The sequence below is a fragment of the Populus nigra genome, chromosome 2 (assembly GCF_951802175.1).
Source record: "Populus nigra chromosome 2, ddPopNigr1.1, whole genome shotgun sequence".
Classification (NCBI taxonomy): Eukaryota; Viridiplantae; Streptophyta; class Magnoliopsida; order Malpighiales; family Salicaceae; genus Populus; species Populus nigra.
The window spans coordinates 43,869,585-43,976,576 of record NC_084853.1 but is presented as its reverse complement, the minus strand read 5'-3'; the positions used below and the strand labels follow the sequence as shown (position 1 = coordinate 43,976,576).

The 106,992-nt window shown below is 34.4% G+C and overlaps 17 protein-coding genes, 1 long non-coding RNA gene and 3 other non-coding genes across 30 annotated transcripts; 12 read left to right on the top strand and 9 right to left on the bottom strand.

Moving 5' to 3' along the window:
• Positions 1–3,740: 3,740 nt before the first annotated feature.
• On the bottom strand, positions 3,741–8,274 carry LOC133681459 (cell division protein FtsY homolog, chloroplastic). Of its 3 annotated transcripts, none has more exons than XM_062104510.1 (12): positions 7,929–8,273; positions 7,735–7,839; positions 7,577–7,650; positions 7,424–7,482; positions 7,016–7,053; positions 5,994–6,114; positions 5,814–5,882; positions 5,645–5,727; positions 5,168–5,236; positions 4,484–4,546; positions 4,254–4,410; positions 3,741–4,022 (listed from the first exon to the last, which is right to left on the bottom strand). In XM_062104510.1, exons 1-11 carry the CDS (start codon positions 8,235–8,237, stop codon positions 4,297–4,299), a joined length of 1,104 nt encoding a protein of 367 aa, XP_061960494.1. In that variant the 5' UTR covers positions 8,238–8,273; the 3' UTR covers positions 3,741–4,022; positions 4,254–4,296. The 3 variants fall into 3 exon arrangements, 2 of the variants coding, with proteins under 2 accessions (XP_061960494.1, XP_061960493.1); XM_062104509.1 differs by having other exon boundaries at positions 4,296–4,410; positions 7,929–8,272; XR_009836520.1 differs by lacking the exon at positions 3,741–4,022 and having other exon boundaries at positions 4,333–4,410; positions 5,168–5,268; positions 7,929–8,274.
• Positions 8,275–9,577: 1,303 nt separating this feature from the next.
• On the bottom strand, positions 9,578–10,862 carry LOC133681980 (uncharacterized). Its single transcript, XM_062105193.1, has 3 exons — positions 10,555–10,862; positions 10,326–10,472; positions 9,578–9,954 (listed from the first exon to the last, which is right to left on the bottom strand). The coding sequence occupies exons 1-3, from the start codon at positions 10,777–10,779 to the stop codon at positions 9,811–9,813; spliced, it is 516 nt and encodes a 171-aa protein (XP_061961177.1). The 5' UTR covers positions 10,780–10,862; the 3' UTR covers positions 9,578–9,810.
• Positions 10,863–12,730: 1,868 nt separating this feature from the next.
• LOC133682023 (AP-1 complex subunit sigma-1) lies at positions 12,731–15,387 on the top strand. The gene is made up of 7 exons (XM_062105260.1): positions 12,731–12,910; positions 14,011–14,097; positions 14,324–14,415; positions 14,526–14,634; positions 14,755–14,790; positions 14,998–15,084; positions 15,168–15,387. Exons 1-7 carry the CDS (start codon positions 12,908–12,910, stop codon positions 15,237–15,239), a joined length of 486 nt encoding a protein of 161 aa, XP_061961244.1. The 5' UTR covers positions 12,731–12,907; the 3' UTR covers positions 15,240–15,387.
• A 3,164-nt stretch (positions 15,388–18,551) lies between these two features.
• Positions 18,552–24,862, bottom strand: LOC133681672 (cyclin-dependent kinase D-2-like). The gene is made up of 7 exons (XM_062104783.1): positions 24,640–24,862; positions 23,982–24,280; positions 23,788–23,896; positions 23,393–23,518; positions 21,585–21,820; positions 21,193–21,510; positions 18,552–19,094 (listed from the first exon to the last, which is right to left on the bottom strand). The coding sequence occupies exons 1-7, from the start codon at positions 24,742–24,744 to the stop codon at positions 19,037–19,039; spliced, it is 1,251 nt and encodes a 416-aa protein (XP_061960767.1). The 5' UTR covers positions 24,745–24,862; the 3' UTR covers positions 18,552–19,036.
• Positions 24,863–27,568: 2,706 nt separating this feature from the next.
• Positions 27,569–33,128, bottom strand: LOC133683003 (transcription factor MYB3R-2). Its single transcript, XM_062106523.1, has 10 exons — positions 33,074–33,128; positions 32,919–32,974; positions 29,809–29,936; positions 29,546–29,594; positions 29,174–29,231; positions 28,996–29,063; positions 28,800–28,910; positions 28,540–28,643; positions 28,298–28,426; positions 27,569–28,184 (listed from the first exon to the last, which is right to left on the bottom strand). The coding sequence occupies exons 1-10, from the start codon at positions 33,126–33,128 to the stop codon at positions 27,569–27,571; spliced, it is 1,374 nt and encodes a 457-aa protein (XP_061962507.1).
• Positions 32,833–36,078, bottom strand: LOC133682719 (digalactosyldiacylglycerol synthase 2, chloroplastic). The gene is made up of 5 exons (XM_062106214.1): positions 35,928–36,078; positions 35,461–35,782; positions 35,109–35,375; positions 33,938–34,293; positions 32,833–33,702 (listed from the first exon to the last, which is right to left on the bottom strand). The coding sequence occupies exons 2-5, from the start codon at positions 35,743–35,745 to the stop codon at positions 33,183–33,185; spliced, it is 1,428 nt and encodes a 475-aa protein (XP_061962198.1). The 5' UTR covers positions 35,746–35,782; positions 35,928–36,078; the 3' UTR covers positions 32,833–33,182.
• A 923-nt stretch (positions 36,079–37,001) lies between these two features.
• On the top strand, positions 37,002–40,267 carry LOC133681991 (uncharacterized). Of its 3 annotated transcripts, none has more exons than XM_062105212.1 (7): positions 37,002–37,154; positions 37,466–37,789; positions 37,894–37,984; positions 38,522–38,610; positions 38,723–38,869; positions 39,388–39,486; positions 39,831–40,267. In XM_062105212.1, the coding sequence occupies exons 2-7, from the start codon at positions 37,484–37,486 to the stop codon at positions 39,879–39,881; spliced, it is 783 nt and encodes a 260-aa protein (XP_061961196.1). In that variant the 5' UTR covers positions 37,002–37,154; positions 37,466–37,483; the 3' UTR covers positions 39,882–40,267. The 3 variants fall into 3 exon arrangements, with proteins under 3 accessions (XP_061961196.1, XP_061961193.1, XP_061961194.1); XM_062105209.1 differs by having other exon boundaries at positions 38,489–38,610; XM_062105210.1 differs by having other exon boundaries at positions 37,015–37,154; positions 37,432–37,789; positions 38,489–38,610.
• A 435-nt stretch (positions 40,268–40,702) lies between these two features.
• Positions 40,703–40,805, bottom strand: LOC133684384 (small nucleolar RNA R64/Z200 family). Its single transcript, XR_009837886.1, has one exon. It is a non-coding gene; the product is annotated as a small nucleolar RNA R64/Z200 family (small nucleolar RNA).
• A 55-nt stretch (positions 40,806–40,860) lies between these two features.
• Positions 40,861–40,937, bottom strand: LOC133684357 (small nucleolar RNA SNORD18). Its single transcript, XR_009837866.1, has one exon. It is a non-coding gene; the product is annotated as a small nucleolar RNA SNORD18 (small nucleolar RNA).
• A 101-nt stretch (positions 40,938–41,038) lies between these two features.
• LOC133684381 (small nucleolar RNA Z199) lies at positions 41,039–41,115 on the bottom strand. The gene has a single exon (XR_009837883.1). It is a non-coding gene; the product is annotated as a small nucleolar RNA Z199 (small nucleolar RNA).
• Positions 41,116–45,719: 4,604 nt separating this feature from the next.
• LOC133681772 (uncharacterized) lies at positions 45,720–48,645 on the top strand. Its single transcript, XM_062104904.1, has 6 exons — positions 45,720–46,124; positions 46,222–46,381; positions 46,855–47,042; positions 47,184–47,307; positions 47,856–47,986; positions 48,263–48,645. Exons 1-6 carry the CDS (start codon positions 45,894–45,896, stop codon positions 48,383–48,385), a joined length of 957 nt encoding a protein of 318 aa, XP_061960888.1. The 5' UTR covers positions 45,720–45,893; the 3' UTR covers positions 48,386–48,645.
• Positions 48,646–49,006: 361 nt separating this feature from the next.
• On the top strand, positions 49,007–56,388 carry LOC133682397 (uncharacterized). 3 transcript variants are annotated; one of them, XM_062105731.1, is made up of 3 exons: positions 49,007–49,253; positions 49,329–49,539; positions 56,059–56,388. In XM_062105731.1, the coding sequence occupies exons 2-3, from the start codon at positions 49,351–49,353 to the stop codon at positions 56,143–56,145; spliced, it is 276 nt and encodes a 91-aa protein (XP_061961715.1). In that variant the 5' UTR covers positions 49,007–49,253; positions 49,329–49,350; the 3' UTR covers positions 56,146–56,388. The 3 variants fall into 3 exon arrangements, with proteins under 3 accessions (XP_061961715.1, XP_061961714.1, XP_061961713.1); XM_062105730.1 differs by having other exon boundaries at positions 49,008–49,253; positions 49,340–49,539; XM_062105729.1 differs by having other exon boundaries at positions 49,008–49,539.
• A 2,086-nt stretch (positions 56,389–58,474) lies between these two features.
• On the top strand, positions 58,475–65,245 carry LOC133682395 (NAD-dependent malic enzyme 59 kDa isoform, mitochondrial). The gene is made up of 19 exons (XM_062105725.1): positions 58,475–58,824; positions 59,268–59,364; positions 59,756–59,874; positions 59,963–60,130; positions 60,293–60,421; positions 60,693–60,753; positions 60,900–61,003; positions 61,095–61,178; positions 61,309–61,415; positions 61,573–61,675; positions 61,964–62,071; positions 62,228–62,293; positions 62,659–62,731; positions 62,820–62,906; positions 63,085–63,139; positions 63,227–63,298; positions 63,835–63,897; positions 64,406–64,520; positions 64,910–65,245. The coding sequence occupies exons 1-19, from the start codon at positions 58,684–58,686 to the stop codon at positions 64,979–64,981; spliced, it is 1,824 nt and encodes a 607-aa protein (XP_061961709.1). The 5' UTR covers positions 58,475–58,683; the 3' UTR covers positions 64,982–65,245.
• A 149-nt stretch (positions 65,246–65,394) lies between these two features.
• On the top strand, positions 65,395–67,638 carry LOC133682396 ((+)-neomenthol dehydrogenase-like). 3 transcript variants are annotated; one of them, XM_062105726.1, is made up of 5 exons: positions 65,646–66,316; positions 66,384–66,633; positions 66,727–66,804; positions 66,925–67,101; positions 67,205–67,638. In XM_062105726.1, exons 1-5 carry the CDS (start codon positions 66,264–66,266, stop codon positions 67,211–67,213), a joined length of 567 nt encoding a protein of 188 aa, XP_061961710.1. In that variant the 5' UTR covers positions 65,646–66,263; the 3' UTR covers positions 67,214–67,638. The 3 variants fall into 3 exon arrangements, with proteins under 3 accessions (XP_061961712.1, XP_061961710.1, XP_061961711.1); XM_062105727.1 differs by having other exon boundaries at positions 65,661–66,292; XM_062105728.1 differs by lacking the exon at positions 67,205–67,638 and having other exon boundaries at positions 65,395–66,316; positions 66,894–66,988.
• A 744-nt stretch (positions 67,639–68,382) lies between these two features.
• On the bottom strand, positions 68,383–69,724 carry LOC133681336 (uncharacterized). The gene is made up of 2 exons (XR_009836499.1): positions 69,078–69,724; positions 68,383–68,754 (listed from the first exon to the last, which is right to left on the bottom strand). It is a non-coding gene; the product is annotated as an uncharacterized LOC133681336 (long non-coding RNA).
• Positions 69,725–72,186: 2,462 nt separating this feature from the next.
• On the top strand, positions 72,187–74,287 carry LOC133682399 ((+)-neomenthol dehydrogenase-like). Its single transcript, XM_062105732.1, has 5 exons — positions 72,187–72,290; positions 72,369–72,618; positions 72,701–72,778; positions 73,057–73,233; positions 73,680–74,287. The coding sequence occupies exons 1-5, from the start codon at positions 72,256–72,258 to the stop codon at positions 74,058–74,060; spliced, it is 921 nt and encodes a 306-aa protein (XP_061961716.1). The 5' UTR covers positions 72,187–72,255; the 3' UTR covers positions 74,061–74,287.
• A 5,267-nt stretch (positions 74,288–79,554) lies between these two features.
• LOC133682282 ((+)-neomenthol dehydrogenase-like) lies at positions 79,555–81,616 on the top strand. The gene is made up of 5 exons (XM_062105564.1): positions 79,555–79,633; positions 79,712–79,961; positions 80,044–80,121; positions 80,391–80,567; positions 81,009–81,616. The coding sequence occupies exons 1-5, from the start codon at positions 79,599–79,601 to the stop codon at positions 81,387–81,389; spliced, it is 921 nt and encodes a 306-aa protein (XP_061961548.1). The 5' UTR covers positions 79,555–79,598; the 3' UTR covers positions 81,390–81,616.
• Positions 81,617–86,938: 5,322 nt separating this feature from the next.
• LOC133682281 (ABC transporter G family member 20-like) lies at positions 86,939–89,482 on the top strand. Its single transcript, XM_062105563.1, has one exon. It carries the CDS (start codon positions 86,990–86,992, stop codon positions 89,228–89,230), a length of 2,241 nt encoding a protein of 746 aa, XP_061961547.1. The 5' UTR covers positions 86,939–86,989; the 3' UTR covers positions 89,231–89,482.
• Positions 89,483–90,135: 653 nt separating this feature from the next.
• Positions 90,136–93,688, top strand: LOC133682629 (phosphomannomutase-like). 2 transcript variants are annotated; one of them, XM_062106053.1, is made up of 12 exons: positions 90,136–90,265; positions 90,425–90,513; positions 90,612–90,656; positions 90,765–90,831; positions 90,912–90,988; positions 91,122–91,157; positions 91,482–91,537; positions 91,670–91,769; positions 91,893–91,988; positions 92,097–92,186; positions 92,918–92,969; positions 93,415–93,688. In XM_062106053.1, the coding sequence occupies exons 2-12, from the start codon at positions 90,445–90,447 to the stop codon at positions 93,465–93,467; spliced, it is 741 nt and encodes a 246-aa protein (XP_061962037.1). In that variant the 5' UTR covers positions 90,136–90,265; positions 90,425–90,444; the 3' UTR covers positions 93,468–93,688. The 2 variants fall into 2 exon arrangements, with proteins under 2 accessions (XP_061962037.1, XP_061962038.1); XM_062106054.1 differs by lacking the exon at positions 90,136–90,265 and adding an exon at positions 90,286–90,308.
• A 3,717-nt stretch (positions 93,689–97,405) lies between these two features.
• Positions 97,406–100,985, top strand: LOC133682628 (phosphomannomutase). The gene is made up of 12 exons (XM_062106052.1): positions 97,406–97,536; positions 97,696–97,784; positions 97,886–97,930; positions 98,039–98,105; positions 98,186–98,262; positions 98,396–98,431; positions 98,758–98,813; positions 98,947–99,046; positions 99,171–99,266; positions 99,375–99,464; positions 100,215–100,266; positions 100,712–100,985. Exons 2-12 carry the CDS (start codon positions 97,716–97,718, stop codon positions 100,762–100,764), a joined length of 741 nt encoding a protein of 246 aa, XP_061962036.1. The 5' UTR covers positions 97,406–97,536; positions 97,696–97,715; the 3' UTR covers positions 100,765–100,985.
• A 996-nt stretch (positions 100,986–101,981) lies between these two features.
• LOC133682041 (putative threonine aspartase) lies at positions 101,982–105,553 on the top strand. The gene is made up of 11 exons (XM_062105279.1): positions 101,982–102,171; positions 102,258–102,308; positions 102,608–102,728; positions 102,823–102,907; positions 103,462–103,540; positions 103,633–103,759; positions 104,169–104,335; positions 104,415–104,578; positions 104,858–104,981; positions 105,059–105,163; positions 105,239–105,553. Exons 1-11 carry the CDS (start codon positions 102,028–102,030, stop codon positions 105,329–105,331), a joined length of 1,260 nt encoding a protein of 419 aa, XP_061961263.1. The 5' UTR covers positions 101,982–102,027; the 3' UTR covers positions 105,332–105,553.
• The last annotated feature ends 1,439 nt before the right edge of the window (positions 105,554–106,992 follow it).

The following is a 106,992-nucleotide window of genomic DNA, read 5'->3' as shown; positions in this document are numbered from 1 at the left end:
TGACATCAAAATATAATTTTCTAAAATTAAAAAGACCGCTCACTTGATAACTAAAAAAATTAGGAGACTAAAATGAACTTTTCAAACAAATTTCAAATCTACCATCTATTTTACCTAAGATTTTTTCTTAAGTCCTCAGCCTTTCAAATCAACCCTTGCTTGCAAAAAAATATACAATCAAGTGCTAATTTAGGTTAAAAAACTTTAATTATATAAAATAAAAAATTAAAAAATTAAATTAAAAAAAATTATCATTGTTTCAATCCACAATGATATATAAGAAGATCAACAATATATATGCTACATTAAAAATTAAAAATAGAGCTCTTTTAGAATATACTTAAAGTTAATGAACATGCTGGGTGATATTACGAAGGAAGATAAAACATGTTTCTATAATATTTATTTTTCATTTGTTTTTATGATTTAATATACATGCATTTTTATAAAAGTAAGTTTTTTTTTTATCAAATACTTTTAAATTTAGAAATTGGACTAAAAACTGTTTAATTAGTTTGCAAGTGTAATGGAGCTAAACAAAGTCTCGATCTAAATGAAAATTAAAAAAAATGAAAATGGAATTAAAAGAGAACTGCAGAGAGGAAAATTTAAAAAGAAATTGCATGGAAAAGTTCAAGATTACTTCAACGTTTAATTTTCTTCCAAAGAATAGAATACTTCGGAGAAAATTCCAAGTTTCCTGCATTCAATTACATCATGATGGGGTTAAAAAATATTGATAATCACAGGTCATAACGTGGCCGAAATCCTGACCATCCATTTATATTTAAAAAGACTAGGATTGAAATAATATACATATACTAATGAAATATGGTACAATGAATATATTGTTGTTAGCTTCATCTACAATCTTAATTACAATAAATTTCTTGCTGGTTTAGATTATAAAAAAATTCCGATAGAAATTAATCCGGTGAAACTCGAATGATCTCATGCTAATTTATAATTTGAAAAAAATTATATAAAAAATCAAAATAAAATTATTTTAGTATTTTAAAATAAATACTAACTCGATATTATCATGGATCTTACCTGTGACATGTATTCCCAGTTATTAGGGAAATGGGGTCTTATAACTCTGATATAACTTATAAGATGCATCCTTTTTTATTATAAAAAATAATTTGAAATATCGAGGTCAAAGTTTATTTTTATAAAAAAAACGGGGTACAAGTTAAACTGTTAAAGTCGTTTTGAATAACACACCTGGCGGGAACCAAACGAGGCGTGTGCTCCGCATTTTCGACATGCAAATTTGCTGGGCGTGGAACCTTCGGCGAAAGGATTAATTTACTTGGTCTTTCGCGTCTTTCGCCGTGTCGACCATTTTTATTTTTTTTTACCGTAACGTAATCGCTAGCTTTGGTGACGTTATCAACAGTATTAAAAAATTATCGATTAATGGCTGTCATGGGCACAAGTACAGGGTCATTGCTGTCCATAAATATCTTAGTATTAATTATTTAATTTAGAGTCTACTTGAGTATTTTTTAGTATTAACTCCAATAATTATACGTGGCATCGGGTTAAACTTGTTTTTAATCAGTTGATTCACAGCCAAGTGATTTGGTTTAAGAAGAGGTCTTTAGCTTGGATTGTTAGCTTAATATGAGCACTGTAGTTATGCTATTTTCATGGTTTGAGTTCTTATAATCTGGTCAGTTGTTATTTACACTTGTATTTAAAGTTTTCATGTTAATGAAAAAGGCATGAAAAACATTTGCAGTAAGTGAAGTATTGGAGGCTGTGGATTTTCTCGAATCAATTCTATTTTTTTTTCTAGTTAAACTTGACAATAATCTGTTTGTTTTTGCGTTTTAAAAGTGTTTTTGAAAAGAATTGATTTTTTTTTATTTTTTTCTTTACTTCAAATTAATATTTTTTGGTGTTTTTATATCATTTTGATGCATTTCTAAGTGAAAAACACTTTAAAAAAAACCGCAACCACACAATAAAAGTATTTTTTTTCAAAACTTGTATAAATTTATATTATTTTATATTTAATTTTTATCAAATAAATAAAGATTTGAACTTATAACCACTTAGTTATCAAAATTACAAAACCATATAAAAAAAACATTTTAATTATTAAATAAAATTTTAAAATATAATTTATATTATTTTCTTATCGAATTTACGATATTTTCAGGGGAAGTCAACTTCTCTTCGGATTGGCTGTTAATTTTAATCACAGACTTGAGGAGCAATCTGAAACACCTGGTCCTTTCTCGTGTCTGCCACGAGGTCGGTACGCTGATGTTTTTGTAGAACTTATAACTCTGATTCGGAGAGGTAGATTCCAATTTCTATACCTAAACTTGAGAATGTTCTAGAATCTTTTTGGCTCTAAAATCTTTTTAATTGCTTGTTCGAGAACTATTATCTTTACCTCTGCAATTGAAACATTTCATTATTAATAAAAAAGAAGTTTGATTGGAATGAGTCAGAATTTTTCAATAAAAAAATTGTGGGCTGAGCTATTTTTTATTTTTTAAAAAATAATCCTCTATGGATGAGAAAATCTGCCCTGCAGGCCGCTTGCGGGATGCCTGCACCTAGATTATATATATATTATGAACCCATTTGCCTTCGTTGTTTTAAGTACTATCGTCTAATTCCTACGGTTTTAAGGCTGCTGATAACGTAATCCTACGGTCAATTCTCTGTTCTTTTCCTCTTTTATATATATATATATATATATATATATATATTGTTTTAAATATTTGTTTTTCAATTTGATCCCTTAAAATTTAATTTTTTATCCATCAAATTTAATCCTCATTCTTTTGATTGTTACTTATTTTATTTGAAATAATTTATGAAATGTTAATTATTATTATTTTAATTTCTTCATCTCTCAATTTTTTTTATTTTTTAGATTTGATCTCTATTATTTTGATTATTATTTTTTTTATTTGAAATAATTTATGAAATAATTTTTTTTTTCAATTTCATTCTCATTCAATCTTTTAATTTGTAAGATTTGTTTCTCATTATTTTAATAAATTTTTAAAAAATAAAACATTAATAAATTATTTTCAGCTTATTTTCCATGACATAACTAAACACCAGAAAGCATTTTTCAATTTATTTTTCATTACACTACCAAACATCAAAAAATAATTCATCTTCTCAGAATTTATTTTTCTAAAATTTACTTTTTTTTAAAAAAATTACTCTTTAGGGGACCCAAGTTAGGAGTGGAAGTGAAGGTGAAGATGCTGGTCTTGTGAATATGTGGTGAAATTGGAAAATTCCTGTCACAATGCCAGACGACTCTTCCAGACGATCAATAATTTCCACGAAAGGGTGAAACAAAGTTGAAGTCGCAGCTTTTGGCTCACGAGTCTCCATGGTAGCTAGCTCTGAAGGTTCTTGGATGGAAATTTCGATGTTAAAACTTGACGAGCTTATAGTGAGAAAGCAAGATTTGCCGACCAATCTCGGTTTTGACAGAGAAGGGTTGGAATCGTTGCCCAATTACACACCCGTCCCTGTACTTCTAGCCCATTGCATATGCATCCTTCGTAATTTCTTTTTTCTAGTTTTGTTGTCACGGGTATTCTCAAACCACTTTCACATACCGAGGTTAAGTTCAGTTCTTCAAGAATGGTCGGAAGGGATATGGGTCCAATTACCGAAACTTACTACAAAAATATATCCAATTGAATAGAATTGGCTCATTTCTTGCATGATGGTTTAATGACATCAAGAAAAACTTAGTTACCATCTCAAAAACCTCTCATTGCCTTGAAATCCACAAGTATCATTCTGACTAGTGTTCCGAATTGCTAACTTTTGATTATGTGGACATGAGATACTTTTCACTTCTAGTAGTTCAACTCCACTAACTAGTAGGAAGGTTTCAAACATATAAATTGGCATGTAGCTGCAGCCTCTTTGTTCAATGCAACCATTGTCAAGGGCCCCATTAAGAAAACCCAGTGCTCTGTTCTTGCCAAGTAGCCCAGAATTTTCAGCAACTTTGAAAATTAATCACCCTGCAAAAGAGATGACGCAGGAAGCATACGTTAGCACTCATTAGGAATGATCAATCTCCTGGTATTTCTGGATAAGAGAACTTCTGTCACACTACTGCACAAGATTCTCAATCTTCATACTATTATCACCCCAAAAGAATTCATTCACTTTTGAAGAGTTTCAATGATCGATATCAAATTGAATGGAGCCAAAACATTTGAGCGTAGGAACATATAGAAAGGCTTAATCACCATGATTCAGATTTGCCATAATTTCAAATGATGCAGACTTGCCTCATGAAAATATGGCATTAACAAAAGCCTCGGCATCAAAGGGTTGGAGGTCTTCTACACCTTCTCCAACACCCACAAACTTTACAGGGATGCCAAGCTCATCAACAACACTGACCTGCATAAGAAAATTAGTCCCCTTAATTACCGAAATCATGAAACAAAAGGAATGCATTGAAACTGGAGCATACCACACAGCCACCTCTAGCAGAACCATCGAGTTTTGTCAAAATGAAACCAGTTATTCCAACAACCTGTAAGCGCAGTTGCATGTTAAAGACTCAAACAAGATGTTTAACGCTTGAAGAAAGAATAATAGCACCAAAGCATGGTAATGGGGAAACTTTACATGTATGAAAAAACAAAAGGTATAGTTGAGTGTGTAGCAATCAACTTGTCTAATTGTTCATTCCTTAATAACATTGTTAGGTTTGTTTCTTCCCCTAGATAATCATGTTTAGATTATGGTCTCTCTCCTTTCCTCCTTTTGGATTATTCCTTTGGATGCTCTAAGAATCTTCTTTTCCTTCTTCCAAAAATTATCACAGGCACAAAAATGCCAACAAGGAAGTTGAGAACACGCAAATTATAAATGAAGAGATAATTACTAAAATATTTTGCTAATTTCTATTCTACAAGAATTCCATCTATTGTTTAAGCTCAGTCCTTGGCAATGCAAAGCAATTTTTTTGGAGTAAATAATGGTCATGATAATGTTTCCTCCCCAAAACTCCAGAACATACATATATATTCACAAGTCCCAAAAGGGGTTAAATTGCATATAATCACATTTCGGAAAAGTAATTAAATCATCTTAATGAAAACAATGAATAACAAGCCCTGTTTGATGGAGAACTATGAGATAGGGATATTACTTCATTGAACTCTCTTGCTTGTGGAAGCATATTCAAACCAGTAGTCCCATCCAACACTAGTAAGATCTCCTGCAAATCTTATGAAATGGCATTTCACAAATCTACAAAATTGGTGTTTCAAATCAAATCAGATATTTGGAATGACAAAGCAGAGAATTTCGATATTCAACTCATGCAAATGAACTTTCCATAACCAATGATCATAACCATATATCTTATCTCAAAAATCCATATAGAGCTGTAATTACAAAACATTGAACAAAAGATTTCAAAGGATTAAGATTTCAGCTAAAATTTATCAGATTAGAAACTTGTAAATTAACCATGAAAGACGGTGTTGGAGACGGAAACAATGGTACAGCAGTCAAAACTTGAATAAAAACATCACAATGAGCTCAAAATTATAAAATTTTACAGGATGCATTGAAACACTTCAATGCTAATAAGATATTCAAGGCGGCAAACAGTTGAGCTTACATTAGGTGCACCACGAACTATTTTGCCTACAGCTTTCTTACATGCGATCAACTCTTCCATGAGGCTGTAATTAGTGTGGAGACCTGACAAATAGATATATATTTCAAATATAACAGGTAGAAAGCACATAAAAGTTAGATAGATAATCATGGGATATCCGTAGACTTACGTCCAGATGTGTCACACAAAACAACATCAAATTCTTGTTCTTTCCCTTTCTTTACAGCCTGAGAAAGAACTATTCAGAAAGCACTTTAAGATCATATGTTAGTAGCTATACCAAGTTATCTTTTAAAGATTGGTAAAAGCTAAAGAAGAGACTGATTTCATTAGAGATCCAGTAGTCTACCTGATGATGCTTTGGCCTTTTCTCCGTCAGCCACAACAATCTCACACCCAGTTCTTTCAGCCCATATCTCCAACTGATCACTGGCAGCTGCCCTAAATGTATCCCCTGCTGCCATCAGTATCTGGAACAATAGCAAAAGCACAAGGAAATAAAGATGGACCTATTGTGGATAAGACAATCTCTGTTTTTGAAAGCATCAGGTGGACAAAAGGATAACCTAGGCAACAATTCAGCTGGAAAGAGAAAAATGAAAAGAAAAAAAGCACGCATGCACAAGCACTTCAGTAGGATTCCTGAACATAGCATTCCGACTGTACTTCCTGGTACACCCTCTACAATTGCAGATATTAACTTTATTCACTCCCCTAGGAGACAACATCAATTTTCTAACCCCCTGTGATAATTCTATCTATTCAAGCAATTCATAGCAAAGCTTTTCCAGAAGATCTATAACATATTATTCAAATAAAGGGCAGTTCAGAATTTTCTTCTGCATTTGGACATACAACATATTCTCTGTTCTAGTTTAACCCAGGATAGTAGGATACAACAAAAAGGCAGAATAAATGTTATATTTTGAAAAACAAAATACAGCATGCATTGCGCTACAATCATAGTTTCAGTCCATAAAGCACAATTCATCAAGGAATTTGTGTGAAGTAAGTCTTTTTGAAACACAGACCATGCACTTTAAATGCAAAACAAGGCTGAAGGTTTTGCATTCTCCGATATAAATCTAATCTTAATCCATATCAGTGGAATCAACACACAGTATTGGTATTTGGTAAAACAACATCATCGAGAAATATTACACCAAAATTCAACAGCATATTCATTAAATCTTTGAGTCCTCATCTCTATAAGCACATTTTCCTTGGGATGTCAAAATCAATTGCCTGAAACTTTGAATGATATTATCTTCAATTCAGCTCTAAAAATCACACAAATACCAATTTTCTAATGCTCTCTCTCTCTGTGTAAAGGCACTTATCACATTGCAGAAAAGGCAAACAAAATCTCACCTTTGCCCCTTCATTCTTCAATCTATATGCTAGCTTTCCTGCAGCAACAGTAAATGAGATCATATTTCTTTAGCAACAACTAGAAACAATATAATAGAAAAAACTCAAGAACACATGTTCAAGAGAGCGTATTTAAGCAGACCTTAAATTTCTCAAAAGTGTATTAAAGCCTCTCCAAGCTTCCAAGTAAAATCTACAAATCAAACCACCCCAAAATTTACCACCTAATACTTCACCAACTTCCTTATCAGAGCCACACTTATCTCAACGTGTACATTACCAGAAACCATTAAAATGTTGGCATTCATCGGATTGGCTTAGGTAAATATTCTGATAACTCAAAAAGTTCACCCTCATTTCCAAAATTCAATTCAAAACCAAAAATTAGAAGCTCAATTCTTGACTTACCAAGAGATGTCGTCTTCCCACCACCATTAACACCAACTATCATAACAACAGCCGGTTTCCTGATAACACAACACAAACCATAACAACTCCAAAGGTAAAAACCAAACTTTACCATCGCACAACAACAGAGAATAAAAAAAAAAACATCAGAACCTGAATCCAAGTTGAAGCTCGGTTTTATTCCCTTTCTTCTCTAACAAATCCAGCACACTCTTCTTCAGTGCATCCTACAAACAAAGAACATTGCAAGTCAAATGCCAATCTTTTCTGAACAGTTGAATAATCAACACTTATAGTAATCAAATAAATACCTTTATTTCACTCCCTGATTTAAGCTTCCCTGCTAATATATCCTCCCTCAATTTCTCCACAATCTGAATAGTAATTCTTGGCCCAAAATCAGACACCAACAAAGCCTACAATCAAAACCCAAATATAAAATAAATCAAAACTTCCATCCAATAGCTTCCAAAAAAAAGCTTAGAGTTTAAGCATTTCCTAAAACCTCTTCGAGTTCGTCGAGAACACGGTCGGTTTCAGAGAGGTTCCAGTACAGTAAGAGCTCATCAATGACAGCAAGGTTGTCTCTGGTTTTGGAGAAACCTGAGAAGATTTTTTCAACATCACTTTTGGCTTTCTCTTTTATTAAACGACCTAGTTTAGTAAAGAACCCGGTTTGGCTGGCTAAGCATTTGAACCGGGTGCGTTTGGATTGTGGGTTGAGCCGGGTTCTAGGGATGGTGGAGAAGAGGTTATTGAGTTGTGGTGGTGGTGATGGTTTTGAGAGGAGAGAGAGATGAGCTAGAGTTGCCATTTCTTACTTCTGCAACTGTGAGTGCTTTGTTTTTTATTCTACGGATAAACTAGCTTTCAACGATGTCGTTTCGGCCTCAAATCACTTTTTTTTCTTGCTAAATATTACCTTGGGATTTTATCGAATTTCCTTCATGTTGCCTTTAGCTTGGCGATCAAATGTTTTTGTCTAGATTTTATTTTCTTTCAATTTTAATTTTTAATTTGAAAAACAAGAGAAAATTACTGAAAAACAAAATAAAAAATAAAAAAATCATGAAAAATATTATTTTTATAATTTATTTGAAATTATGATAACAATAATGGTTTAAAATATTTTTTGTTTAGAAATATATTAAAATAAAAAAAATTATTTTTTTAAAATTATTTTTCATATCAATCTATTAAAATAATTTAAAAATATATAAAAAATTATTTTAAACAAAATAAACAGTGTGATCCAAACCGTTCCTTCCTTAGTATTAATATATATTTTTTTAATTTTCTTTGTTTTTAACTTTTCTCTTGTGTAATCAGATATAGAAAGTTTTTTTAAACGAGGTTAATTTTGTTTTCTGGGACTGATTTTTTTCAAATTTAATAACAATTTTTTTTATTTTTAAGATCATTAGATTTTTTTTTAGATGTTTTTAAATGATAAATTGATTGAAAAAAAATGATTTTTAGCCAAAAAAATTATGTCCTGATTTTCAAACCACCATTGTCTCCATCCCCTTTGCCAAACCAATCAACCGAGGTGTCCTAAGAGGAGTCTTCAGATGTCGAGTAGCTTCTCCCTTCAACATTCATCGAGCTGCTCAGTGAGTTTTCAAGTAAAGATGGAACCTTGTAATCTCTTTCCCTGCAAATTGCTCGTAGAAACAAGCATCTACATGCATAACATTGCAGAGACTAGAAGGCAACAATAAAAGATGCTGAATCTGCAGGTGAACCAGAAATGACCGACAAAGTATTGAATTTGTGAATGCAGGAGCTGTAACCGTTGCCATGTTCTAGGATTATCATGTCCTGTTCCTGAGTCCAGTTCAGCTTCTTTGTTTTCTTTCCCGTTTACGATTCACAACTTCAATTTGCAGGGATAAAAAGGTGAGATTACCCTAAAGTTGGCCCTTGGCAGAAGGAAAAACCATCCCTAGAGTAAGAACCAACCTTTCCCATACTTCATCCAAGAAATTAATTCTTTCATCTGTAAATGCACTGGTCATCATTAAAAAGAATCAGAAACAAAGATCCTTTTCACCTTGAGCTTGGATCCACTGCTGACATTTCTATTATGATAAAACCAACAAAAGATAGCTCTGACCCATAAGAATAAACTCGATTCAAAAGTTCAAACATCCCTTTTCCCCATCAAATTCAGTTTGAAATGATCATTATTCCATTCCTGTTAGAGTTTAAACAAACTCTCTACAAAAAGGCACATAAACATATATAGTCTATCAGCTATCTGCAACAGGACATCAGAGTATAGCCATGGGCATCTCATTCTTATTGAACAAATGAAAAGACTTTATTCATGGTTACAGGCAAAGCATTCAAAAAGTTACAGACTCATATGTAAAACCACAGAAATTTCATAACTTGGCAGCATGCATGTGATAGAATGTAGCACGAGAAGTAAAGACCAACTTCTTGGTTTCCTTGATTCTGAATTCAGATGCAACTACAGTCAAATTCCTTCCACTCTTGAGTACGGACCCTTCAACCAGCAACACCTCCTGCCAAGATAAATTGTTTGATAGTAGTAAATTAGATAGAAACCCTGAAGCATGTGAAACCAATCTAATTATCACAAGTAAAAAAGTTACTCTAAGAAACTAATACACAGAAGTTGCAATGGCAAGTGAACGAGTTTCAAATTAAAAAACTAAACAACAAAACAAATGCAAAGGCAGGCAACTGAGTGGTGGAAAATCTTCTGAACATAACAAATTGATTGAATTTCATTGCATCTAATTTTCTTGGGCACACACTTGCATAATCTGGAAGACTGGTGAAACCTAAGATTGAAGAACCCCATCATTAGTGTAGAGGCTTTTCTCTATTACAAATAAGGCAAGCACGAAATGGCACCAAAAGAGAAACTCACATTTAGTTTTGCTGCAGAGAGGTAACAGATGCTTAATTCACCAAGAAAAAGTTTTTTATCATCAGCCACAACAGTTCTAGCACAAGCGATGGATGCTCTCTCTGCTATAGCCCCAACAGCGCCTCCATGGAGCCCATTATAGAAATTCTATAGCAGTTAAAAAAATAAATTGTTTTTCAATCCAATTTCTTGATGAATTAAACACAAGAGAAACGAGTGAGAATCTTACGCCAACAACGGGCAAGACAGGGACGATACAGGAGACACGGCCACGTTGGACATGGCCGGCTTTAAAGAGATCGCGAAAGAGATCGGAATAAAAGTCTTTAGAAGTGGAGTTTTGAGGGAGAGAGGCATGGATTCCTACGCTTTCAAAAAACCTTTTGACTGCTAAGACATGCTCTGAAGGTAAGTCTTTGGAGATGGTCGTTGAAGAAGAAGAAGTTTCTGTCATCTCTCTGATTTTTTCAGCTCCACAAACGTGGAATCTTAGACCACAGCCTGAAACCTGCACAAAAGTGCTACATGACAGATTGCTGATGTGTTGGCCCTTTTATATTGGACAAAAATCAAGCGTGGGTCCCAGACAGTTTTTTTAAGGGTTATAACTGTAAATTTGAAAAAAATAAATTCAAGATTCAAAAGGCCTCGGTTAAAAAAAAAATCAAATTAGAACCCCTGAAAATCAAAACAAATTCTGTTTATGTAGGAAAATAACAAAATTAACTAGAAAAATAATAAAATTGATAAAACAATAACTTCTAAGTATAATTTAAAAGCCTTCCTAACTACAACCGGCTAGATTGAGTCGATCTCCAATAGGCTTGTAGAACCTTCTGAACAAATTCCTTTTTAACTGTTAAGTGCTGCCTCACTTCGAACTGATCATATCTTGCTCGTTTTTCCTATATTTGCTCGTTTTATTTAGGCAGAGAAGGCTACTTAAAGAGCCGATGATGCCGTAAATATTCCAGTGGATGTGGCTTCACGAAGCTGCTCGTTCCATCGACGGAATTTTTTGAAATCAATTGCTGGCAGGGAGTAAATTTAGCTGGCTGACGACATCTACCAACTACAACTTCATTATAATCTTTTGTCATCGTTAGCATTTAGCAGTGGATGCTGAGATATATAAGAAAGAAAAAAGGAAAAAGTGTTTGACAGAGATTTATATGACAAAGATAGTACAACTAGCAGCTGCTGGGTGGTGTAATGCTCTAAAAGCTGGATCATGGGCTGCTGAAATTGGACAAGAGTTGGCCAGGGACCAGGGAATTACTAGACACCTGCATCTAGAGATTGTAATTTCCTGGAAAGGTGGGAGAGCAACTCGTGACCAAGGATCAAGAAGGTGGGGGACCTCGACTCGATGCTTTGCAAACAGATACCGTGTCCTGTAATCAATAGGAAATGGGTAATCGGAATTAATAAACATACGTTTTAAAGGGCTAATTTCTGTACTCACAATGCTCTCTGCTTCTGGTGTTCATCGAGGGACTGAGGTTTGTGCTTCCCAGATGCTCCTCGTTTTATTTGGGACAGAGTCTGCTCTAAGACTGTACGATTATAGGAGAGTTTCGAAAGACAGCATGGAATTGGCGCTTTCAGGGAGAGAAAAACCCCCCATACAAACGTAAATGCCTCAGAATATTTACATCTGAAGTCTTCAGGCCACACAAATAATTACAGAGAGGGGAAAGGTAAGAAAATAAGAATATGGCACTGTTGGAATAAAATGTTTATAATCTTTTTATTTTTAATATTTTTAATCTATATATTTTAAAAGTTTATTTTTCTAGAATATTATTACATTTTTTTATATAAAATTATTGATTTAAACATATAAAAATCTAGAGAATTTTTTTTTATAGATATTAATTACTAATCACCTGAATTTTTAATATCAAATCATCACGTATCTTAACTAAAAAAATAAATTAGATTAGATTAATCAATTATTTTCTTACAATATTTATAAAAATCAACCCCGGAGATGACGTGAGAAATATAGAATTATAGATCACACCCGCTATACTATAATGCAAGTGGGGAGTACTCACGCCGAAGGGAAAATAGAAAGATTCGAGTGGACAGGCCCAAACAAATAAATCTTCTGAACATTTGGGCTAAAAGCCATTATCCAAACTAATCTTTCTAAGCCCGGCCCGATCAAATTCATTTCACCACTTCCCTTCCCTTCCTCGTTTTTGGGGTGATTAAAAATTTAAAAGTACGGCAGTTGGTTTTTAAATTGTTTATTTTAGAAATATATAAAAATAATATTTCTTAAAAAATTATTTTTAATACGTAACATTAAAATTATTTAAAAACAATATTTTTTAAAAAATTGTTTTATAAAAATACTATTTAAAAAAAAAAAAAAACAAATTCTTCCGTAACATAAACTTCGAACTGGCACCTGTTTTTTTTTTTTTTTCGACGTAAAAGCAAACCGCCAGGCGGGGCTTTAATTAACAGCAGACCCATCTGCTGAATTCAGTTCGATCTTCTCTTCTTTTCTGCATATATTTTTGGAGATTTTGGTTTCTGGGTCAATCACAGAATTGCTTAACACTAACAAAATGGTAATTCTTAGATTGAAAACCCATTTTCTTTCTTATATTTTGAATTCCCATTCTATTTTTCCTCTTTCTATCTACTGGGTTTTGTTATTAGATGAGGTATTTGTCATGTTAAAGAGATCACTGAATATGATTGGAATTTGGTGCTGACTTATCCAATATTCACCTTTATCATGTACAAGAGTTTAGATCTGACAGTAACATTTGATGATTTGTTTTGTTTTTCTTGTCGATTTTTACCGTATCTGGGATCGAGGGTTTCTTTTCAATTTTCAGTCTATGCTATTGAAGAATGATTGATTAGTGAGGATCTTTAAGGGCTGAGCTGACTGGTTGTTTGTACTAGACTCTACTAGGTAGGAAATATGGCTTTGGCTGTAGTCAGAATTTCGATGATTAGGATATGTATTTAATTGTTATAGTTTTGGGGGTGATGAATTTGTTCGCCGAAATTGCTGCAGCTGGATTAGCATGCAATGTATTTGGTGCTTTGGATGACATGTGATCTGCTAAGTGAATTTGGAATGGCAGATTTAGTATGTCTATTTTATTTACCATTGAAAACCACTGGAGTTTGTAGGCCAGACCTATTTGACACCCGATATCTCATTTCTGTACAGTAGAAGATCAGTGGTAATATTAATAATTGAAAATTATATCTGGTTAGATACAGGGTTAATGATTGAAAATTATAGCTGATTAGATACTGGGTTAATGAAGTTCATCTCTTGGTTTTCTGTCAAAGAGTGAGTTATCATGGTTTGATTCGGAACATGTATGTCGAAGATGAAACCTTACTTAGTTTGGAACTTTCTGAGATGAAAATCTCAACGTGGTAACTCTGGTTTCAGTAGTTGTCTAACTTGTCTGGAGTGAAAAGGGGGCACGGAGAACAGGTGAACAAAGTAGTAACTATTGTATTAGTTTTTATGCATATCAACCTTGATATGAATATAAACCATTTTATCCCATGCTAATTTTCAGATAAATGCTTTTCCCAGAAGGATTTAGTAATTAATCAATTATTTTGTTTTCAGCTATTGTAAAGTGTAAAGTTTCTATGCTAGTGGTGGTTTTAATGCCCATCTTCCAATATGTTTCAGATTCAATTTGTACTCCTCATTAGTCGACAAGGAAAAGTGAGATTGACAAAATGGTATTCACCTTATACACAGAAGGAAAGAAGTAAGGTAATGTCAATAATATCTTCTCTTCGAGACTGTTGTGTTGTAGATCAACTCTTAGATATGTATTTTTTTTAAATGCTACCTTGTCGATGAGTTTTTGGACCTTGCAATGCCTATTTTATACTGTTCAATTGTATATTGAACAATTTCCTATTGATATTTCTCTGGAATTAATGTGGATTTTCTTACATTATCAATACTTATTTATATCTTAATGCACCTTGAGAAGGTCATCCGTGAGCTCAGTGGAGTAATTTTGTCTCGAGGACCCAAGCTCTGTAATTTTGTTGAATGGAGAGGACTCAAAGTTGTTTATAAAAGGTAAAGCTAGAATATGATTCAGTGTTTTGCAGTGAATATCTGGAAAATGTTCGTCCATCCATCTTAGAGCGCTGATAAACTTTGTTGGTTCCAATGTGCATATCATGCAGGTATGCTAGCCTTTACTTCTGCATGTGCATTGATCAAGAGGACAACGAATTAGAGGTCCTCGAAATAATTCACCATTATGTTGAGATTCTGGACCGATACTTTGGCAGTGTGAGTGAACTTAGACTCTGGTTTATTGTAAGGCCTGCAAAGTCTTTTTGACTGGCATTCTAGTTTCCATTCAATGGTTCACATTTATTGATAGTTTAACAATTTATATTTTTTTTCCAGGTCTGTGAGTTGGACTTGATCTTCAACTTCCATAAGGTATGCCTGCTTGTTTTTCATTTCAACTTATTTTTAGTTTCAAGCATTTCAAAGTTAATTTTGGTTTACCCCATACTGTAAGTGGTATGATGCCAGAAGTGGTTTGTTCCAAACATGTCTCAGTACATAAAGCATATTTTATTTGTCTCGTGCATGGATACGAAAGTTTCTTTGCTTATTTATTTGTTTGCTGCTTTAACATTGAAGGCCTACTATGTATTGGACGAGCTTTTGATAGCTGGTGAACTTCAAGAGTCCAGCAAGAAAACAGTTGCTAGGCAAATAGCTGCTCAGGTACTGCCTTTTCTGTTCCGTATACAATTTCTTAATTTGTTTATTTGTCAGGATATCTAAGTGCTACCTTGTCTGAACTACAGGATTCATTGGTGGAGGCTGCAAAAGAGCAGGCCAGTTCGATTAGCAATATTATTTCCCAGGCTACGAAGTAGGATACAGGATTTGTTAAAACTTTGAAGTGTTGTTCCATTTGCATTGAATTTTATTATTCTTGAGATCTGAAATGTATGTTATGTATGTTTTCTTCGGGATGGTACACTGAACTATATGTTAAATGCAGCTCATATATTTTCTGATTTAGGTCTTGATCCAGTGAAGATTGACTAACTAAAATTTTCTGAGTATTATAGCCAAAATTTGGATTCTTTAGGAGTAATCAACTGAAGATACCCCATTGTTAACGCAAGATTGATTAACATAACTGCATATGCCACCCCATTTTCTAGGCTGAACTTTGACCGTGTATGTGTTCTGAAGCTTCAGCTTGTGTAGGGTCCTGATAGATGCATCTGTAGCAATGACTGGTTTGTGGGAACAGTGGTTCCATCGGCCAGTTGCAGCTTTAATGGCACAGCATGGCTGCTATCTACTTCCCTAGTGGGAATTCATTGCCGTCCATCCATCGATTTCCTCTCTTGATATCAGGTAACAGAGAGCTGTGGTCTTGAGACGTATCAGGGAAATGAAACAAAGCCGCACCGTGACCTATCAACCAGGAATTAAAGTCAAGGGCATGATCCCTGCTCAACATAGCAGTGCCTATCTCGCGTATTTTGTAGAATGCGAACCACAACTGTCAATGAACAAGAGGATGAGCAAGACTGCTATGATGTCTTCCGCTTGTGTTGTTTACTAGATAGGATAAAAAAAATTACCGTGTTTTAAAAAAATATGAATCTGGGTTTAATCATTTTATTTAATTATATAATAAAAAAAATATAAAACTAGGTTTATATTTAATTATATATAAAAAAATAACAATATCAGTAAATGGATTGAATTTTTTTTAAAAAAAAATTATGATGACATGAAAAAAAAACTTGTAAAACTTAATTTTAAAACAATTAAACGTAATGCTGAATAATAAAATTAAAAAAAACATGTATAATAATTCAAATTAATTCAAGTTAGCATACTAAATTTATAATTTATAAGATAATCCTATAAAAATATAAAAAAAATACGAGAAACAATTCTCAACTATCTAAATATAGAAGTACGCGGTTATAAGAAGAAAGGGATATTCAAAGTAAGACACTATTTGTAAACTAAGTTGCCTTTCAATGGTGTACGCAGATATTATTCCACCATCTACGAATGCATGTCAGACTATTTCTGTGTCTAATTTGTATACGAAATAGTAGAATTCTAGGTCATTTCATAAGAGAGGACAACGTTGCGGTTCAATTGACAATTTTGAGGTGCTCATACGAACTCAAATTTTGAAGTTACCTCTGGAAGATTTTAATGTAAACAGACACAGAAGAAACCATTAGGAAGCAAGGGCAAGCATGATCGTTTATCTTTGCACTGAATAATTTTGAGGTACTAATACTCGTTTGTGTTTAAGTATTTTTCGAGAGTAGAAGCAGGAAAGGATTGCTGTTCTCTGCGAGAAAGAAATCATATATTATCAATGAGTAGATGAAGCATGAGAAGAAGATAAGCTCCGAGAGAAATTATATAGAAATGGAAAAACTTTGGAGTCAGCTAGTAATTGTTCAGACGAAGAGTGTCACTCACAACCCCACATCTTTTGATGGTTTTGTTAATAATGATTAACCTCTAAAGAACCATCAATAAGCAAAAGGTAAACGAAGATCCTTCATCTTTCTCCCATCATCTCTGCCTGCAATAACAACCAAAAAAACCCCATCGATTTGAATTTTTTAATTGTTTTTATAAAAATGGAAAGGACAGAGAGACAAAGTGGTGGTGCCTGGCAGCAGAAATAAAAAACTCTGCTCCAAAAACGACCCCAACCGTAAGATTCCGTCTTCTTCCCCCCATTATCCATGCCAACAAGAACAACCCAAAAATCCATTAGCTTCAACAAACAAATTCTTTTTTAAAGAAAGAAGAAATTGAACTAACATGCCTGGATGCACTGATTAGCCGCCTAAAAGTAAAAAATCAAAGGGGAAACTGTGGTCTCCGAGCAGCCACATCCCTAGGGAAGGACACGACATGGAAGAAATTGAACAAAATTATCGCGAGATCGACAAGTTTTTTGGTGATAAACACTGCTAGAAGCCTAGAATCTACCGTAAAAGACCTCACAATCCACAAATAAAATTATTATTTTTTATTATTATTATTTTGTTAATTGGAAACTTCTGATCATCAAGCATTGGGGCTGGAGCTATCTGCTGGTCTAATTTTGAATACCGAGGGCCCTTCTAGTTTTTCCCTCGGATCAATCATACGCACCAAAATGCAGCCAGTTGTGGTTAGCATCTCTATTGATCGAAACGTAAATGAAATAAACAAAACAAATCAGAACCATTGCATTTCCATTCCATGCATGAAACTTCAAATCCAAGCATCACAATAAACATGTGAATATGTTCTTCCTTTCTTAAACAATGGACTGCAATGTCAACCAGGGAAAAGTTGGAGCTTTTTCAGAGCAAATTCTTTCGCAGGGCAGAACTATATATGTGCTAACAAGTAGTTATGTGCATGGTTTTTGACAAAAAAATAATAATAAAGGCCTCTGACAGGAACATTTCATAAAAAGTAAGAGTACGTGTTTTCATTATGATTGCATGGACAAAATTAACAAAAGAATATTTGTGTATATTTTTATGTTTTCATGAATATTCTTTTCTTGAGAGAGAAACATACATCACATCTTGTGCCGACTGCCACTCACATTGCACTGATGAGATAATCATCTAAAAATTAAATATGATTTTTTTCCAGAAATTCAAAGGAGAAGAAGAAGAACAGGGGTTTGTCAAACCACAACCCAAATCGAAGGATACGGTTTAGCATGCTAGGTTGCCTAAGCAAGAATCTTTTTAAAATTTTATTTTTGGAACAACAAATAAAGAACTTCATAACGTGCATTCATTATTTGTTTGGTCTTTGTCATTACAGCTCACCAATGTCTCTAGGGTGAAGTCTTGCAAGCTAGATTGCTCAGCAATCAGCATCATAAGAACCACCTGATCTAAAATGCATTGCAATAAATCAATTATGTAAACTTGCCCAGCAAAGATCCTCAGGCCATCAAAGAAAACCCCCCGAGTCCCAACTACATGTAGAAATCGAGACTAGACATTCATATAGACTGCAAATAACAGTCACTAAATTGCATAATAATGATTAATGAGACTATAGGAAAGTTAGATACAGGCCCGCTTTCATATCAAGATGAAATAACTTTTGACCATTGAACAATTCTCGAAAAAAACCACACGAAATAATCAGAAAGAACATAAAAAAATAAAAACATTAGATGCCTTGTAATATTTTCTTATTTAGCTTACCAAGAGAAACCAAGTACACTCATCAATAAACACGATGTATATTGGAAAATAATTACCGTGAGCAATTGTCCAACTTCTCTCCAGTATAGAATATAGTTAAAAATTTGTTCGGACTTCAAAATTTGGCCAATCATAGACTAGTGTGGATTCTCCGAAAAAACTAAGGAGCCATATCTCTCTCTCTCTTTTTGTTTGACAACTATTTATGACTTACCAGCCACAACCTCAAACACGTGGGGAAGAAAAGCAATGATTAGTAGTGTGATGCTCCCTTGTGATCTCTAGGCAGAAAATAGCCAATTGGAGGCTCTGGCACACCAACATGAGAAAGGGAGATGCCGCCACATAATTACAACGAACTCAAGAAAGTCACAGCATACGTCATAAATGCAGGACCAGAAATAACCCATCCTCACAGAAATTCCCAAATCCAGTAAGATTAACACAAATGATTCTTATTCAGGATGCTGGAACTCAAGATCCAGTTTCCTCTTTAGATGAGATCTGTCAGCACTGCACAAGGGAACAAAGAACACATATTAAGAACACTGAGGGTAAAGTCAAAATATCATTGCAAACTGTCCGGATGCATATGTTTCTGTTTCCTTAAACATTATGGTATCATCAAAAGAACTAGTTTTATGGAACAAAGGAAGTGCAAGGGAGTGTCTCAAGAGCATATTTACCTGTACATATGTTTCCAAAAGGTGGAAGGAAAGCTTATGTGAGGCAAGGCATGAGCCTAATATAGGTTGAGTACAAAGCATTTCTCAGACAATGAAATTAGTTTCTGGGGAAAAGTTAATTATCATACAAATCTAATCCACTTTTTATTTCACATAAACAAAATGGAATTGGAATCTAATGTAGTTTTATTTACCTACTTTTTTCTTAATTAGATGATAAGAAGATATTTTTATAATCCACAGCCATCATTTTATTTCTCTAGATGCGTTTCCTGTCTATTTATGATTGTTTAATGATCATATTAAAATTCAAAAAGTGAGCTTGTATGGTAAAAGAAATCATGGCACAAATAAATGATCCAATTTGTTGGATTCTTTTATACTAACTCCCAGTAATATAAAAAATAAAAAATATATCTGATATTGGGCTTGATATGGGACAAAAAAAAATTGGGGTGAGAAATTACAAGATTTTTTTCTTTCTTTCTTTTTTCCTTTTCTTTTTGGGTAAAAGAGCAATACAAATTCAAATGAAAATAATGCACTCATGCAAAAGATTGACATGGTAAAAAAGTAAATATTAAACATGTATATGTTAAGGGTACCAAAATTATTACGAGAGTAAATCCAAGGGATGTTTTTGTTAGTAGTGTGATGGTGATGTGGTGACTCTGCTGGAGGTGGTGTTGTTTGGTGGCGGCAAGTAAAGTAGTGGTGCTGGTGAGTAGCAGTACTGGCTGTGCCAATATGGTGATCTCAGCTTTTAATCTCCTTACCCTAAAGCACTTAAGTAGAACCTCCCATAAAATTTAACTCGCCTTTAATCATTTTAAGGGATTTGGAAAACTTTTAAGATACATTATATTTTAAAGCTACAAAAAATATGAATAAAAAAATGCCAAGATATATAGTTTAATGATAGCATTTATTGTCTTAATTTCAACCAGGATATAATTAATGTCTTCAACCATAAGTGAAGAAGAGAACAAACATTAGATGCTCATTAATTCATTTCAATAGTGACTGTAAATTTGTAAAAAGTTTATGGGGAGTTTATCTCCGTCAATACATTCTAATTCAAAAGTTGGTTAATATCAAGGAGGGAGTTTATCTCTCTCATCAACTATTAATGGCAGTCTAATATTCAAGAAAAGAAGAATCTATGATATACATTAAAATTTGCTCAAAGAAGATTTCTAAGAAAAAAAAAATCATAATGATATTTAAAGAAAAGATAAGAGACATTAAAGCAAAAGGTCAAAGACAAATAAACATACAACCAAGAGTCTCACATCTAGTTCATAAGAACATGTGCCCTCATAACATAGCCTCATTAATAGATAGCCTATCCTCAGATTAAAAAGTAGCTATCTGGCATCCAAACATATTGACCAAAATTATAGTTAGCTGTTTACAGTAATCAGACCATTCTTTCCAAAATTTAAATTAACACATCTAGTTCATAATGAGATTTCTAACCTTGTAAGAGAAAAATGAATTGGACTCAATGCTTAAATCCCACCATAAGGTTAGCTTTTGTTCATTTAATCTAATGTCACATTTTTTTTTGTAATAATGGAGCATGTCTTGTACATTCCCGACTTACATATATAGTGCTCATAGCCTTATTCAATTTAACAAAGCTCAACCTCAACTGTAATCCCCAAGAAAGAGCAAAGAAAAAGGAGAATATAAAAAAGGTCCCAAATTAAATCTTGAAGCTTAAGCCCACATAATTTGAAAACTTGAAGCCTTAGCTCTAGGTCAAATATGAAATTTCTTATGAAAATACATGACAACAAGAATATAAATCTAAACTCCACCTTCAAGTTTAACGGGCTGCAACCTTATTTGCTTTCATTATTTTTTGGGAAAAGGACATGGTTTAACCATTTTGAAGTAATTCTTCACAGAGATAGTTTTACCTGTTAATCGTAGGTCTGCTCATTGGTTTTGATCCAAAGACAGAAAAATCTACTGACATCAGCACCGGTTCATTCCTGCCCGTGTTATCCCCAGCTGCCTGTCTAATCTCACCGCCACATTCATCAACCTTATCAACTTGGAATGAATTTCCAGCAAACCCTTCACGATCTGACATCACTCTTCTTGCCTTCCTTTTTGGTGACAAGACAACAGGACCATCATGTACATCTGAAGTCCTAGGATTGTGTGATTCTCTCTTGGGAGCTGGTCTAGGGAGCTTAGCTGGATCTGTGGGCAGAGGTATGGAGGTGAAATACCTAAAAGCAAAACAGAGATGAGAGCGGGAAATGAAATGATAATATAGATTTCCAATTTGAAAGATTTTGGAGACCTGTGTTCCAATGCCTGTTGCACTGAAATTCTAGCTCTTGGATCATATGTAAACATCTTAGATAACAGATCTAAAGCATCGTCACTAGCCGTTGGACACAGTTTTCGCCAAGGTTGTATAATCTGAGATGAATATTCTACAAAATCAGGAAGCCATTCCAAATCAGGCCACTGCAAAGGAGTTGGAGTCCCCAACTTCTGAAAGATCTTTCCTAGTTGATCGATATCGCTATCCCCCTGTCAAACACTAAAAGTTAAACTGGTTCTGCAAATGGTGATTGCAAAATGCTCCATGGGCATACAATTGATAAACATCAAAATGATTAGCTAGATGTTACAATAAAATGAGCTTTAGCCAAATCAATTTGTATCCACTATTCAGCATGTTCTTAGAAAGGAAAGCGAAAGGAAGAAAATGTATGCACTATGTTTTGATAATGTACCTAGGAAGAGCATGTCTATGGATTCACAATTGAAGGCAGAACCCCATAGCCCAAACCATTATTATTTAAAAGAAAATGGTCAGATGAGATTCCTAGTTGTCAGTGTTCATTTAGCAACTTTTAGTGACAAAAGGTGCATGAAAGGAAAGAGGTAAACGTCTCTAACAAGAGCAAAGAAAGGCAAGAATTCCCTTTGATGTCCATTGACAATATTGACGAAGTAACTGGGTGGGAGTGGAAAATTCATACAAGTCTTATTCACAAACAAGGAATTAGAGATTTATTGTATTCTCCGATTCCTGTTCCTGGTGGTTTACTGTTTGGGAAACTAACTTAAATGTATGAACACGTAATTGTGGAGCTTGGAATTCCTCTCCCAAGCGAAACCTCTAAAATCCACAAGCAATAAATCTTATACTCTACCAGGAGTCAGCAAAGATTTGCCACAGATAGACAAAAACTAGTGCCACGTATCACAAGCTACTGGAAAATGAAAAAGAAAAGGATAACTTAGTGTCTTCCTGTTGTTATGGGAAATTTTAGGAAATGGGACATTGTGTGGCACAAAAACCTTAAAAAAATTGGACAGGATTTATCTTAATGAGAAAAAAAAAAAAAAAAAACTTTAACCTTGAGTTCCTAGGCTTTGCAAAATACAATTGACAAAGGGTAACTGCACAAATTCAAATACAATGGTCTAAGATTGGAAACGAAAGATTTACAAGAAAAACATTCCAGATTCCTCTCATTTATCTTTAGGCCCATTTTAACCACACATCTTAGAATTTTCATTCCACATGTTTTGATGCCCCAACACCAACAATGAAGTTCACATTGCCATAGCAGAAAAACAAAGCATAATTGCAGGTTATGCAGTCAAAAGGACTTTCAAGAAAAGAGTTCCAAGTGTGGGAACATCATGAAAAATTTACTCTTTGATCATTGTTAGAATTGGCCGCCTTGACCTCTTGACCCAGGTATTAAGTGTTCCTAGGCTTGAGGCAAGGCATTGGATTAAGTTCACATTTTGCAAACAATCACAAAAACTATTCCAAATTTAAGGAGAAAGTAACGTGTTAACGTGAAAGTTCGCTGGTAGCCACCGTACCAATGAATTAAACTAGAGATCCTAATTTCAAACCATGCTTAGAGAACTCAAGCTCCCAATTTTACAGCTAGAGATCCAATTGCAAACAATGTTTAAAAGTACAACTTTAATCCATATAGAACTCTACACAAAAGAGAATAGGCCAACTGCATAACTAATATGACTGCTAAAACTATGAGGAGTATTTTTCAAGAGTGAAAACCACATTTATGACAAGCATGAAAATCAAATTTATGACAAGCATGAAAATCTACTCACCTGTAGGAATGGTCTGCGATTAAGTAGCTCTGCCAATATACAACCTGCAGCCCATACATCAACACTAGCACCATATTGTTTGGCACCAAACAAAAGTTCAGGTGCTCTATACCATCGAGCAAAGACCTGGACATTGGTATTCAAACTTGCAGGTTTAATTTTTTGTGGAGGATACAGGACAGAAGGAAACAAAGGATGATTTATCCATCACAGCATCATTCCTGACACATGATGTATGGTTCATAAACAAAGATTTGAACTAGTTCCACACCAGCCATCTATCATATGATCAGCTATCACTGCTGCTAACAAAGCTTATTTCTTAAGCAAAACATTATATCAGATCTTAATTATAAAAATCCTTTAACTGAAAATGCTTGAACGTACACACTTACTTGGTGTGTGAACTTGCGACCAGGACTTCCAAAAATACGTGCTAAACCAAAATCTGCAAGCTTGAGCTGCCCATTAGATCCTATCAACAAGTTATTTGGCTTCATATCCCTGCACATAACAAACACCATACATTTGATACCAATTCTGGCAGCAATTAACATCACAAACTAGCTTCTCAACGACAATGCAATACCTATGCAAAACCCATTTCTTATGGCAAACAGCTAGTCCTTTCAACGTCATCTGAAAGTATGATTTTATATCCCCTGGCGAAAGAAATATATTGGGATCGCGAATCACCGCTTCAAGATCAGTCTCCATGAACTCAAACACAAGATGCAAGTTCCCTTTGTGAGGGAAGGCATGGATCAACTCGATTATATTCGGGTCTTTAAGCTCTTTAAGAAGTTTAATCTCTCTAAGTGCTGTAAAATTCACTCCTTCCTTTTGTCTTCCGAGCCGAATTTTCTTGATTGCAACAGTCTTCCCAGTCTGCAACATGCCCAACACTATCAATTAAAAATACAAAAACAACCTTATGGAACCTAAGCCCCCTTTTTTTTTTTTCAGACAATTACCTATACATACCAACTTAAAATCTGATCAAATTAAGTAAAACTAAATTAGTATTTTTACTAACTAAAATAACTCCCTGAAAACCAAAATCAAAAGCAGCTTTCTTTCTTTCTTTTCTTTTTTCCCCTTTAATTTCTCTATAAGCAAACAAAACAAACCCTAAAAAGTTGAAAATTTCTTCAGTTTTTATACATTTGTCATAAATCAAACAAAACAGAACCTAAAGATTCAAAATTCCCAGTTCTAAGGGACAAAATCCAGGTAAGATTAATTACCTTGGTGTCAATGGCTTTGTAGACAACACCATAAGTACCTTCACCAAGAATCTCTCGCTTTAGATATCTATCCGCTACTTTCTTCTCCACATCATTCTCTGACATTCTCGATTTATTTTATCCGTCACAAGAAGAGAGGCCTCTCCTTTTCTTTTTAGTACACCACTAAAGGCTACAGCGCGTAAATTGCTAGACCGGCAGTGCCTGAAAAAAAACAAAAAGAAGTGAGAGAGGGACAGTGTCAAGGCAACGTATATAAGGTAATTTACAAATTGATACATACAGTTTGATGCTAGTGACAATGTGGTATCTGTAGCTTCGATTGCTTTTAATTTTACTCAATAATTTCATTTATTTTGCTTTCCAAAGAAATTATAGTATTCGTATACAAGGTATCTTGAATCCCATTACGCGCAACCTCTCAACTCCAAATAACATTTGTAAAACAGAACTTACATCCTGCAATCTCTAGCTGTTAGTATAGTTTTGGTCAAGTGTCAAAAAACTACTATGTTACAAACAAATATTCGAGCACAGTTATCATAGCCATTGACATCCCAAAAGATTGCGTATGTTATTCCCTTATCAGCTCTTACCCTTAAGCACGAACACCTTGAACTTGGATCCGCTAGTGATATTTTTATTAAAGGTGTAACAAATAAACGACAGCACTGACCTCCACGTTGATAAACGCACACAAAGTTCCACTATTCCTTCTCAGCATCATGTTCATATTTCATGGCATCCCACCTGTCTACAAGTTAGTAGTTGCTAGCGTAATCAAACATACTAAGAGAGAATTGTTAAAATTGCATTAAGAAATCATGTATTATATTAAACAAGGGAATAAATTTTCCATTTTTATAAATAAACTAAAAGTAAGGTGAAAACATTGCGCCCACGTGTACCATGCACCCTCTCATAATTCATGGTGCTTTTTTTCTCTTCAATTTAATTCTTTTGTTGCTAATTGCTTCTTATTTATTGATGAATGTAGGATTAGAAGTAAGGAAGATGAAGAAATTAGATGGTTTTTTCAAAAGTAGTGTGAAAAGTTAACTTTTATCCCTATACTTTTTAATTTATAGTTTTATCATCCTTGTAGTTTTTTAAAATTCAATTTTGATATGATACTTCATTATTATTATTTTAATTTTTAATTTGAGAGAGGAGAGAGTTGTCGATTCAATTGGTAAAAAGATAAAATCTCGGTTCACTCGTTGATCCTGGTGTAAATAAGTTTCATTCTATAAAGAGAATTCTAGTGAGGTGTTCTTTTGTAATCTCATTGTCTGAAATAATAAATCTAAATTCAAGAAGATTTTTGGATTTAAGTTTATTTTGGGTTTTTTTAATCGATTTTAAGGTTATTTCATTCTATAATTTGATTTATTAAAGTTTCTATGGTGTTTTCTAGTTATTGCTAAGCCTCTTAATATTTTTTTTTAAAAAAATAGATAATGTTTCATTTATTCTTTATTTGAAAAGAAGACTTTAATTTTTAATTTTCAATTTATTTTAACTCAAAATAAACTTAGATCGATTCAATATGTTATCATCTCGATATTACTTTTAAATATTTTTCAATGTTTCACTATCTCAATATTCAATCAATATATAATAAATTTTGAATTCATTATTGAATTTTTTTAAAAAAATACATTAATAATATTTGAATAATTTTTATTGCGTTTAAAATAAAATTTAATTTAACCTGCAGCACAGTATAAAATAGTATCCTGTTAGTGGATTCCTTCTCTGTAAGAGTAAAAAAAAAAAATCAATGCTTTCACCATAAAGACCATAGACTTTTCCTAAATGGTTTTTCACTCTACGTGGAATGATGAAGGAAGTCAAATTTATCGACAACCTTCTACCACTAAAGCCGTTCGCTGCTGATAATAAAAGTTGCCAATGAGTTAATTGACACTAGTTCACTGCAAACTAGGAGAAGCTAGGACGTAAAGTTGCCCTCTTTTGCAAAACAAAAGATAGATGGGCTAATTCAGCACTCCTGAGACCCTGAAAAGATTAAAGCAATGCCAATGTGCATCCACTGTAGATCCTGATCAGTCTGCAAGTGAGAGCAAGTGAGAGGGTCAGCTACAGGAGAAGGAAAAATGGATGCTCCGAAAGAAAGTGAAAAGATTGGGAAGTGTGACTCACCTAATTCACATCAATGAGTTAAAACTTCTCTTAATTAAAATTAGCAGGAGAAAAGGTATCAGATGATGTAGATATAGGTATGGAAGGTATGGTGGAACTGGCCTAGTCCTACCGTTGTATTAACCTTCTATGTTAAAAGCGTATTCCAGGCGTTTTTCTACAGACTTCATGTCTTCTGAAGTTTCAAGCTTCTTGGATTTCGGAGGAGAAAGGAAAAGCTGTTTCTTGTTTAATAGATCCACATCATCATCATCTTTGTCAGATGAGCAAGAACCTAGCGACCGGAGGCCATTATCATCTTTGTCAGATGAGCCAGCTTGTCTCATAGTAATAGAACTTCTCTTCCTTATTATCGATGGCGTGCTTTTGAAACTCCTTGCTTTGCTTCTCAATCTGGATTCTGGACTGCTACAATTAGGAGACACTCTATTGCGGCTTATTGGAGTGGAGAAGGAACCTAGACCTCCTACTGTGCGGATGTAGCAATCTGAACTGGGAAAACTACCGGTTTCCAGGAAGACATTCAAATCCTTTGGCTGGAGTGACTCGTAGCACAAGCCACGATGTAATTTATCCGTAGTGTTAGGCCCTCCTGCCCCTCTATTTTTCTCATGTTCATCTGTCATTATAAGAGAATAATGATGATTAGTTCAGTTAATTGATTTAGATTTTGTGAATGTAAAACGCCTCACACTACATACATTACCCTGTAGCTGAGGCACATTCGCCTCGAAAACTTTTAGAGGTAATGTTCATAGTAACTCTAGATTACATGCTCAAAAATGAGAGAGGGGGAAGAAACTTTACCCATTGTTTCATCATAACCATGTGCACTGAATGGAGTACTCAAAGAGAGATCCAAAGACGGAGAAAGTGCTTCAGAAGGCAATGAATTGATAGTATTTGTAGTCTCATGAGTCCTTTCTTGTGAATATGGAGACCTCATGAGACTACCGAAAGAAATATCACAGATTTTCCCAGCCTGGTTAACAGAGGAATGGTCTGTTGACTCAGATGTGTATGCACTACTGGCACTTTCTCTGCAATCTTGGCTGGACAGAACACATGTATCAGTAGCTTTAGTACCTATAGTTCTACCTGTGGACTTTGCTGAATCGTTCCACTCTTTACAAATTTCATTATCTGACGTCTTCAATTGGCCCTCCCTTATACCAACATTTCCAAGAACCAAATCCAGTGAACAAGGTTCCACGTTTGAGCACAAGTTCACACCCCGATCATTTCTTTGCTTGCCCACCTCTAGCTTCTTGCCATCTGCTTTTGTCTTGTAACTATAAAAGTCCAAACCACGAGCTGGATATGATTCTATTCTCTTCCTCACTGAGCAGTTCCAATGATTTTTTATTGAATTTTCAGTCCTGGTATTTTCCAATAGACACAAAACAAAGTGATTTTCCACATGCATAAACAGAAAGTCATCTGTTTTTGAGTATTGGCACCGACTTTTCTTCTACAAAAGCTCTAGAGATACCTTCCATGCAGAAGCTTTGCGATCTCAGCCCACTTGTTACCATATGCTCCGTGGGCTTTGATGAGAACTGCCTCCTCCTCTTTGGTCCATGGAGTTCTATTAATATCTGGATTTAAATGGTTGTGCCACCTGAAAAAAAATTGTGTGATGACTTGGTTCTCAAATAATAATATTCCCAAATAAATAAGCAGCATTGGCATAACCCAAAATCCATTTACGCGGACTGAAATGCGTCCAAGTACCTTTCTCGGCATTGCTTGCCTATGCGGCCTGTCAAGTGTTTTGCTACTTGAGACCATTTCTTGTTTCCGTGTATTTCAACAAGCTCTCGAATGAGATCATCTTCCTGTTGATCCAATAAAGTAAATATGAGTCGTTGTCACAGATTATAAAGAAACAAAACAACCTCCTTCGTTGATATGAAGGATCAATACAACAACAGCCAAGTCTCCATCCCAGACTGGTTGGTGTTGGCTACATGAAGGACCAAAAGAAAAATCACCTCTTTTTTCCAGGGACCTTTAACAAGTTTAGGGTCAAGAACCTTCTGCCATCGATGCAGGCACTGAACATCTGTTCTATCAGGAACACATTCAGCTGCAAGAGATATCAACTTCATCGGAATAATACACTAGCAATGTCAGCTAGAAAACAGAACTGAAATGAGCTCGAACTCAGCTGGAAGAGAGATTGAAAACCAGCACTGGCAATCTCAACCAGAAAACAGAAACTTGTGAGCTAATGAATATCACAACCTTCATTGGCTCTTGCAAAGACAAAAGGCATTAATTCGAGCACAAAGAAAAAGCAGGCCAGTTCACCATTAATCAGATACAGGAAAGTAAACACTGAGTATAAGATATTGAAGGAGCATACCGATCTTCTTCCAATTTTTGCTATTGTACCTTTTGACTGCATCAGCTAATATTTTATCCTAAGAAAACAAGTGCAAGGTCATTTGTCCATATGAAAATTGTTCTAAATACCTTACTAACAGCACAAACACAACTCCTAGGTCTTTACGTTGAAGTTCCTTTTTTCTTTCCTCATTCCGAGTACAATTTCATCCCAAAACAACAAACAGCCATTCACATGTACAAATCGACAACTATTTGCAATTTGTAGACTAGAAGCATCCACAATTCAATGCCATAAATTGAGTTATCTAAATACCATGGAATATTTTACAGGGAAAAAAAAGGCACAGAAGCTATTTTGAAATTGAATACAAAAACCTCTAACACTAACCTCCTCCCCTGTCCATTTTCTTGATCGTCTTGTAGGACCAGTCATCCTCCTAAAACACAAGAGAAACTAACATCATTCAAATATACATTTCATTGACAGAGAGAGAGAGAGAGAGAGCTGGTATAATCACAGCTGGAATTCATAAATCTGATTTCTTTTATCTGCTAGAGGAATTAAATTCAAACTACAAAAAGATCAAAGAGATACTGATATTTACAACATAAATAAACGAAAAAGAGATAGATAATCGAAGATTGACAAACCCTTGTTGATTTTGAATCGCATTGCGAATGCCACCATGGGGCACCAAACCAGTCCAGTAAACTAAACCCTTTGTCTTTGAATTAGAATTGATCTCCTTAACTTCTTCAACCATGATCTCTCTCACACTCTAAATTAACAAAAACAAAGTAAAAGCAAGCCACCCTTTAGGAAAAAAAAAACCTTCGATCTTTAACAATGTGTTGACGAAAAGAAAAAAAACTCTCTAAATTAAATTCTTAAAACCCCTAAAAAAATTAAGACTTTTCCTTCAAAGATTGATCAACTTCAACACTGCTACATAACTGTAATCCAGTTTTTTTTAATTAAAAAAAAAACAGAGATTACTAGGAAGCACATTAAACGGTAACATTAAAACTTAGGAGGGTTTTAAGGAAACTATCAAGAATAAACAGAAGTTTTCTTGTTTGTAAAAAAGAAAAACGTCTCCTTGTTTTTTTTTTTTTATAAACGCGTAACGGCTAAAAAAGGATAAGCAGGAAAAAAAAAATCTTTTGATAAGGGTGAGAGAAAAATTAAACCAAATAGGCAAAAGAGTGATCAGGCTGTTCTAGAGAGATAAAGAGGGAGAAGGGATTGATCATTGACGTCAAAGATAAAATTTTGCAAAGAGAGAAATTCGCGGGAAAAGAGAAGGATAGTACTTGTAGTGTTGAGTGTTCATAACATGACACGAGAAATAGGCAGAGAAAGAAGAAGAGATACGATACAGAACAAACGGTTTGTTTGTTACAAACTTCAAAACGTTAGTTCATTTTTACGAGGACTCAGTCAAGTATAATAATTATTAAAAAAATATTTAAAAAATTAAATTTAAATAAAAAAATTAAATTTTAAATAAAAATTTTGACCGCCAAACACCTCTATATCTAGATTAGGATGTTATTTAGTCTGGTTAAATATGAATTAATTCTTAATGTGGTCCCTAAATAAAAATTATGATATGTGAATAAATATAATAATTTAATAAAAATAACACTATATGCGATGTAACATCTTAGACGTCAGTGTGAAAAGGATGTATTCTTGAAATTAAAACGAACTTAGTTTTACTTGGTGGTGTGTGTTTTTAATTGTGTTAGGGTGTGTTTTAATAATGAATTTAATTTTGAATTTGTTGATTTTAATATGCTAGTATTAGAAATAAAAAAAATATTTTAAAAAATTATTTCCACGTGTTTTCAAACAAAATAAAAAATAAAAACACATTGCGTTACAATATTAAAATGCATATAGAGAGTAAGCCTTTTCAAAAATATATTTTTAGTCTAAAACATTTTCCTTTGTTTATTATCCATATTTATCCTTTTATTTCAATTTCAGACTGGAAGGAGTAATTTGTGCTCTCGTGAATCTTCTCTGATCAGAGGGTTATTTATTTATTTATTTATTTGTACTCGAAATTGCAATAGCCGTTACAATTTACAAGCGTAAATTTTGGACTGTAAATGACTGGAGACCAGTTGGTGAGGTGGACTTTTCTCTCGGAATTTTTCTGATGAGAGTGGTGGGCTTGAGGCCTAATTCCCCTACTTGGGTTAAAAGCCTTATTTACCATTGCCTTTCAAAAGCCTGATTAATTACTGCAGCTAGCCAGCTAGCATAAACTGGGGAGGAGAGGAGGACCATCGGTATTAACTCTCACCTGCCGTGAAAATGAATTCACAGTAGACGAGGCCCAAGGGATTGTGCAGTATGGAATTGGGCCGGGCTAGATGACCAGCCCGAGCTACACTCTGGTTTTCCGTACCAGAATATTTTAACTTCTTAAAAATTCACTTATTAGCGAGGAATTTTTTTTTTTTTTTGGTATCATTAACCTCCGGCTACTGATCAACCTTATAATTTCATAACGCAGTTTCTTATCCAAATCAAATCATGAAAGTTACTTCTACGTGAACCAGCCGAGTTCAATTGGTTTAGATATAATATGAATAATAAAAAAAAATATAATTTGATTTTAAAAAAAATTAAAATGATATTTTTTTATGGCAATATGTTAGATCAATTTAATTTCACAACTTAACTCACGAGATGTGTAATTAAAGTTACGGACTGAACAAGGTTTACTAACTTTGTTTTTTTAAATAAATATTTTATTTAATTATATAACAATAAAAATAGACACTTATATAATTAAACAACAATTAAATATTAAAATATTTGTTTGAAATTGTGATAATTTTATACAAAATAAATTACAATGATGATTCAAAATCAACCAAGTGTTGGAGTGATGGAGTTAAAATAAAATAAAAACTCTCCGTTAAATAATAAAATAAAAAAATCTAAGCATCTATGCATGCCCGACCTTTAAAAAAAAAGGGTGTTAATGAAAACCCTATTTTCAAAATGAGAAAAAACGATATAGCTTGAATCTTAGCAGACTAAACATGGAAATATGAAATTGAGTAAAAAAAAAAAAAAGTTCAGGGCTGACCATGGAGAGTGAAGAGCAGAACAAATCGAGTGAGAGACTAGAACTCATTTTGCAGCTGACTCAGTATGATTTTTGGATATTGAGATTGAGACAAATTCTGCTATTGTGTGCTTACGTATAAATGGACAACGCGTTGTGAGAGTTTATGTTCTTTGCTATAGCCTGTTCTGCAAACACAAAGTGTTAAATATCACGAGGATCTCCTTAGCCTTTAAATAATTAATTCGGCATCAATAACTGGAATTTTCGAATCGATCAAGTCAATCTCATATCACCGTCCCTACAGTTGGGTATATGGTAATTGACATGATGATCAAGGGGAGCCCATTCCATTCGTAACACCATTGAATCTGTTCAAAGCCTCTATATTTTCCCCTTCAAATCAACCTTGAGAGGTAGTGGTGTCTTTTAATTGCGGCAAAGTTTTTTTTGTTTAAAAATATATTAATATAATATTTTTTATTTTTTAAAATATATTTTTAACATTAACATGTCAGTTAAAATGATCAAAATATGTATAAAAAAATTAATTTCAAATGAAAATAAAAACATAAAAAAAAATTACTTTTAAAACATAAAAACATGCAGGTTCTAAATAAAAGTAGCACTTCAATACACTGTATTTGGCAATATTGTGATGAACAGACTAACAATCTTAGCACATATCGCCCATCGCCCATTCCAAGACTTCATGGGAACTACAGCAACTGGGAATGAGAATGCATGTTTACAGTTCAAAAGATGTTACAGACTATGATAAAGCGTCCAGGTCATCAAACCAAATGCGAGTATTTTGTGCTTTGTACAGGCTGTTTTGTTGGATCTCCCAGGTCCAATCTTCAACCCTTCATTTTTCCGCATTTCTTCACCAGACTGCCAGTCTTATTTTCACCCTAAGAATTGCTAGGATGTATTTCATGATGTGTCAACAGGATCTTTTGATCCTTGGGTGGCTGCGGGAATAGCCAGCCCAAGCTCCTTACATAGCTCTTCGTCTGGTTGCAGACTCCCTGGAATTGCACCGAAAGCTCTTCTTGATGTTTCAGAACCAAGAGCCACATAGTGCAGATATGCTGATACATCCTCCATTCGTGTATTTAAAGATGTGGAAGCAAAGTTGTTTGAAAGACTTTTTGCTGGTTTCCTTGCAAATACCTGGTCCAGATCAGCAACCCTCAGAAACCGTTCTGTTGCAGCCTCCCATGACAGCTCGTGTCTCTGTGCACCAGTCAGCTCAGCAGGTTCTTCAGTTAAAGCCCTGCTTGTGGCCTCGACAAATCCTTTGCTGTTATCATAAGTCCAGCAGTTTACAAACTGCTTGAAGAATTCATTCGATGGGTGATTAGCACATACAACAATTTTGCCCATTGCCAATGCTTCTGCCGTCGTCGTGCAAACAACGTCTGTGGTGCTTGGATTCAGGAACACTTTATAACTGGTGGAACACCAAGAACGAGGATATTGATAAAGGTTCCCCGTAACAAAAAAAAACAATACAAGAGGTGGAATAATTCCGGATTGGATTACAGTTGCAATTTGCAGAAAATAACCACATTTGTTCAGCCATTATTTGTTGCCAACTGGGTGAGTGTTTTATTTTTCAATATGATAGGAAAAGACTTATCAAACTTATAAATTAGTTGTAGTAGCACATACAGCAAGAATCTTACTCGTGGAATACAGGATCTGCATGATCACGCCCAGGATATACTCTGACTACCAGATCCAATTTTTTAGCAGCTGCCTGGACTTGGTCGGAGTCTTCTCCACTGCCATATAAATCTACCTCAAGCCCAATTAGCTCTTTTTGATTGTCTTGAAGAAGTTTAATAAGCTCCTTGTAGCCTTTGCTCCACACCATTTTTCCAATGTAGTAGGCACCTTTAGTGAAGGCCTGATTCCCATTCCCACTTTGTTGTAGCTCTATCTTTTTCTTGCCAATCTCAAGGAACTTAGGATTCACTCCATGAACATTGCAGATTATGGAATTAGGATAATCCTGGGTAGCAGCAGACAATCTAATTACCTGTAAGCACATCACAAGTGTACCCTGGTCAGCAACCAATTATATTAAGATTGTACCAACAAAGATAAGGAATCCACACCAAAAGACAACTCTCTTTCAAGAGATGTTTCTTTGGCATGTAGAGCAATGATGAATGAACACAGGGCCAACAGGACATTGCTTGATCCCCAAAGCAATTTCATTCATTATGGTGCCACTTTATTTAAAATATGTTTGAAAAAATGATTAAAGATACAAGGGTTTACAGCTAACTTTCTTTCCTTTCTTCCCTTTTTTTTGCATTCCATGGATACTGATAGTTGAATGTCATTAGCCACTTTTCCTCATTCACATCAGGCCAATATAGATGTTTGTTGCAGTACAATTCAAACAAGCACATGGCAATCTGATTGTAAATCAGGACACAGCAATCAGAAATTAACAAAGACTAGGATTACTTGAGTAACTGCGAAATAATTGATTTGTTGCTCCAACAAACATAGAAGAATATAACTTGACAAAAGGTTAGCTATCAATCATTAATCAGGCTTAAAAAGTAAATATTCCTTGTACTTTGATTCAGAGTTTTGAGATCACTCGTGTATTTCCAGCGATCGTGCTTCAATGAGGGATGATGGTACTGGTTGGAAGCCATACTAAATCCACTAGAAAACCACTCAAAGCACATCTTTTACACGAAATGATGCAAAAAAAAAAAATCATAATGCAATAAAGTATGAGCATAGAAATCTTTAAAAGAATTCTCAATTCAAGTATTAACAAGTTATTATAACAGAACGGACAACATAGAACCATTCAAACATGAAGAAGCATACCTTGTGGCAGTAGATATCAACAACCCAACTATTAATATATTTAACAACCAATGCTTTAACCCGTCCATTCTTCTCTCTCTTGATATATTCCAGATAATTGGTGTGTATAATTCCTATGACAAGGCGGAATTTAGTTTTCCATCTCTTCCCATGATGAAACCACGTGAGATGCTCAGGCTCCTCAAGGACCGCAACATCAGCATCTTCATCCGGTATGACTTCCGAGATATCTCCTACGGAAAGAATGCTTCTTTTATCTACAGCAAACTGCAAGACAAACAAAAAGCATCAAACTTTACGCCCATCTCCAACTAATAAACACATCATATATGATGAATTGATTGATGATTACCTTGGCGGGGTAGAATTGTATGCTAAAAGCAGGTGAAAATGAAATCCTCTCCTGAAGCCAATGACGGACATACACTTGTTGCTCAGAAGGTGAAGTGAAGGTGATATTATCGGGGTAGACTAATTTCTGATGCTGCAAGGACAACCACGGAATCACCAAAGTGACCTTTCTACTCCCATCTTTCGCAAGAAACGCAGCACGAAACAGAGGGTTTACGGCAGTTCCCGTCATCCATGGAAGACTGGCCGTTGTAAAAATTGCAATATGCTGCTTCTTGTTATCCATTTATTAATAACAGCTCTCAACTTGGACAAATTGATTTCTTTTCTCAAACAAACAATAGGTAATAAAAATAATTAGGGGAAAGACATAAAATCTACGGAATTAATAATCAAGAAAGACAGCAAAGTTTAACGTAAGAACAACCGGATGCAGAAAACAAAGATCTAACAATAGTAACCCATTACCTCTGGGATATTCTTCGGACAGCTAAACGGTAAATTAGAAACAACGAAGGTGTAAGAAGATTCGTGTTTGGCTGGCTTAGAGAAAAGCTTTTGGGTCCCTCTCCTCCCTGTCTCCTCCGGTCCATGATTTTTTGTCTTCTTTTTCTTTTTCTTTTTTCCCATAAGGCAGATCCAACTTGGTCCCTGTATTCTCACCTTTAATTAATGTGGTTTCTGTTATTTTATTGGTCCCTTTACTCGAGAACATTTCTTGATGTTATCCCCAATCCAATCTCCATCCAATTCAACATTTAATTATTGAGATTTGATCAGGCATGTGGTAGATTCATGTTCACCTTTTTCACACGTGGTTAGGAATTAACAGAAAACGTAAAAGTGGTTGGACGGAGAGATCACGTTCACTAATTTTCTAGATTAGAGGGACCAACTAGGTTAAGAAAAGGAGTATAGGGGTCTTCATGAGTAAAATTTTTAGTATAGGGACCAAATAAATATGACCAATCCACGTCGCTGAACTCCTTTGGTGAGAGCCATGTTTAAGCCTTAAGGACTAAGGTGCTTGTTAATTGCTTGAAGCAAGATGACACGCTGGACCACTTAGTTCCGTGTATCTAGCCTGATTTATTTTTTAAAAAAAGAAATTTTAATCTTGTGTTTTTGATGAATTTTTTTATTTTTATTTTTTAATATTATATTAATTTTAAATTAATTTTTATTTTTTTATCATGTAAACCAAAATTAATTAAATATATTACTGTCTCAATGTTTATAAAAAAAAAATACCAATTTTTTTTAAGTCAAACTTTTTATTAGTTGTTTAGATTATTTCTTAAACATGTATGGCTGATTTTTAATTTTTTTTTTGGTTATTGAATCTATCAGTTTGTATTATATTAAGTCAATTTTTATTTAATTTAATTTAAACCCCACAATAAGAAATTAAGTGAGAAGTTTTCAATTTTTTCTAGCTAAATCAGATTTCATTACAACATCAAAGAATTTTCCAAAGCTGGAATATTTTTTTTATATTTAAAAAATTTTAGGCCACAGCATACGCCAAGTAATCTAGTGACTAGTAAATAATTAAAAAAATTGTGAAGGAACAGAAAAGCATGGACTGGTAGATTTGCCTAACTATAAACCCTTCGCAATATTCAAACACCAAAACCCTGACAGCAGACCTCAGATTTTAGCATCTGGGCTCTCAAGGTTTGCAATAATTGCCAGGTAAAGCAAGAAATCACTATCTTTCCACTCTCATAGACTTACTTAAGCCTTTACTTTCTACCATTCAGTTGATCATAAAAGCTCACATGGCACCAATTTAGCTACTTGCTTAAAAAACGAGAGTGATTTCTGATTGTGAACAATATTGTAATAAATAAGAATTGATGTTACATTTTAGGTTTGTTTCTTCTAGCATTCACAACTGTAGATTAGCTTTAATTTTTGTTATGTGATATTCTGGGATCAATCAAATGCTGTTATTGAATTAATGTTGCAGATGGAGGTTTAATGTTGATGTTTTGTGTGTTCAGAGAGCTTGAAGAGTGCTGATGGGACATGCTGATGGTCTATCAGAACCCGGGTCATCAAGCAATCACCTAATTGCCTATCCTGAATCGGTGTTGGATGTTGAAGACGAAGAAGAACAGATACTGTATGTAGCTTCCTTTGAAGAACTTGCGGGAAATCATGTTAAATATGACACCATTATATGGGTTTCTATCTCTTTGTTGCTGGTTTTAGCTTGGGGGATTGGCATTATTCTGTTGCTATGTTTGCCCATAAGACGATGCCAGCTTCGAAAGGATATTTCCTCGCGCAAACTATATGTTACAGCTAATGAAATAGTTTACAAGGTAATCATGTGTGTGTAGTGAACTTTTCTCTCGCCAATTACAAGAGAGAACTGGCAGCGTAGATCCAATTCTTATATTGTCATTATTATTTTTCTTGTTTGAAGTTTTCAAGGCCTTCGATTCTCTTTTGGCGTGTTACAACAATTGAGAAGCGCACTCCACTTTCCTCGGTGATTGATATCATCATTGAGCAAGGTATTGATGCAATACCAGTTGATTCTAGTTGTGACTCATTTGCGTTGCTACTTTTTTGTTCACTGTTCCATTTGCTAGATTTATGTGTTACATGTACGATAGTCTAGGTTAGATGTATGTATGTCTTTTTCTCTAAACATCTGTTTCCCAAGCATATGGCCTAAAGAGAAGAAATGGCTATGCAGTTTTTTTCCAGCCAGGCTACGTGATTGGTTTTACTGCTGTTCAGACAGCTATTGTAGTATTGGTTACTGTGAAGCTTTCTTGTAAACAATTTTGGCTTGCTACAAGGGAACCTTTGAGGAAAAGTGGGGGAACAATAGGCTGCTAGCTAATCGCTGTAAATTTGCATATTTCTGTCTTTTTGGATGATGTCATGAATTTTATATGCTTCTTCTCAAGTGAAAGATGAATGTTTTAATCAATACTGTGTGTGCAAAACAAGCCCTCTTGAATGAATGCTTCAAAACGACTGGTGATATTAACATATTCTGATTTTCATAGGTTGCTTACAGTCTGTTTATGGACTCCATACAGTTAGAGTTGAAAGCATTGCTCATGGAAAAGCTGCACCTGTCGATGAATTACAGGTTCAAGGTGTTGCTGATCCTGGAGTTTTGAGGAAGGTTTTACAAACTTGATTGTTTACTTTATTTTCTTATTTCAATGTGAATGTTGCTGTTTTTTAAACAAGATGAGCTGGATAATAGTTGGTTGTAAACAATGCATTTCTTGCAGGTGATAATAACTGAAGCTTCAAAGAATGCACAGGATTTTGGGAAAGGTTGCAAACCTACTCTTACTGGTGAAGAGGAGAGGCTGTCTAGAGGGGGATCATTGAGTGAGGGACCAGTTATCTTTAAATCACCATCCAAAAGCTGGAAGGTAATTTAAACTGCAAGCTTTTTCTATGTATTCTCTGGAATTTGTTTCCAACTCCTTATTTATGAATGCTAACACCTCCTCTTACTCACTTCAAGTTGAGATGTGTATCCTTTGAAATATTCGTACTCTAATAACTCCAACCTCACTTTAGTAACAAGTTGAGGCTTTTATGTCCTGTTCAAGTTGAATTATTCAATTTGAAACAGCCTAAATCGTTATGTATTAAGTTTTTATATTGGCGAATGAACCTTGGATGCTATGGTTCTTACACGCTTTAAGGTGTGAGTCAATTTCATGCTGTGCCAGTTCTGTACTCCATTCAAACTGTGTACCTTAAACTGGTTCTGCTTGCAAGACATTGAGGTGCTGTGACTTCTACTTCCCTTACAAAAGTGGAGTCCAATTTATTAGGATATATAGTCTGAACTCTCAGAAGAATGGATGGTTGGTCCAGATGCTTTACTACATTCATCAAATTGATTTGCTTAAGACTAAGAGATGCCGCCTATCCTTTTCAGATTACAGGCTCACCGCGCTACACTTCTCTGGAGCATAGAGGTTTAATACAAGGGGAAGTGCTGCTAAATAAACTCGAAGAAGTCAGTAAATCAGTAAAGGTATGGACCCTGTACTTTCTTTATGTGGTCTTGTCCAATGCAGATAAACAAGATAGTTTCATTTCATGTATTTTTAATCTTAAAATGTTTTCATGTGTTCAACCTTGAATAAAGTGGCAAGCATTCCCTGAAACACTTCACTTTTTTGGAACTTTCAGTCCAAATGATTTTATGAGTTGTCCATTTTTACAAGTAATGCAGACTTTCAAATGACCTAGCATATACATACTTTCAAATAACCTAGCACACGCATATCTCAAGGCGACAATGGTTGCTTCTGCTTGTGTTCATTTATTTCTGTAAAAGTGTCCCTCATTTGCCTACTTTTATTTTTATCATGCCAGAAAATTGAGTCGCATATTAAGAAGTCCCAGGCTTCCCCAGAAAGCCGTTGAAGTGGAGCAAAGCCCAATTGGATTGGATCATCAAATCAGACGCTTAAATTAGAGAAACTTCATAACTAACCCGCCGCCCCTTGCAGAAAGAAAAGGTGGTTGCTTGCGGAGCAACAGCCGCGTCCAGATCTGATCTATCTACTCGGCAATTCATCCGGTGACTTCATGGTCGCAAAAGAAGCCCCGCAAACCAATGTTGGACTCTTTGTATGTATAATCCAGTTGGGTTCTTGTTTTCAATGCTCTTCGAACTTCGGCCAGTTATTGGCTTTTGCTTCCATTGCGGGAAGCTTTCATGTGAACAGAATTGTTGTTTGAACAATTGCATTGCTCACTGTTTACAATGATTTCCATTTGTTACATGAAAACATCTAGCACTTGTTTCACTTTTATGTCTGGAACTCTCTTTTTTAGAAAAAATTAAAATTAAAATGATATAGCTAATATAAAAAACAAAATAAATTAAATTGTATCTCTTCTAAAATTATGAATTTAACTTGTTTATTAATTAAATCTAAATTAAACAATTTATCCATATGGATTTTTAGTCTACTTTGTTGCCATTCATATTGATTTAAGTTCTTGATCCAAGGCCAAAGCTCCCCTGTTTTTTTCTGGTTATGATCCAGATACCAGAGCTAACAAGATTAGCTTTCTTCAGCATGTTTCCTGCTTTATTAAGTATATTTCAGTTCTTAAATCTGATGAGATGAATTTAATGGTAGATACGAATCCAGTCTGACGATTTTCGAACGGAGGAACGGGTTTCAGCATTCAACAGTCAGTATTAGTAGAACCCTCTTAGCCGATTAAGGAAAAACAAGGTGCTCAGGATCATGAATATGTTCTCATAGAGTTTTCCTGACAGGAAAACATCTCTGAAGTCTGACATGTGAATTCATTCATGGCTCATCATAGCAACAGAGAAGTGGGATTAACATTAATTTCTTACAAATATTTTAAAAATATCTTGAAATGGGAGATCAGAAATTGGTAAAAAGTTTTCGGTCACGGTTAAATCAGAAACACGGACCAAAGTTTATCTCATCATATCTCCCAGTGGATCGCATTGATATTAATAAAAAAAACTAAAAAAAAAAACAACAGAGACAGAGCGAGGAAAACATGAAATTAAATAAAAAGGAGGGGCAAAATGGAATCATCAGAGACTTAAATACAAGTAATCACGAAATCAATCGATCATTTTGTTGCAGTTTTTCTTCATCCCATGATCATCATTCTGTCCCTCTTGAGTTTAAAAACCACAACAGATTCAACATTACAAAAACCCATAGTTTTCTACATGAAAAAACAGAAATATCACAGCAAAAGAGAGACACGACAGAAAAGACACTGAGAAATAGAGAGGGATGGTGTAGCTTGGCTGGGTTAAAGAAGAGACGGGCTCTCACCGAAGCGAGTGTGGATTATATAGGAGGAGGCAAGGAGTTGAGGAAACCCTAATTCAGTATTTCAGTGTGCTGCTGTTTTGCGACTCGTTGGCGTTTACTTGAACCGTTGGATTGTCCTGTAAAATATTCGTATCGACGGTCTTGCTCTTTCTCTCCTTTATTTTCCTTTATTTTATTTTTCCTCTCCTGCAAAGTTTACTCCTTTAACTCAATTTCTCTACTTGGCGGCAAATAAATAGTACCAGAGGAATTCTAGGAATAGTAAGAGTTTTTTTTTTTAACAATACTGGAATATCTCCATAATTTCACATATTCATCACTGGATATTCTATTAATTTAAATTGAGTTACATGTATGTACAAATATTAAAATTAATGTTATTTTAAGTTATATTTTTATGAATTATTTATTTTTTTAAAATTACGTAAATAACATAGAAATGTGAGAAATTTTAATGTATTTATTAAATAATTAGTGATATCTTATTGGTTATTTCATGTGTTCGTTTTAAATAAAAATAATAGATACAAATAAAAAAAATTAAATGGATATATTATTTTTATTTTTGTTCTATCATAAGTTTTTTTTTCATGCTTATCTTTTATATTTATTAAATAATTAAATAACTAATATGATTTTACTCTCGCCATAATTTTTTTAAGAAATGCTAGGAATTGCAACAGTTTTTTTTCGCAGGAATAGTAACAATTTGGAAATTTTTCAAATGTTTCGTGAGTATTCATCGCTTTTTTCTTGTTAATTAGAATCAATATGCATGTATAGTGATTTTCACCTTTATTTTTATATGCTATTTTTATTTTTTAAAATTGTATAAAACCTGATCAATTTTAATATAATATTAATTGGTGTGTTTGGAAAAGTGATGGGTTTTGTGTTGTGGTTGGTAAAAGTTGTTTTTAAAAAATCATTTTTTCTCGTGATGTGTATATAAAAAGATGTGTTTGGTTAAAACTGTAGTTAAAAATATTATTGTCTAATAAACAATTGATATGTGTTTGGTTAAGTTGTTTTTTAAAGTACTTTTGTTAATAAAATTACAAAGAAGAATATGAGTTAATTTTCAAGTTGTTAGTAGCATTTGTGAGCATTTTTTTTCATATAAAAAAGAAATAACAATGTTACATTATTGTTGTTCTTCAATTATCTCATTAAACTATGTGATATTCCATCACGAACATAATTCATTCGAGAAGATCACTGGTTGCCTTGGCTTTGTGAACATGGAAAAACATCGGCTAAAATATCACCATGAATTGCAATCATATTCTGTAAATGCAAAATCTTCCTATGACTTTCTCCTAATATAGTCATGTAGTGTCATTGATCGAGCTTTTGGTACCAAAAATAGTGGGGTCTTAGCAATCTGGTGCAATGATGGGTTTTAGGGATTTGGCGACAAACATGGAGTAATAGCCTAGTGATCTTCTTGTGGCTTTTACAGACCTGGGGGGTATGGTGACATAAATCTTTTGCGTTCTAGGTATTTGGATCTGGAGGAGTGATTGGGGATCTTTGAGTCGCTGGTGAAGAGAAACAAAGTGAATCAAAATCTCTGGAGCAGCGGTTACAGTATTATGTTTGTAAGGGAAGGATAATGTTGTCTAATTTTTTCAACGGTCTTAAGCACCACAAAAATATAAAAATTTGATTATTTGTTTACTGTCTTCAGACCAGCTTTTCATTTGAAAAGCTGGCTAAAACTACTTCTAATTAACTGCAGTAATACCTCAAAAATTCACGTGGGGTCCACAAATTAATATCAGCTTTTTATTGTCACCAAACAATAAAAAAATTATGTTCGGACTAACCGCAAAAGCCACCACAGAGCCAAACACCGTAAATAAAAAACTAAAACACTTGAAATGAGTATTGTTGAGCTTACATTGTACACCGTCACATATTTTACCATGGACCTATTGTTTATAATTTTTATTTTTTTTAATTTGATCTCAAACTTTTTTTTTTTTTGAGTGGTTGCATTATTTTATGTCAAATTCAATAGCAATTGAATCAAGTTTGTTAGCTAAAAAAAAATTGCAAGACAAGGATCATAGTAGAAAATACATCACAAATATATGATGATTTCAAGGTACAAAAAAAATTTAATATAGTCCTCGTATTTTAAAAATTATACATACTCGATATCTCAATATTTTTTCAATTAAATTCTAGTATAAAAATTTATTTATATTATTTTTAAGTCTCTGGTTTGGGAGATAGGAGATGGAGGTCATTGGATTTTGACAATGAAGAAAGTAAAACATCGTTAACATCTATCCAAATCACTAAAACCATCAATATTCATGTTAAAATGTTACATTTGTTGATGGGAAATCATAGTGGGTGTTTTTGTACCTTTAAAGTTTATGAAAAAACAAATATAAACTCATAATTTATTTATTTTTTTAGGTTGATTTTAGTTTTTTATATGATTTTTTGAGGTCATAGATAGATTTATCACGGTTCCTTTAGTGTTCTTCTATGTATTTTTGATCAAAAATATGTTACAAATGAGTTTTTGGGTCATAAAACCTTAAGTCCTGGTTTTCCAGCTATTACAATCTTAAATAAATATTTATATCTAGGGTTGACGTGAATTTCACGATCATATAATTTTATTATACAAATAAAATTTTATAAAAAATATCATCAAGCCTAATAGAGTCCACGATCCAAGTCGTGGGGGATCGAGATTGATGTAATATGTTGTTGTTTTAATATATTTTTTTAAAAAATTAATCTTAAAGTTTTTTTAAAAATTAAATCATATTTTAATAAGTCATTCAAATTATCTTTGAATTTATAAAATTAATCGACTTAAGTAGGGTTAGCTCCACATAATTTGATAGAAAACTTAAATTAGATAAAAAATTAAAAAAATAATTATAATCAACTCATTTGGCCAAGTTTAACGACACTGTAAAAAATCTCTGCATGCTTTTAATATTTAAAAAGATTTATCCAATCATGGTGGAGCACAGATCGATAAACTAGCAATACCCGGTTATTAACTAGTACATGCAGCTTGATTCAAGCGACCAGCGTACCGAGTGAGGGGTAATTCTAAAGCATCGCCGTGTTGGATATATTTTCATAACAATTATTTTATAATGTTATTTTTTTGCACCGATATAGTGATAAATTAATCCATGAAATATTTCAATAATATATGTAGTATACTAAGTAATCATGTAATCTATCGACCACCTTTGATCACGCTTAATTTGGTAGCACTGGTATACTTGCCACATGTGCGGCACGTGTATTTCACAAATGTGAATATAAAATCTGAATAAAGCCATTTGTATACAATACAAATACACAAATTTTAACATAATTATATCTGCACTGCAGTTTTACTTTATATATATATATATATATATATATATATATATATATATATATATATGAGATAAGAGCAAAAAATATGGATATAAATAGAAAATTTATTTTACCCTCTGACCAGGGAATCTTTTTCAATATTAGCAGATTTTGTAGTATAAATCTTTTATTCCAGAGAAGCAAAAAATAGCATAAAAAACAACCAAGGATCTGCCATAAAAAATACATATAATTTTAAAATTTATTGAATTTTGATGTAATTTTATTATTTTCAAGTTTTAAATATATATGTTATCTATAAAAAATAAAAATAGTATAAATCTTTTATCCCAGACGAGTAATAATAAAAAGATTATTAAAAATAGATCTTTTATTTTTATAAATCTTTTATAAAAATAGTATAAAAAGAGTATAATAAAATTAGGATAGCATGGAGAGAATAACCAAGGATCAACTATGTATATAAAAAAATCTAATTTAATAACTTATTGAATTCTGATGTAGTTTTATTATTTTTAAAATTTAAATATACATGCTATGTATGAAAATTAAAAATCAGGGCATGAACAAAATATTTATGAATTGTCTTATCTAAAGGACTCTTCTTCTAACATTAATGGCAATGACAAAAAGAAATAACGTGAATTTTATGAATCTCAGTAAAAGATAACGCAAGAACTACGAATTTTTTTCTGATAAATTTTTATTATTCTTGAGATTTTAATAACCCATCTTTATTAACTTGATTTTTTTTAGAGTTTTAATTATCAAAATAAAGTTTCAATATTTTATATTATATAAGGTTTTATGTAATTTATAATGAAAAAAACAGCACTCTCTTTTAGGGATCATATCGATGTTTTAATATATTTTTAATCAAAGTTAAATATATTAGTATTGTCATATATTTCATTTCATATTATATTATATTATGATATCAAGAATAATAAAGTTTTTTTACACAAAGTATAAATATTTTTTTAATTCTAGTATGTTGATTTTTTTAAAGTAAGAAAGTATATTTGATATTTATGAACAAAAACTTCTCAATACATGCGATGATTCTTAAAATTCAAGAGTATTTGTATCGAAAACTATGGAAAGAAATGACAACTGACAGATGAACCTTCGTCCCCGTACCTCATCTGATCCAAAAAAATAAGCAGAATTAACACACCCGACCCACTCACCCATCCACCACCTCCACCACCAGGAAACTCCGCTTACAGCATTTGGGATGGAGACGAAGAGAGTGTTAGTGGTAGGAGGGACAGGCTACTTAGGCCAACACGTATTGCTATCCCTTTCACGAATCAAAGACAGCGCCCCTTACGATCTCGCTTTCACTTACCACTCCAATTCAAATCTTCTTGAACCCTTGCTTGATGCCATCCCTCACTCTCACGCTTTCCATGTTGATTTAGCTACGGGTGACGGATTCCAATCCATCGCCTCCAAATTCGGCCAGGTACAAACCCCCCCTATAAATTTTAACTTCTTCAGTTCTCTTCCAGTTTGTTCGTTAATTTCAAGGATCTGTTAAGTTTTTTTGAAATGTCTGCCAGCCTCATGTTGTGGTGAACTGTGCTGCACTGTCTGTGCCTCGTGTTTGTGAGAAGGACCCTGATGCTGCTATGTCTATAAATGTACCTTGCTCTCTTGTAAACTGGTTGTCGAGCTTCGAGGAGAGAGATACCCTACTTATCCATTTATCAACTGATCAAGGTTAATTGAACTTAATCCTTATATTTTTTTGAAATTTTTTCTATCTGGAGTGCTTAACGTTTAAGGTTTTGTTGGGTTTTGTTATGTTGGCAACATTCATTGAGAAGGTTTCTATCAGGTCAACAAAGTTAGAGAATTGGAAAAGTGAAGCATTATATCAAATCTTCAATACTAGATGGGTTTTTGTTTTCTTACAATAGTTGTAGAATACAAATGATGAACCCTTCTGAGCAATTTCAAGTTGAATAAGAAGTTGTTCATTAACTTTCCAGTCCTTCTAACATCACGTGGATCTAAATGCGAGCAGTAAGTATTGTGTTGCTGTTGGGATCGTTACTTTAAGTTGTTATATTTCCATCATCCCAATGCATATTGATTTGTGTGGCATCAATGTTTTTTCCAATGTGAAGCCCAATTGGAATGCGTCTTTGGTTTGATCTATTGATCCTTTTATTGTTGTCTTTTACAATCAGTTTATGAAGGGGTGAAATCATTCTACAAGGAAGAAGATGAAACTGTTCCTGTTAATGTGTATGGTAAATCAAAAGTGGCAGCAGAGCAGTTTATTTCTAAGACGTGGCCAAACTATGCAATATTGAGAAGCAGCATCATCTTTGGGCCACAAACTATCTCTCCCGTCAAAAAATCACTTCCAATTCAGGTGCTCAGTTGCTCACATAGAATGTAGACCTTACATTTGTACTCTTATCACTCTGTATTCCCTGTCTTGCGAAGATACAAAACGAATTGGATTCTATGGTTACCTGTTGTCTAACCGATATGTGACATCTAATTGATGCAGTGGATTGATGGTGTCCTCTCCAAAAAAGAACAAGTAGAGTTCTTCCATGATGAGTTCCGCTGCCCAGTGTATGTCAAGGATGTTGTGACCATTATACTGTCTTTGATAAACAAATGGATAATAGGTATGCAGTTACATGCATCTATAGTCACACATAAAAAAACTACATGCTTCAGCCCAACATTGATAAACTACACAATGCTCTTTACATTAGGTAGAACGTAGAAGAACTTTTGATGGGAAAGCAAGAGTTACATTTCATCTAATGCTCTGTGTTTTGACCTCTTGAAAGAGATTACATTCATTAAAGTAATCATCTAACCTGGCAAAGCTTCTTCTTTTCAACATTTTTTTATAATGCTGTCTTTTCTGTAAACCTCTTTTCTTTTCTTTTTTCCTTTTCTTTTATTACTCTTCATTTGTGCACGTTTTCTCTTATGTAAAACTAAATGGTGTTAAAATAAGTTGCTTCTTTATTTGCTTATTGAAGTATGATCAATTGTACCAGCATGTGATGGGAATGTAACTGAAATTCATAGCTCTCCTGTAGTTGGTAACTATATATTTCTTTATTGGCATTGTACTTCTTGATTTTTCCTGCTGCCTGTTTGCCTCTGTGCTTTGACATCGGATCTGGCCCGATCATCCTAATATTGGTGGTGCTTGTCCTAGAGGGTAAGCAGATGAAGTTGCTCTTAAATGTTGGTGGACCTGACAGAGTATCTCGTGTTCAAATGGCTGAAACTGTTGCACATGTTAGAGGATACAACACCTCTTTGATCAAGCAAGTATCTGCATCTTCGGTAAGCAGATGAAGTTTAATAAGGCCTTTTCATTTGATTGCCTGTTGTCCTCCTGGCTCAGGCATCACTTGATTATCACGTATTCATCTGATTGCTCCTCAATCCATCAGATAATTTACTTACATGTTGTTCAATTCTGCCTTTATCCTTCTCACTGTTCTGTCACCTCAAAAAATACATGGAATATACATTATTCTTCTTCTGGTTAAGAATGCACCTTTCTCTTTGGCACATGTGCATGTGGCGGCTCTTAAATACGTAACACTTATTTTTCAGGTTTATCGTGGAGTCTCATCGCCAGCTGACATATCCATGGATATTTCAAAACTGATTCAAACAGTAAGTATATCGCCCACCCCATTCAGAGATGGTGTCATACTGACACTTGATTCAACTTAAATACATGGAGATATATTTTAGCCCTCTCTCATCATCACATGTAAGCTACTGCTGAGGATATAGCATGGATATCAATTTCCCTTTTGTTTTGCCAAACTGGAGGATTCATGAAAGGTGGATCTTTGTTGCTCGTGCTGTGAGACATTCAAGTTGTAAACCTGTTCATTTTCTCAAATTGTACGAAAAATGTAGCGTATAAATAATTGTATTGTGAATTTCCAATAACATAAAATACGAAAACAGAGATTTCTTCAACTAAATTATGCAACTTGGGAGTGGACTATGCAATTTGTCATTTTTAAGTTCAGATTTTCATGGCTTGGGAGAGTACCAGCCCATGAAATGTGGCAAGTTAGAAAGCAGGCTGAGGAGAAAGATGACCCTTGTAATTTTATCAGCTAGAGCATTCTCTCTTGCCCAATGTACTCGGTAGTGGAGACATGCTTGAAAAATTTGAAAGAGAAAAAAAAACCCATAAAAGTTATTAGTTGTTGTTTTTAAAATTAAAAAAATAAAAACCACAAGAAAAATAGCTGTAATTTGAACAAAAAAAAAAGAAAACTCCAAACAAATATAGGAGGAGGCATGCGTGCTAACATAGGCGCCCACATGCTATTAGGCCTTTCTTGCTGCCTCACCTCGTCAAGTCCGGAGAGTTGGGAAGACAAAAATACCCTCCAGAGCACGAACGACATCAATTCAAGGCAAACACACTCACGACACGCCAAACGCCTACTCCAGTAACTCCACTGTCTACAGTACTCCACGCTTGGAAGGAATCTGGAAAGGAAAGATCCCAACAACTATAACAAAGCAGAGCCCGTCATCTTCATTTTCCACTCTCTCTCTCTGTCTATTCATCTCGCTGGTAAATTCTGCTAATTTACCAGTAATTTATTTGTCAGGGTTTTTACTGTAAAAATAGCTCAAATCCATTTTTTAGCGAGTGACCAGCCCGATCGAAGATGGGAGGAGGAGGAGCAGAACATGGACACGGAGCTGAGGGGGCCCACGGTGACTTTAGGGCGAAGGTATGGAGCATGAGTGGAGGTCCATACTGCAGACCTAAGCACTGGCGCCGTAACACCGCCATCGCCATGTTCGGCGTCTTCCTCATCTGCATTCCAATCGCCATGAAATCCGCTGAACTCGAGGTCTCCCTTCTCATTCTATTAATTTTATATTTTCTTTCTGTTTGGTTGTGGGAATGGTTAGATGTTTGAATTCTGGATCTTAGATCTTTAAAACAGTGTAGTAGACGGCGATTCAATTAGAGGTGTTGACATGCTTTTGTTGGTTTGGTCTAGTTAATCGTTTTTAGGTCTAATTAACTTGTTTTAATCTTCTGATTTTCGGTATCTTCTCAATTCCTATAGAATTAATATCCAATATTGGTTCTTATTACTTGGTTTAATTAACTGCTTAATTAGTGTTAAATAGTGAAGTTTTCCATGCGAAAGGATTAGCTATCATTGGGACACCGGGCAAGCAATGTTGTTGTTGGTGTTGGTGTATTTTTTTTTTTGAAGTAGAGGTTTCCTTGAATTTTATGATATTATTATTATCCATTTTGTATGCAACTCATATGACCCATAGCTATTGGTACTTCCTTTTGTTTCTGTATGTGGACGGGTGCCTCTTGGCGTCTACATTAATCGATCCTTTTAACACTTTTACTCATCATAAAGGCAGCAACAAGTCCAGTATCTATTCAATGATTAGCTGTATAAATAAGTGGCTTACTGGTTGTTTATTACAAACGTGGAGTCCTTGAATTTTGTGAGATTAGGTATTTCAAATATGTTCATATGGTGTAAGTCTATGAGATTGTAGTTCCTTATGTTTCTGTGCACGGGCTGTGTTCTGTCGGAGACTACATTAAGTTTCTTTTATGCATATTGAAAAGGATTAGCTATATTGATTGGTAATCTTATATTCTTGTTTCCAACATGTTGGGTTCCTTCCATCACCACCAATGCATTGCAACTCTCCACCCCTAGCTCTCAGAAAACCCATTCACTTTCAACTTGTCTTTCTACTAATTTCTCTTGTAAGCTCTCCAGCAAGTACTTTGGGATTAATACTCCTCCACTCACATAATTATGGGTCTCAGTTTCATGTGAGTAGGGCTCCTAGAGCACCTGTAATTTATTTTGCTTATGTTACAAAATTTGGTTGCTCTAACTTTCAATAGCTCTTCTTGCCAAATGATAGAGGTTCAAATTGACAACATCTCACTTGTTTCTAACATGAATAGCAAAGACGATCGTTTAAGCTTTCTCAAGTCAAATGTGTTTTTTCTTTACTTGATTTTTGGTGGTCATGACATTAATGTAGTTGTGAAAAAAACTCAGACTAGATATAGGCTTTCCATGGCTGCGTTTTAGTTCGTGACGGGTCTTGAATGTGGGTTTATATCTATGGCCTGATTTGTTTCTAAAAAACAAGTTCCTTGTAGGAACAAGATACTCCGATACTTAAGTTAGTGAATGCAGGGGAAAAAATGTATGTAAGAGAAAATAAAATGAAGTGGTAGAGAGGAGAAAATTCTTGTGTAAAGCTATTTTTGTCTTTTGAAGGATGTGTAGAGTCCATGACTTGAGTATTCTTACCCAGTCCTTGAACTTTCTTCATGGAGAAGGATAATATTTTATTAGAAAATTGAGTCATCTGGTGTTGGGCCATGCTTGTCATTGATGGAGACATTGGTGGTAACATTTTTCTTGAAAATTGAGGGTTGTTGTGCCATGTGTGCTATTGGTGGAGATGTTAACAAGTTATAGTACTAGGAATAACCATTGGCTAGAAAAGCAGTGCTTGCATTGCATAGAAAAAGTACCACGTGCATAGAAAAAGTACTGTGTGCATGGAAAGTTTGTGTGCGACTCTTGGGAACTTGAAAAAATGCATAAAGATGTGTGTCGAGGCAAGAATAGACATGCCAAGGTAAGTCAGAATTGAGCTGGGGCACGAAATGCTACTTTTCTAGCTGTTTGGGCTTGATCTAAATAATTGAAATGCGAGTGCGTGTAATGCACGCATCAATGAGTTAGCTATTTGCTACCTTCGGGCAGTGTGTGTGGCCCACTCTAGTCCCAATGGTGGTCTTCTAAGGTGTCAATAGATTCGTCTCTTCGAGATCTTTTTGATAGTATTAGGATGTCGTCATCGGAACTTGGTTAAAACCCCGACATCCCATTCTTTTTTTTCTTCTCTTTTCTCTCTCCGCCCTTGTCTTTTTATGCCATCTCATTTATTCTTCAAACTATTGGATTGTTTTTGTTTTCACAACCATTTGATCTTTATAACAATTTGGATTGAATTATGCTCATTATAATTAATGGGAGGGTTGCATGGGACATGCATAATTGTTCTGGAAATGCATGAAAATGCATGGCCCTTCCTATCCATGTGGGCCACCCAAAAGGCTAGGACTCTAAATGGCTAGATTTTTTTAAAAAAGATTTTCGCTGCACCATCATCTCCCACGTCTTCTACAAAAAAATTTCATTATGAAATCTCCAAACATATCTCTAGGTCTAACGAAAAATCTCCATGGCAAGATCTTTGTTTTTTCATTGAAATCTCCATGTTTTCATATGAATTCTTTGTCTCCAAACACATCTCCCATGAAAATCTCTATGGCAAAATCTTTATTGAAATCTACACGTTTACATACAACATATCCCTGCACAATTCTTTAACACTACTTTCACAAAAAGTATTCTCTACTTTCTAAATAACAATGTTCTCAGTTGTGAGATGAACAAACAAACTCATCAAACCTCCCATCTCTCTTACAGGCAAACAAACTCTCTCTCTTACATAAATGTTAACAAAAATTACTAGGACTTATGGAGGCCTCTCATGCAGGCATAAAAGGTAACATTTATAAAGTAAATATTCCTCACTTTTGTTAGTCATAGTCTCCCAAAACATGATTGTTTGAAAGACTTGGGAAGCAAATGATGGTGCAACAGGAATAAAAAAAAATTCTAGTTGTTTAGGCCCAACCCAAACAACTTTGAGTTGGCCTAAACATATAGGAGTCCTAGCCATTTAAAAAACATTATAGGTGTTTGGGCTTGACCCAAACAACTATTAGTTAGCCCAAATGGCTAATTCTGCATGTCCCGTGCAATCCTCTAATAAATTGTAATGAACAAAAATCAACCTAAATTGTTACGAAGACTCAATAGCCATGAGAGAAACAAAAATAATTCAACGGCTAGAAGAAGAAATGAGATTGCACAAAAAAACAAGGGAGGAAAGAAGAGAAAAAAAAGAAATGAGATCACACCTAAGCTTCGATGACACTCCGAGTACCATTGAAAAAATCTTAACGAGACGAATTCGTTGGCATATGGGAAGGCCGCCTTTGGAGGCTAGAGTGGGCCATACACGTTACCTGAAGGCACGAGTGGCTCTCTCGCTTACGTGTGCATTGCACCTGTCAGCATTCCAGTCGTCTAGGCTTTTCCCACACAACTGGATTTTTAGTCGTCTTGGCTCTCCTGTACTGGTAGAAATCCTAGCCGTTTAGGGCCTAGTCCAAATGGCTAGCTTTATAAACCTTTAGTGCTATGCTTGAACGGCTAGAAACCTAACATTTTTTGCCTTGACTCAATTTCGACTCACTTTGGTTTATCTAATCTTGTCCCAACACGCCTTAATGCAATTTTTTCAAGTTTCGAGTAGCCACCCACAAACTTTCCATGCATATAGGACTTTTACTATATAGTGCAAACTAGTTAATGATTATTTTCTGATAACATCTCCACCAATGATGTGTTTGGCACAATAGCCCTAACTTTCTAATAAAATGTTGTCACCAATGTCTCCACCGATGACTAACATGACCCAGTATTTGCTGACTCAATTTTCAAGGAAAATATTTTCTTCTTCATAAAATAAATTCAAGGACTATGTATAAATACCCTAGTCACGTGAAAGAATAAACAAGTCCTGGACTACATATAGAGGCTCCAGGAGAACAGGTCTCACATAAGAATTTTCTCTTCACTCACTACATTTTATTTTCTCTTCCTTTCATTATTCTTCCCTCTACATTTACTAATTTAAGCATAAGTATGTACCCTATACCCACAAGGAACTTGTTTTTTAGGAACAACCCAGGCTGAAGATAAAATCCTACATTCAAGACAAGTCACTAGCTCAAGACGTAACCAGGAAAAGCCTATCTCTGTTTGAGGTTTTTTCATGACCATATTAATGGTTTGGAAACTAAAACCTTTTCATATCTATCACAAAAAATTCTTTCCATGACTAATGATTTGGAAACTCCAGGACATAAGGAAATAACTAATCTTCCTAGTTCATGGATTCAAGCTTCTTCGGGTCTCCACCAACTCTCTTATCCAGGGCAAGCACTCAATAATGTTATTCTAGTTATATAAGAACAACTTCATGCTCTTCCATTCCATCAACAAGAGATACAACACATAGCTCCATTACATGTACTAGTTGCACAAAGATAATTTTAGTTCCCCAAAGGGAAAAGACAAAACAATGTGTAAATTAGGTATGATACCCCAACTCTCCAAAGAAGTCATTCTCATTATGAAGAGCACTCTTTAACGAGTCATAATCTTAAGTGTGACTATTACCATGAATCTTCTTCAGAGTCTTGCTCGCTTGCTCTCCTTCGAAAAAGTCCTAAACATGAGACAGGATTAGTAATTGCACGAGCTCCTAAGAAAGAATACCATTCACACCATGTTAGAGACTCTCTACTTTGTCAATCACCGAGTGTTACACACTCATCTCTCCAAAAACTGTCTCCATGAAGGCCAACTTGGATAATTGCGATGACTTTACATATCTTAAAGAGCATGTACAAAATGTGAGAAGCATTCTATAACTTGCAATGCAAAAGAATGACGCTACATGTAAAATTTTCCCGACAACATTTCGTGGATTTGTTGAGGTATGGTATCACAATCTTGAGTCGGACTTCATCTTTGGCCTTCATGATCTTTGTGCTAGGCTCATCTATTGTTTCAACACTAGTTTTTCAGCTAAAACATTCTTCACCATCACCCAACGAGAAGATAAACACTAAACCATATCTTCAAAGATTTAACGAGGAAATGCTAAATGAGGAACGATGGTAGATCTACCCAAACCCATTGTCACCAAAGCTCTGATCAATGGAGTCTACAACTACCTTTTCTGATAACGCTTGTACACTCTTTTTGATAAGACCTAACGTGAAATAAACAATGGAGAACTATACTCAAGTAGAAGAAGCAAGTGTCATAACAAACCGGGACACCCTCATTTTCAGAGAGCACAATCCCAGCAACACCATCAATCTTTCACCAAGACATCTAAAAGGAGCATTAAGAGATCCATTTGAGATCGTTATTTTCTAAACTCTTGACTACACCTTTTACCACTATTTCTTGCCATTTAGGGAAATTATTGTGCAATACCTTCCTCACAGTAAGAGTGGCATGAACACAGGGAAATTCTAATAGGTTTTGTCACTTTCATCTTGATCACGATCATGACACTAAGGAATGCCCCCTGAAATGAAGATAAAAAGATTGATCTCCATGGGATATCTCCATCATTTTGTGAAGAAGGAGATGCGATCTGAACAAACAGGGAAAAATCCTCATAATGTGCTACCTAGATTAGATAATTTTTAAAAATTATATCTCCACTACCTTTTAAATAAAAGTAATAATGTTTCTCCATGTCTAGTTTATATATCATTTATATATCATATCACATAGGCACTGTTCCAATGAAGGAATGCACAAGTTTCTTGTATATAAAAGGAAAAAAGTTTTGATGATTAAAGTTCTGTTTAGTTGAGTCTGGGATTCTGCTGGAGATGAGTGTTTGATTGTATCTCAAGTAAGCTATTCTTTTTGTCTTGCGCTTGACTGTTTTAAAGCCAAGGTGTTTAACTACTTTAGCAGCCAAATTTTAGCTTTATCTCATTGTTCCTAATGTGAACATCACACATCCAGTTTCATTTCTGAGCTATTTTTTGAACTATATACTTGTTTTTTAATGTTAGTGAGCGCACTATTCCGTCCCTGGGGTGTCTTCATGACCTCACTCTTAAAAGTTGAGGAACAACTTGGTCACTGAGACTGGTGGTATGAGTTGATTGAATGTTGATCCATTCCTGAAATGCTGTGACTTGTGAGATAGTATAAAAAGATTGGGAGAATAGATTTTTTAATTGATCCTATGATGGATTGTAGTCTTGATCTCCCCCTTTTTAGGTTGAAAGGAACTAGTTGATATAGAGGTTGTATAGACTGACAGGGAATGGTCGAACCCTTCTTTGTTTTCTATCGAAAGACTGCAACATTACTGTTATGGAACTCTCTTCCTATCAAATAGACATGATGCTGATGTTTTTTACGTGAATGGATATTTTGGTTTTTCCTTCTTTGTTTCTTACTGTGTTCACTTAATTTAATGACACCTTTTGTTACAAGGATGAGTATGATCTACGCAATATGTGTGGAGCTTTTCTAACACAGGTCCAATGCTCCAGTAGTAACTGAGCAGAGTAGGGAGCTGAGAAGAGAGAGAATGTTAGCAACCATCTACTTGTCTATAATTTATGTTTGGGGTTGAAATCATAATTTGGTTTCTGTTAAATACCTGAGAAGATGTTTTTATTGCAGCAACGGCCACATCATCCTGTTCGCCCAATTCCATCACAGCTCTGGTGCAAGAACTTTGGGAATAAAGATTACAATGACGTGCAGTAACTTTTGGAGCTTCAGTTGTAACTTTCAGCATGGCAAAGCGCCCGTTGTATGTTTTGATTGCAGGTTTCAGTAAATTGAGAATGTTCTGGTAATACTAGAATAAGATTTAAATCGTACAACTTAAGGAGTGGGTATGATCATACTGTTAATAAATTGCCCTGTCCTATTTTCTGCCATCAAGAAAATGTTGAAACTGATGTTTGAAATTGCAATTTTGATGCTATTTTTTCCCCTTCTTTATAATCTGAGTCATACCATGACTTCATTTTCAAAGGCTTGACTTTGACAATGCAAGAATTCGCAGAGTAACGAGAGAAGGTGAGAAGTAACTGATTGACTTGTGTCGTCGGGTGTGAAAGCTTGTTAAATAGTAACAGTTACCAGATCGCAGCAGAAAACCTCTCTAGCTACGGGTGGGTGGCTCAGGCTGTGAAGAAGGGCTTCCAAGCGATCTCATGCAAAGGTGGTCAGGACTCTTTATTTCAGGTGCAAGTGACCTTCTCCATGTGTCGCCCTCGACCACAAATAAAATGTCGAAATTGAGATGAGGACAACCTTTCCTCGTAATGAAGGAAAACCAGGGACAAATGAGCAAAAGACCATCATCACTTTGCCGCAACTGGGAAAATGACCAAAAAGGTGTGCCTTTCGGAGTGTTTGGTGCTTTGGTTGTATTTGTTTTAAAAGATTTTGAATTTTTTTTGTTTTAAATTAATTTTTAATATGTATTTTTAAATTATTTTAATGTTAAAAATAAATAAATCAAATATTATTTTCATGCTTTTACAAGCATAAAATATTTTGAAAAATAATTTCAATAACTATTCCAAACACCTATGAAGTACTTTTTGCGATGACTATTCATTAGGCAGGTGAGGAAGGAGTTTTTGCGCTGTGAATTTTGAAAAATAATTTCTATAAATATTCCAAACACCTATGAATTACTTTTTGCAATGACTATTCATTCGGCAGGTGAGGGAGGAGTTTTTGAGCTGTGAATTTAGTGAATATTTGAGAACGTGATAGTTTTTTGTTTTTAGAAACGAATTTTTATAGTGATTTTTTATAATTTTAATAGACTGATATAAAATAAAATAAAATTATTTTGATATATTTTTAAATAAAAAATATTTTTAAAAAACATTATATACAAAAACACAAACTTATAATTCTTCAATGTTTCAACGTATTTGCACTATATTTCAGGAACAAGATGGATCAAAGGTGAAAGATAACACAATAGAATGATCAATGATGCGATCTATTTGGGTGAGACTCCAAACAATCAGATGCCTATGATCCAAAGTTGCTGCCTGGCAGCTGAAATTGACTGCAAGCCTGGGGTTCTCATTCAGCGGTCAAACAGTCCCAGCTACGTCGCAAAAAGATGATTAAAAGAAATAGAACTGTGAAAAAGGAAATATGCGGAAAAAAGTTAAGTGGCGATGGAAGATGATGGTGGGATATTCTTGACCTCCTCGGAACAAAATCTACAACATCTCAAGTATTAATACCTTGTCGATATATAAAAAAAAAAGAAAAAGAAAAGGAAACAATTGAACTTTTTTACACGGAATCCACACGACGAAACCTACCCAGGTGCGCCCAAGCTAGATCTTATTTATGCTTTATTTTATTCTTCCAACAGCATGGACTTTTAAAAATTAATAAATTTATTTATTTTTAAATTAATTTTTAAATATTTTTATATCATGTGCTATTACTGAAAATAAATTTTAAAAGATAAAAAAAATATTTTAAATTATTTACAAATAAAATTTATTTTACAAAACAACCTTACCGTACTCTGAAAAAGACACCTCTGGTCCACCCTTTGTCGGAGACGTGGATGCATGAACGAGGATTGACATTTTCTTTGTAGGGCAGGAAAAGAAAGGGGTTTATATTTCCAGAACAGCCCATAAATGATCAGATAAACCAATCTGGCGCTTAATATTTCTAGTAAATACACTTTGATCCCGATATAATAGCTTTCCCAGCACTCTTTATTTATAGGAATGTCTTGCTCCATGAAAATTGTTCCACATATATGCCTAAAATAAAAATAAAAAAGGAAAAAGAAAATCAAGTGTTAACCAAAATATCTGAATCCACGTGGCAGGAATCGACAGGAGACTCGCCCGCTTAAGTGACCGTAACCTACCCGATTCAAAGCCAATCCACCCACGTGCTACCGGCCCCCGGTCACTTAAATTCCAACACATGCCCTTCCTGCCCGTTATATCACCGGGCAGCCTCCCCTTTCACAGGCTGATATAAAAAAAATAAAAAATATTATTTTAATATATTTTTAAATAAAATAAAATACTTTCATGACACGAAGTGAATAATAATTTATCAACTCATTATGAACAGACCTCAAGCGTGGACTTGGTTGAATTATTATTATTATTATTAATACCAGTCAATATTTGAGATGCTGTGAAGCTCTTTTCTTTTTTCTTTGTTTTTTAGATTTTTCGATTCAGCTAGCAAGGTCTGCGAAGTTCTAGATTTGATTGAATCGAGGGAAAAATAATGTGGAGGGTAGCGCGATTTGCGGCGTCGAATGTGCGTAGTTCGTCGCAGCGGCGGTTTTTCTCCGCGGCTGCGATTCCTGGTGCTTGTATTGTTCATAAACGTGGCGCTGATATCCTTCATGATCCTTGGTTCAATAAGGTTAACATTTCTTTATTTTTATTTGTAATGGTATTTTCAAGATGGTTGTTCTGCTACTCTGTTCCTCCTTGATCTTTCTTTTTAGTTTACTAGTTGTTTTAGCAAGAAAAAGAAGATTAAGATTTAGTAGAATTCGTGAGTTGTAGCGAATCTGAGATTCTGATTTAGCTGAATAATACAATACTGTGATACATTGAAGTTTTTAATTAGGTTTTCTGCTTAGATTGAATCTCGCAATTTCTATTTTTTTTCCCTTTACTTCTGGAGTTGGATTTGTTGAAGTAACCTCATATCTTCTTGAAATCCTAGACTTTTAAATGTAATATTTTTTTTTGTGAACCAGTTTAATACTAATTGCTGTTCACAAAATAAAATCTTTTAATTTTTATTTGATTTTACTTTTCAAATTTTCATGGTTTCTGGTTTTTTTTTTTTAAGAGCAGGATACAGGATTTCCTTTGACTGAAAGGGATCGACTAGGACTACGTGGTTTGCTTCCACCACGTGTTATATCCTTTGAGCAACAATATGATCGTTTTAGTAAGTTTAATACTGACCTCCGTAAAGTTGTTAGTATCTGCTTTTCGCTTAAGTAAAATAAAGCTAATGTGGTTATAGAATTGTAAATGTGGATTAAGTTGAAAAATATAAATTGATGAGTGGAATAATCGATCAATCCACAATAAAATTTCCTCTGAGATCTCATAATTCATGAATTAACTAATCAGTCAATTAGTTAGGCTGTTAAATACAAAGTGCAGTAACTTTTGCGAAACATGTTTATTGGAATCATTTGATGTCTCCTCTTTATAACTGGAATTTTGAGGAAAGCTTTTCTGTTTTCTTTTTTGCTGCTCCATCTCTTTAAATGAATGGTCTCAGTTTGGCACTTTAACTAACATTATTAAGTTTTTTGTGTTTTGGTTTTTAGTGGAATCATATAGGTCCCTTGAGAAGAATACTCAGGGCCAACCATACAGTGTTGTCTCCTTAGCAAAATGGAGGATCTTGAATCGACTACATGACAGGAATGAGACATTATACTACCGAGTAAGTTCCGTTGCAAATCTCATCTTGAAAATATTAAAATCCATTTGAAATTTAATGTGCTTTACTTTTTATGTCTTTTCCTCTCCAGGTTCTCATTGATAATATCAAAGATTTCGCTCCCATTATATACACTCCAACAGTAGGGTTAGTATGTCAAAATTACTCAGGATTATTTAGACGCCCACGTGGAATGTATTTTAGTGCAAAGGATAAGGGAGAGATGATGTCAATGATCTACAACTGGCCTGGTCAACAGGTACTCAATGAATCTTGAATGAGTGTGGCAAATAATACAGAATCTTCCTTTTGCCTCTCTTCCTTATTGGAGATTTGTCATTGATAGAGTAATGAAGATTGTGTTTTACTCTATTCATTATACCATAGGACCATAGGTTTAAATTCCATTTGTGTGGTGCAGGTAGACATGATAGTCCTCACTGATGGCAGCCGTATTCTCGGCCTGGGTGATCTTGGAGTTCAAGGAATTGGAATACCTATTGGAAAACTTGATATGTATGTTGCTGCTGCTGGTATCAATCCACAGAGAGTATGTACCCCTCTTACTCTCCCTGCTGGTTTTCTGTGTGTACTTATTAGCTCTGTTTAAATATTTATATATAGAATTTGCTGTTACTATGCTTGTTTTTATCTGCATGTATAAAGATATATTATGAATGACCCAGCTGTATGTGGTTGAAGATCTGGAGTCTCTTTAACTTTAGAAACTATATTTAATTCTACTCATTATGATATATTATTTGCTTTGTTACTTAATCTGTTACCACTTGTAGTACTGAACCTATGTTCATGGCTAACAGATACTCCCAGTTATGTTAGATGTTGGTACTAACAATCAAAAGCTGCTTGAAGACCCTCTTTGTGAGTAAAGCATGCGAGTTCATACCATTCCATCCCTTTTGGATCATATTAATTTATTGTTTTTTTTTTAAAGAATGAACATATTATATGAAGTGCCTTTTGAATCTGCTCTTTCTAGCAAAAAACCTTATGATTTGTTTTCACAGATTTAGGACTTCGACAACCTAGGCTGGAAGGAGAAGAGTATCTATCGATTGTTGATGAGTTCATGGAAGCTGTTCATACTCGCTGGCCCAAAGCCATTGTACAGGTATTGCCTTTTTTTGAGAGTGTCACTTTTTTTTTCAATAGTGTGTGGTCTCATTCATGCCACTAACTTGATGATTTGGAAAATGTGCCAGTTTGAAGATTTTCAGATGAAGTGGGCTTTTGAAACACTGCAAAGATACCGTAAAAGGTTTTGCATGTTTAATGATGATGTACAGGTGAGTACTGAGTACTTGCTGTTGCATGCCAGTATCTTATAACGTGGAGCATGTAATTTATTGCCTAGGGCCATACACTATCGTGGATGATCTGCAGTTATGGAAACTGTGCTTACTTTTGATGTTTTAGGGAACTGCTGGTGTTGCACTTGCTGGATTACTGGGAACTGTGAGAGCCCAAGGCCGACCATTGTCTGACTTTGTTAATCAAAAGATAGTAGTAGTGGGTGCCGGGAGGTACTTGCAGAAAATCATTGACTTTCTCATCTTTTTAACACCCACCCCCCAAAAAAAAAAGAAAAAAAAGAAAGTAATGAGCGTACAATGGTTTTTCTATTGCTTGCATGTGCTAATCATTTGCATTATTTTACATTTTCTTTTTTCCTTCTTACAGTGCAGGGCTTGGTGTCCTTACCATGGCAATACAGGCTCTTTCTAGAATGTCTGGGAACAATGAAATGGCTGCAAAGAATCAATGTTATCTACTTGATAAAGATGTAAAACACTACACTTTTCTTTATGACTGCAGCATTTGCGATATCTTCTCTGACATGCCATCAGGTCTTTATCCTTGATAAATGGATCAGAGATCTGATGGCTTTATGAGATTATTATACTGGAGGCATAATATTAGTGATTTTTTTGATGTTGGTTAGCGAGGAGAATAAATAGATGTTATTTATGATCAGTGGCTATTTGTTGATAGGTGTGTGATTGAAATGTCATCTGCATGCATGGCGTCATTCACTAAATTATGTTTGAGAAATAGATTTGTCTGTATGCAGGGTCTCATCACAAAAGAGAGGAAAAATCTTGATCCAGCTGCAGCACCCTTTGCTAAAGACATAAAAGATGTTGAAGGACTTAGGGAGGGAGCTAGTCTACTTGAAGTGGTAAAACTTACTAGAACTTAAGGCAGAAATTTTATGACCTATGTGGAAAGGAGAAGCATAATGTTTACCTGCTCTACCTCGGAATTATACTCTGTAAATTTGTGTACTATTTTTTTTTGTTAGAGTTCTAGTTGCTGACAGCTAAATCCTGTTCAGGTTAAAAAGCTGAAGCCCCATGTGCTTCTTGGTTTGTCTGGAGTTGGTGGGATCTTTAATGAACAGGTAAGGTCCTTGGTCGTTTCTTTTCCTTCACTGTTCTTCATAATTAGCTGTTACTGATGTTTGATGCAGTATTGCCTTGCTTATGACTGGCAGGGGTTCGACTGTCTTTATGGCATTAGTTTTACAACCGTGTTCAGACAAATGAGTTCAACCTGAATTAAAATAAAATACTGAATGAATATTGTTTTATCCCATCTTCTTTAGAAAAGAACTTTGAACTACCCGCAAACATGGCCCTTACTAGGAGCTTAGTAAGTTAGTTTCCATACAGTCCCCAAGTACAAAAATGAGCAATGTTGCTGTCAAATAATTATGCATTCACTGTTACCCTTCCATCTATCTTAATATTGATTGGAATGAATCAGGTGCTCAAGGCCATGCGAGAATCAGATTCACCTAAACCTGCTATTTTTTCCATGTCAAACCCCACGATGAATGGTTTGCCTCGGCAATCCCCACAAACTTGCAGAATTTACGATGGCTGCTAGATTTTTTTTGTTGACTGTCTGTGTTTTCTATGGAACAGCTGAATGCAACGCTGCTGATGCTTTCAAGCATGCTGGACCGAATATAGTTTTTGCAAGTGGAAGCCCTTTTGAAAATGTTGATCTAGGTACATTACTTTTGTATTGTTGTTTATTTTGTTTGGAAGTCTTTTGACAGAATATAATGATGATCTAGAAGCATTTTTCCTGTTTCTCTATGTAATAAAAAGTTCATTCTAAATCATGGTTTATTCAATTCTGACTTCAATGATTTATCACCTTCAACGATCATTTATGTGTTTGCAGGAAATGGAAAAGTAGGACATGTAAATCAAGCAAATAATATGTACCTGTTTCCTGGGTTCGTGTCTCTCTGGTTTTACTCTTTGACTTTTGCCAACCAGGCTTAAATAATGAAGTTATATATAATTTTATTTCCTATTTTCAGGATCGGTTTGGGAACTCTTCTCTCAGGTGCTCACTTTATAACTGATGGAATGTTGCAAGCAGCTGCTGAATGGTATGGACATGATAATTTGCTCACTTGCCTCCTTTCCCTAACCTGAAACTGTTTTGCTTTATTTGAAAGAACTGTAATTGTTACTGTAGAAAGGTCCCTACTCATTATGATGCAAACTGATGCGTTGTCCTATCATTTTCAAATAATAAGCTGGCTGCCTAATTTTGGTGTTACCCCTGCATCTTGTATTTTTGGATTGATAGATCTATAAGTTGGTATAAACTTTATGATTTACAACTCTCTCATCCTTTTGCATTATGATATCTATGCTTTGATAGTTTTAATAAGCTGTCATATGATTCATGCTCATCTAGATGCTTCCAGAATTATTTATTTAGTTGATTTTCTTAAACATCTACTATTGGTGAACACAAATTACCTTCATAATAAAAACCTGGAAAACATAACACGTTCATCTAAAGTTCTGCAAGTTCTCATTAATGTTAGGTTGATATTTTTTACCATGTTTCTGATTATATCACTTGGCTTGAAGTTTCTATTCCCTTTAAATTGCTGATACGATTTAATTTGTACAGCCTTGCTTCATACATGACGGATGAAGAAATCCAAAAGGGCATATTGTACCCATCTATTGATAGGTAATGTTTTCAGATGTTAGGTGGTTACATTATTTTTTTTTTGTTTGGTGGGGGGGGGGGGGGGGATTTCTTCCTGCATTTTGCCTTTTGGAATATTAAGTCTTGCACAACTGCAACCGGCATATTTATAGCATTTATACAAGTTTGCAGACAGTATAATTCTGCAAACCATATCATCTTCCTTTTGGTTCATGTTATGCTAAAAAAACTCATTTTCTACTTGTTGCTTATTGCTGGAATTTGAGCAGCCAATCATTCCATGTAAGGGCAAGGATGGAAGCATATTATCATTTGCTTTCTATCATGGTTTAGATAAACATCATGTAATTAAACTTGAGAGGTAGATTGACAATGGATATTGGATATTAGCTTTCATATTGTAATAAAGTGCAACTTATTTGTGGCCAACACCCATGGTTGCCTTGCCTTACTGGGCAGTTCTCATCATCAAAAAAAAAGTTATGATATAGGCGTGTTGTTGACCGATGCCATATTTTTAATTATGCAGTATTCGACATATTACAGCAGAGGTTGGGGCTGCTGTTGTGCAAGCAGCTGTTGAAGAAGACCTGGCAGAAGGACATGGTGATGTAGGCCCCCGGGAGCTCAAGCACATGTCAAAAGTATGTGTCATTACTGAGTAAATGCAATCCTTTTGATAAAAATATGGCCAGTAAAATGCAATTCTATTTTAAATGAACTTATGTTGAAGTAATATGAGAAGTGTTAAACAAATAGAGGAATGAATATATGCAAATATAAACTCCTTTTCTTTGTTATATATATAAATAAACGCCTTCAGATTTATGATTTCTTTGTCAAAACTAATTGAGTATTTGCACTCTTAAGGCCTTGATACAAGGAAATTACCATCTATTCCTTACATACCTTGTATATAAATTATGTCTACAAGCCTTTACTTGTGAAACAACTCTGTAAGAATTATCTAATCAATTTTACCGTGTGAATGTTTTGAAGTATCTACTTATTATTGCTGTGATTTTGGATGCAGGAGGAGACTGTGGCATATGTCATGCAGAATATGTGGTTCCCTGTTTACAGCTCTCTTGTTCATGAGAAATAAGTCTCGACTCATCTTTTCCGCTGGGGGTAATTTTCTTCAAACCATGTCTGAAATGCTGCATCCAGCCACGATATTCTTGGTTTTATATTTCCCTGTGAACTCGTAATTTGCTAACTTCAGAAACAGAAGAAGGGCAAGTAATGGAAACAGGAACTCAATATTCTTCTATAGCTCATCTGCTTGAGCTTTGAATTGTTAATGTGAAGGTTTTATTTATGTGTAATACTGAGCTCATTTTCTTGAGGCAGTGTTGCAACTGATCAATTTTTCTTCCTTTTCTTTTTTGGGATTTTGTTTCTAAGATCGATTGCAGCGCAGTTTTCTTTTATTGATCTGATCATCAGATGGTGGGTTTGAATTGAACTGAGTTGAAGGGTAAGGGATTTTGAAATAAACCAGCTGTAGCTCTCAATAACCGAGTAAAATTTCGTTCTTACCCTGCTTATATTGAAAGGCCACTCGCGCGCCCTATGTTTCAATCTTGGTTGGTTGATTGCACTTCAATTTGTTCTATATATGAAAGTAAAAATTTCACCCAAACATGGGCTTCTCCCTTTAAGGTAGACTAGCTTTTCATTATTGGAAAGTAATGCACAAAAATTAAAAGCAAATTGCATCACTTAAAGAATAAGAACTTGAAAATAAAATTTAATTAGATAGAGAATTGCAAAACTCAATAAAACTTTACTGACTAAGAATTTTATAATACAAGCTAACTCTCTAGAAATTTAGATGCTTCTTCCTCTACTCAAGACTTTAATTTATAGTGTTGAGTACTCTTACAAAATATAAAATAAAATCTATAACCTGATAAGGGAATTGCCAATCAAAACATCCCATAAAACTAAGGAGTAAAGTACACGGGCAGGAGTCAGATTTCATGCTGACGTGAATAATTTGTGGAAAAAAAGGCAACGATTTCTGACTTCTGGGTAGGAGTCGTCGAACCATTGATGACATAGCAAGAAGATAGATAGTCTTGAGATTTGGAGAAATATTTTTTATAAGAAATTATGATACAAGAAATCCGGCCCGTGTCTATGGTTTGTCTCCTGTTTATGATTCTTACCGACTCTTCCAAGTTAATACCATTCCGCGCCTTCTCAGTAATTTCCTAGAAATTCTAATGCCAACACTGGCGGCTTGTGCGTAGTGGCTGCCAATGTCATGTTGGAAAGTGACACGTATCCGAATCAGCATATACGTGTGTGTGTGTAGACACGCAATTTGTTAAGGATTTATAAAGTCCTGCATTCATCTGTACGGCCACACCTCATCAGCCATGGCAGAAACATCCACTGCAACAAAGAGGCGAGCTCAACTTTGCATTTTCAGGCACTGCTTTGAACTCCTATCATGCTCTTAAGTCTCTAAATAACCACAAAGTCTTGATTTGTCTCAGATATGCAGTCGTGACAGGAGCAAATAAAGGGATCGGGCTGGAAATATGTAGGCAGTTGACTTCTCATGGGATTGTTGTGGTGTTGACAGCTAGAGATGAGAAGAGGGGCCTTGAAGCTGTTCAAAAGATGAAAGACTCTGGCATCTCTGATGATCTTGTGGTTTTCCATCAGCTAGATGTGGTTGACCCAGATTCCATTACTTCTTTGGTTGAGTTTGTCAAAACCAAATTTGGAAAACTTGATATCTTGGTGGGAAAACAAATTTATTGGATTCTAGGTCCTGTAATTTGTTGAACAATTGAATTCTTAAGTGCATTATGAGAAAATTGGAACCCTGTGCAGGTGAACAATGCTGCGATTAGTGGAGTTGTGCTAAATGCTGATGCTTTCCAAAGAGCCTTCGAGCTTTCTGGTTGTTGGGTAAGACTTTGGAATGATTTCAGAAAAAAAAGGAGATAAGTCCTAATTATTGTTTGTAATCGCCATTCTGTTGATATTGAATGTTACAGATGGCATAAGATTTTTCTTTGTAAAATGCAGCCAGACGGGGAGGAAGTGTGGAATGAAATTGAAACTCAAAGTTTTGAGTTGGCAGAACAATGCATCAAAACAAACTATTATGGGGTAAGAGGAATGGTTGAAGCTCTAACTCCACTCCTCCAGCTTTCTGATTCAGCAAGGATTATAAATGTTACTTCAAAATTGGGACTGTTGAAGGTAGTACTTAATAACCCTTTTTCCAGATCAGTTACGGAGTCTAGAAATCTGGCTGAATTGTTTCTCTTGAATGATAACATTTCTTGCGTTTCACTGGAGATAGAATAGATGAAATTTTGAAGGAGTTTCTAAAAGATTTCAAGGAAGGGTTGCTAAAAACCAAAGGTTGGCCGACTCAACTCTCTGCCTATACTGTTGCTAAAGCTGCCATGAATGCCTACACTAGGATTCTCGCCAAAAGGTACCCGAATTTCCATGCCAATTGTGTCTCCCCTGGCTATTGCAAGACCGACTTAAGTACCAATACCGGCTACTTCACCGCCGCAGAAGGAGCTGAAGGTGCTGCGAGGTTGGCACTGCTGCCTGATGGTGGGCCTTCTGGTTTTTGCTTTTTGCAGAAAGAAATGCTGACCTATTTTTGAAAGAAGACGAGACATTATAGAATCGTCGTGTGATAATGGAACCGCAAGTATTAAAATTTCAAGTTGTTGATGTATTTTCCCACCAAGGCAGAATAATATGAACATTTTGTCAACATGCGGATGGAGTCGCAGTTTGTGCTATGTTTTATTTATCAGGATTGGTGTCCTATAACCTCAAAGGGTTGTCTTGGTGGTTAAGTAGATTTGCTCCCTAGATTTCTTAGATTCAAGTTTTGAGACCAACACTCACAAAATCTTACCAAATTTATCTGAATACACCTGGCCAATATGGATGTTATGCTTTTACTGGCCTGAGGTTCAGCTTACCACTGAAAAAGAAAGAAAGAAGGAAGGATTGATGTCCTCTGGCAGATGCAATCCTGTTATTGCTCGTGTCCGAAATCCTGGAAACCTAACACTTAGCCAGACTTTAGAATGAGTGAATAATTTTGTTAGATATAGAGTTCTACAGGATTGTGTGCTGGCGAACTAAACTTGGTTTTATGCTGAACCTATGCGCTTGAATATCAACTAAGCAAGTGAGGCAGGCCTCTAGCCATCCTAAAGTTTGATGATGCTGGACAACTTTGATAATTGTTAGGATTAGAGCTTAAAGATCAATGGAACTAACTTGTGAAATAGAGGTGCTGCTTGTCACTAGTAGGGAGAAAAAGCCAGCCGCTAACAGCACCTTCATCAAGAAACAATCTAAGATCCTCAATCTTAAGTTTCCCGTGGTAGCGGCTAACAATAATGGCTGATTTCTCTGTTAATTCCTGTGAGAAATTAACCATTAAACATCGATGTTTCAGTCATACATCGAATAAGAAGAATGCTGATATACAATGTCCTGAAAGTGTAAACCATCAACATCAAGTCATTTCTCACTGAAGAAAGTAGGTTGCTGGAGAAACTGACAGATTAGGGCTAACAGTTTCAGCACATGAAAGTCCTTGCAATTTTTAGAAAAAATAAAATAAAAGAAAAAATTTATACAAGGTACCGAACAATCACTTTTGGGTTTATCCCAAAACACTTTTCCTCCCACTAAGAGCCTCTATCTTTGGCGCCTTAGCTGTTCATCTACACTGTTCCCTTTCTCTAAACTAGCATGCACGGCAATTAAATTACTGTGTTTTAACTCCTTCTTCATCCTCCATACACAAATCAGTCATCCTGGGAAAGAAAATTGCACAATATTATGAAACCCACGAAGCTTCATCCATCGTCCCTATAAGAAACCGCCTTCCGTTAAATCTATCTCAATACAAAATTTAGTTCAATAAGATCACAACATTAATCATATCGAATCCAAAACAACATCAAAGCTTATAGATGCAAGAATCTAAAAATCTCAATCCTTCACCATACCAATCAAAAATATATCCATTATGCAAGACATTAAGGAACTAAGAATCGAAAGACTCAAAAATACAATCTACTCAGTCCAAAAACTGATAAACCAAACGCCCATTTCACACTGAACAACTAAAAACCAATATCATAATAATAATAATAAAATAATCATAGAAAGCTAAAAAGAGCAAAACATACCAGAGGATCCATGAGGGAAGCCATAGGAAGTGAAAGTGGGGAACCACATGTGACAACAAATTGAAAATATGAGAGTTGTGATGCCCACAATTAAAATAAAAGGGGTCTATGTATTTAACCAACATGAGAGATTATGTGATGAATGTTCCCAACATTTGAGAATGAGTAGATGATTTTGATGGACAAAAAACTAAGGGGATGTTTAATTTTGAGTTTCAAACTGCTTTTTATCCCCAAAAAAAATGTTCGAAACTCAAAACCAACGGATCTTAAGCATATTGTTTGTAATGCGCTTCAGTATTAACCACAACGTGTTTCCATTTACACATATCATTAAACCAACGGTGCGTGCGGCAGCCATCGACCTCCGTTGGACAGCCTTTCTCGTTATAATTCCATTCGTCTTGGCAACTTCTTTTTTCAAGGCAACAAATGTACAAGAAGGAGGTTCATTTTGGCACCAACAACTCAGTTTTTTTTCTTTTCTTTCTCTGTTTTTTTCTCTTATTTTTCCTTAATTTCTACATTTTACTCTCTTCAAAATAGCAAAGCAATTTATCATTTGTACATGGATATTAAATTTAATCTTTAATCTATATTTTTTTTATATTATTTTTTAACATTAAGCTATCTAGAAATTGAATTTTATATATATTTTTAATTTTTTTATTAAGTTATCTCCGTATCATAAATCTCCGGACTCACTGAATACCCTGTAAACCTAGTAGACAGGTAAGATATCGCGGGAATGACAAACTTGCACATTGAGTCTTGAATTCAGATAACAAAAACAAGGAAATCTTGCTTTTGCCGCTGGATCAGAAGGCTCGGTACTCTATGTATTATACTATTAGTTATAAGTGAGAAGCATATAAATGGTCCAACAATAATATCTTTATTTTGTTATTTTTCTAAGCAATGCTGTCCGTTCAATGTAAGTGGTGAATCTATGGACACGCAATCAATTTTATATGAGTTATGAAAAGACTAGATGGCGTGCTCCTATTTAATATTATTATATTTATAAACTAATATTAAATAAATTATAAATAATAAAGGTAGGATTGAGCTAATATTTCATGAAAAAAAAAAGTTATATTGATAATTAAAGATTTAAAGATTAAATAAAATAAGTTATAGTAATATATGGTGTTTTATGAGAAAAATTATAGTAATTTCTCCACATGATTTAGCTTTTCTATTAATAAAAAGAAAAAAAATTACAAAGCTAAATTTTCAACTAACTCATTATTAAAAAAATAAAATCGAAAAAGATTGTTTTGAAAAAAACCATAAAAAAACAAAAAAACCATGTGGAAAAACACTGTAGCAATTCACAGTGTTTTGTGAGGAAAACTACAGTGCTTTCCTCACATGATTTAGCCTTACTTGTAATTATAATATTAAAAAAATAAAATCGACAAAGAAAATTTTAAAAAAAATATAACAAAAAAACCACGTGGAGAAACAGTATAGCAATCCATAGTGTTTTGTGAAGGAAACTACAGTGTTTTCCCCAATAAAATCAACAAAGATAATTTCATAAAAATATCATAACAAAAAAACAAAAAAACCATGTGAGAAAACACTATAGCAATCCATAATATTTTAAAGAAAAAAATTACAAAACTAAATTTTTAACCAGTTCAATATTAAAAAAATAAAATCAACAAATATAATTTTTAAAAAAATCATAACAAAAAAATGATATGGGAAAACACTGTAACAATCCATAATGTTTTAAAGATAAAAAATATAAAGTTAAAATCTCAACCAGCTTAATATTAAAAAAATAAAATCGACAAAGACAATTTAAAAAAAATAAAAAAAACAAAAAGAAAAATCATGTGGGGAAAATACTGTACCAATCCACAGTATTTTGTGAGGAAAGCTACAGTGCTTTCCTCACATGGTGCTCTATGTAAAAAAAATAAAATTGATAAAGATAATTTTACAAAAAATCATAACAAAAAAAAACAAAAAAAACCTTGTGGGGAAACATGTAGCAATCCATAGTGTTTTGTGAGGAAAACTACAGTGTTTTCCCTACATGATTTAGCCTTACTTGTAATTATCTATAATTATCAATTTTAAAAAAAAATAAAAAATGATAATTTTGAAAAAATATAACAAAAAAAAACCATGTGAAAAACATTGTAGCAATTCATAATATTTTGTGAGGAAAGCTACCGTATTTTCTCTACATGATTTAGATTTATTGTAATTGTAAATGTAAATGTAATTCCTAGCTAACTTAATATTAAAAAAAATAAAATCGATAAAGATAATTTTAGAAAAAATTATAAAAATAAAAAAATATGTAGAAAAATACTATAACAATTTATATTATTTAAAATCGATAAAGATAATTTTAGAAAAAATTATAAAAATAAAAAAATATGTAGAAAAATACTATAACAATTTATATTATTTAAAAAAATTATAAAATTAAATTCTCAACTAACTTAGTATTAAAAAAAATAAAATAAATAATTTTTTTTAAAAAAAAACACCTTGTGGAAGATATTATCGCAATACACAGTGTAAAGAAAGATAAAGTACTTCCATTTACTTGTCGGCGGTGAATATTTGAACACACAATCAATTGTACATGAGCTATGAAAAGATAGACTCAAGAACTATTCATATACAAAACCATTATAATACATAAAATCCCTCAATTAAAATCTAGGTTTATAGAATTAAAAGAAACAATAATCTTTGAATTGAAATTTATGAATATCTATATCTAAAACTCTGATATGATATATATGCAATTATTTAATTATAAACATAAATAATCAAATATAAAATATAATGTGGATGGTCTTAAAATTTCATAACAAGTCCTTTTAAATGTGATTTCATGAAAGGAATTGTGTAATTTCTTTTCTAACCCTCAATTCCTTATGCATGTTTCTGAATTACGGGGTAGATATGATTAATTTCTGAATAGACTAATAAGTTTTACGTAATTATTAAATAGAAAAATTACTTTTCAAATTAACTAATTATAAGATTTTTGTAATAATATTTATTAATTATCTCATTCACGCGGCCACATGGGAAAGTGAAGACTGTAAGAATCTATTTAAATCTTCTTACAATCTGTTAAGAGAGTCATTAAGTTCTGAGTTCTTTTTAAAATCATCTCATAGCCATCTTCATATTTTCAGCCATGGCTCAAGAGTCCAGTACCATTCACGCGAAGAGGTGAATGTTATGCTTCTTTTTTTCTTCTTCTTCTTTCGTTAAGAAAATCCTGACTTCTTTAAAGTGTCTCTGTCTCAGGCATGCAGTTGTGACAGGAGCAGAAAAGGGGATTGGATATGAAATATGCAGGCAGTTAGCTTCTAATGGGATTTTGGTGGTGTTAACAGCCATCGATGAGAAAATGGGTCTTGAAGCTATTCAAAAGCTGAAAGACTCTGGTATCTCTGATGATCTTGTGGTTTTCCATCAACTTGACGTGGTTGATCTCAATAGTATCGCGTCGCTTGCTGAATTTGTGAAAACCAAATTTGGAAAACTTGATATCTTGGTATATATGAAGTAACGAATTTCTTGGATTGTAATCATCTGATTTTTTTTGTTTATCTCATAATTTTTGGAACCTTGTGCAGGTGAACAATGCTGGGATTAATGGAGTTGCACTGAAGGCTGACGCTTTTAAAAGAGCCTTTGAACAATCTGGTGATTTTGTAAGTCTTTATTTTGAAATGACTCCAGGAGGAGGACGCAAGTCATAAACTAATCACTAGTACTATAGATCTTCCGAGAGGTCAATGCCTGTGCTGGCTATATTTACATGATAGACCAGCAATCAGACATTGACAATAATTGTTGCTTTTAATCATCATTTTGTGAATATTGAGGTTATTTAGATAGAAAATTAAGTAGATCTTACAATTGTTGTTGTGGATATGTTTTTTTTTTTTGAAGCGTTAAAAAGGGTATAAATTCTTTTGTGTAAATGCAGCCAACTGGAAAGCAAGTGTGGGCTGAAATTGGGACTCAAAGTTATGAGATGGCAGAACAATGTGTGAAAACAAACTACTATGGTGCAAGAGGAATGGTAGAAGCACTTGCTCCCCTCCTACAGTTGTCTGATTCACCAAGGATCGTAAATGTCTCTTCGATGCATGGGCTTTTAAAGGTACAGGACTGTCTTTCAAGAATGAAATCTTGGTACTTTGATCCAGATTGAAATTAGTAGTTTCTTATTTTGGAATTTGGCCGAGTTATCTCTTCCTTTTCGAGAAAACCTGAATTCGACTTCAAGACTGGTTAATGTGAAGTAACGTTTCTATGACTTCTTACTATGAATTATCTTGCTTTTTGGATGGCAGTTTCCTAGAACACAACTCCTAGAAGAAACAATTTTCCTTGTCAATCTCTATGTGTCATATCTTTCCGAGCCTGGTAATTAAGTGCAAAGTACTTGTTTCCTGTGTTCGCTCCAAAGAATTAGCATTATAGGGATATATAATCTTGTATCTACTATCCTTTGAATTTGTGTTTCATTTAGCACAGACTATAGCACGTAGTTGTAGCGTTTTTACATGCAGTCTAACCCAAGTTTTTCCTTGCTATGCGGCTTAGAACATAAACAATGAATGGGCAAAAGGATTGCTGAATGATGTTGAAAATCTCGATGAAGATAGAGTAGATGAGGTTGTGAACGAGTTTCTTAAAGATTTTAAGGAAGATTTGCTGGAATCCAACGGCTGGCCAACTTATCTGTCTGCCTATATTGTTTCTAAAGCTGCCATGAGTGCCTACACAAGGATTCTGGCCAAGAAGTACCCCAGTTTCTGCGTGAACTGTCTCTGCCCTGGCTATTGCAAGACTGACATAACTACCAATACAGGCATCTTCACCGCGTCTGAGGGAGCCGAAAATGCTGTGAGGCTGGCATTGCTGCCTGAAGGAGGGCCTTCTGGCTGTTTCTTTTCCCAGAAACAGATGCTGCCATGCTTTTGAATGAAGATGAATCATTATAATAACGGTGTACAAAGTGACAGCAAGACTTTGAAATTTTGCTGCTTGATGTATTTTCACTTCCAGGCAAGATAAACTGGAGTTATTGTCTGTGTGAGAGGTTGCATTTCATCTTCGTATTAAATAGCGGACCAGATTCATGTCTCATGGAATAAAATTCTGGTAATGCTCCAGTGAATAATATGGTAATTATTTAAACTCTTTTCCTCGGAATATGAATTGTTAATGTAGAAAGTTCATTTGGTGTGCCCTATTGTAACTTAATCCCCTCTTACAAAGACGCAGGATGTTCTTGTATAATATGGCAAATTAACACAAGGCTCAAGGCTCATAGAGATCGCGACTGGATGCCGTATTTTTTTCTTGTTCAAGTCGAGGATAGCATCCTAGCGTAATGTAACTGAATTACTGGAGAATGTTTCTGTAAAGAAATGACTTTCTATTTTATTCAGAAAGATCGGCAGAATGTTTGGAAGCAGGTATTAAACAAAAACTATGAGTTAGCAGAAGAGTGCCTGAACACGTCTACTATGGTGCTATAAGAACAGCGGAGAGGTGGGGGAAGATAGTGTAAAATAATAATATTTTTTATTTTTTACAAATGATAAATACTTTTTATACTGAGAGATAAATTTTTGTGATATATTAATATTAATAAAAAATAAATATTTTTTATGTAAGTATTAATGAGAGATAAACTCATAAAAGTGATTGAGCTTAGCTGCTTAGGTGACATGGCAATTGGCACACACTGGAGTCTACGGGGTGCTAGGCATGGCCCCAATAACAAGGTCCACGATCATAGTTTCAGTCCAATCCAATCCATGTTTTGAAAAGTCTATTTTGGATTTGCGCAGATGAAAAATATATATTTTTTAAAATAATAATAAATATTTGGTCCATCAGTTTATTAGGCCAACCCAACAATTTCCACATGACAGAATAGATTATTAGGAAAGCTGTGGGATGAAAAAGAAAGGTGACATGATCAAAAGATTGATGTTTTTTCTCAAATACAGGAGTGTTGAAATAATATAACTTGGCAAGACTGGAGTTGAACTACAAGGAGGTTAATTGTATAAATTATAAACAACAACAACAACAACAACAACAACAAGAAGTTAAAGAGAGTTTTGAAATGTGATATTGATTTAAGGATTAAACAAGGATAAAATAATTATCAAGGTTAGAGGATCCACTAATGGTATTTCAAACAAGTATAGTATAAACTTTTTTTATTACTCAACTGGAAACCATACACAAAGAAAGTTCTAATCGGATTATAAATTGTTAACATGATTACATTAGTTATCTTATTCGAATAATGCTAATACTTGTAAATGCTGTCAGGTATTCGTGATTATAACTTATGTTAACAACAAATTAAGTTCCTTTCATAGCACAAGTGTCGGTTATACCATACGGTTGGACTATGAAAGTGTCAAGTATTTGTTGTACCAAAGATTATACAACATAAATCTAGATTAACCATTTAACAAGCAAAGTATTAAAAGTGAACAAGATAACAAATATAAAACATGTTAGCATCAAACATTAAAGTTCATGGTGAGTTTATATTATACTTATTCTTATACCATTAGTGTAACCTTTTCAACTTGACATGATAAACTTAACTAAACATAATGAAAAAGAGAAACATAAATAAATAAGGAAAGGAAATGAAAAACATAAGCAAGAGATTAATATAAGCATTACAAAGAGAGAGAGAGCAAGAGCATGATCTTGATCTGAACACCAAGATGCCTAAATACATGGCAAATGCCTCCTTTTATAGGCCAAAATTCAGAACTATTGATTTGTTGACTAATTGATGAGTGGGTGGCCACATCTTGACTTGGTGACAATTCTTATCTTCTTGTCTGCCAAAAACGTCATTAATAACATCATAATTTGAATAGACTTAAATCATGAAAGTTCTAGGAAATTATCTCAGTTTTCCAGGGTAAACAATTGAGATCATTTGGACTTCTATAACTTGAGATATAGGTTGAACACTATTCAATGTCTGGGCTGTAGGATAGATTCAGACTTCTTCATTGTTGCTACAATTTAGACTTGAGAACGGCCTTGTTAAATCTTGGACTCCGCATGAAACTTGTAGGCCTATGTCTTACCTTTCCATCCATATAAAGTAGACCTAAATCCGAGATCTACAGCTCCAGAAATGACCCGATTACCGAACAATGTTCCAGTTTGGACTGCACCAACATCTCTTTTCTAAGTTTGGCCATCTCTTTGTCCTTTTAATTTCAACACTTCAACTCATCAATCAATTCTTTCATTTATGCGATAGGCCTGCATTTAAGATGAATATTTACCATAAATTAAATGTTTCTTATATTATTAGATATATTATTATAAAACATGCTTTAGTTAAGGAGTTATTGATACTTCAAGTGCAAAATGATAATATAAAACTTTAATAAAAATGCACTTTTAAGTACTAATCAAAAGGTTCCTATGAGAGATTATAGCAAAAAAAAAAAAAACCAAAAAACTGAGAAAATAAAAAAAATAACTGAAAAATCTGAATTGTGAAAAAAAAACTGATTAAAATTTTGAAAAAACCGATTGGTTCGGTTTGGTTTTATAAGCTTGAAACCGAAAAAACCAAACCAAACCCAAACCAAAAAAACCCAAACCGAACCAGAAAAAACCGAATCAAATCAGTTTGAACAATTTTTTGTCCTAAAAAACCGAATCGAACAAAAAACTGTCGGTTTGAACCGGTTTTTCTCTCCCTATACTGTTGCTAAAGCTGCCATGAATGCCTACACTAGGATTCTGGCCAAAAGGTACCAGAATTTCCATGTCAGTTATGTCTCCCCAGGCTATTGCAAGACCGACTTAAGTACCAATACCGGCTACTTCACCGCTGCAGAAAGAGCTAAAGGTGCTGTGAGGTTGGCACTGCTGTCTGATGGCGGGCCTTCTGATTTTTGCTTTTTGCAGAAAGAAATGCTGACCTATTTTTGAAAGAAGACGAGACACTATAGAATCGTCGTGTGATAATGGAACCGCAAGTATTAAAATTTCAAGTTGTTGATGTATTTTCCCACCAAGGCAGAATAATATGAACATTTTGTCAACATGCGAACAATCACCTTTGGGTTTATCCCAAAACACTTTTCCTTCCACTAAGAGCCTCTATCTTTGGCGCCTTAGCAGTTCATCTACACTGTTCCCTTTCTCTTAACCAGCATACACGACAATTAAATTAGAGTGTTTAACTCCTTCTTCATCCTCTATACACAAATCAGTCATCCTGGGAAAGAAAATTTCACAATATTATGAAACCCACGAAGCTTCATCCATCGTCCATATAAAGGACCGTCTTCTGTTAAATCTGTCTCACTACAAAATTTAGTTCAATAAGATCACAACATTAATCACATCGAATCCAAAACAACCTCAAAGCTTATAGATGCAAGAATCTAAAAATCTCAATCTTTCACCATACCAATAAAAAATATATCCATTATGCATGACATTAAGAAACTAAGAATCAAAAGACTCAAAAACACAATCTACTTGGTCCAAAACTGATAAACCAAACGCCCATTTCACACTGCCCACTATTTCAACATTAGTGATAAATATTTGGGTGACAATATATCATTTTGTTAATGGATCAATAATCATAAGATTGGTGCTGATATGTTCAATTAAAACTCTCTCTCTTTAAACTTTCTTTTTTTTTTGACAAAATATTTCAATTTCATATAGAAAGAAATTAAAATAATATATATTTAATTTTTTAAAAAAATTTATTTTGATATTAATACATTAAAATAATTTTTAAAAAAATTAATTTGAAATAAAAAATAAAATTTATATAAATAATATTTTAACCCAAATACCAAACATACTCTATGCCGTGACGTGCATTATCAGAGGAAAGAAAAAAATATGATAAATATGTAGGATGTGTTTGTTTATCGGAACCTGGTTTTTGGGAAATTACTTTCCAAATTTTCCTGTGTTTGTTTGCCTTTAGAAAAGTTGGTCAACGGAAAACACTTTCCGGTCAAATAAAAATTTGACTTAATTTTTAGGAAAGTGTTTTTTTTTCTATTTTGGGCGGAAAACACTTTCCGGAAGTTGTGAAAAATTTAGAAATGTTATATTATTAGCTGATTATATCAAATTTGATCCTCAAATTTTTGATTGCTATATATATTTTGTTTTGAATATTTATTTTTCAATTTCATCCCTTAGAATTTAATTTTTATATTAATTTTGGTCCTTATTTTTATAATTGTTATTTGCTTTTTCATTATTATTTTTTAATTGAAATTTTTTATCTATCAAATTTAGTACTCATTCTTTTGATTGTTACTTATTTTATTTGAAATAATTTATGAAATGTTAATTAATATTATTTTAATTTTTTCATCTTTTAAGTTTTTTATTTTTTAGATTTGATCTCTATTATTTTGATTATTATTTATTTTATTTGAGATAATTTATGAAATTATATTTTTTTCAATTTTATTCTCATTCAACTTTTTAATTTGTAAAATTTGTTCCTTATTATTTTAATAAACTTGAAAAAAATAAAACATTATTAAATTATTTTCCAGTTTATTTTTCATGACATAACCAAATATTGTAAAGAGTTTTCCAATTTATTTTCCTTTACACTACCAAACATTAAAAAGCAATTCACTTTTTTAAAATTTATTTTCTAAAAAAAATTATATTTCAACAAATAAATATGACCAAAATGTGTTCCCGGAAAAAAACTTGCCACGTGATATTAGGTAATGGGCCCTTGCATGATTTCTTGGCACCGTTCAAGATTCAGCATGATGTCCTTTGAATGTGTTCATGTCACTAGTGAATACGCATGCAAAAGCAAAAAAAACAAAATTCAAACTACATTATTTTGTCATTTTTCTAAACAATGCTAATTTCATTAAAAAAAAAAACACTCCAAAATCGTGCAAGATCAATAATGCATGCTGTCCTTTGAATATGTTCATGTCAGTGGTGAGTATATGGACACGCAATCAATTGTACATGAGTTATGAAAAGATAGGCTGTACCACTCCTCCAGAACCATTCATATACAAAATCTGATATGATATATATGCAATTATTTAATTATAAACATAAATAATCAAATATAAAATATAATGTGGATGGTCTTAAAATTTCATAACAAGTCCTTTTAAATGTGATTTCATGAAAGGAATTGTGTAATTTCTTTTCTAACCCTCAATTCCTTATGCATGTTTCTGAATTACGGGGTAGATATGATTAATTTCTGAATAGACTAATAAGTTTTACGTAATTATTAAATAGAAAAATTACTTTTCAAATTAACTAATTATAAGATTTTTGTAATAATATTTATTAATTATCTCATTCACGCGGCCACATGGGAAAGTGAAGACTGTAAGAATCTATTTAAATCTTCTTACAATCTGTTAAGAGAGTCATTAAGTTCTGAGTTCTTTTTAAAATCATCTCATAGCCATCTTCATATTTTCAGCCATGGCTCAAGAGTCCAGTACCATTCACGCAAAGAGGTGAATGTTATGCTTCTTTTTTTCTTCTTCTTCTTTCGTTAAGAAAATCCTGACTTCTTTAAAGTGTCTCTGTCTCAGGCATGCAGTTGTTACAGGAGCAGAAAAGGGGATTGGATATGAAATATGCAGGCAGTTAGCTTCTAAGGGGATTTTGGTGGTGTTAACAGCCATCGATGAGAAAATGGGTCTTGAAGCTGTTCAAAAGCTGAAAGACTCTGGTATCTCTGATGATCTTGTGGTTTTCCATCAACTTGACGTGGTTGATCTCAATAGTATCGCGTCGCTTGCTGAATTTGTGAAAACTAAATTTCGAAAACTTGATATCTTGGTATATATGAAGTAACGAATTTCTTGGATTGTAATCATCTGATTTTTTTTGTTTATCTCATAATTTTTGGAACCTTGTGCAGGTGAACAATGCTGGGATTAGTGGAGTTGCACTGAAGGCTGACGCTTTTAAAAGAGCCTTTGAACAAGCTGGTGATTTTGTAAGTCTTTATTTTGAAATGACTCCAAGAGGAGGACGCAAGTCATAAACTAATCACTATAGATCTTCTGAGAGGTCAATGCCTGTGCTGGCTATATTTACATGATAGACCAGGAATCAGACATTGACAATAATTGTTGCTTGTAATCATCATTTTGTGAATATTGAGTTATTTAGAATAGAAAATTAAGTAGATCTTACAATTGTTGTTGTGGATATGTTTTTTTTTGTAGCGTTAAAAAGGGTATAAATTCTTTTGTGTAAATGCAGCCAACTGGAAAGCAAGTGTGGGCTGAAATTGGGACTCAAAGTTATGAGATGGCAGAACAATGTGTGAAAACAAACTACTATGGCGCAAGAGGAATGGTAGAAGCACTTGCTCCCCTCCTACAGTTGTCTGATTCACCAAGGATCGTAAATGTCTCTTCCATGCTGGGGCTTTTAAAGGTACAGGACTGTCTTTCAAGAATGAAATCTTGGTACTTTGATCCAGATTGAAATTAGTAGTTTCTTATTTTGGAATTTGGCCGAGTTATCTCTCCCTTTTCGAGAAAACCTGAATTCAATTCAAGACCGGTTAATGTGAAGTAACGTTTCTATAACTTCTGACTATGAATTATCTTGCTTTCTGGATGGCAGTTTCCTAGAACACAACTCCTAGAAGAAACAATTTTCCTTGTCAATCTCTATGTGTCATATCTTTCCGAGCCTGGTAATTAAGTGCAAAGTACTTGTTTCCTGTGTTAGCTCCAAAGAATTAGCATTATAGGGACAGTCTTGTATCTACTATCCTTTGAATTTGTGTTTCATCTAGCACAGACTATAGCACGTAGTTGTAGCGTTTTTACATGCAGTCTAACCCAAGTTTTTCCTTGCTGTGCGGCTTAGAACATAAACCATGAATGGGCAAAAGGATTGCTGAATGATGTTGAAAATCTCGATGAAGATAGAGTAGATGAGGTTGTGAACGAGTTTCTTAAAGATTTTAAGGAAGATTTGCTGGAATCCAAAGGCTGGCCAACTTATCTGCCTGCCTATATTGTTTCTAAAGCTGCCATGAGTGCCTATACAAGGATTCTGGCCAAGAAGTACCCCAGTTTCTGCGTGAACTGTCTCTGCCCTGGCTATTGCAAGACTGACATAACTACCAATACAGGCATCTTCACCGCGTCTGAGGGAGCCGAAAATGCTGTGAGGCTGGCATTGCTGCCTGAAGGAGGGCCTTCTGGCTGTTTCTTTTCCCAGAAACAGATGCTGCCATGCTTTTGAATGAAGATGAATCATTATAATAACGGTGTACAAAGTGACAGCAAGACTTTGAAATTTTGCTGCTTGATGTATTTTCACTTCCAGGCAAGATAAACTGGAGTTATTGTCTGTGTGAGAGGTTGCATTTCATCTTCGTATTAAATAGCGGACCAGATTCATGTCTCATGGAATAAAATTCTGGTAATGCTCCAGTGAATAATATGGTAATTATTTAAACTCTTTTCCTCGGAATATGAATTGTTAATGTAGAAAGTTCATTAGGTGTGCTCTATTGTAAATTAATCCCCTCTTACAAAGACGCAGGATGTTCTTGTATAATAACACAAGGCTCAAGGCTCATAGAGATCTCAACTATGGTGCTATAAGAACAGCGGAGAGGTGGGGAAGATAGTGTAAAATAATAATAATTTTTTTTTATTAACAAATGATAAATACTTTTTATACTGAGAGATAAATTTTTGTGATATATTAATATTAATAAGAAATAAATATTTTTTATATAAGTATTAATGAGAGATAAAAGTGATTGAACTTAGGTGATACTAGTTACATGACTCGTGTGATCTCGCGAGTCAATTTCTTTTGCATAAAAAATATAAAAAAAATTAAGATCTAAAAATATTAGGTCTTTCTGCAAAACTATATCTAAAAGTCTTGAATTTGACTATAACATCTGACTCAAGAGTAATATTTGTAATATTAATAATAACATTAAACTTGCATGACCCAAATTTAAGTGAGTCTAGCTACAATACCAAACCCAATAGCCTTGGATGTGGGTCTGGCTGCAATGTTGTATCATAAAAGTGTGATAATTAAAAATAAAAAAAACATGAAGAAAAAAATTAATGAAGAAAATGAAAAAAAAATCTGAATTAACTGGGTTAACCCTTCAAATCAAGTTAACCCGTCAGACCTTGAATTCGTGTTATGAAAATTTAATAACTAAATAGAAAAAAAAATTGACGGGTTACCCAGAATTAACTGGGTTAACTTGTCAAACCCGGGATCTATGTCATGAAAGTTTGATAACTAAATAGAAAAAAATTTAACATTAACAAACTAAATTAAACAAAAAAAATGAATTAAAAAGGAAAAAAAATAAAAACAAATAAAAGGCATCAGCCGAGAACTAAATAGAAAAAAATTAATATTAATGAACTAAATTAAATAAAAAAATATTAATTAAAAAGAAAAAATAAAAGAAAAAAACTAATGAAGAAAAAGAAAAAAAAATCTAAATTAACTGGGTTAACCCGTCAAACCTGGGATCCGTGTCATGAAAGTTTGATAACTCAATAGGAAAAAAAAAATTTACGGGTTAACCCATTAAGCTTGGAATCCGTATCATGAAAATTTGATAACGAAATAAAAAAATTTAACATTAACAAACTAAATTAAACGAAAAAAATTAATTAAAAAGAAAAAATAGCAAAAAAAAATCTGAGTTAACCTGTCAAACCTGAGATCCGTGTAATGAAAGTTTGATAACTAAATAGAAAAAAATTGAATATTAACAAACTAAATTAAACAAAAGAAAAATCATATAAAAAAACAAAAAAACCCGAAAGGCATCGGCTTTTTTACTTTGAACTGCACTGTGCAATCCACAGTGAAAAACATAAAAAACCAAAAAAAAAATTAAAGGCCAAAGTGTTTTACTATGAACTGCACAGTGCGGTCCATAGTGAAACACTGAGTAATATTTATAATATTAATATTAAACTTGCATGATTCAAGTTTAAGTGAGTTTAACTGCAATATCAAACCCAATAACATTAGATGTGGGTGTGGTTGTAAGGTCGTGTCAAAAAAGTGTGATAGTTAAATAGATCAATTAAAAAAAACAAAAGAAAAAAAAATCAACATGAAGAAAAAAACTACTAAAGAAAAAAAAATCTAAATTAACTGGGTTAACCCTTCAAATCAGGTTAACCCATCAAACTTGAGATTCATGTCATGAAAGTTTGATAATTAAATATAATTTTTTTTTGACGGGTTAACCGGTCAAACCTAAGATTCATGTCATGAAAGTCTGATAAAATAAATAGAAAAAAATTAATCATTAAAAGAAAAAAAACTAAAAGCATCAGTATTTTACAATAGACTGCACTGTGCAGTATACATTAAAACACTTAAGCGTTTTAGTATAAAAAATTTTGACGGGTTGACCCCAAATTAACTGGGTTAACCTGTCAAAGCATGTTAACCCGTTAAACCCAGGATCAGAGTCATGAAAGTCTGATAACTAAATAGAAAAAAAAATAATCATTAAAAAAAAACTAAAGCATTAGTTAAAAGAAAAAAAATAGCTTTTTATTGTGAACTACACTGTACAGTTCATAATAAAACTAAAAAAAAGAAAAAAAATACACTAGAGCATTAATGTTTTATTATATACTACATTATACAGTTCAAAGTAAAACATTTATAAAACATTAATGCCTCTTAGTATATGCTCCAATGGCAATTGGCACGTGCTGGAGACCATGGGGTGCTAGCAATAGGCCCAATAACAAGGTCCACGGTCATAGTTTCAGTCCAATTCATGTTTTCAAAATTCTATTTTGGATTTGAGCATATGAAAAACAATTTTTTTTAAAATAATAATAAATATTTGATCCATCAGTTTATTAGGCCAACCCAACAATTTCCACATGGCAGATTAGACGACGAGGAATGCATAAATGATTAGAACACTTTAGAGTTTAAAATAGTCTTAATGACAAACCAGTAATATTTCGAGTTAGAGTTATTAAATTTCTGATTTATTATGTAAAGTTAAATTAATTATGTATAAATAATAGGATATAAAATGCAAATTTTTTAAATATAGAAAAAAAAACTAAATTTTACTTATATATATATATATATATATACACGACAGAAAAGTTGATTTGGGCACTAATTATACTTCCCTGGAAGGACTCCTAACAAACGTTTTCCAGTGCCCCCTTTCTTATTAACTTGTTAATAAATACAGTGTAATGATGAGGATTTCCGGCGCCAACTTCTGCTGGATCTCCATCCATCACATGGGAAAGCGACCAATCAGAGAATCTATTTAATTTTTCTTACAATCTGTTAAGAAAATTAAGTTCTGTATTTTTTAAAATTAGTTGGAAATTAATTTTAATGATTGAGTTTGAGATTTTATGAGTTATGATTTTAAAAGATTAATCTATATTTAAGATATTTTTTTAAATTTGTTTGATTTTTTTATATATTTAAATTAGAGTTTTTTTATATATTATTAAATTAATTGAATTTATTAAATTTTGTTGACTCAATAACCTAAATCTTGAAATTTTTTTTTAGAAATCTTAGCATTACCTGCATATTTTTCTTTTTACACTTAGAAAAATTTAACTTGGCTTGCGGCTTTGTATCAGCCACTAATATGGGTTTACCCGAGCACTTTTATTGGGTCTCTTTTTTATATACAAGTATTTTTTTTTCATTTTCGGCGTTCAAGATTTGATTTATTGTAATTAAGCTTTCTAATTTGTTTTGATATGAGTTCCATGATTTTATCACGATTTCATACCCTAAATCACGAGTTTTATATGTTAATTATGGTTGGCTTAGGTTAGTCCAATATACTATTATCTTAATATTTTTTTTTAAAAAAACATGAAATATCATATATCACACTTTAAATATTTTAAAAGTGTTTCGGCTTGCCTGCATCAAAATTTCCACTTCCTAACATCTTAATATTTTTTTAAGATTGGAAAAAAATATTTGACCCATGACATAACACCATGACATAACACGGATAAAAAAAATCTATTTCAAACTATACATCATCACCAACAAAAATGCTGTGCACTTATATATAGTATATGAATTAACACTGATCGATTATAAAATTCAAGAGGCGTTTGATGAATAATTGTAGTTTTTGGTACTTAATTTAACCATTTTCCACTTTGCCTGTTGCACGACATGAATTTGGTGAACCTACTAATGATTTGTTGATTTTCTTGCATGCAGAGTTTGGAGATAGCTATCAGCGCAATCAGGATATTATCCATTAATTTGACATAGTGGACGTCGTTTTCTTGCATCTATATATGATATTTTGATGGTTGATTTTATTGGTCAATGCAGCCTGTGGAATAGACAATCCATAGTATTTATTTACTCATGAGTTTTGTTTTGCAAAACCCACTTGTTTATGTTAAACCATTAATTATCGTGGTTGTTCAACGAGTTGATCCTTTAAAAATCTACCAACTTATTAAATTTGAGTTGATGGATTTGATTCAATCGAAGCTTAACCATGTAAGAAATTAAAAATCTTTGACTCTTTTTTTAATATTTTTATGTTATAGTGAAAAAATAGGAGGGGAAACCTAATTTATGGATAGAAAATGATCCATAGATTGACTCTGTGACTTGTGTAGGTGGTCGAGATGGGACTAAAATCAGCCTTGACAACTATACGTTAAACATTCGGAGACCCACAGACAATAAAAATATATAAATGGGAAGAAGAATGCATCGCTTTCATCTCGATGTTTAGACAGTTCTTCAATCTCTCAGGCACTTCATCAGGAGTTCACAGTAGATATAACATCCTTACCTAACACTCCCATGAAAGACCAATGATGTAATATAAAATATGCATGGGATTGGAGCAAGGTGGTGAGAAAAGTCGAATCACCGCGCTCGCTGGGGGGGTTTCGTGAAGCAATGAAGACGTGTAGAAAATGGATTAGGAAGTGTAGGTTCACCTCTCAGCTAGACAAGGAGCCTAAATTGTCTAAGCAGTGAGGAGCGGAGAGAAAAAGAAGGATCAAAGAAAGGTCAGCAAATACACGGAATGATGAATTGTATACGTCTGATTAATTAAATTGAGATTTCTTGTTATAGATAGGCAATAAGATGTTGATGCAGCCCTTTTGTCTTAGTCGATGCATTTGCTTCTGGAACTAGGATCATCTTGCTGGCAACCAACCTGAGAGTTTCCAGAAAGTGGACATTGTTGTAGCAAGAAGAAACAATTCGTGATAGGGGTTTTTTGCTTGATCTTGACTTCCCACCAAATTAATAATTGGTTGTTGAAATTAATCTCTTTTTTTAGGGATTTATTTACCAGAGATTCTCCATTTATATAAATTCAGAAAAAAAATTAATTATCCTAGTTTGGTATATGTACATAATGCTGGTTGAGGTTTTTTATGTTCTTCTCTATTATGTTTTGTCGCAAGATTAAATCTAAGTTATTCAAATTAAAATACAAGGCATGATTTAGTGTTTAATAAAAACAAAAACAAAAACACTTGATTTTATATATGGTTTTGGACTTTAAACATTTACTTGGATCAACTAATTAATTAATTAATTAATTAATTATATATATATATATATATAATAAATATATAAAATAATATGGTTTGGTGCCTCGTGTGTATAATCAATTCAGTACTTGAGTGAGTTTTTTTTTGGCTGCTCTATACAACTTTTTCTCACCTACTTTATACTCCACACCATGGTTGGACGCTTGATACACCAAACATACTAACCCCTTCCCCCCTCCCTCTCTATAAATCTTCTGCAAAAGGGTGGTGCAACTACAGACCGAACATTCAGAAATGTCCGGTTTAGGATATCCAAACATGTCACAAGGAGAAGGTTTTTTTCCCGGTGACAACAACCTGCCACTCTTTAACCATAACAACCGAATGGAGCTCCAACAATATCCTAGAAGATCCAAACCTTCTCTTTCTCCTACTCTTGGTGAGCTCCTAAAGCGTGTAGAAGATGCGCAAAGCGACACCTCCATTGACAGCACTCCTGTCCATCATCAAGCCCTTGAGCTAGGCTATGCCTGTAGCTCTATGCCACCATCGAGCCCCTTTGTTCTTTCTTTTAACAACTTAACATACAGTGTCAAAGTTGGCCAAAATATGCCGTTTCCAGTCTGTGGAAAGGAGGACTTGTCACATGGTTCTTCAGAGACAGCTAGCATGAAGGTTTTGTTGAATGATATATCAGGAGAAGCGAGAGAGGGGGAAATTATGGCTGTTCTTGGGGCTAGCGGGTCCGGAAAATCCACATTGATTGATGCACTTGCTGACCGAATTGCAAAGGAGAGCTTGAAAGGGTCTGTGACTTTGAATGGTGAGGTCTTGGAGTCAAGGCTATTGAAAGTGATATCTGCTTATGTGATGCAAGATGATCTTTTGTTTCCTATGCTTACTGTGGAAGAGACACTGATGTTCTCGGCCGAATTCAGGCTTCCCCGCTCCCTCTCCAGGTCAAAAAAGAAAGCAAGAGTTCAGGCCTTGATCGATCAGTTAGGCTTGCGGAATGCAGCCAATACTGTGATTGGAGATGAAGGACATAGAGGCGTGTCAGGAGGTGAAAGAAGAAGAGTTTCTATTGGAACTGACATTGTTCATGACCCGATTCTCTTGTTTCTTGATGAGCCAACTTCAGGGCTTGATTCAACTAGTGCTTTTATGGTTGTTAAGGTTTTGCAGCGCATCGCACGAAGCGGAAGCATTGTGATCATGTCCGTGCACCAACCAAGTTACAGAATCTTGACCGTACTTGACAGTTTGATCTTTCTTTCACATGGACAAACAGTATATGGTGGCTCTCCAGGAGGTCTTCCAGATTTCTTTGGTCAGTTTGGACATCCAATTCCTGAGAACGAGAACCGAACTGAGTTTGCGCTGGATTTGATTCGTGAACTTGAAGAAGCTCCTGATGGAACCAAGACCCTAGTTGAATTCAACAAGACATGGCAAACCAAGAAAAATCCCACGAACACAACCTGCAATGTATCCAAGCTTTCACTCAAGGACGCAATAAGTGCCAGCATTTCGAGAGGCAAACTGGTCTCCGGTGCCCCAAATAATTCAAACTTGACATCTTCAGTTCCAACCTTTGCCAATCCACTCTGGGCTGAAATGATGGTTATAAGCAAAAGATCATTACTCAATGCAAAAAGAATGCCTGAATTGTTTGGAATTCGCCTTGGCGCTGTTCTTGTTACAGGTATAATCTTGGCTACCGTTTTCTATCATCTTGACAACTCTCCCAGAGGTGCGCAAGAGCGATTGGGCTTCTTTGCTTTCGCCATGTCCACTACTTACTACACCTGTGCAGAATCTATCCCTGCCTTTCTCCAAGAACGTTATATTTTCATGAGAGAAACCGCCTACAATGCTTATCGCCGCTCTTCATACGTTCTTGCTCACTCTCTAATCTCAATTCCCTCTCTGATCGTACTTTCTATTGCCTTTGCTGCAACAACATTCTGGGCTGTAGGACTTGATGGTGGGTTTTCTGGGTTCTGCTTCTACTTCTTCGCAATCTTGTCTGCATTTTGGGCTGGAAGTTCGTTTGTTACTTTTCTTTCAGGTGTTGTCTCTCATGTTATGCTGGGTTTCACCATTGTGGTTGCCATCTTGGCATACTTTCTTCTCTTCAGTGGATTCTTCATCTCTCGAGACCGAGTCCCATCGTACTGGATATGGTTTCACTATATATCTCTGGTGAAATATCCATATGAGGCAGCTCTGCAAAATGAATTTCATGATCCAACAAAATGTTTTGTTAGGGGTGTGCAAATGTTTGACACCACACCTCTTGCTGCGGTGCCATTGTCGTTGAAATTGAATATGTTGAAGAGCATTAGCAGCACTTTGGGCATGAACATTACAGGCAACACTTGTGTAGTCACAGGAACAGATATTCTAAGGCAACAAGGGATAACACAAATAAGCAAATGGAATTGCTTGTGGGTCACTATTGCTTGGGGGTTTTTCTTCAGGATTCTTTTTTATTTTGCTTTGTTGTTGGGCAGCAAGAACAAGAGGAGGTAAATAGGATAAATTTTATGGGTCTTTAACAAGAATGGAGCTACCAAAGAACATGATGGTGAGGGATTCTTCTAGTTATTGATCACCGTAAAATTTATTGGTGGTTCTTGGCTTCTGCACCCAAAAAAAAAATTAAGGCAATCATACAGTTTTCTTTCTTTCTTCCCTCGTATACTTAGGAGGCTTATTTTGTATTTGTTCCTTTACCATTCAGAAAAGTATCTTTCTTAAATTTCATGTTCAAATTTGATGTAATTCAAATCAGTATAGAACAAGGCTGGCCATGGAAGATTCAATAAACTTTGTAAAGATCATGCTACCACTGATTTCCGAAACATTAATAAGGACTTCGTCCAATTACTAGGTCAAAGGATAAGGATTCTTCAAAAAACTGGAAGGAAATTAATGGTTTTTCTTGTTCATATTGATATAATTTGCTAAAGCTATAGCAAAAGTCAAAAGCATGACGCCGGCTGGAAATCTGTGCAAGTAAACAATGCAGGGATCATCAGAAGCATTTGGACTCTGATGCTCTAGCTGCTTCAAGAATTTCTGCAGATGGGGAGGGGGGCGTGGTCGGAGCACAATTATTAAACCCTGCTAGCTCAGTAGGCCAACCCAAATCTTGAACTAGATTGGGTTTTAAAAAACAAATATTTAGGAATTGACTGAGTCAATCTGTTTAATTTGTGACTCAGGTCTTGAACCAGCTGAGTCTAGCCATATTTCATTGCCATGGGTAACATAAGCTAGCTTAAATCAATGACATAAAGTTGCATATCAAACCTTTTGACATAAATTTTTATTTTGTGAACAAAACATTATACAGTCCACACACCTAATTCGTCAAGCCATATTATTTAATTAAGGTTCTTAATTTATCAAATTTATTTCTTATATGAAAGCTATTTTTCAGTTCCTTTGTCATCATGCAATTAAAATCAGTCAAAACTCATTTTTGGCACAACTTTGCATCTGCCATAAATTCCACTCCTCGCACTTTTGACTCCTCTCTCTCTTTACTTCGTTTTGCTGAAGGTTCTCCACTCTCTCTCTCTCTCTCTCTCTTGCTCTGCGTTTGGTAGCAGCCTCCATTCTTTAATCTGAGTCTCCAATTGCATTACATGCTTCCAAACATACCTTTTTATTTGATTTTTCAAGTTTTGAACTTTCTTCTCTTTGTGAATTGGATGACAGGATAATTTGTAGAGACTTTAATGGCCGTGAGAAAACCTGGTTTAATTGCTCTATTTGATCTTGATGACACTCTCACTGCTCCAAGGAAGGTATTAATTAAAAAAAAAAACATTGTCAGCGTAAAATAAGAATAAATATCAAATTAGTTCACCCATTGAAATTGACTTTTCTTCAATTCAAATTCCAGGAAGCCACCCCTAGTATGATAGAGTTCGTCAAGGAACTCCGAAAGGTATTAATTATATTTATTTTTAGCACTAAAAAAACGGGTTGTTCTTTTTTTATGTAGTCTTTGCCCCTCGTACAGGGATGGAGAGTTAAAGAGTATTGGTAAATGCAGGTTGTTGCTATAGGAGTGGTGGGTGGATCTGATCTCTCTAAGATATCAGAACAGCTTGGAAAGACAGGTTTGAGCTTACTAAGGTTTTAAAGCTATTTTTCCGGAGTTTAAGGGGAGTTAGTAATTGTTGTATTCTTGGCTCTGCAGTTATTAACGACTATGATTATGTATTTTCTGAAAATGGGCTTGTTGCTCACAAAGATGGGAAGCTTATCGGCACCCAGGTACAGTTTGAGATGGAGATTTGAAACACTTGAGCTCAGTATTAGATCTGTTTCTTTTTTCCTTAAAATACTAGCTGCCAGTTACTTGTTAACTTGTTTTTCGAAATTACTGTGTATAATTCTCCTTTTCCAGAGCTTGAAGTCATTTCTTGGAGATGAGAAGCTCAAGGTGAGATCTTTTGCTCATTATACAAGAATAATCTAAGATTGCTTGTCTAGAAATGGTGTTGTTTAATGACGAATCCATTTAAGTGGGGTTCTGAAAGAGATGACTCGTAAAAGCATTAATGTTTGCAGATTACTTGTCTGAGACTACAACAAGAACAAGATCATCTAGGATAAATTGAATAGTGTAGGGAATAGTGTCTTTTCACCGAGGATGCTGACTTGCAGCGCCGAGACTCGCATCCCATTGAGATAATTAAAAAAAGGGATGTTTTGGCATAGTAATTATATCGATTTTTTTTCTGATAAATTTTTAATGAATCTGCAGGAATTTATAAACTTCACACTTCATTATATTGCTGACTTGGATATCCCCATAAAAAGGTAAGTGAATTCAGAGCTTGAAAGCCAATTTTTTTAAAGCTCATCCGGCTGAATATTGCAAAGATGCTCAATAAGACCTTTTTGTTTTCCAATGACTTCTTTTTTATACAAGTTTTCCAATAATTTCTAAAGGGGAACATTTATAGAATTACGAAGTGGGATGCTTAATGTGTCACCAATTGGACGGAACTGCAGCCAAGAAGAAAGAGATGAATTTGAAAAGTATGACACGGTAAGAAAAGACTTGGTTAGAATTTGAACAAAACAAATATTATTGGAAGCTATTGGGTTCATATTCTGGACTCTTTGTATAGTTGATGTTAGTGCTGAAAAACTGAACAAATTGAGTTCTCAGGTTCATAACATACGCCCAAAAATGATATCTGTGCTGCGTGAAAAGTTGGCTCACCTTAACCTCACGTTTTCAATAGGGGGACAGATAAGCTTTGATGTAAGTTCCATGTTAACTAGCTTATGATGATTCTTGAATGCAACAATCAGAAGGCGGGTTTGGAAGATTGGCATCATATTCATTATTGGTGCGAGATGCTTGTAACAGGTTTTCCCTCAAGGCTGGGACAAGACATACTGTTTGAGATACCTTGACGAGTTCAGTGAAATTCACTTCTTTGGTGACAAAACCTACAAGGTTATCCTCTTATTATATTTCTTGCTTTGTGTTTTTAATTAATGAAAATCAACAACAATTACCTTATTTGCAGTCACTAATAATGTGTATGTTTTCTTCAAAGTTACCTTCCTTTTGTTGGGACTTCATATTTTATAAATTATGTTGTGTTTCAAAGATAACTTGTTAATGGGCATCATTCCTGCTACTGTAGGGCCCCTCAAACTTAATTATGAATTGCTCCTTGGATTTCTGGTGCTAATGTTAGTCATTTTGTTAAGTGAAACATCAACTGAGGGGAAAACCTCAAAGAATAACCAAATAATTGGTGTAAAGAGTCTGAGTTTCATTAACTGACGGATAATGTTTAGAGTTGCAACTGTGTGGACTTGCTGCTATTTGTAAGCTAATGGGCTAGTCTTGAGTTATTCTGGACTGATTATGACAATTTCTGAGGATTGTACTGGAAGAGTTGCATTGATTTGGAAAACAATGGATTTTCACTTTTTGTATCTAGTTATATCCTCAAAGCAGAAGATATTCGTGATTTCCCACGGTATATACTTGTTCTCTATATTATAAAGTAACCTTAGGAAATTCAGGCTTGGTCCGCATTCCTGCATATATCGTGTGTTGCTTTCACTGGCATTCTAATGTCCATATGCAATTGGAGATGTGATTCTAATTGTAGCATTCTATAATTCTTCTTTATCATTGAATTCCTGGATTTATTGGATTTTTTATTTGAGCAGGGGGGAAACGATCATGAGATTTATGAATCAGAACGAACTGTGGGTCATACAGGTCAGAAAAAGATTTCATCTCCAACCTATTTACTGGCATCTCAAGGTTTCATATTCAATATGATGCAGCATCAGAATAAATAAAATCAAAACAGCTTAAAATATAAGTTAACTCAACTAGTTATATTTTTTGTTCACGTGGGAGAGTAGGGAATTAAAGATTGGTCTCTAAAGTTGGACTTCACCTATAACATTGTGAAGTTTGGGGGTGGTTATCCCGGACGCTTCAGCTGTCATTACTGCATTCAAACAATAACATTTAGCTGCATATTTTTGTCTTATACAAAGTCACTATGATACATCCAAATGCCATGTGAAGCAAAAAACTCATTCCAGATGCAATTAATCTAAATGGATGGTCTTATTTCCCATTTTTATTAAAGTATGCTTAAACGTTAATGCAGCTGTATTGAATAGTTTCGATTTTATGGCTATTTTATCTGCAGTTACCAGCCCTGATGATACAGTGGAGCAGTGTAAAGCCCTCTTCTTTGCCTGAGCTCATGGCTGTTATTTTGTTTCAACTCTGTGTTGCATTTGTATTTTATCCATGAGAATAAGCGCAAAATATAAATTCCCAATTGAATGTATTATTTTATGAACAATTAAGACGTGATGGAGAGATATCCATTTATCACATGTAATTGTTTAACCTCGACTCCTATTTATATGCATTTATGAGAATGGGAATTTTACCAGCAGTCAGCTTGGAGACTGAAATGCCTTCGTGTGTGCTCTTTTTCCTCGTTTATCTTCTTGTGTTGTTGCCTAAGCAAACCTAAAGCAATCGTTATGGAAATCGTAATTTGTTTTTTAAGCCTGGAAAATTTAATTTCTTATCTAAATTGTATATATTTTTCATTTATTTTTCTATGAGATGGAGGTAAATAAATTTGAATTTTATTTGTAGCTTAAACCGAAATCCTATGATTATTTTTTCTTCCATCTTCTGTAGCTGCAATGATCAACGGTGTGCTTTTCAAAGTGGTATATGGTGCACAATGTTGATTTTACCAAACATAAAAATAGTTTTTGTACCGTGAAAACTGATTATAATATTTAAAAAAAGGGAATTGAATTAAAATTAATAACTGAACTAAATAAGAAAAAACCAAGAAAAATTGAAATCAAACCCATTAGAAATTACAAAAAAAAAAACCTAAAAAACAATAAAGTTTTTGGTTTTTAGTATAAAATAATAGAACTAAAACTAAACGGTTGGGTTTTAGTTTTTGTTCTAAAATAACCGAACCGAACCGAAACCGGTCGATTTGAATAGATTTTGGTTTTTTTTAATTTGATTTGGTTATTTTGTAGGGTAAAAACCAAATCAAAACGAAAATGATCACTCCTAGTTATTAGGGTCCTAATCGCAATGCATATTAATTTTGGGGTCAATTGGTTCTAACTGATTATTTTTATCAAATGATTTTGCACAAATCAGCTCCTTCTGTTCTCAAATTACGAAGCTGCTATTTCCAGGTGGCTCCATACAAAAGAATTCGGAGAGTTGCATTTATTGCTGCAATACCCAAGAATCCGTCTGGCAAGATTCTCCGAAAGGATCTTATGAAGCTCGCAACCTCCAAGCTATGAATGCTTCAGGCTTATGCAAGATCATAATAAGTAGAGGCTTCTGCAAGATCATAATAAGTAGAGCAGGCGTGCATGGTCAGCTACAATGTTCATGTTTATATAGCTAATAAAACTTCTCAATAGTTTATTTTATTAAGAATTATGATCCGTTCTTTTTTCTTGTTTTGATGACGCAACATTACAGTGCGTATAAATACTAGGGTTCTTTCTGTAAAAAAAAATGTAATTCAATAATCTGAATAAAAAATAACACATCAGATTTTTTTTTTTTTGAGAAAACTATATCCTGGCTTAAGATTTAAAGCTGTTGAAGGGTCTTGCACGAGAACTACAAAGCGAAGAAAGACAAAATTAGAAAGGACTTCAAAACCAGAACATGGCCTTCTCTGAAATTTTGCTGCAGTCTCGAGTCACTTGCAGGAGAACTCCTGGAAACTTCGGAAAGGCCATCCATCTCAGAATTCTAGGCTCCTGAAAGAGACAAGGAATTTTAGGCTCGTCAGGAATTTGCTTGGGTCGATATCAAACAGCCAAAATAGTAATCCCCCGAGGCCAAAAACCGTCGGCTTGCAGAGCACAAGGCAACAGGAGGGCAGCCACCGTATTTGAGTTTGCACGTCTAGCAAATAAACTGTGATATTCAAGAAAGACGCCTCGCTAAGAACTTCTAGTCATCTTCTTCACCTTTTTTAACCTCATGTAAGACAGCTTCGTCATCAATACATTGACTTCCTATTCAGCTTCAATGTCCCATTTTCTCTATCCAAAAAGAATTCCCATCACATGGCACAAAATTAGTCAAAATTAACAAGGAATTTGTAACTTGTGGTTGTTTCAGGAGTCTACAAGGGTATTGGATTTGTTATATGTAAGCTGTTGGATTCCACTGGCATTTCAGTGGTGCCCACATCTAGAGATTAGCAGAGGGGACTTGGTAGTTGGGAACCATGGCTTTGGTTTTGTTATACCCGTAGACTTCTCAAGGAGTGCTAAGACTGGCAAGGTATTTCAGTTCAAAACATTCCTTCTTCGCTGGTTTGGAGCTTTCTTCCTGTTGGTGCTTGACGGTGCAAATCAACTATGGGAAGTAATGACTCCAACACGAGTTATCTGAAGAACGCCTGAAATAAACTATTGTGGAGGCAAGAGGATGGATTGGTGGAAGCCCTCGTTCACTCCCACAGATTATGTGATTCTCCATGAATTATCAATGTTTCCTCCACTTCAGAGAAAGTTAATGGTAAAACCTCCTTTTAATTGCTGACATCTCAGAAAGGAACTGGTTCAAATTTGATACTGGTAGCTAGTTTGGCTGGTTAAAAAGTCTGCTGTATGCCGAAAGTAGATCTTACTTGAAATATTACCAGTTTTATTTAGCCTAAGTAAACCTTAACGTCTAGAATAGGTAGCGACCACTGAGTAGAAACGAAGACCTAATTGGCACTTTATTTCACCTCAGAAATTGAAAATCCCCTGAACACACACAAGATTGGTTCATGGAGCAGGTCTCAAAGAGAATAAACTTCCCAGAAATTGTTTAACATACCTGCTCATTATCTTGTTCCAGAGAATAAAGTTCCCAAATGAATGGGTTAAAGGAGAGCTGAACGATCCTGAGAACCTTGCCGAATGGAGAGTGGGTGATGAGAGCGAGTTTCTAGAGGATTTTAAAGAGGGTTCTTGAGAAAGCTGGCCTGCTCATTTATCTGCATACACAGTAAGAATGTTAAGAAACAACTGGACTAGAAATACACAAATCTCCGCTTTGGGAAACACACATCAACTTCCATTCTGACATGGTATCCGTTGAAGAATTGAAGAAAGTGCTGAAAGCTCTGTAAGGTTGGAGCTCCTGCCATTTGTAAAGCCATGTAGTCTCTTGTTTTTAATTTGTTCAGGAGGAATAGCCACCTTTCTTTGTTGGATTTGATGATCAATTTACGCATCCAGTCCTGCTCTGTGATAATTCTTCAATCATTTACTGTTCCAAATGTTGCCAATCGTACCCACATGAATGGAGCTTACAAGAAAAACACGGTTGGTTGATAAGAAGTTTCCTTTCAAATAAAAACAGACTTGTTAGTACTCAGGAATTACTTCATACCATGTGAACCTTCCTTGCTAATAATAATAGAGCAGAGAGGTTCTGATAACGACTGCGAGTTCATGTTCTTGACACTTGCAAATTACTTCAGGGGTTCACGGGTTGGTTTAGTGAACATTCAGGCTTATATGTAAGAACGTGTTTTGTTTTTTATTTGAAAAGAAATTAGAATAATATTTTTTTATTTTTTAAATTTATTTTTGATAATAATATGTAAAAATATTAATTTGAACCTAAAAAAATTAATTTTTTTTAAATATAATTGAACCACAAAAGCTTGGTATCACATAGCACCGCGGTTTGCACACCAGTAAAATCTAGAAAATCATCTTTTCATTGTGGTTTGCGGTAATATCGAACATGGAACTAAATCATTTCTCCTTCATTTCACCGAAGTAATTAAATTTATTAATTAATCCATATATTATTTAATTAAAATTATTAATTTATCAAATTTATGAAAGCTATTTTCAGATCCTTTGTCATCATGCAATTAAAATCAGTCAAAACTGATTCTTGGCACAACTTCGCATCTGTCATCAGCTTTGGTAAAATCCTCCCCTCAAGAACCAAGTATCACTTCGAATGCGTGCATGTTACCTAAAGAGATTGCTTCTGGCCCAAACTAGAACACGTGGGCTTTGACTAGCACATCTTCCAGCCCAACTAATCTCCACCCATTCACAGATCCACGTGAACGGTCGTAATTAAACAGAAAATAATCTACAGATCTTCATCTAAGCCTCTTCATTCCAAACCTGCCCCTGGATAATAAATTTAATTCCCAAATTCCTCCAGTTGGGATCTGCAATAAATTCCACTCCTCGCACTTTTGACTCCTCGCTCTCTTTACTTCGTTTTGTTGAAGGTACTCCACTCTCTCTCTCTCTCTCTCTCTCTCTCTGTTTTTGGTTGCAGCGTCCATTCTTTAATCTGAGTCTCCACTTGCATTACATGCTGCCAAACATACCTTTTTACTTGATTTTTCAAGTTTTGAACTTTCTTCTCTTCGTGAATTGGATGACAGGATAATTTGTAGAGACTGTAATGGCCGTGAGAAAACCTGGTTTAATTGCTCTATTTGATGTTGATGGCACTCTCACTGCTCCAAGGAAGGTATTAATTTATTACAAAAACAACATTGTCAGCGTCAAATAAGAATAAATATCAAATTACTTCACCCATTGAAATTGACTTTTCTTCAATTCAAATTCCAGGAAGCCACCCCTAGTATGATAGAGTTCGTCAAGGAACTCCGAAAGGTATTAATTATATTTATTTTTAGCACTAAAAAAACGGGTTGTTCTTTTTTTATGGAGTCTTTGCCCCTCGTACAGGGATGGAGAGTTAAAGAGTATTGGTAAATGCAGGTTGTTACTATAGGAGTGGTGGGTGGATCTGATCTCTCTAAGATATCAGAACAGCTTGGAAAGACAGGTTTGAGCTTACTAAGGTTTTAAAGCTATTTTTCCGGAGTTTAAGGGGAGTTAGTAATTGTTGTATTCTTGGCTCTGCAGTTATTAACGACTATGATTATGTATTTTCTGAAAATGGGCTTGTTGCTCACAAAGATGGGAAGCTTATTGGCACCCAGGTACAGTTTGAGATGGAGATTTGAAACACTTGAGCTCAGTATTAGATCTGTTTCTTTTTTCCTTAAAATACTAGCTGCCAGTTACTTGTTAACATGTTTCTCTAAATTACTGTGTATAATTCTCCTTTTCCAGAGCTTGAAGTCATTTCTTGGAGACGAGAAGCTCAAGGTGAGATCTATTGCTCATTATACAAGAATACTCTACGATTGCTTGTCTAGAAATGGTGTTGTTTAATAATGAATTCTTTTTAAGCGGGGTTCTGAAAGAGATGACTCGTAAAAGCATTAATGTTTGTAGATTGCTTGTCTGAGACTACAACAAGAACAAGATCATCTAGGATAAATTGAATAATGTAGGGAATAGTGTCTTGACACTGAGGATGCCAACATGCAGCGCTGAGACTCGCATCCCATTGAGATAATTAAAAAAAGGGATGTGTTGGCATAGTAATTATATCGATTTTTTTTTCTAATAAATCTTGAATAAATCTGCAGGAATTTATAAACTTTACACTTCATTATATTGCTGATTTGGATATCCCCATAAAAAGGTGAGTGAATTCAGAGCTTGAAAGCCAAATTTTTTAAAAGCTCATCCAGCTGAATATTGCAAAGATGCTCAATAAGACCTTTTTGTTTTCCAATGACTTCTTTTTTATACAAGTTTTCCAATGATTTCTAAAGGGGAACATTTATAGAATTCCGAAGTGGGATGCTTAATGTATCACCAATTGGACGGAACTGCAGCCAAGAAGAAAGAGATGAATTTGAAAAGTATGACAAGGTAAGAAAAGACCTGGGTTAGAATTTGAACAAAACAAATATTATTGGAAGCTATTGGGTTCATATTCTGGACTCTTTGTATAGTTGATGTTAATGCTGAAATACTGAACAAATTGAGTCCTCAGGTTCATAACATTCGCCCAAAAATGGTATCTGTGCTGCGTGAAAAGTTCGCTCACCTTAACCTCACATTTTCAATAGGGGGACAGATAAGCTTTGATGTAAGTGCCATGTTAACTAGCTTATGATGATTCTTGAATGCAACAAACAGAAGGTGGGTTTGGAAGATTGGCATCATATTCATTATTAGTGCGTGATGCTTGTAACAGGTTTTCCCTCAAGGCTGGGACAAGACATACTGTTTGAGATACCTTGACGAGTTCAGTGAAATTCACTTCTTTGGTGACAAAACTTACAAGGTTAGTCATCCTCTTATTATATTTCTCATCCCTGCTGGGCTATTCTCGCTTTGTGTTTTTAACTAGTGAAAATCAACAACGCTTACATTATTTGTAGTCACTAATAATGTGTTTGTTTTCTTCAAAGTAACCTTCCTTTTGTTGGGACTTCATATTTTATAGATTATGTTGTGTTTCAAACTTAACTTGTTAATGGGCATCATTCCTGCTACTGTAGGCCCCCCTAATTATGAATTTGCTCATTGGATTTCTGGTGCTAATGTTAGTCATTTTGTTGAGAGAAACATCAACTGAGGGGAAAACCTCAAAGAATAACCAAATAATTGGTGTAAAGAGTCTGAGTTTCATTAACTGACGGATAATGTTTAGAGTTGCAACTGTGTGGACTTGCTGCTACTTGTAAGCTAATGGGCTAGTCTTGAGTTATTCTGGACTGATTATGACAATTTCTGAGGATTGTACTGGAAGAGTTGCATTGATTTGGAAAGCAATGGATTTTCACTTTTTATATCTAGTTATATCCTCAAAGCAGAAGATATTCGTGATTTCCCACGGTATATACTTGTTCTCTATATTATAAAGTAACCTTAGGAAATTCAGGCTTGGTCCGCATTCCTGCATATATCGTGTGTTGCTTTCACTGGCATTCTAATGTCCATATGCAATTGGAGATGTGATTCTAATTGTAGCATTCTATAATTCTTCTTTATCATTGAATTCCTGGATTTATTGGATTTTTTATTTGAGCAGGGGGGAAACGATCATGAGATTTATGAATCAGAACGAACTGTGGGTCATACAGGTCAGAAAAAGATTTCATCTCCAACCTATTTACTGGCATCTCAAGGTTTCATATTCAATATGATGCAGCATCAGAATAAATAAAATCAAAACAGCTTAAAATATAAGTTAACTCAACTAGTTATATTTTTTGTTCACGTGGGAGAGTAGGGAATTAAAGATTGGTCTCTAAAGTTGGACTTCACCTATAACATTGTGAAGTTTGGGGGTGGTTATCCCGGACGCTTCAGCTGTCATTACTGCATTCAAACAATAACATTTAGCTGCATATTTTTGTCTTATACAAAGTCACTATGATACATCCAAATGCCATGTGAAGCAAAAAACTCATTCCAGATGCAATTAATCTAAATGGATGGTCTTATTTCCCATTTTTATTAAAGTATGCTTAAACGTTAATGCAGCTGTTTTGAATGGTTTCGATTTTATGGCTATTTTATCTGCAGTTACCAGCCCTGATGATACAGTGGAGCAGTGTAAAGCCCTCTTCTTTGCCTGAGCTCATGGCTGTTATTTTGTTTCAACTCTGTGTTGCATTTGTATTTTATCCATGAGAATAAGCGCAAAATATAAATTCCCAATTGAATGTATTATTTTATGAACAATTAAGACGTGATGGAGAGATATCCATTTATCACATGTAATTGTTTAACCTCGACTCCTATTTATATGCATTTATGAGAATGGGAATTTTACCAGCAGTCAGCTTGGAGACTGAAATGCCTTCGTGTATGCTCTTTTTCCTCGTTTATCTTCTTGTGTTGTTGCCTAAGCAAACCTAAAGCAATCGTTATGGAAATCGTAATTTGTTTTTTAAGCCTGGAAAATTTAATTTCTTATCTAAATTGTATATATTTTTCATTTATTTTTAACAAACATATATGGGTATATTTAGTAATGCTTTTAAACATGTTTTTTTATATATAAAAAAACATTAATTCTATTCTTTTGTAAAAAATAAGATTTGTGATACACAAAATCATCCAAGAAAAATTGGAATTTTTAAAATAAGTATCGCACTTAAAGCCAAAAAAATTTAAAAATAGCATTATTTTAAAAAGTGACTTTAGCATAGACGCAATTGGAATTAGAGATTTTAATAAAAACATGATTGAAAACAGGGACTTTGATATGAAAAAAAAAAAATCAAATCACAAATTAATCCTAACTTTAACCTCAAATGATAATTTTAAATCTTTAAAACAAACTTTAAACACTAATTTTAAAAACAAACAGTATTCTAAAACTTTTGGTTTTTTTTATTTTTTTATCTTTTAATTTGTTTAAGATTCACTCAATAATAAAGGATAAAATTTATTAAAAACCTTATAAGGAATTAAAAAAATAAAAAAAAGTAAAAAACCAAAAGATTTTGATTAATGTTTATTTTTAATGTTAGTAATTAATTTTAGGGTTTGGTATTGTTTAGAGTTTATATTTTGGGTTAATTTAAGGTTAGAATTAAGGTTTGTTTGTTGTATGATTTTTCTGTTATTCTTAATCATATTTTTGTTAAAATTATTTTATTTTTTTAATATTTTTTTGGATGTATTATTTTACCAAATTTTTTAACCAAGTGTGCGTTTTGAAAAAGAAAAAACCCCGAAAATCCAATTGCATTTTAATTAAACACTTGAATTTATTTTCATTGAACAAAAGGAAAAAAAATTGGAAAAGGAAAATAAAATAAACGAAGGAAATAAAAGGCGCCGACGTGACCGTTAAGGAAGCTGAAGCCAAAAGTCCCAAGCGACGAAACCAAATGGCCTGTGAATCAGAGGATCAGAACCCTAGATTCTTCGTGGCGGTTCATGTTGGAGCGGGATATCACGCGCCATCCAATGAAAAAGCTCTGAGGTCCGCCATGAAGCGCGCTTGTCTCGCTGCTGCTTCTATTCTTCGCAAGGTCCTCTCTTTTTTTCTCTTTTCTTTCTCCATTTCACAGTCAATTAAGATACTGTAATATTTCGTTTTCTTTTTGGATCGATTTAGGGTCCTGGTGGATGTATAGATGCTGTTACGGCCGCCATTCAAGTGTTGGAGGTAACAAATTTATCTAGTTTGCTCATTTATGGTTAATTTAATGCAAGAACATGGAAAGAATGCGATTTTTGTTTTCTGGCCGATCCAATGGGTTCTTGATTAAAAATTGAAGGTGCAAGGCGCAATTTCACCCGGCCTAGAGTGGTTAATGGAGGCGGGCTCTAGGTTTTACGTGGTTATTCTATCATGTTTTATTTCAGGGAAACCGCCTTAAATCTATGATTGAGTGTAGCTAACCTTCATATAGGCGTATATAAATGAGAAGATGAGATGATGTTGCCTTTGTTGTTTTGTTGAAGGATGACCCAAGCACAAATGCAGGCCAGGGTTCTAATTTGACGGAAGATGGTCATGTGGAATGTGATGCTAGTATTATGGATGGTGATTCTGGTGCATTTGGAGCTGTTGGAGCTGTTCCAGGTATAAAATAAGACTTAGTATTCATGTGGATTTCATTTATACTCTATGTTTCTGGTGAATTCACTGAATAAATATTTCACTAGTTGTAGTCCAGGTGTCCGAAATGCCATCCATATTGCTGCATTATTGGCCAAGGAGCAAATGATGGGGTCTTCACTGTTGGGTCGAATACCTCCTATGTAATTATCTTTCTTTCTTTCTTCTTTATAACATTCTGAATTGTTATGATGCCTCTTAAATTTTGTTCTTTTTTTCTGTGTTCCATCTTAATGTTGTTCGAGATGAATATTTTTACTTTCCTTAAAACTTGATATTTCATGTATGATTAGGACTTCTGTTTACAGTTCAAAATGCCAACTTCATGAATCATAACTGCTGCTTAAAATGTGCTCAGTGCTATAACATTTAAGCATACTTCAACTGGTATCTTAAGTATTGAACTCATGTTTTAGTTATTTGGAGGCATTTATATTCGAGTTTTGAATCAAATCGCTCTTGATATGATAATAATGGCATCTTGGACACACTCCAAAAACATGTTCAAAAAACAAAAAAAGAACAGAGATACTCCAAAAACGAGTTCTTTGATCAATTATGTCAATCAATGATGTTAATATAAGTTAATTGTATTGTTTTTATATGAGGAAGATGTGTTACATATAGCCATTTTCTTTTCTTTTTTTTCCCCTTAATGTTTTCTAGTTTTCTCAAGGCGTGTTTTATGTGCCCTTAGGTTCTTAGTTGGTGAAGGTGCACGTGTATGGGGGAAGTCCAAAGGCATTGATTTGCCAGAAATTGTGGAGGCAGAAAAGGTATGGTTTGATCCTTTAAACTGATTTTCCTTCGGAAAATTAATTTATGCATAATCTGTTATCTTGTTGAATATTTTTCTTTTGAAAAACAGTGGCTAGTGACAGCAAGGGCAAAAGAACAATGGACAAAGTACAAAAGAATGCTTGCTAATGCCAATGCTAAGATTTATTCTGATGATAGACTTTGTTGTAGTGCTCAAGAGACCTCAAAAATATCAGGTATCGCATTAGTTTTTGACACTAAACAAATCAATTGCTTTCTTTTAACAAGCACTAAGTCAGCAAGTGTAAATTCTTTGTTTATGAGCTACCTAGATTGTGAAACTGACTTCTCTCCTGCCATCTTCCAATTTCGCATGTTATGCAGAGTTTCATATTGTTGTTTCTGACAGTCGTTCTACGAAGTTAATTAGACATAATTATCTAACATTTATATAGATAGCTCTTGTTTTGTTGGTGGCTTGCAACCAATGCCATTCTATATATCAATACAACATTTCTGTTTGCACCAGTATTCTTGCTTGTTTCTTTTCCCCTTTCATCTGTGTTAAGAGACATTGGTCATGCATGCCTTTCCCATGCTTTCCAAATATTACAATGTTTGATGCTTGTTGTATTGGTTTTGCAGAATTAGAATTTCAATCTCATGAACCTTCAGAAGGGAATGATGGTGGGCAATCGTCTATGCCAAGCACCATGGAAGAGGACTGTATCATGGACACAGTTGGAGTTATCTGTGTTGACACTGAAGGACACATAGCTTCTGGGGCCTCTAGTGGTGGTATAGCAATGAAGGTAATGAATAGTATAATTCATTTTCAATGTTGTTACTGACATATCTTGGAGGAATTAAGTAATTATAATGGGAAAACAGATAGGTGGGCGAGTGGGGCTGGCAGCAATGCATGGTTGTGGTTGCTGGGCTTCTTCAAGGGGTCCTTTTGGAGTTCCATTCATAGTTGGCTGCTGTGCTTCTGGTGCTGGTGAATACCTAATGAAAGGATTTGCTGCTAGGGAGTGCTGTGTTTCGGCATCAATGTATGATTCTCTTTTCTTTCAATATCTCTAGTTGGCCTTCTATCCTAGAATTCCACATACTTACAATTGCTTAATGCATGGAGTCGCCATGATCAATTCAGCTTGAGCCCTTGGAAGTTATTCATTTAAAGAAAGAGGAACAATAATTTTGATTGCATGCAGTAGCTGTATTTGCTGATGCTTCAACAATCAGATATTTGCCAATGCTTTGCTATGATGAATCAGGTGCTTCAAGGGATAGCTCCTTTGTTAAACTGACTAGGTTATTTTCATGCTCAGTTCCCAGGCTGGTCCTGCCTCTGCTAGTATGAAAGTATTACGGTCTGTAATTCTGGATGACAATCGAAATACTACTGAAAAAAGTGCTGGGATTTTACTTGTGCAAGCCGATGCACCTATGATGGTGAGCTTGTCTAAGACATTTGGTTTTGTGCGCACAATATTATTATTTATTCAATTCATTGCTTGTTCGTTTCTTAGGCTCCAGGAAACTCACCGAGTCTGAAAGCAATAGAAATTGCAGCAGCTTTTTCCTCCTTGTCTTTTGGGATAGGATATCATGGAAGTTCTATGAAACGGCCCAAGGTATCAACCCTTTTTACCCGCTTGTATGAAATTAAATTGGTAGCATAATGTTTTCCTGATAACATTGCTTTTCAGGTTTCTGTTCTTCGCAGTACGAAACAGCAAAGAAAAACTGGAATAGACCATTTTGAAGCACGAGTTGATCTTTCGGCCAAAAATTTATTGTGACTGGAATTTTTATCACTCTGATTCTAGACTTTCAGATTCTTTAGAAAGTAAGAAAATACAATCAGTGGCTGTTTTTGGTATTGATGAAGTGTGTGCTCAACTTGCATTCATCTTTTTCAATAGATAGATGGAAGTCCAAGCAGATTGAAGTGTTGATTAATTGATGTTGAAATGATATAAACGTGAACAGTAATCATCAAAGATTTAACCTTTTTTTTTTAATCACTGCCCTTTTTTTCTGCACTTGCCTTCCAGATTACACTGTCCTTGACTATCCATCCGTGTTTGGCAAAAAGAACAGTATCCATACGGTGTTCATGGTTCTGTATCACTAAGTTATATGCAATCTACTCTGCAAATGAACTAGGAATTAAAATTTGACAGATGATATATGAATCCAATCCATAATTGAAGTCTTGCACAACAGGAAGGAAGGTTGTTTAGGACTCGTTCATGGCATCTGAAATTGGAACCGAACAGTTATAGAATGATAATCAGGGAAACCCATTAATCTGGTGAAAGAAAATAACAAACGCTGTTCAAAATGGAACCCCAGATTTTGGCGTATAAAATCTACTGTACACTTGCCCTAGCAAGATATAATGTCTTCCACCTGTCATAAAATCTCACCTTGTCATAAAAATAAACTAGTAGAAAGGCAGCGCCTGGGACTGAAACCAGCTCCTCCCTAAGAGAAAATGGGAGCTCAAGCTACCACCAGGCCGGTCCCTGGGAAGCCAGCCGTGTCATATTAGCATTGATCTTTAAAATCTCGTAATAATCACTGGAAGTTGTGTGTCCTCTTTGCTGAGCTGAGAGTATTAGAGAGAAGCATTGCTGCAGTCATAGGACCAACAGCTGAAGCAGCCTTGCAGGCCTCCTCATAGTAGACATCTCCAACCAATTAGTAACCTCGAGGGCTTTTTGCATCCTTTTTATACATGCATGCATACAAATAAAAACCCTTGGGTGTATCTGTCCTTTTCTAGACCCGTCGTCTTGACGTTCTCCATGTTGGTAGTAGAGGGAAGATGCTAATGTGAGCACTGTCCATTCTAGAACCAAGAACCCTGAAGAGATCATAAAACAAGCAGATATAATAATCTCTGCTGTAGGGCAACCAAATATGGCGAGGGGGAGCTGGTTAAAACCTGGTGCGGTTGTAATTGATGTTGGAATTAATGCAGTTTGTGTTTTGTGTTTGTGGCGGCCTGTGTTTGAAAAATAATTGCGAGGACTAAAAGGAAATCTCGGGAGTTCAAATCCAATACCAACTAAAAGCTCGGTCACTGATAGTCTTCCCCCGACTGTATGATGACTAGACAATCTTCTTCTTCGAGCCCACGTTCCGTTCCTAATGAGAGTAGTCAAAGGAGGAATTGAGTGTGAAAAGAGATGGGGGTAGATAGTTGGCAAGGAACTGGATCCCCCCAAATCAAAAAAGGGGCAGCTGCGGTCGAACTCTAATTCTAGAAAGAAGTCGGGGAAGTATTAATTAGTTATTATATTAGCATAGCTAAAAGTAGTAAACATTTTACACTAGGGGTTTTCCCATACCATACATGCAAATACACCAAATAAAAGCAATCTACTTTGGATAGGAGTAGATAAAAAACCCTGGAACACACACTACTTTTGTCGACGGACTCCTTATTTTATTT

Coding starts and splice junctions, on each gene's coding strand:
- LOC133681459 (XM_062104510.1), bottom strand. CDS start 8,237: ATGGCAACTCTAGCTCATCTCTCTCTCCTCTCAAAACCATCACCACCA. Junction 7,651..7,734: donor AATCAGGGAGTGAAATAAAG/GTATTTATTTGA, acceptor CTTTGTTTGTAG/GATGCACTGAAGAAGAGTGT. Junction 4,547..5,167: donor AAGCAAGAGAGTTCAATGAA/GTAATATCCCTA, acceptor CTGCGCTTACAG/GTTGTTGGAATAACTGGTTT.
- LOC133681980 (XM_062105193.1), bottom strand. CDS start 10,779: ATGACAGAAACTTCTTCTTCTTCAACGACCATCTCCAAAGACTTACCT. Junction 10,473..10,554: donor CTGTCTTGCCCGTTGTTGGC/GTAAGATTCTCA, acceptor TAACTGCTATAG/AATTTCTATAATGGGCTCCA. Junction 9,955..10,325: donor TCTCTGCAGCAAAACTAAAT/GTGAGTTTCTCT, acceptor TTATCTTGGCAG/GAGGTGTTGCTGGTTGAAGG.
- LOC133682023 (XM_062105260.1), top strand. Junction 14,098..14,323: donor CACAGAAGGAAAGAAGTAAG/GTAATGTCAATA, acceptor CACCTTGAGAAG/GTCATCCGTGAGCTCAGTGG. Junction 15,085..15,167: donor CTAGGCAAATAGCTGCTCAG/GTACTGCCTTTT, acceptor TCTGAACTACAG/GATTCATTGGTGGAGGCTGC.
- LOC133681672 (XM_062104783.1), bottom strand. CDS start 24,744: ATGTCAGAGAATGATGTGGAGAAGAAAGTAGCGGATAGATATCTAAAG. Junction 23,897..23,981: donor AAGAAATGGGTTTTGCATAG/GTATTGCATTGT, acceptor TGTTATGTGCAG/GGATATGAAGCCAAATAACT. Junction 19,095..21,192: donor AGCAGACCTACGATTAACAG/GTAAAACTATCT, acceptor TCCCTTGTGCAG/TGCTGACAGATCTCATCTAA.
- LOC133683003 (XM_062106523.1), bottom strand. CDS start 33,128: ATGCGGAAAAATGAAGGGTTGAAGATTGGACCTGGGAGATCCAACAAA. Junction 32,975..33,073: donor GAGATCCAACAAAACAGCCT/GTACAAAGCACA, acceptor TCTCATTCCCAG/TTGCTGTAGTTCCCATGAAG. Junction 28,185..28,297: donor GCAAAGCTTCTGCATGGAAG/GTATCTCTAGAG, acceptor GGAAAATACCAG/GACTGAAAATTCAATAAAAA.
- LOC133682719 (XM_062106214.1), bottom strand. CDS start 35,745: ATGGATAACAAGAAGCAGCATATTGCAATTTTTACAACGGCCAGTCTT. Junction 34,294..35,108: donor TTGATATCTACTGCCACAAG/GTATGCTTCTTC, acceptor ATGTGCTTACAG/GTAATTAGATTGTCTGCTGC. Junction 33,703..33,937: donor GCAGATCCTGTATTCCACGA/GTAAGATTCTTG, acceptor GTGTTCCACCAG/TTATAAAGTGTTCCTGAATC.
- LOC133681991 (XM_062105209.1), top strand. CDS start 37,484: ATGGGACATGCTGATGGTCTATCAGAACCCGGGTCATCAAGCAATCAC. Junction 37,790..37,893: donor CTAATGAAATAGTTTACAAG/GTAATCATGTGT, acceptor TCTTGTTTGAAG/TTTTCAAGGCCTTCGATTCT. Junction 38,611..38,722: donor ATCCTGGAGTTTTGAGGAAG/GTTTTACAAACT, acceptor CATTTCTTGCAG/GTGATAATAACTGAAGCTTC.
- LOC133681772 (XM_062104904.1), top strand. CDS start 45,894: ATGGAGACGAAGAGAGTGTTAGTGGTAGGAGGGACAGGCTACTTAGGC. Junction 46,382..46,854: donor CCATTTATCAACTGATCAAG/GTTAATTGAACT, acceptor TTTTACAATCAG/TTTATGAAGGGGTGAAATCA. Junction 47,987..48,262: donor AGCAAGTATCTGCATCTTCG/GTAAGCAGATGA, acceptor CTTATTTTTCAG/GTTTATCGTGGAGTCTCATC.
- LOC133682397 (XM_062105731.1), top strand. CDS start 49,351: ATGGGAGGAGGAGGAGCAGAACATGGACACGGAGCTGAGGGGGCCCAC. Junction 49,540..56,058: donor TGAAATCCGCTGAACTCGAG/GTCTCCCTTCTC, acceptor TTTTTATTGCAG/CAACGGCCACATCATCCTGT.
- LOC133682395 (XM_062105725.1), top strand. CDS start 58,684: ATGTGGAGGGTAGCGCGATTTGCGGCGTCGAATGTGCGTAGTTCGTCG. Junction 62,294..62,658: donor GTGGGATCTTTAATGAACAG/GTAAGGTCCTTG, acceptor GGAATGAATCAG/GTGCTCAAGGCCATGCGAGA. Junction 62,732..62,819: donor GTCAAACCCCACGATGAATG/GTTTGCCTCGGC, acceptor TCTATGGAACAG/CTGAATGCAACGCTGCTGAT.
- LOC133682396 (XM_062105726.1), top strand. CDS start 66,264: ATGGCAGAAACATCCACTGCAACAAAGAGGCGAGCTCAACTTTGCATT. Junction 66,317..66,383: donor GCTCAACTTTGCATTTTCAG/GCACTGCTTTGA, acceptor GATTTGTCTCAG/ATATGCAGTCGTGACAGGAG. Junction 66,805..66,924: donor TCGAGCTTTCTGGTTGTTGG/GTAAGACTTTGG, acceptor TGTAAAATGCAG/CCAGACGGGGAGGAAGTGTG.
- LOC133682399 (XM_062105732.1), top strand. CDS start 72,256: ATGGCTCAAGAGTCCAGTACCATTCACGCGAAGAG. Junction 72,779..73,056: donor TTGAACAATCTGGTGATTTT/GTAAGTCTTTAT, acceptor GTGTAAATGCAG/CCAACTGGAAAGCAAGTGTG. Junction 73,234..73,679: donor CGATGCATGGGCTTTTAAAG/GTACAGGACTGT, acceptor TATGCGGCTTAG/AACATAAACAATGAATGGGC.
- LOC133682282 (XM_062105564.1), top strand. CDS start 79,599: ATGGCTCAAGAGTCCAGTACCATTCACGCAAAGAG. Junction 79,634..79,711: donor AGTACCATTCACGCAAAGAG/GTGAATGTTATG, acceptor TCTCTGTCTCAG/GCATGCAGTTGTTACAGGAG. Junction 80,568..81,008: donor CCATGCTGGGGCTTTTAAAG/GTACAGGACTGT, acceptor TGTGCGGCTTAG/AACATAAACCATGAATGGGC.
- LOC133682281 (XM_062105563.1), top strand. CDS start 86,990: ATGTCCGGTTTAGGATATCCAAACATGTCACAAGGAGAAGGTTTTTTT.
- LOC133682629 (XM_062106053.1), top strand. CDS start 90,445: ATGGCCGTGAGAAAACCTGGTTTAATTGCTCTATTTGATCTTGATGAC. Junction 90,657..90,764: donor TCGTCAAGGAACTCCGAAAG/GTATTAATTATA, acceptor TGGTAAATGCAG/GTTGTTGCTATAGGAGTGGT. Junction 92,970..93,414: donor ACGAACTGTGGGTCATACAG/GTCAGAAAAAGA, acceptor TTTTATCTGCAG/TTACCAGCCCTGATGATACA.
- LOC133682628 (XM_062106052.1), top strand. CDS start 97,716: ATGGCCGTGAGAAAACCTGGTTTAATTGCTCTATTTGATGTTGATGGC. Junction 99,267..99,374: donor GGGGACAGATAAGCTTTGAT/GTAAGTGCCATG, acceptor TGCTTGTAACAG/GTTTTCCCTCAAGGCTGGGA. Junction 100,267..100,711: donor ACGAACTGTGGGTCATACAG/GTCAGAAAAAGA, acceptor TTTTATCTGCAG/TTACCAGCCCTGATGATACA.
- LOC133682041 (XM_062105279.1), top strand. CDS start 102,028: ATGGCCTGTGAATCAGAGGATCAGAACCCTAGATTCTTCGTGGCGGTT. Junction 102,309..102,607: donor CCGCCATTCAAGTGTTGGAG/GTAACAAATTTA, acceptor GTTTTGTTGAAG/GATGACCCAAGCACAAATGC. Junction 104,982..105,058: donor AAGCCGATGCACCTATGATG/GTGAGCTTGTCT, acceptor TTCGTTTCTTAG/GCTCCAGGAAACTCACCGAG.